Genomic DNA, 115498 nt, shown 5'->3' with positions numbered 1-115498 from the left:
AAGCTATGTACTTTAAGAGCACCCAGGAGTATGCTATTTTAATTCTGCAAGCTGCATTCTCTGAATCTGAAAATGTTTATTGCTTGTTACTTGGAATATAGCACAGTGTGTGTGTCCAAAAGTGTTAGCACGGTAAAAACAGAGTAAGAACAGCTAAATAAATAGAAAAAAAAAATTATGTCTCAACAGAAGTACTTAGGGATATGGTGTAGTTGAGAACAGTCAGGGTTAGGTTAATGGTTGGACTAGATGATCTTCAAGGTATTTTCCAACCTAGATGATTCTGTGATTCTATAAGACAAGGAACAATTTGGTGAAAAGTCAAATATAGTTATTTTTAAAAGCCTAAATCATTTACAGAACTGACTAAATATATCTCTAAAATGGGGAAATGCTGCCATGCATATTAAAGGAAGATTTTTTTTTTCATCTGGGAAGATACTTATATTGAAATATTGTGAAAACATAAAAGAAAGCTTTGAAAAGCAATGTGCATCTCTTTGAATTCAGATAGAATTCTATGTAATTACAGACTTATGTTCTTTTGTAGGGGTGAATGAGAGATATTAATACTGATTTATTAAGCAATAATTGTTGCATTATTTTTCCCTTATAAAGTTTGTATAAAATGCCCTGTGAAGGCAAGTGCTAAGGTCAATCTGTCGATTTAAGATGGGTTGACATATATCTCTTCTGATACAGTATTTTCTGGGAACATGAAGATCTGTTTCAAGGGAGACAACTGACTGCTTATCATAATTGTCTGAAGGGAAATCAGCAACACGAAGCCTCTCAATGCTGAGGACTGAATACGTACCCAAAAAGTCTGACTCCTAAAATCAAGAATTCAAGTAAAATCAGGAGATCTTTGCCTTGCTACAGCACCACCACCTGTGGAATGGCTGCAGCATTTAAACTCTCCTAAAGCCCAGGATAGGCAGCAGAGCACCCTTTCTGAGCTCTAGTCGGGGTAGCACTGTGAACATACTGTTGTGACTTTCCTGTTCTCTCCTACTTCCTTCCTTATCTCTATCAGGCTAAAAGTTAGCTGGAAAACTATGGGAAAATGATAATATCTTATCCATTTATCATACCTTACAGAAGCACATCTTCATGTGGTTTTTCAACATAAACTATATACTAGCATTAAATGCATACACATTCTTTTAAAACTGTAATCTCTGTGGGTTATCTTGTGGATTCTTCCCACAACAGATCAACAACTCTGAATACTTTTCCACAGAAACAAAAAGAATTTAAAAGCACTTTTTCCACAGTGAAAAATCATGAGAGACTCTTGTGAATCAATTAAACACTATGCTCGGGGGAATTGGGCTGCTACTGGTAGTTGGCATGCACAGTGTTTTAATATTTAAGCTGTGGATTATTTTTAAGGAGTTTGGGGAGTGGAACGCTGACAATAAGTAATTTACAATTATTCTTGCTGTTACCTGTTAATGTTAAAAATGCTTTTTAGTTAATGGTTTTTCCCTTTCGTGACTCCCTGCTGGAGTGCTGAAAATCACAGAATTAAATATAAAATCTGAATAACTTCTGATGCAGGTTTGACTGGGATCATGTCATGTATCAGCAGAACAGAAAATGCAGCTCTGACTTGCTGATGTCAGATGGCAGATCTCCAAATGCTCAATCCCTCCCATCTGGGGTTTCCTTCATCTTGTTCATTTTAGTTTATAGTGAGTCTAGCACTTGCTAGAAAAACAAAATAATGAATGCCAAATAGGGCTTCTGCTGCTTATTCGTACTGTGCAGACTACCCAATGCTAATGTTTTCAAATAATTTTTCATAGGAGATGCATGCCTAGTTATTAATGTTCCTGACCTTTATGGCATCTCTTGGTAACTGAAGCAGCTGGTAACTGCTGTAAAACTCTATAAAATGGTCTGCATAGCCATGATAGAGCCTATTGGAAAACCTTCCATGGCTTCTGAAAAATGCTAGCCTTGTCAGAAATCTCAGGGTGGTGCAGGTCTGGGAATAAAAAGATTAAGCAGGTTAATTATCAAAAATGTAGGAAAATGTTTGCACAGATGTGACTTACTGTAGTTCTGCCTCTCGTATCCTGACTCAAGTCTGCCCTTAAAAATAGCTCAGTTCGGGCTCACAACACCTATGTGTAGCACATGACGTTCTTATCTGTTTTCAGGAAGATTAGCTAGAATTAGTCTGGGCTCATGTTTCTTAAATCTGACAGTTGCACAGAAAAGGCCACACTTATATGTGAGCCAAGGCTGTCCTCATAATGGAACAAGAAGCTGTTAACACAGAACAGGCAGGACGAAGTGTAATTCTTGTGCATGTGAACTGTTACAGCTCATACATACAGTCTTCTACACCTACATAGGCAGGCTTGGAACAGGGCTCTGACTCTTGCTGTAGCTTGTCCCAGTTTTAATTTTGGATAGCTGCCACTACATTATAAATAGACCACACTGCTAGGTTCTATATTCTGCTAAACCACACAGATCTGGTGCTTTCAGATATAGCTGCTTTCTGAGTTCAAAGTACTGCTTGCTGCCAAACTCATTTTCTCTGCTTAGCAAAAGAATTTCTTAAGTGGTCTTTTACTGTGATAGGAGAGTTAAAGCAAGAGTCCTCAAATGCACCTTCACCCAGATTTAAACTAATTTTGCCTGGTTTCACATTTCCATCTGCAGACTGACTTCCATTAAACAGCCTCTCACAGTTTGTGTTGAGAACTAAGCTGATGTTCTCCCAGGCACGATTAAATGGCAGTATTCAGTCCTTATTCCAGGTCATTAGACCAGCAGGTAAGAGACCATCAAAGGAGCTGACTCTAGATTGTAGCATATTAGTTTAGGCACAGTCATTTGACAAGATGTGAAGAACCTTTCCTGGTACAGAGTTTGGAATATATCATCATAAAGTTGTGTCAGGCAAAGCTGCATGTGTGCTCAGCACATCCAACCCAAGGTTTCCCCTAATGCCAAATCAAACTGGCCTAGGCATGGCCTGTTTCACCATGCTGCTCATGGAAAGCTGATTCATTACCAGAAACGGTGTAGTCCTCCTGGTATTTCACACAGTAAATCTGAGGCAAATGTAATACCCAGCAGTCCTGTTTTTAAAAATTATCTACTTAATGTACAGGAGGAGTTTACCTGCAGTTTGCAGATATATTTAAAAGCCGTATTCTTCAAATTAAAATGACTGGTTCTAGGTCTTAGTATCCTAAGATATTTTATGGTTTTATTTCTAAATTTTCAATCTACCTCCTACCAAAAAAACCCAAAATTTGACTCTTTCTTCCCTTGTCTACAGCTGGAGAAAGATTCCTGTTTTGTTGGCCTGCGTAGTTCCCCTTAAACTCCAATCTGTTAAGTAAAGAGAAGACCAGAAGCTGTAAGTACATTTCTTAGGCCTCACTACAAAGACATATGTTTTAAATAAGTTTTAAATCTGGTGATCATGGAAAGACTCTATAACTTATGGTCACTCTTCTGGTATGTCCCAAAACAGAAGTCTGCATTAACCATTGCTCATGAGCTCAAAACTAGCAAAGCTGAAAATGCCATTCCCTGCAGTTTGCACTGCAAGAAGTAACACCAGTACTGTGGATGTGAAACTTGCCTGTTTGTATTCTCCCAGACCCTAAGGGTACACATGCATCAAAAACGATAATAGAGAGGGAAGGATCTAACCACGCCCACCATGCTTTCACTGACATTATCACTGTGAAAGTGTAAGATTTTTAAGACCGTTTCTACTTTTTCAAAGCAGTAGCAAAAAAATTTTTGCTTTCTGGAGCACTTAGCATGATCGTTTTCTTGGTTTTGCTTTGTGCTTTCTGAATAGTTCCATAATATATCATAAACTAAACATGACATAAAGGGATGTCATTTACAACCCAAATGCATGTGCATAACCATTTTCTTTTGAAAACAGTATGTAAACTGCAGAGCAGTGATAATTTTAGATATTCTACTGCTACCATTAAGTCATCCGTGAGCGACTCAGCTTTAGTAATATTTCAGTATATAATTAGTGTGTGTGTGTGTGTCATCCCACTTTGGCAGCTATGAAGTAAAGAGTTTGTTGTCTAGCAAGTTTCTCTCTGCTCCCTAATTTCAGATGTAGCAAACCCTGTAAGGCTGCAGTACTCCGGCACTGTACTTATCTGTGCTTTCCAACAGCTGAGCAAACCGGATGACTGAAGAAGGGTGGTTTTGCGTTTTTAGGATAGTTTTGAGCTTGAATATAGTTTTACTCATTTGGCAGATTAGCTTCTTTGGATGTTGTCGTAGTGTCAGTGGGCTCCTACTTTGAACTTCATTCCTACAAATCTGAGGCGCCTTGTCTATGCCGAAATGCAAGTTTCGTAAGCAGGGTAAGTTCTCTGGGAGCTTCTGTGGGTGTTTGCTGTGGATGTGATGCTTTTGGAGAGAGTGAAATCTTCAAGACAAAGACTAAACCTATCTTTTAACTGGAGAATCCTTTTCCGTTGTGCTTGTTTCTGTTTTTCTAATTTATATATCTTTCTCCTGAGCCATGCCACGCAGACTCCTTGGGCATTCAGAAGTGAAGACAGACATAGTTTAATTTCTATTTGTCAGCCTGATGCACTGTTACACTTCCTAATTTCTGTGCCAAGGGGATCCAAAATATACTGTCATACAAGCTAAGTTTAAATAATACATGAATCTTCCACTGAAAGTTTCAGTTACTGTAGTGACTGTTGAAAGTAAAATAACTAGCCTAGTAGAATAGTTTTTATTTCAACTCAGTAAAATTTCTTCTTTTTATTTGAGATATGCATGTAAATAATCTTAAAGTATTTTCCTCAGAGAAAAAACATTGCTTTTCACATAGTTTTTTAAAATTTCTGTTAGGAAAAACCTTGATAGTAAAGAACAGATTTCTCACTGAGAAGAAAATGACTTTTTAACAGCACCTGATGTCTACTAACACCCCTCAAAAGTTTAAAAATCTTACAGAAAGATAAAACTCTTTCTATCAAGTGTAACTTTCTGCTGATAGGATTCATATACCATAAATAATGCACAAAAGTCAAAGTGAAATTTTATCATCTTTCCCCTCAGGGAGGGGATTTTTTTTTTTATGAGCTAGTAAGAATTAGGTCGTAGGTGCTGGGAAGTATCATGGTCTGTGCTGTGGATGTTTGAAGGATCCTGTGAATGAAAGAGCTGTTGGTAGTCACTTCAACTCCTCTGCCCCTAAGGAGGAAGATAAGACTTTTGACCCGTGATATCACAGCTAAGTGTTTCTTTTGATTTGTAGGATTCTTTTTAGCCACTTTGTTTATTGTGTTATTGAGCTCTAGAGATACGTATGATTTTTCCTGTTCTCAGTTAAGCATGAGTTGAGTCTGTGATAGTGTGTAAAGTACTTACTTTAGGAGTAAAGTGTAAAGCACTTACTGTAGGAGTGGTGGAGTCCCATTGCAGATAAACACCCTTTTCTTATCCCCAGCACACTGGAGGTGAGATACAATGTCCTCAGAATCCCCTTCAGAGTAATTCTTAATATATAAATCAATGCAGTGTTTTTGTCTCACTGCCCACTTCAAATAAGCCACTTCTCTGGTGGCCTGTAAGTAACAATTAAGTAGATAATGGGAGTAGAAAATAGTTACAACAAAAGACAACACTCTATATCAGGTTATGTAAGCTACACTACTTATGATTTGACATTTTTTTAGACTGTTGCACTATTTTTCTCTATATGTCATAGATTACAGAAAATGATAGTGCGCTGCACGGTGATGATGAAAGCCCTAGCTTAGCTTTCATCTAAGCACGCAATTAATCGTGATTAAAAATGAGAAACAGACGCTACCTCAGCACTGTAGAAAGGTACTTCTACTGTTGTGCCTGAAGTTATTTACTTGTGCAGACTCTGAGATCTCATTTAAAATAGTTTTTGTAGTTGAGACTATACAGTCAAATCTCCTATATGTACTTTTGAAAGCTGTAGTCCATGTACACAAAAGTAAATCTTCTTTTTCATTCCCAAGTTTTTTCTGTAAATCACTGATGGTTCAGCAGCCCACCATCCAATACAACTTCAATGCTATCTTTGACTATTTCCCCCTCTCCTAAATGATATAGCCTGCTCTCAAGTCATTGCTAAAATCTTGCAGTGAAAACTGGCTGCAGATGGGGCTTTGACTTGCTCCCCCTGCAGATGGCCCATGCAGAAACGTGTTGCCATATCTGAGCAGCTCCAGCATTGCTCACAAATGAGAGGGTCTTCCCCGTGTCCTTTGTGTGCTATAGAGATTTTTAACCTTGGTCTTTATTTTGCCAGCTCTTCCTGCCACTGTCTCTGACCCCTCCAACTTCACACACCTACCAGTTGTGCCCCTCTCAACTTGGCAACTCCTTTTGCTGACACACTTTTTGATCTACTAGTCTGTTTCCAACTGTGCTCTTCCTTTGAAGTCACTTCTTTTGTGAAGCTATTTAATGCCCATCTCCATCTTATTGTAGTTCCTTTATATTTGATTTATGTCAAATATCACATTTGCCCCTTCATCAGGATGGGAAATGTCTTTATTCATACACTGCTGTGTACTCTTAAAAGTACTCGGTAAGAAGTAAATAGCAGAATTATTTATGAACTAAGCAAGACAACAGTCATTTGTTTTAGCTGTGTTAAGATTAAATGTTTATCAGTGTATTCACTCATACAAGATGTGTCTGAAGACTACCTGAATTACTTTTTCAAAGGCTTAAACAAAACCCTTTTTTCCTGCCATAAATATGTAATATTCAAGTTCAGTTATTTTATGCATTTACTGCAGTGAAAGCTACAGTGTATTTTGTATGCAGGTGTACTAAGTAAATTATATTTGCCCATTATAAATTATTTCTATGAAAGTTGTGATATGAATTCTTAGGACATGTATCCAAATGAGGCATATTTCTGAGTTGCACTAGTGTGAACCTGTCTACCAGTGGTAGAAAACACACACAAAAAATATTTTCATGACTGTTTTTTAAGCCAACGTTTTCAAGGCAAGGAGTACTTTCCGAGATTTCAGATTTCTATTCTATTTAGTGACAAGAAATTACAGCTGCACTTAAATGTGTTTGGGCCCTGTAAATTCTCAGTTCTCTGTATTTGGGATTAAAAATTTCCCATACTTAAACATTTGCTGTTTATGCATTAATAGATTTTTCATTCAAATATCAATGTATTTGATATGCTTCTCTCTCATACCAGTTACATGTCTTTTCAAACACACTTCACAATCTGCTTTCTGTGTCTTGATATTTCCATAATGAAGAAATTCTAGTGCTAAGGCACATTGACAACACTGTGACACGAGTAGAAAGTTTGTGTGTACATTTGTCACATTAAGAAAGTGGAAGTAGGAGAGGAAAAATGGGTAGTTTGTTTTGTTCAAACTTGCAGGCAAGGGATTTTTATCATTTGGCCTTGGGTATGGAGGGCACTCCCCTGATTTCCTTGGGAATGGGTCCATGACCTCATAAAACTTACTTTTAAATTCACTAAATGTAAAAATAGTATCCTCAATTGACCTTCTCGCTTTCAAATAATCCATGATGATTTTAAATTATGCCCTTGAGTATTATATTGAGAAATAGAAAGATAGTTATTCATTATTACTTACAGAATTCATGCTGTGGGTGCTCATAAGCAGATAACATGCATTAAGGGCCTTTTGTGTCATGTGGTGGTGATCGTTCCCATCCAGGAGAGTCATGATTTTTTTTTTTTTTTTTTCTCGGAAAAAATGTTAAGAAATGTCACCAGGACACAAAAGTCCTTGATGTTATCCATGTGACTGTTCAGCTGAGCTCAGCCTGGGCATTGCATTCCGAGTCTGTCTGTTGCTTCTGCTATTCTAAGGCAAATTTTCAGGGCTTTTTCTGAGTTCACTACCCTTCATGTTTGGAATTTTCCTCCACACGTATCTGTTGCACAGATCTTCCTGGAATTTACCACTTTTCCGAAGTTATCTTGGGTAAGAGCAGACCACTTAGATTAACTGTAAATATGCACAAACTTCAGGGCTCTTTATAAAAGTAATTGTGCTCGTTTTGTTTCTCTAAATAACATACACTGTCATTGTGGTTGACAGACTCCCTTCAGTTTAATGTAGGCACATGCTTGAATAGATGGTTCTCCTGGATTTATGGTATCACTTTCAATGGCTCTGTAATTTAATCAATCATGAATATACCCTCCAGCCTTGACACAGAAAATGGTGTGTATGTGCTTAATGACTGAAAAAATGAAAAACTTTGACAAAATATCAAGATTTGTGTGCTTACATATGAAGATGTAAATAGGCAATTTGGTCACTATTTTCTTCAAATGAACGAGAGTTAAGTACCTGTGAATCTATCTACTGCAGAAACATGATTAAAGATAACAACGAAATTATTCCACTAATGGGCAAGAAAACAAATCCGTCTGGTATTCCCCCTTCAAACCAGCAAGAGAAAAAGCCATCTGAAAGCACTCCCACAAAGAAAAGGTAGGACCCCAGCTCAGTCTAAATCACTAATCCTCCCTGTGTTATCTTCTTTAGTAGATATTTGCACTGAAATATCACTAACATCTTTATTCATGCTGCATATATGAATGAGACCTGATGAACGCAAGGTGCCTTCAAAAAAATGTGCACTGTTTAGAAGTGGAAGAGTATCCTGGTTAGGTAGATGTGTTTATCCTCATGGGACAAACATTTAACCCCTATCCTAGAGACATCAGACTCACACACCAGTCTTTTAAGTTTGTGTCTCCTATCAGCTGTGCTTTCTGCATTCACTCTATATACCTGTATAAGCTTACAAGAATGTGGTCTAATGATGGTCAGTGTTTCAACAGGAGAAGCTGGAGTGATCATTTTTAAAGAGATCATGTGGCAGGGTACAACAGGTTATATGTAAGAGATGCTGGCCTGAAAAAAAGGGAGCATTTCAAACTTAGCCTCACATGGGAATGGGAACAGCTATAGAGAGGCAGAGGTGAATTTAAAAATGAGGGCTAGGAGAGCAGGAGGTTTGAAATATCCTATCACAAACAGAAACTTGATTTCACTATATTTTTTCATTATTCTGATTAACAAGACTTCTTCATTATTTTATTTTATAAAATATTCACTTTCAGAATTTATGCTAGAGAATTAATAAAAGGATTAAGGGTTTGTATTTAATATGAATGGGGAAATATAAGCAGTAATTAATTCCCAATACTATTCTACTGAAGTCAGCTAAGTTACTGTAGAGTGAGAATGAATTTTCATTCATAAACTTTTCACTCTGTGGCTAATTGCTAGCTATTATGGCAATTTTTGAAACTCTGAAGGCCTAGGCAATTGTGGCTGTTCTGACATTTATAATTCCTAATAATCAGAGGAATCACTTTCCGCAGGAATGGTGTCATTAGTTATTTGAGACCCACTGCCTGGGTGGCCCAATTTGTCTTTCTGTTATTAAATTAAAAAAGAGAAGTTTTTTAGTTGCATAAGGAGGAGGCGAGGTGCCCGATCAGCTCACAATACACCCAGTACTTCAAAAAAGGGGCAATTCCATGGAAGATTGTGTAGTTGTAACAAATACTGGCAAACACTACCCCTCAATTACTTAAGCTCATATCTCGCAATCAGTTTTGTGGCATCAGTAACAGTAACCTTGGGGTTTTTCCCACCTCTCAACCAACAGCTCAGGGTGTGGCTGACAACATTCCTGTAATATAAGGAACATAGATCACGTGAATTTTAATGCAGAAGTTTAACGTGTTCTATTAATTACATGTTTCTATGCTGCTGTACTTCTGCTGCTTCAAAATGCTTCCTTCTACTGGGCCACTAAGCAGCTAATGCACTTCCATGGGTGGCACTTCCCACTTGACAACATGTATGGGCAATATGAACTTTCTCAGAAGACAATGACTTCCCCTTCTTGAAGGTCCTGGTATTTGGGTGGACTAACAGTATATAATTAAGTACAGGAAAACCAACAGGCAGGCTGGGGTGAGTGCTGCCAACGTTGTCAGAGCCTGATTATGTTTGTGGGCAGTGTTCCTGAGAGTCTGCACCACGGCCACGCAAGCACTTGGGTATTTGTTGGCGACTGTCCACCTGCTTTGCACAGTGGCTTTTGGGGTTTTTTTTTTGTCCCCTGGTATCCCCAGATAACCCACATGCCAGGATAGGTTAGGTATGCCAGCCTCCAAAACAGGGTCTACTTCATAGCTGCTCTGCATCTATTGGATGCCAAAATCTTCAGCACGAACACACTTGGGAGAGCAGGAGCTGCTCTCTGAGACACACACACACCGCCTCCTGGTGCTGAGCCAAGAAGGGCAGGTGTGACAGTCCAGCAAAACCTAGAGCTTGGCACTTCTGGCTTTATGGAGGTTCACTGCAGTCTCCAACAGATGTTTGCCTGTTGGGACAGCTCCTGCACTTCATGGTCAGGGAATGCAAAAAAGCAGGATGAAATTATGTTTTTTTCCACTTCTCCTTAGTTTCTCTGCCAAGTCCAGACCCCAGGGAGACAGTGATTTCCCACAGCTGGCAGAAGTGATGGCAGTGGTCCTCCTTCTCTCTAGGTTTTCTCTGTGCTCTGAAGAACACCCCCTGCCTAGGTAATTTCAGGGACACGGTCCTGCTAACCAGAAGTGGGATTTTACTTGCTGCCTGCTTAGAATACATTCACAGTCACAACTCAAATGTTAAAAGGTCTTAGAAGTTTAAACAACCACACACAGTGAATTAACACTTGGATCCCCAAGCCATTGGAAAATCAGATGAACTAAGGCCATCAGATCACGCTATTTTTAGCAGATATCTACAGGTTGTTCAGTAGTGTCCTAATAATATACTGCATTTTAGCACCAGTATGTGTACTTTAATTAAACAGGATTCTTTTGGGAAGATGCAGTTAGAAAAAGGAATTAATACCCTATGGACTAAATGATAAATATTAGGTGAATTGGAAATATTTTCCAGGTAACTACTGGAACATTTTAGAAATGTAAGACAGTTTCTGAACAACAGGCCATGTGGGACTTGCTACATCCGTCACTGAAACTCCTCTGTCTTTGGTGAAATGTAGCAATGTTTTAATGCCATCTAGTAATACCAAGCCATTGATTCCGCCTCTCAACTCTGCAAGCTTTTAAAGGATGAAATGTTCCTGTTCTTCTCATGTTCCCTTTTCTGTGTTGTTTCAAATTTCAGTTCTTTTCCCTACAAATAAATATTTAATATTGAAGAATTATTTATAGGGAAAAGAAATAGTTAAATGTCATGCACTGACTGGCAAGATTAGACATTCAGTCCTGGTTGTTGGAAATGCCTGATGTCATTTAACATGTGACCTTTCAAACTTTCTGACAATGATTAACCACTGCTGATGAGTTTGAAATGATCCATCCTGGTATCTCCTGGCTGGAGAAATAGGGACTAGAATGCAGTAGATTAAAAAGCATATGTGGGGGTGTGTGTGCATACATGTGTGGCTGTTCAATAAATGTCTGGTGTTCCATTTAGCTATTTGTACAGCATTTGGATGTTTTTAGGCTGCTGGTGTAGCTGCTTAGACATGTCAGGATCTGATACCGTGTGTACTAAAAGTATCTTGGGATCTTTTGCCCATCTGCTAGCATGAGAGTGCTAGGCAGAGTGTGGGAGGTTGGGATCTGCCCAGGGGAAAGTAGATAAACCTCAGTTCCAGCACCCTATTAGGTATAATGCCAGAAAATATAAATTGCCAACCTTATCCTTCATATGTACGTGTAATCCTTTGCTTATTTTATAGTTTAGCTTGCTTTTTTTACTAATATTTTTTAAATGCACTGTGTTCAACAGTTCACACTTTTTTCTGGAGATTGATGGTTTTGAAAGCAATGCAACTCCAAATAATACATCTCCCCCTGTGTTTTCAAAACCAATGGATTCAAATATTCGTCCATGGTAAGTTATAGATGCATACGCAATAGTCATACTGCAAATATATCTGTTTTCTTTTCAGCAGCTACTTCTTATTTCTCCCTAGACTTCAGAGCTAAAGTTTTCACATGGCATTTCTTAGCTTTTGGTCACTTCAAAGACACAACTCCACTGGAGGTCAGTTATTGCTAAGATGACTTATCTTTGAATTTATCTACTGCTGTCATTTACACTGAATAAATCAGGCCTCAGATTTGAATAAATTCAAAATCAGTACAGCCTTTTTATTTTTTAATCTTAGCCTCTTATTCATGATATGTTAGGACAAACTCCATGCACTGCATGAAGACCACAGCTTAATTTTGCAAACCCTATTCCCAGCTGTGTGCTGACATCATCCCTCTATTGCTCATTAACAATCAAACAACATGAAGATGCTGAGTCTGAAATATTTAAAGGCAGCCATTTATGCTGAATGAATAGAGAAAAAATATGACTGGGAAGAATGGACTTAATTTTTAAAAATGTATGGGGTACTAACAGCCAGTAATTATGAATAAGGGAAATATGTATCAAATCTAGCATAAGTCCAAATGTTTTTGTGTCTGATGGATGTCTGGTCAGCTTTTTGGAATTAGTTGACATTTTCATTTTGGTTTCAGAGGAGAAGTATCCAAATTTCTCCCTCACATTCAGGGACTGACCTGCACAAGACACACATACACTTTGTCACCAGATTCCTCACGGTTTTCCGCAGGGAAGTGATAGACTGAATAAGAATGGACTCTGAGCTACCAGCTTTATTGCAAAGGGAAGGGTGTTTCTGCAGAGCAATGCTGAATCCTTGTATTACTGAATCCTTGCTTTACTGTCCATACATCTGTTTTGTCAATAACTAGTAGTTCAGGCTCCCTAAGTTACTAACCTGAGGTAGTTCATCAAATCTGAACCTTACAGAAAACAAAAATACTAGTCAGAAAAATAATAAAAAATTAATTTTGGTCAGATCTGCTTTTAGCAATGTCTGGCAATGCTGTATAGTAATTACAAAATACCAATGCCATTGAAATCCTTTATTACCTAAATATGTATTTAGGGCCCAGTCCTCAACTTCTTTTAGCTGAAGCTTCCATTCAAGTCAGCTGCAAAATGCTCTTGAGTTTCCTGCAGCATACTGTGTAGTAAATCTTTAGGTAAATCACTTCCATCATGTGCTTGCAACCCATGCACTGTTACTGATTTAGCACTTGTTTTATGGCTGATGACAAATTAAGCATGTGGAAATTCAAGTATTCAGGAGGAAGTATAAAAAAGCAGTGATCATTAAAAAAATGTAAAAACTTTCCACAGTTTCAAGATCTGTAATGAAATAACATAGTAAAATACAAACCAGGTTGCTTTCCTAATGATTTTTTAAACATAATAAAATCTGGTGGGTCTTTTCATTTTTACTACTCACTTTAAAATTCACAGGGGAGATAAAATGGTAGAATTAAAAAGCACAATGTCAAATTAGACTAATTTCAGCTCTGCTGTAGATACGGCTTCCTAGTATTGACTGATTCTTCATGCAATTTGTCAAAATGGCTTCCAGTATCTTCCTAGCTTAGCACTTACGCTTTTCTGTTTTCTATAGTGCATCTGGAAATGGTGAAGATATGGATTCCCCACAGTCTCTTCAGGATGATGCAACTGAATATAGCCCTAATGTAGACAGTTGTTGGTGAGTGGAGACGTGAAATATTAATTCATTTTCAATGGATTAAGTCTATGATAGGGTAGATACTAACTATTTTGCCTGCCATGTTTTAGAAATAAGGTCATATGTATGCATGTATTTCTGATTTTTCAATAATTTAATTATTTTCAATAATTATTGAAATAAACAAGTCTAACCTCAGCTTTTCTCAGATCTCATATCTAGTGTATATATTCTTCATATATAATGTTTGTTTCCTAGATGAAAACACAGGACCTAAACACCATGTACAACTAGGCATAAGCTAGGTAGTATTTCTGATTGAGGGGAAAATATTAAATTATTCTTATTCCAGAATAATGTATGATGAGGCAAGTTGTGTATATCTTCTGCTGTGAGTGGGATGGATGCAGCTGGAGTGAAGCACTGGGTAACTTCAGGCACTGAAGTCAGCAAGTTGTGGAAGTATCAGAGAAGCAGAGAAGTATTTGTGAGCCTTTGTTTTAGAAGAATGGATAAACTGGAAAAAATGCAAAACAAGTTACTAGAGAAATGTACATTTTTGTAATAAAAACCCTCTCCATAACCACTTATCTGCAAATAAGCAATCTGCAGAAACATTCTGAGATCCGTGCCAAGGTATATATGGAAGCAGTGCAAGTATATGTAGTCTGGGGCAAGTAATTGTATTTTTTTTTTCCTTTTATGTATAAAGTAAAATAAAATACAGTAAACTGAATCAGCAATTTCATTATTATTTCTTATAATTCAGTGCTAACATATCGCAAGGACCTGAGCAGACTAGTGCCCGGAAGAAGTTGAAAAGATACATATTTCGGGCAGTATCTGAGGGGAACATAGAAGAACTGCAATGTCTGCTCGCAGAGCTGAAGGAACGATCAAATGTGTGTACAAACATGACTGTGCCAGGTAAGCTGTGGAGTTACCTGAAGGAAGATTGTTAGGTCTTCTGGCAGTATATGTGTAGTCTAAAACTGGGAAATATCTCTGTGCAGCAGATACTTGTCTGTGCATTTGCAGTCGCTTGTTTGCAATGTAGTGTATGTCACATTTCCTATTTCTAAATGAAAGCTTAAGGTATTCAAGCTGCCACCTCCTTGCTCCCTCCGAGGCAACACTGGGGAGTACTTGCTTCCTACTTAGGATACACGGAGAGTCTATCTGCACTGTATTCCCACAGCCATACCTAAACTAGCCTCCTGCAGCCCCAGATCAGAGCTGATGTCTCCATCCAAACTGCAGTCAAATTGCACAACAGACAGGGCTTGTGATGTGTGCCGCATGGTTAGAACAGGCAGGGAAGTTAGGAAAGAGTTCTGGGTCTGTCTGGAGTTACCTTGGAAATGGGATGTAGGAAAGAAAAAACAAGTGCATTGTCTACTTTATTAATTCACATGTCTGAATGTATCGTCTCACCAAATATACAAAGTGAATAGGATGGAGTAACTGTTTGGCAAGTAATTTCTGTTCATATATATCCCCCAGGTTCCACCCCTAATAAATAAAATATTAGAATTATTTTCCAACCACTTTAATAAATGATAATGAATTAATCTCAAAATTCACTCTTGTAGATTATCTGATGAAAAAATTCACAGCTTCAGATACTGGCAAAACTTGTCTGATGAAAGCTCTGCTGAACATCAACCAAAACACAAATGAAATAGTGAATACACTGCTATCCTTTGCAGAAGAAAATGGTATTTTGGAGAGATTTATCAATGCAGCATATACAGAAAATGCGTATAAAGGTATTGCCAAATGATACCAATTTCAGGTATATGGTCAAATATACCATCCATAAAAGCAATGTTTTCTTCAAACATTCTAACGATGGTTTAAATTCCTAAAACAACTTTTATTCAGTATCACTGGTGTTATCCATTGTGAAACATCATTAATATTTCCTAACGTGCTTAAGAGATTCAGTGCTAAATACCTGTATCTGTTGTTTCAGGCCAGACAGCTCTAAATATTGCTATTGAAAGAAGACAATATGAAATAACTCAGAGCCTCATAGAAAAAGGAGCTGATGTCAATGCTCATGCCCAGGGTATTTTCTTTAATCCCAAACATAAGCATGAAGGCTTTTATTTTGGTAAGTGGAAATGTGATCTGTCTAGAAAAATTAGGTAGGAATACCCAAACAATCAAGACGGTATGGAAGACAGGCAAGCGTGAATCATTACTGTAGCTAAACCTAGATTAGGAAATGGGCATCACAAGATATAAAAATGGCATAGTACCTTTTGTAAAAGTAAGTTGCCAGAGTGCAATGTATTATAAACACTGAGATATAATTGTAAAACATTTACAAAAAAGCCTGTAAATGCTGAAGGGCAAATAAATTGTAACAAATATGGTTTTGAAAATTTTCTTCAAATAATTTTTAATGCAAATTAAGCTTTTATAAATCAAGAGCTAAATTCAGTACAATCAATATGTAAATATGCTTTCATATGTTAAGATGCATAACACAGCCACTCTTTTGTAATATGATTTGAATGCTTGTAATAAAACATGAACACATTGCATTTTATAATTTTGTAGGTGAAACTGCACTAGCATTAGCTGCATGTACGAATCAACCAGACATAATTCAACTGTTAATGGACAATACCAGGACTAACATTACTTCTCAGGATTCCAGAGGAAACAATATCCTCCACGCATTAGTTACTGTGGCAGAGGACTTTAAAACCCAGAACGACTTTGTAATCAGAATGTATGATATGATTTTGTTGAAAAGTAAAGACAGAAATTTGGAAACGACAAAGAATAAGGAGGGTTTGACACCACTGCAATTAGCTGCAAAAACTGGGAAATTAGAGGTGGGTATTATTTCAGTAGCATCTAAGAGAAATAAAGTATGGAGAAAGACTCAAGACCAACTATGTACTCAGACATTAGCACTCTGAAATGTAGTTTTCCATGCTGGTTATGCTGTACTATGTATCAGTAGTATTTTGTGAGCTAATTTTGTTCAAAATATAAGCAAATATTTCTATTGCAACTTTGCTTCTACCCTTCAAGGTTTTCCTCTAACAAACCCTCTCTGTACAAAACACACCTGCTGTTTAAGAACAGCTTTGCAAACCCTTCTGTTGTACAGAAACTTAGAAATTCTGCATTTATTACATACTGCATTTATACAATATACAGTCTTTGAGTAATTTCAGAAAACTCACTAGAACTGCTCTGTTACGCTGCTGTAGAATTTGGCTCTCATAAGTCAACTGTATTGCAGTAAAGAGTTGACAATGGGATAATTTATCAAGTAATTAAGTTAAAGGAAGATATGAATGTGAACTCATGGAAAATTGTGCTTTCATCCTTTAGAAAAATGTCTATGACAGAAAATCGGGAGGCATTAAAATACTGTATTTATTTCCCAGAGGTCTGTCATCTCTAACACTGCTTACTCAATAACAGAATTACAAATACAATGAATTGCACTATGTAGAAAATGTGATAGTTAAAAGGTAGGGGTTTTGGCAAGTATATATGTGTGATTTCTTCTTTCCTATGAAGAACACATCTGCTTACAAATTATTCTCTTAATGTTTTAGATTCTGAAATACATCCTGAGCAGAGAGATAAGGGATAAGCCTAACAGGAGCCTGTCAAGAAAATTCACAGACTGGGCTTATGGTCCTGTTCAATCTTCTCTTTATGATCTGACAGAACTAGATACCACTGCAGACAATTCAGTATTGGAAATCATTGTCTATAATACAAATATTGGTGTAAGTTACCCATTTCTAAAATATATATATTTTTTTGAGCAGTACACTCATTTCAGATGTATTAGCCTATACATTTGACTGAATTACTTGTAAAAGAGTAAACAGTAATTTTTGGTTCTGTTTTGTATCAGGAGCAAGATGAATTTTATACCTCTTTAGATTGTCAACAGTAAGTGAATATGGATTCAGCTCCTGAAACATGGGCTAGGCGTGTTGGGAGTGGCTTTATCTACATTTGAAGCATTAATTTGCCTTATTGAAACATAAGTATGGCCCAGCTGGTCAGACCAAAGCTAGGGTCTTGTCTCCATGGAGCAGCCACTAGCAGCTGTCTAAGTGCATGAGAACAGGGCGAGCAAACAGAAATAATTCACGAGAGTACTCTGCCTAAAGTTATAAACTTTACTTAACAGGTATGTATTTTAGGCATTTAGGAATGTTAGCTTTTCAAAGCCAGAATTTTCCATTTGCTAAATTCAAAGTGTGTAATAAAACTTCTGTAAGGAAGTAAGTCCAGAAGTTCACACTACAGTTTTAGCTCAATCATAATTCACCAGAGTATGGCCGGTGATCCCAGCACGACTCAGAGTTGTCCCATTCTATCTTGTCAGGTTAGGGTCTGAGATATCTTTGAGCATAGGTGTGTGTCTAGATCAGCAAGGACAGATATTGAATGAAATACGCAAAATACATGCCTGAAATTATCTCGGTTTCCTTACAGGTGGCAAATTCAAATCTTAATTGTTTGTTTTGGTTTTTTTTTTCTACAGAATCGTCATGAAATGCTGACTTTGGAGCCTCTGAATTCACTCCTGCGAATGAAATGGAAGAAGTTTGCACGACACATGTTTTTTATGTCATGTTGGTTTTATTTCCTATACAATGTAACATTAACGTTAGTTTCCTACCACAGGCCTAATGAAAATGAGGTGAGTACAGAAATTAATGTCACCAAATTTTATTGATTTAGAATGCAGCAGTATTTAAAATGATAAACCAAAACCAAATATGGGAATATCTGGTTGTAGTGAGACCAGGTTCTCCCCATCAGGGCTTTGTATCTGGAAGGAGGAGCAGCAGTAATAGAGGAGATTTGCATTTTGTGAAAGTGACCCAAAATACAAATACATAATACAAAGACAGGTAGTTAAATGAAAGAAAGTGAGGGGAGGGGTTTTTTGGTTTTCTTTTAAGAAACTTCTGGCAAATATACATGTTAGGGGGGGTGATTCTGTAAATCCACCATGAAGAAAACTCTCAGTGAAATGGAAGAAATTGTGTACCCAGCGAGCTACATGCATGAGGCTTCATGTGACTTTACCTTTTACCCCTGAGGTATGGAACTCAATCTTTCATTCTGGCCATCTCTTGCAGGCTCCACCTTATCCACTAGCTCTTACACGTGGTGTGGGATGGCTGCAGTTATCGGGACAGGTGATGGTTATGTTAGGAGCAGTATTTTTAGCCATAAAAGAGGTAAGACTTTTTGATAACAAATACATACCGAAATAGGTAAAGAACTTCTCTAGATTGATGAATACACTGATGGTGATTTTGGAAATAGGTTTGGAATATCTTTATATGTGTATGTCTAAAAGTCTTTGACACAATACATCACTTACTCAGAATGACTGGGAATATATATTTGAATATAACTGTATTTCCTACAAGGGTTTTTTCCTTTCAAATTCTCAAGACAGAGGTTTTAAATTTGTATAATAATGATGTTGTCAAATTACTGGCTTTAAGGACACTGTTGAATTAGAACTTGTTATAAAAAAAAAAACCAAACGGGGTATAATTTCGACCATATACTATAAGTAATTAAAACCATGAACTAACTGTTATGCCAGAGATTACAGAAATTTTAACTTTGAAGTTACAGTCCTGTAAGATTTCTAATTCTAGCAGTCACATCAGTAGACTGATTTTTTTTTTTTAGAAGACCAACTTCAATTAAATTATTCTGAAAAACTGATTGAGGCCTGCTTTCTCTTACTGCCATTTCTGTATTTTATATATCTGTCTACACAGAGTGTAGCCATCTTTCTGCTTAGGCCCTCAGACCTGCAGTCAATTCTCTCTGATGCGTGGTTCCACTTTGCATTGTAAGTTTGTTGTGCATCTATTTTATACTATATATAAAATGCATATCTAGCTCATGGTCACAGAGATGTACTCCTGTAGCAGACGCTCACTTTTTCTCTAGATTATTAGTTTTTATAGGGATGGATGTAATCTTATATGCAGTCCTTCTATAACACACTCTAATGACTGCATGGGTCGGTAACAGTACTGGGGGTTGATGTGAATGGTCTGGATTTTCTTCCAAAGTACAGTACTGCCTTTAGCTTCTCCTGATGCCATACCTCTTTACAGCTGTATGTAGAGGAATGTGTTTAAGAAGCCTGGTTAATAAACCAGATATAGTTTCACACTTCTTTTAGCTCCTTCAGGAAGGAAAAATACCACAAAGCTGATTCAGCTGGCTGATGGGAGTATCCCACTAGCTGGCCTAGATAAAGTCCAGATGATTCCCTAATTTCTAGGATATGATTGTTGGATCAATAAAAAGAGAGGTGGCTTAACTCTACCTTTCTTCCTCCTCCTCCAGTCCCACTGATATCAATCTTGGGCTGCAGAGGTCTACATCCTACCACACCACCTCCTAGTGTCTTCCCTGTTCATGGAAAATCTGTAATGATTCTAACAACTCATTAAACTAAGGCTCAAATTAAATGGCTTCAAGGATACTATTAAGAATTCTTAATATCTTTGTCAGCAAAAATCTGCATTGATCAGCTATTTTGGGGAGAATAGTTCACTTAAAGTAATCTTTAATAAATATAATCTTAATATGTTAATATACTACCTGTATTCATCTATTTTATCATTAACCTATAATGCTAATGTTCATAGGGGAGAACAGAATGCAGTATGAAATTAGAATTGAATCATAAGAAGCAAAGAAGTCTTTTTTTTTTTTTTTTGTATTTTTCCATTATGCTGTTGGTTTTGTGCTAGTAATTCCCCTTTTACATACATGTGTTTGTTTTTTAACAGTTTTATACAAGCTTTGCTTGTGATCTTCTCTGTCTTTTTGTACTTGTTTTCCTACAAAGAACACCTTGTGTGTCTTGTTTTGGCAATGGCCCTAGGATGGGCTAATATGCTCTATTTCACCAGAGGTTTCCAGTCCATGGGCATTTACAGTGTTATGATTCAAAAGGCAAGTTTCTTTTCTTTTGTTTTACCTGCCCTGTTATGATGCTTACTTGTTATGATACAATCCCAATCAAGCATATTCAGCAATCTAGATGTATGTTACGTATTGAAATTTCTTATTTTCACTTTATATGTATTATTTCAGCAGAATATAGTATATAACTCAAATGGCAGAAAACAGTTTATATCTTAAAATTAACATTTTATTAAATATGAAAATAACTTGTGGTTTTTCACCTACTGTAGTTCTGCTGTTTAATTGCATCATATGCTGTAATGCCTGTATTGTACAGTTAGTCACCTTTGGACAAGATACCAGGCGCTCTGTCATGAAATAAAAAATCAGAGACTACAACCAGTTTGCTAAATGAAAGCAATCTGATACTTTAGTGTGTACCACACCTGTATCCCTGTGGAATTCATAAGCATAGAACTTGTTCATAATTTTCATTTCTGATAAATATTTAATTTAATTTTTAGGTCATCCTGCAAGATGTGATAAAATTTTTAGTTGTCTATATCGTGTTTTTGCTGGGATTTGGCGTAGGTAAATATTACTGGAGAAAAGCACTGATGCTCTGTGTGAGTAAAAATTTTAGCATTATTGTGAATAAGAACCCTATTGTCATGATGAGAGCACGTGTTGGGGTTTCTTCGGGATATTAAAAAGCCAAGTATAGAGATTTAAACTGTCTAGAGACTATCTGAACAGAGAAGTAATTTGGCTCTTGCTCAATTGCCTGCAGTTTCATTTGGACGTGGGCTCTTTCATCTTCCCGGTAATCTGTCATCTAGCTGCTGCTGTGTATGTTGCTGCACAGCTCTAACTCTTTATTATGCAGTGCATTTTGAATTCTTTAGGATAAAATGCCATGTATACATGAAGCATCATTGTGATTTAAAATTGTCTCATGCTTTCTTCTTTAGCTCTTGCTGCACTGATTGAAACTTGCCAAGATGGCAGTGAATGCCATTCCAACAGCAGTCTGGGACCTGTTCTCATGGATCTTTTTAAGCTCACCCTAGGACTGGGTGATCTGGAGATCCAGCAAAATTCAAAGTATCCTGTACTATTTCTTCTGCTCCTCATAACTTATGTTGTGTTGACTTTTGTTCTTCTCTTGAACATGCTGATTGCATTAATGGGAGAAACAGTGGAAGATATTTCTAAGGAGAGTGAACACATCTGGAAACTCCAGGTTTGTTTGTGAGTTAGTTTGCTTAGTGAAGTATAGAAGCATCAGCTAAAATCTTTTGAGCTGTACCTACAGTAACTTATGCTGACAGAATGGGTTGGGTATTAACAATGATAATCTCCATTTGTATAAGTGTATAAATCATGAAATAAGTAATTTCAGTATTAGGGTATCATGATAACTTCAGAATTAACAACTATCCTAAAGGTAATCTTATGGCTCAGATTTCCAACCTCATGCAGGTTTCCAACCTTTATGACTTTCATTCCCCTTGGTATGTCAGGAGGAAGGAGTGTTTCACCATCTGCCTGGAAATGTGTAACGCAGCACGCTCTGCTCTTCCATCCCTTGAGTCTGAGCAATGCATGAGTTCATTCCAATTTCTCATACCTTATCCGAGCCTTGTCTTTTAGCAAGGCTAGATAGCTCAGAGTCCCAGGCTGTCATCAAGAACAGTCGTAATTAGAACTGGAGTTGCTTTCTGTGGTGGGCAGCATCCCACTACAGGTTATATATAACCCCATGGCAGGGTGTTGTGTGAAGGTGTTGGCGGTACACCCTGAACACTGAGACTAGCATGAGATTTCTTGATTCTTCTCTGCATGTGCCTGTGGTGGGGCTAGCTGGAGAAAGCTGTGGACTCCCTATTTGTGCAGGTCAAATATGTGGCACACCATGTTATTTGTTGGAATTGGAGTTGGTTATTGGATGGTGGATGGAGACATGACGAGTCATAATGAAACATGGAGCCTGCAAACTGTATATGCTATGAACCCATACCGTTCTGAATATGGTTAACCATACTCGTGTTACTATCTATTGTTAATAGAGAGCCAGAACTATTTTGGAATTTGAGAAATTCTTACCAAAATGTTTGAGGAAAAAATTCCAACTGGGAGAACGGTGTAAAGTGGCTGAAAATGACACCAGGGTGTGTTTAAGGTAAAGCAAAGCTAGAATACTGTGCTATCAATGCTGCTCTGTATGTTTCTTCAAGGTTATTTATCCTCAAAGCCTCTTTTTAAAATATTTGTACACCTCTACAAATTATATTAGGTGTACAAAAATCCAATTTGTTCTTTTCAGTCGTGACAAATTGTTTAAAAAAACAGGGAAGATGTATACTATTTTTAGTGTAGATTTTTTTGTAGGAAAACAGGTTTTCAACTTCATATGTTTTTAATGTACAAGTATCAAAGTCTGCTTGCAGTTAATGTAGCTTTGTCATAATCTCTGAATGTTAGCTTAAAAGTAATTATTTTTAAAATGTTGCTAATCGATGATTACCATATTAAAGAATACATTTCTATGCTGTTTTATGAAAAATACTTAAATATTTAAGGTGAATTTCAAGACTGTACTCATAATGTATGAAATTATAAAGTAATCTTAGTATTACTCCCATCTTCATATAGTACATAACACTGCAAAAGACATTCAGCCTTTTAGTAGTAGCAAAGCAGGTGTTGATGGTAAAGTATCACAATGCCAAGAACAAATAAAGATATAAAAGAGGAAGTGCAGCTATGTAGCTGGGAGATAATGCATGCTAATAACACAACTTATATACAATATAAACAGGATTAATGAAGTGAAATGGACCGAATGGAAAACACATGTTTCATTTATTAATGAAGATCCAGGGCCAACAGGTACTGCAGAATTTTACAACACCATTGTTTGTGAAATAGGTTTTTTTCTTCATAATGTTTTGATATATTTTTATACATTTAAAAATATAAGCTCTCATAATCTAGATATTCAACCACACTTTACTGCCAGGCAAACCCATGGTTAATATGGCAGAGGTGTTAAATTATGTTTAAAGATTGGGAGAGAGGGTTACAAACTTTCATTATTTACACCCTGATGCCAAAACATGGTGGTTTTACCTTTTCTTTATTTTTCTCTAAGCACTTATGTTTGATCTAAGTTCTACATTCTCTTATGGCATTTGAATGGTATAAGGCTGGCAAATTTTTTAATAGACAAAATATTCTTTTGAAGAAGTTGTCAGAAAGGACATTTAGTCCTTAAAACAGTTACATATAGGACTGCAAAATTTGGCAAGAAATCGGACTGATTCTACTAGACAATACCATAGTCTGCTGTTTTTAACCCTAGAACATTCATGTTTATGTTTTGCAATATATATCAGATGACAAATTGCCTCTCGTGAATGTTGACCAGGAAATTCAAGATACACATCTGCTGACGGTGTTGGAAGTGTGATAGAGAAATGACCTAACTCTGAGGTGTCAGATGTCCTTCTGGCAGCAGGCATCCAAGTTTACTATAGGGGCATATGAGGATCTGGGAGACATGTCCTGAAGTCTGTTCTTGAGTCAATTAGCATTTATATTGCTTAGTAGAATGAGCTCGGTAATAATGAAAAGGGGCAGACAGAAAAATTTCTGTATAAGATATGGTAGTAAACTGACAACTTGCTGTGTAAATGAATGCATGTTTTTTAACAACAAAAAAAAATAGATGTGCAAAGCTTTGATCTTGCATATACAGTTTCTACCATATCCTGTTTTGTTTATAATGCATTTTTTTGCAGATCCAAGCAAAGTTCAAGATAATTCAAGAACTAATAGCAAAAACACCCTGAATACATTTGAAGAAATGGATGATTTGCCTGAAACTTCTGTTTAGTTGTGCTCTATTTGATATGTGGACATTCTGAAGGTTAAAAGCATCAGCAGTGGATGCTGAAAGCTTTGCTGATATTTTGGACAGCTGCAACCAGCTGGAACACAAACTTTCAGTAACATGGTCTGATGACTTTAACCCATTTTATCGGGGCAGCTAAGCTAAAATAAAATGGACTATTTCCCTGGTTCAGTTTTGAGCCTCTTGAAAACTGTTGCTGTCCAAGTTTGTGTGATGCTACTCAAACTTGGCTCTCGACTCTTTACTAGATAAAAAAGGTCAGATGTGAGATATTTCTTCCTTTTGTGGAAAATTAAGATCATCGTGATCCCAATCTGCTGTCTTCTGGAATCTCTTAACTCATGAGAAACATTTTGTACACTGAAAAAAGTTAAGTTCTTGTCATGAGAAAAGAAAGGCATTTCAATTCTGAAGATTACTAAATGAAGTATGTTATTGTGAAATAACAATGTTCTGGATACATTTGAAACTTTTGTATTGACTGTCAGTGTTATTGGAGGCTTGATCCTGCAAGTTGAAAGCCTCTTCAGGTCTCAGTAGCTTTTCCTGTATGTAATCCCTAGGGTATAATGTGGTGTTTACTGCTTTTTATTTATTACTATGTATATATGCCCTCCCATAAAATAATAGGGCAGAAACAGAATTCATGGTGGAGAATATTTCCGAGTTTGTTCCAGTCACAAGGTCTTCACTTTTCCTACTCAGCTTTTCTATGCTGTTGCATCTTGCTGCATTAAAAAAAAGTTATCGCATCAGAAGTTCTTTGAGTTTAAAAGTAATTTCTATATTCAACCACTTCAGGAAAATAAGAAGTCAGTATTTCTTCCCAAAACTAACAACATAAATTAAATGCAATGCAATTTCAGACTCTCAACAAGCTTTTTTTTTTTTTTAATTCAGAGGACTACATAATGCATTTCTGTAGCACTTATTTCACTACCTGTGTTGACCTAGTACTATGAATTATATTTTTAGTTTATGTGTGTATGTATAAAAAGAAATATTTGTTCTATGTACTTTTAAATTTCAGTGAATACATTATATGTCTTCAGTGTCATGGGTCTTCATCATATATATTCATTTGGTGCCTGTTTTAAAGGTGCTGCTTAGGAAAGACTGGTGAATTCTGTTCTGCATCTGAATGATAATATGAATTGCATTGGATTCTTACAGCTAAGCCTGCTGTGGGCAAAATGATCCAAAAGACTTTCTTAACACAGAAGAGAGCATGAGGGAACTCTCCAGCAGAAAGGATAGTGCAAAGCTTTGTGCAGGGATGGTGAACACGGTTCTCGCTACCCAACCGGTCGTCTGTAGATGCTGTATCCTGGGTTTCTTACCATGTATGGACTGGATGGATGGGATCAAAATGAAATCTTCAGTTACGTTTTTACAGGGCATAGGAATTTGAGGAGAAGGACACTTACGTGTATCATTAGACCAATGTAATATCTGAGCATTGTCTGGCCTTCTTAGTGTAGGGTATGTGAGTATGAGAAGAAAAATTCCTGTGGTCTTGGAATCTTTCAACTTTGATGGTTAACTTTGCATTGAAACTGCCAACAAAGAATATTGCCTTAGGACTATGTCGTTCCATTTGTATTCTTTTGAGTGCCAGTTTTTGTAAAAAAAAAAAATAATAAAAATACCTCTTCATGTATACTCAGGAACCAGACTAATGTAGCCTGTGCTGTACTCAGTGTTGCTACACGTAGACTTGTCACTGAAAACAAGTTCATATATCTCTGCACTGTACTGAGGTCACTCTGTAGGTGTAGCCATAAAACAGGGAAGGCACAAAAAAAAAGTAAAGAATGTGCTGTGCCAATGTCCAGGTACAAAACTGAGGAGGAACCTGGGGGGTTGTTTCTAAAAGTTCTTCACTGAAAAAATACCCTCCTTTTGTGGCCACAGAGCCCTGCCGGATCACACGTGCCGTTTCCTATCTCAAGGCTCTTATCAAGAACACTATGAATAATGACTAGAGCAGATAATTCTGTACTTTTTATACAATGTTTATTTAAATTAAAGAAATAAAACTTGTAATTCAATAAACATTCTGTCCTTTGTTTTCATTTTATTGCTGTAGGAGATACACAAAGCAAGGAAAAAATGATTTTGGCTTAGTAGTAAATAAGGAAGACATCATTTTTCAAAAGATATAGTTTGGGGACTATCTAGACAATAAATCTTTCGGTAAATAGTTAATTATTGTAACCTTATGGAAAGTTTTTAATGTTTTCTTTATCCCCACTTATTGTCAAATATGTTAAAAACAACTTTAAAAAATTAATTAAATCCCCATTTTCTTCTCTTTTTCAGCTACTGTGACAGGCTTTCTCTATACAAATACAGAACAAGTCACTCTCAAAATTCTGAGAAGTCTCCCCATATGGAATTCTTTTTAATTTCCATTCTGGAAACACTTACTCAGGTATGGTTCGTGCATTGCTCTTCATCAAAACCTGAGTTTGCTGCCTTCACTGAAAACTTTTGGGGTACAACTTCATTAAAATTTTATTTGGAAAATCTTATATGCAGTAGGTGGATACACCTAGAAAATTATAAAGCTGTAAACTTCTCTTGTCCCCATTGGAATAGAATCTTCCTTCAGAAGTTTTGCAGGATAAACACATCTTTTTCCTGAATTTGAATATTGCTCCAGTATGCTTCCAACTACTAGATACTTTCTCAATTCCAACATTTTTGTCTTTAAATTAATGTTACATCAGAAACAGCTTGAGTTAATCTTGCAATGCTTTAAAAAAAGCTTTAAAAAGTGTATTTTTCTTAGAAATAGTATATTTTTAGCTTATTTTTATCTTTGTAAGTATAAAAAGAAAATCAAAACAAACCGTAAGGCTTCCACTTCGCATAGGGGTTAGTCACAAATGCAGATAATATAAAAGAATTGTAATATACATACCCTCACTGTGTTTCTCCCTCCCTAGCTTTTCCTTTGTCTCATATTTTGTACATTTTTGTAAGGAATTATTTTAAAGGATCACCCCATTTTAAAAAGAGTTGGTTATTGGAGGTTTGGGGTTATAAAGTAGAAATGTTGTAATTTTTTAATATACTGTAGTTTTGCATATGAGCATCTTTCTATATGATGCTGGATATAAGTTTGATAGCCACTAACCCATATGTGGTTCATTTTATATAGTGTGAAATAACAATCTTCATAAAAATAAGATTTATTATTTGCATCTATAGTAACCTATTAAAACAAGTAAACAGTAGTCATAATTAGCATTATGACAGTATGTTTCATCTTAAAAGTGCTCTGCAATGTTAATTAAATTACAGTTTAAAATTAAATTCTGCATTTATTTATTCCATTAATTACTACCGAATGAAACTGGATTTCCCAAGAGACGAAATCTACTTTTTGCATTGAAAATCTGTAATAAGCTTTTAAGAAGTGTTCTGGTCTAAGACTGAGGATCTGATGTGTTTTGCAGTGAGTTTCATTTTCACTGTTTTTACAAAAGCTTGCTTCTTTTCATAATATGCAGCTTCGTTAATAAATGTTGGGTAGACTGTACAGTCCCCTTTATATGCAATTACTTCTCCATCAAGAGTCAAAAATAGAGGATCACCATTGTTCAGTGGCTGCCAGTCTTGGTCCTTAGAGAAAGAAAATAAACAGATATATTTACTTTCAAGTTTTTGTATATTTCATGTGATTTCTGAGTTTATGCTCCAGAATTATATTCTCTCCAGTTTATGGCAAAAGCTTTTAAAAGGATTCCTTTTAATCTTCAGTATGTAACTTCAGGTTTCTGGCCTTGTTTTCAGAATTCACTGATAATGGTGAACTAAAAGGAAACTGCATATGCTCACAACTGATTAAAAAAAGAACCTCCTTTTAGAATTCAAAATTAGATGTATGTTTTAGAATATAAGCTATCCTTATATAAGAATATAAGATAGCCTTTTTCTTTTCAGTTTTAGGTTCAAAAGTGATGTTAGATTCAGTGAATCCCAAGTCAGTTACTGAAATACTGTATGACCTCAGTGACAGAACTTACTATAGGGAAGGTTTAAAGTATTCAATATTGTAATTTTAAATATTTGCTAATAAAATATACTGTAATGTAGCAAAAGCAACAAAGGAATACTTATAAAATATCACAAATTGAAACAATTTTAGAATTTACCTGCAGTTTAGGGTGAATAATAGCAATAACTTCATCATTCTTATTCCTGGGATAATCTACTTTCTCCATTATTTTAAAAACCTCAATTGTACATGGTGGAAACTCCTTTCCTAGAAGAAATAAATGTAATTTAATGTCAAAATGAACACCTGCCTGTTAAAAAGAACAATGCATTATTTATTCTCTTGAGAATGGCTTAAATCAGGTTATACCTTGCCAAAGTTTACATGCTAGTGATTAGCTCATATATCATAAAAATGTCTAGCTCCAGACTTTTTGCCCCCTCAAACCCATATTGCAGAAAGATGGTGCAGTCATGTATTGTAGTACATGAAGCCCAGATCTAAATTAGCTGCTGAAATGTGACTTTTCACTCTATACTTAAAAAGATGTATTTTATAGATGAAGAAATGACTGAAAGGCCTGTGTTTGACAGTGCTGCACAACACAGAATTATATCAGTGTTATTTAATCTTTACATTCCAGCACAATGGAGATGCTGACATGCACAGCTATATTCTTTTCCTTCTACTTCCAAAAAAAGCCCACTGACAAAATGTACTCTAACAGAATTTTAAACACCTATTTTTGTCAGTATGTATTTTAGGTAATACACAGGTATAGCAAAATCTTACAAATTTTTTGGACTTTACTTTTAGATAACAATGCACAGAATAAAAATATTGTTAGCTAGTATTTCAGATTCTAAAAGCAACTGTAAGATTAAGATCACATATAGTTATTGCATCTTCAGAAAGAGGAAATATGCTTAAAGCTACCCAAAGGAGCTATACAGAAATTCTAATTTTCTGATGCCACACTTAGGTGGTCTAGAGAACAATCTCCTCTGCCCCCTTTTACCTGTTCAACTGTAAAATGTTGTAGCCCAACCTATTTTTAAAAAAAATATTCTCCTGAAATAGTCCACTGATATGACACAGGAGGCTATATTCTCTCATTACTTACTCTACCTTCGTTAAAAAGTTGCACAAAATCAAGGCCATGTTTGACAATCTTCCTCATTTTGTCCAAAATATCAGCTCTAACAACACCCTGTGGCTGGGGACCCACCTCCACACCTGTTTGCAGATGAAGGAGATTATTAATTATTAGCCATAATTAGCCATAATATATCACATGCTTAGATTACACAGCAAAAACAGATACCTGACTGGGTCTGTGTTTTATGTTTAAGAGGAATTGTAAAGCACAGCATTATGCAATTTTTAAGGCAAGCAGAAAATTTATCTCACCGGTCAGGATCAGTTTAAATAACTGTATGTACATTTTTGAGTGTTTTACCAGGGTAAGGAAAGGGTCACTACAGATACTAGTTTCTCTCATTCTTTTCCTCATCCTATATTTCCCTGTTGCATTTTAGAAAACTCATTGTTTAATATGAAAAGCAAACAAATTATTTTTTTCCTATGGTTAGGCTTCCATAAATGAAAAAATTAACCACTTCTGTACAGAACATCATTTCCCCCTTCCTTTACTGTATCTTCTCTTTTCCTCTTCTTGTCTAACAACCAGTGTTTCAGCCAAGGCTTATTTAGAGGATACAAACATTTCCTTCCTGAAGCTGTTACTTCTTTGTTATCCTCATACATTTTAAATATTTTCTGCAAATAGTGGGTTAACTGAGTTTAACAATTTCCATCTGGTTTCTGTATTTTGTAAGCCAAGTATAAATCAGAACTCTTCACCAGAAGAGATAATCATATACATTTGATTTGGTAAATATATTGTCAAATAGCTGCTGGTGATCAGAGCACTCTATAACAGAACAAAATGAACAGATCTGGAAACAGGCATATTTTAAAATAATTTATCATGGGTTAGAATAGTCTTTATTTTTCATATTTACCAACAGGATGCTTTGCTACAGATCGAGTTGTTGCGTATTTCAAGCTAGGATGTTCAATCAGCAAAACAGGACAGCGTTCTGGAGCCAAAGCGTTCTGTGGAGATTGTTTAAAAATTTCTTTGTTATGCAAATATTTTTAAAATGTTGTGCCACAAAAGATTACTGATGCAGAAGTGATTTACACAATGTCTTCAATATGTTGCCTTTATTTCATGGCCCTCAAAGAAGTAGGACATCTTTAGAAAAGAGACAAAGCTGTATTTGTTGGTCTCCTTTCTATTAACTCATGCCAGGCATGCTCCACTGAACTTTGCTGTCTCCTAATATAACTGAACACAGTTCAAGTCCTAAACTGCTAAGAAAAATCTACTTATTGGTGTTCCAAAACTTAGAATGAAAATACTGTAAAGCAGATTTCAAGTATTTTTTTGTGTTAGACTTACAATTCTCTTATGGGGATGTAGACTGTGAATTAAGCCTTAATTTAACCATTTTTTCACATAGGAACATATTTCAGGCCTCTTTCCTGATGACTGCCTACGATTGGCTCTTCATATCATTTTAATCATAAGCTTTCTGTATCTTCAAATATTTTATAAACATTTAAATGGGATGCAGGTAATAAAAAAAAAAATCAAATGTTAAATTATACCTTGTTTCTAAGGAAAAAAAATTAAAATTCCACACCGCTGGCCTAACCTTGATTTCATCAGTCATTGTCTAGGTCACTAGTACTTCAACCAGATTACACTCAAGCCAGCTGTTGTGCAAACCTCACTCTACCAATACTTATCAGCTTCAGGAACAGCAGAATTAAACACCTTCTAAAGACATATCACTCTTCCTATAAATACTGATCAAGGGCACATTTGTCATTACCTAGTTCCATAATTTTGTACGTATCTGTATTTCATAAAATTAGCATGTGTGACCCAAATTTATCTAAGTTCCTGACAGATCGGTGTGAAAGCAGATTAAATTGCATTCATTTTCATAGCTGTTATTCTGAGCACTCCTCTTTGCCCATCAGTCTTACTAACACTCAGTTTAATACATGAAGATTATGATGAGTTCAAATCGGAATTACCTGATATTACAATCAAATTATTAATTATCTCTGATTAAAAAAAAAGTCCTATGAGTGATTAAATATTTTAAACAGTTTTGCAGAATAAAAATTAGTATATTTAAAGAAACTACAAAATAATATATAGTAATACAACATTACAACTAAAATCTATTTTAATAGTTCATTTAAATTAGTTTTACCTTGATATAATGAAACATTTGAATTGTAAAGTCATCCCTGGAGTTTTCAAGAATAATGGTACCACCCATGTTAGAAGTGGTGTTGTGAAGGTCAAAAATAAGGTCATACGCATCATCACTACCTTTTGGACCAAATATATGATTGATTTCCTGAGCCCTTCTCACTTCATATGGAATATCTTCCACCACTGTCCTGCTGTTAATATCAGTACAAAGAAATTAGTAAACTCATTCCATGGCTTTACAGTCAACAAAATATGTATCCCCTTTTCTTTTTACTTTAATTCCATAACTGACTGGAGTTGAAATCAGCTATTTAATTACCAGACTGTTAAAACTTGATGAATTTGTGCTCAAAAAAAGCAAGCATGATTGTTAAACAGGTCTTACTATTATATATCTTGTGCAGGTGGGTAGTAAGAATTTTTCAATCTGATTTTAGCGGGAGACTATTGACTTCTCTCCTATTTCTTTACATCCAAAATATTCCCCTGTGCAGAAAACTAACTCAAAATTTTTCAACAATTTAAACCGCTTCCAAGGCCGGATCCACCTCCTACTGAAGACAGTATTCAGATACCGGTCCATGCCCTTTTACTGTGGACATCACTCCCAAGGTCTTTTGTAACTTGCTTTATTTCTTGCCTTCTCGTCAGCCTTTTATAGTCTATTGTTTTGAGCTATGCTGACCTTCAAAACTCAGAGAAGATTTTGCTACTTCAAACGTATTCCTCTGAAGCTTCAATACTTGTAATCTCAGGTGACTGTGTCTGTACTACGCTTTAAAAAAAACAGTCTCAGCCTAAGGAAAGGTCTGAGATCTGCTTCCTGTCTGTGTAAGGGCACATAAATGTGCACATAAAGACATCTATCTTACATCTTAAACAGTGTACAAAGCTGCTGTAGGTTCAGACTTGTTCTGCAAAAATGGCAAATCTAGTTTTGATTACAAGCTTGGGATACTACCCAAGTACAATATAGACACACCTAATATCTTTGGCACTAAATTCAGTTTTCTTTCTCAATATATCTCAAGCTTTGTAATATCTTAATTCTGAAAGAAGTACTGGTGTTAAGAAAATTTTCTTGAATACTAAACACCTTACTAACTGCATAGATATTTAAGCATTAAAAGAGGTTGCTGAGGAAAATTATGGGATCACCACTGCTGGAGTATTAGAAATGAGAAGACACAATCTATTAGGAATGCCGTTGATCTACTGGTGGGATGTGAGGTGGATTGCAATTTTTATGTGAGCCCCTTAAGCTCCTTTTTCTATTTTTATGATTTTGTGTATCACATAATCTACCTTTGTATTCTTTAGTTCTGTCTTTGAAATTCAAGGTTTCCTCACGTAAGACTCTTAAATTAATACTTCTTATTGAAGCCAATTACTTTCAGTAGTTATCAGGATTTCACTCCCCTTTCTATTATTTTGTAAAATCATTTGTAATCCTGAAGGGTCCACACTTAAAAGTGACCAGGTGAAGGTATTCCAGTCAGTAGTGTTGTGACAGGACTGGGCAGCTTTACTGAGGCATATTAGTTTAAAAATGAAGACAACCAGCAGGTGTCTGCTATTTTTTTCAAATGTTCTGTGTTATGTTCTATGAAACATAAATTGTTCTCTTAGTTAAAAAATGAAGACAACCAGCAGGTGTCTTAATCTGCTGTTTTTTCAAGTGTTCTATGTTCAAAGCAGCTGAAAACAAAACCAGGGTTTTTTCCATACGTTTGTCCTAAGCAAGCAATTAAAACAATGGCCTCAATACTTATGTGTTTAAAAGTCTGTTTATCTTATATATAATAATTAACAACAAAATTCTAAAATTAAAAGCCAAATTAAAAGATATGCAGGGTAAGAATAACTGTGTTTACCATATACATGTGATACATCTTTCAGTGATATTCACCTTTACCATTAAAACCTTTCTGAAACATAATTACCTGTTTAGCATGCAACTATACCAGGCATAAGAATGTTTATATGGCAAAGTACACCTCTGGAATAGATGTCTCAAAAGCAGAAAAACATAAAATCCCATAAAAAATGTAAAATCAATTACTATTTTACAGTAATTATAGATTGTATTTCTTCTAGTAGAAGTCAGTTAAATTTTTGAGACTTTATGGCTATCATTTTGCCATAGAATACATTATTTTTAACTTAGCTAATTTCAAGTTTTCATCTTTTACTCCATATAACTGAAATGAAATACACTTCCCTGATTTGTATGCCATTCTTTCAGATGCTCAGAAGTCTACCCTTAATTTGCTTTTATCTGCTATCTTCTTGCAAGTATAATTGTATTCAGAAGAGCTCCAAAGCTGAATTGCACAAGTGAGAAGTAATGACTTTGCAAATCAGAACAACACTACCTAAGTTTACACAAATACAGCTATCTAATTTAAAATTCTGTGTTTGAGATTATGTGTTGGTTTGAGACTCTACTAGCAACAGTTTTAGAATTAATTTGTTTACACTCATGCAATTTGTTCTTTTGGGTTAAAGGTCAGTAATTTCAGTTATGTGACTGCACAGTTAAAATAGTAGTGGAACTTGTGTTAACATTTTAATCTGGAAAGGAATCTCCTTACAATTTTGAAAAACAGAAAAGTAAAACAACAGAAAGTACAACTGTTCTTACCCAAGATTATCAGGGTCAAAAACACGGTTCAGATCACAGTCAATGTATCTAGTACACTTCTTCACAGCTCTTGGGTTGGTAAGAAATGGTTTCACTTCCATTCCTGTTCTTTGAATCTCAGCTCCATTCTCTTGCCAGTGCTTGACCAAAAATACCCCTGATAACTCATTGCCATGAGTTCCCCCGAAGATAGCAACCCGTCTTACCGGAGGTTTATCAACAACGGAAGAGGAAGTCATGCTTTTCAGCAGCTCTAAGAATTGCTGAGAGCAAAACAGAAAATAATGATAAAGTAAAACTTTTGTCTCAAAAAAAAAAAAAAATTCTCTTTTAATAGGAAATTCTTTAAGCCTGTTCAGGTCAGACGTGAATGAGAGTGAATTAATATTTCTCTAACAGTTTTCAACTCCCCTTGCGAGGCAGGGAGTTGCTAACCTGACACTCCTCCCTCTCTAGGAGCCCTCCCCTTCATTTACCATATTTAGGAGTATCTCCAAGTCTGTTAATGGTACTGTTACACAGTTCAAAAGTTAACTTCTCCAGGCAGTCTCTATTAATATATGATATATAAGTAAATCTTGTACTACTGACAGTATGAAAAGGCTTTTTTAATGTAAACTTTAATAATGCACTTAAATATCTCTCACATTTTTGCATTGCAAACTAGGTGTAACAAGTATACTCATGTATGTTTGAAGTTATGTAAACGTTATTGTATACAAGGGCAGAATTATTTGAAGTGAGCAAACCCAGTAAAATATGAATCATATCTTGGCTTTAGATCAACACATAATGCCGAAACATCAAGCACTTTCATCTAGAAAAAAACAAGAACAGCTGAATTTCTCAAAGCATGTTGTTGCTTGTAGGACCTTTTTTTGTTTCATAGTATCTGAAGAACAGTGATTAGAAAGAACACTAGCTGAAATTAAAGTGTAATTTATCCATGACTGACTTACCTAGTGTTCCTGGCTCTAGTTCTATCTTGGGATCTGCCAACACAGACCTCTAACACATCGAAACAACTTTGCCAGTGACAGCCCTTTTAATTTCTGCAACCTCTTATTAAAAAGGAAATAGATATAGACCACAATGGGACAATAGTTGTGTCCTCCCCCCAAAAATACCCCTTAGTCGACAACTGGACTTCTTCCATTTCCAAAAGCATTCAGATAGGCTTCTGAAACTTAAACCAAAGAGCCGTAAAAACTTCCATCATGAGGATCAAAACATTTTGAATAAAAGGTCTTAAAAACAGAAAGTAAGTTTTACTGCTGTAAATGACAGAAATATTTGCAATCAGTATCCCACACGTGATATAAATGTAAAAAATGTTACAGTCCAAGAGAGTAAATATTTATTCCACAGTTCCTTTTTATTAAGATTATACTCAAGTGACTGAGACAGTATTTGGCTAGTGCCTGGAAGAGGCTTTATAACACAGGCTGTAGGTTCAAGAAAAGAAAGCTAAACATAGGACTTATCTAGACAAGTTTTGCCAGTAATATATTTCCTACAAAAGTTACTCTTTATGTTTCAGCTTATGCACACAGATTTGCTGAACCTCACAGAGAGTTAATACAGAGCAACTGTTTATTTAAACACTCAACTGTATTACTGCTGTACTTAGAAGCTGTCAGATATTTAATCATAGTAAGTAACTTACTAAACAAAGCAGTATAGTTGTATTTTACAGCACTGGACAGTCTGTACTGTCCTTTGACCTCAGTCACTTTAGCAGTGGTGCCAAAACAGCTATTTACACGCTGCCTGAAAAAAATGACTCATGCTCTGAATCTTGGTTTGCTGAATTTAAACACCCCAGCAGTTTGAAGAGTAAACAGCAAAACGCAAACATGCAGTGCTAATACATATCGTTTATCTTTTATTGCTGGTGGTACTGTAATGGTTATAATTCCTTGCAAAACGCTGAATGAAATAGAGAGATCATTTGTGTACTTACCTCATTTAACATGCAAGAAGTTTGTCTCCTAAGAAGAGCTTTCTTAGGACAGATACAGCGCATTTCCAAACATAGTTTAGGAACTAAAGCCACGGAGGCTTCTTTTATACTCTTAGAGCAAATTAACTTCCAAATAGCTTTTAACTCCTGGTCTCCCAGGATATCACAAGCACCCACGAGTTTGTGGCATAAATGCAGACACTTGAAAAGTTTTCAGTCTTCTGAATTAAACACCGGGACCAATCCCTTATTCCTGTCCTTTGCCAATACTTACACTTTGAAAAATTATGGAGGATATTTAGTTTATTAAGAAATCAGATTGCTTTTATGTACTACATACAATGATCTGGTAGTGCACCTGGAAGCTTAGGATGCATGCCATGAGGTGAAAATATATGCAGTAATAAAACATAAATGAAGTCTAGCTGTCAAAGTCTCAAAAAAAAAAAATAAATATATATATATATAAAAGAAGTGTAACACGGCTTGCCAAAGCCTTACAAGAATGAAGAAAAAGGATTACACAACAAGGACAGGCTCCAATCCTGCTGGCTGCCAGGATTTTGCAGAGGAACCAGACTTAAGGTACATGGTTGAGAACAGCCATGTGTAAAATCCCAGAATAGTGGTTTAAGAGGAGAAGGGTAAAGAATGCTGATAGTTTTATTAATATACATGTTTGTGTTCACACGTTTGCGGGTATTCAGCTCCTGCTCCAGGTTCTCGACGTGCTGAACATGGCACCACGTGGGACAGGTCGACGGGTACGGAGAAAATTAATGAAACCCCACAGAGGACCGGTTTAATCGTTCCTGCCAGCTGCTCACCTCGCCGCCCTCTCCCCGGCGCGGGGCTGGGACCGGTGCCGGTGCCCGCCGCCTCTCCCGCCTCCAACTGCGCCTGCGCCAGCGCCGCGGGGCTGCGCCGCCGCCTTGGCGGGGGGCGTGGCCCGCCCTTCCCGCCCTTTTCTCCCTCAGGCGGGAGCGCGCGGCCGGGGTCCGTCGGTTGTGGAGGGATTCGCCTCCGCCGGAGCCGGGAGGGCGTCAGGCTCGGGCAGCGCTGCCGGAGGCTTATCCTGGTATCCCCCCCTATCCTTAAGACTACTTTTTTTTTTTTTTTTTTTTTCTTACAGCTTTGTTATTTGTTTACCTTCGAGAGAGGGCAGAAGGCAAAACAGCAGCCTAAAATCACCCTCAAAACTGCCCTCATAAGCTGAAATATAGAATTTATGGTGGTTTGTTTTAGAAGCATATCACTTACTGGTGGCCCTTAGTTTTCACAGTGTTAGCAACGCAGTTGAAGTTGTGTAACAGCACTGAACTAGAAGCTGCCCTAATGTCACATAGGCCATTGGTGTGTATCACAGAAACTAAATAACTAGATGCACCAGCAGCTAACTTGGGTAGAAGAGCAACTAAAGCTACACATCAATCTGTAACATCCCTGATGTGTACAGTAATACAGAGACACTTACTACAGAAGTAGATTATTCAGAAAACAAATACAGCAAACAACCTGTACCTAACGTGCTAATATAGACATTTTTCCTCATAACATGTGGCTGATAATGGATTTTTTGACTTGTGAAGTGTTTTATATATTAGGAGATGGGCTAAAGGTTTTAGGTCTGTACTGTAAAGTACAGAAAATAAGTTTATTTTTTGAAGCGTGACACTTCTCACAGCATAGTTCAATCGGGTTTTATTCGAAGCCGTGTATGTTGCCATCACACTTTGCAGCAATGTATAATAAGTATGTATTTTCTATCAGTATTCTATTTTCAGGAATTAAAAAAATATCCCTTGTATTTGAAAATATATATATATACACTTCTAAATTCAGAAGTGAATTCTGTATTTTTGCAGCACTTAAAAGTGGAGAATCCAACTCCTACATCAAAAATTTAATCATTTGGGCCATCAGTCTGCAAAGAGCAATTGTGCGTTACTCGGGTACTCATGGATCTTCTAAATTCAGTACAACTGCTTGCATGTTTTAGGCTTGTGTCTGAAGTGTGATGTGTGTCACGTGTACAGAGTTAAGAGAAACTGCCAGAAAAACACATAAAATTTGGATGTCTTTACAATATGAATTAGTTTACTTTGCTTCTCTAACTTCCATACAGCAAATGTGGAGTAATCAATACATTGTTGCCTATTAAGTTACTGCGAAGAAATGAAAAGGAGTCTAGCTGACACTTCAACTCGCAGCACAGCAGGTACCATCCATCCTTTTGTGCTTTACCATTCGTACTTCACTGTGCTTTTATATATATATATATATATATATACACACACACACACGCAGCATTCATACAGGATATACAGTGTTCAGTCATAAACCCCCATTTCCTGAGTGGATTCAGATGGGTTATCTGTTTTATTGCAGCACAGGGCAAGATTTTGAATGGCGCCAGGGGACTGGTCACTAAGGGAAATGTTTCATTTGTGGAATTATGTGCAGGACAGAGGGCTGGGAATATAAATTCTGTGAGGCAGTGGCTAGTCTGTTACACGTTTATGAAATGTAACTCTTGTGGGTGATGTAAAAACAATTGTTAAATTATATACATATTTTAAGTGTAGATTGTGTATCCTTTTGCTGTTGGTATAGTATTATTTAAATTTTAGGTTGTCTTCCTGTACCTCTGTTCAATCAGAAAAAAAGAAATAGACAGCCCTTCACTTCAAACCCACTTCAAAATGAGCCAGGTACTAGTTCTGGGACTTGGACTTACAACTTCTCTGCCACATCACTAGGTAAATAAGATGTATTTTATTTTTTTAATGGCTCTAAATCCAAGTCTTAACTTTATGGTTGTCTTTTATTAAATTAGACATTGTCTTTATCAAGAACTGTATGCATCCTTTATGTTTATTTCTGAAAAGTTAATTATGTAAAAAATGTCCTCCAGGAAATTTCTTTCTCCTCAATACAATTGAGCTTTTTATACTTTGTGCCTAGAGGGAGTTTGACTCTTTGTGTGTTAGAGGATGAAGTAGCACTGGCATTTAAATAGAGTCTCTTGAAACTCTGACCTTTTGTTTTCAGTTGATTTCAATCAACATTCAAGTCCTGTGTTACAAGAAGAAACATTTATGTCTTTCTTGTAATTCAGAAGAGAACTTCTGTTCTTCAAATTGTGCTTGGAAAGAATGATGCAGAATTCTGCCTTTAGTACTTTCATTATGTTTTACTTATAATAAAGTTTAAAAGTTTACTTATAATAAAGTCTCTGTGCTAATAAGTCTAATGTCTGTAACTTAACCAACTTGTTATAAGTTGCCTTATAATTACAGATATCAAAGCATCACTTTTCCTTTCTTTCCTCCCTTCTCCTTCCTGTGTGAGACTATTTGTGGAACATTAAGCAGATAAAGTAGTTGGAGCCCTAAGCAGACCTATTGCCTTTCAGTCTTTTCAGTCTGTATCCATATTAAATCCTTTGTCTTTTGAGAATTAGGCTGGGCAACTGCAAACCCAGAAGTGGCTGAACTACAGAAAGCAGCAAACAGTGGGTATGTAAAAGCAGTTTATTTGTTGCTTATTGATTTTTTTATTATTATTATTATTATTCGGGTACTAATTGTTTCACAAACTATGATCCCTGTGTCTGACAATAAAGCTGCTACTATGTCACTGATAATTCAAATTTATCTTTGAAAGCCCAACAGAACATCAGGTGGCTCCTTCCTGTATGAAACCACCAAATGCATCAAAGTCTGATTTAGCAAATGCTGGAAAAAACTTGTATGCGTGCAGGTTGGTGGAGTCTTTGATTTTTATTATCCTTCCTAAACCAAAATTACCCTCATGTGAAAATGTATCTTACATTTTTCTATATTCTTATAGCATTCAGAGAGACCCCTTTAATTTTCAGATTGCTGTAGTCCTAAACGATTACTTTGTGCTTATGAGCCAAAACCCACTGAAATTAAGTATCTTTCCAGTGTACCTAATGAGGCCTATTAATTAGACCTAATACCTAGCCTGATTATCAGGTCTAAAATTCAGTCTTACCATAAAAGTCGATTGAATTTTTCTGGTCTTAGATGTAAATTTTTGAGATTCTCCTTTACTTGAAGTTTTGCCCACTTTCAAACCAAATTTATTAGTAGAATCAAATAGATTTCTATCAGTGTAAAGTAGGACAATTTTATATCAAAACATTCAATCAAAACTGAATATAATTGTGAACTCTGTGCTTTTATAAACCAAGGAAAAGCTTACAGATTCAGATGCATAGAACTGGCAGGAAAACTTCAGCAATGTTATAATTGTCCTTTTTCTCTCTTCCCATCCTCCTGTTCCTTTTCAATGGCAAAAAGAGGGTGAGTGTTTCAAACAAAGGCCTTCAAAGGCATAATGGAATGGAGGTGGAAGGAATTTGAGACGCCTTTGTAAAATGAAGGGTGTTAGAAATAATGTCAGCACTAGAGTTTGTTGTGAAATGACTTCTTTGGTGATGGTGGTAGAAGAATTCAGAAATATCACTGTCAGAAGAAACTTTGTTTATTTTAGAGTTATGGAAAAGATGTGAATCTTGGCTCTGGAAGGATCCCTTATACTGGGCAGGACAATAATTAAGCAAGCTCTTAAGGCCTAATGAGTTCAGCTGGGTTTAAGCACAGGTGTGATCACTGCGTTGTATATGGAGAAATTTAAGTGCACGCTCAGGTGCTTTGAATATTTAACAGATGTTTTAAAAACTACAACAACAATGCATAGATTGCTTTTACATACTTTAATTACATATCTGAGTATTCAGAGTAGATATTGTGATACTGAACTATGTCTAACGTTGTACTGCAGGGCAGAAGAGAAGGCTCCCAGTACTAAAGTCTGGAACAGAAATGAGTATACTCCTTTAACTAACACAATAGATTCAAGATCTGATAGTGGAATTATTCGAAAGTTTGAGAGCCTGTCAAACAGTCTGAAAACTGTTCAGCAGCAAAAAGCCCCTGATAACTGTAATTCATCTCAGTTTATCAAAACAACTGAAACCAGCCAAAAATATACATCTAAAGGACAATGGCCACTGAAAACTAACACTGTTTCAAGAAGTCTGCAGGATCATAGTCTGGCATATAAGTTTAACCACAACATTCAGCAAAATAAAATGAATGAAAAGCAATTTGATCGTGTTCCAGAAAACAAAACACAGGTAAACTTACAGAAAGAGTTATTAGGAAGATACCCTGAAGAAAAAAAAAAAGAAAATTAAGGAAAGATGAGGTTTTCATCAGTCCTAGCTGCCTTAGTAAACCCTTAAGTTTCTGAAAATTTAGAATTGAAATTTTCATACTATAATAACCTACAATCCTCAGCATGATCCTGTAAATTGGCAGGGAGTTGTTTCTACAACAAATACTCTAATTTTAATGTAAATATTGGATATTTAACATAATACATAAATGCCTGTGTGCCTTTTAAAGTTGCCTGAGTGTGTATCTCTTAACTTGAGTTTTCATCTTCCTCTGAAAGGTAGTTTCATCATCCCAATTAAAAATGAAAGAAAAAACAAATTTGCGAATCATATCTGCAGTCATTGAAAGCATGAGGCACTGGACTCAATATGCTCATAAAACTGCACTATTATTTGAAGTTTTAGGTAAGCATAGTAGATTGTGCTATAACTGATAATAATAGTAAGGCAACAACCAAGAGAAAATGTCATTAACTGTACGAACAATCGCTGAAATACTTAAAACCACAAAATACTGACATGACCACCATGTAATTTTCCTGCTGGGAGATCCATTCAGCTATCAAAGGTGACTAAAATAGGAACAAAATTAATAATACAATTATCCTCCAACATTTAAGCTCTTTCTATCCTCTTTCTTTTCTTTCCTTGTTTTTAGAATGTATTAGAATTCATTTCTAATAGGAAAATTTACCTTCTGTAGCGAGGTACAGTTTTACAGTCATTTTTAATACAATTAATCTGGGAATAAATTCAAGTCTGGAGTACTTCTAAACATAGCTGACTTTTAGTGTGTTTCACTTCGCTTTTTAACTGATGTTATCTGAGAACTGAACATGCAAAAGACTGAAATGTCTAAACTTTAAATCAAGGTGAATAAGAACATACAATGTAATGGCACCTCAGAAAGCTATTTTTGACAAGGTTGCAAATATTTAAAGTTATTTGCGTATGAAGATCAATAAACCTGAAGGAGAATTGTGTTGAGCTCTGCTTAACAAGGGAATGACCTGTTTACAGTGATGGTTATAAAAACCACATTTGGTCACTCAGTTTAGAGAGACATCACACACAATTTCATGATTGAAAGACTACATAAAGCCCATAATTTGTATTGGAGCTTCCTGCGCTGTCAGCACAAGATCTCACAGAAGGCTGATGCTGACTTGATATATCTTAGTGCTTTTGTGTAGTAAACGTTGTCATGGTATCTTTGTATATCATACTTAGTACTGCTTTGATGTTTACAGCATGATTTATTTTTGCTAAATGGTATAGGCACACTTGATTCTGCAGTCGCACCTGGAGCATACGGGGCAAAGTATTTTCTTTTGAGAGATGGAAAGGAGATTCTGCCTTGTGTATTTTATGAAATTGTAAGTATTTGTTGTACATAACACAGACATCACTAGCTATAATCCCTTTTATGAAGCCAACAATATGTTGCTCTGATAAAACAGAAAATTACTGTGTAGTGAAATGGAAAGCTGGATGCTTAATCCTTATTGTTCCCAAACTGGTCTAGAGCCAGTCATTATTTCGGTATCCTGAGACTTATGTTTCAGCAAAAATGGTGGGACTTTTAGTTCAGCTTCTAAGTAGGTAATAGCAGAAAAGCTGATGTAAATTCCTTCTACTTTTGATGTAGCCTTCAGAAATCCACTAATATCTAACAGCCAGACATTTTGGAAGCTTTTATGGTAGAAAGGTGATACAATTTTTTAATTTGTTTACTATGCTTTTGATGAAGGACCGGGACCTTCCAAGACTAATTAGAGGTCGAGTGCACAGGTGCATGGGAACCTATGACACAAAATGGAACATTTTCAAGTGTGTCTCTGTAAGACCAGCAACTACTCAAGAACAAAACACTTTCCAAGATTTTGTTAAAATTGCAGATGTTGCAATGACAGCATATGTAAAAAACAATGAATGAAATTTAGAAGTAGAAATGGTTGTCCAAAACCAATTTTCATTAATCGTTGCCCATAAAGGCTGGACATCCTAAAGCATCTACCAAAGCTAGTTCTGAAAATCTGATTAAATAATTGAAAATATTATTATGCTGTGTTATTCAACAAATGTTATTAACAGTGTTTTGATGCCACTCTAACTTTTCATAGCTTATCTTGCCCAGTTAAATACGCAATGACAGGGTTTTGTTACATAGTAGATTAGAGTTTACTGGAGAAATTCTGAATTAAAGTGTTTAAGTTTTGCAGTAGTCCAAGTATCTTAGAGAAAGATCATCAGTACTAATTCAGGTTGCCATTGCTTTTCATTATCTTCAATTTCTAGAAAGTCCTTCAAAATGTTGACTATAAACGTCTTTTGAGGAGTATTTGGTTAGAGTTTAATAGCTAACAAACACCAACAGAGATCTCTTTGGCTCTGCATATTGCCTTAAAACTGCTCTTTGGTAGAAAGTAAGGAGGTGGTCTGTATTCCACTTCAATTCCAACTAATAGCTTCCCTTTCCTTTGCTGGATTATAAGAACACGTGTAGAAGCTTTTCTAGAAATGGACATAATAAATACTACAGAAGGATTTCGCAGGATGCAGCTGTATTCATATTGTCCCCCTTGATATGTTATCTGATTCATGTTTTTTAAAAAAAAAAATAATCAGTATAGCACCTGTATAAAATAGCAACAGCCCCCAAAGCTGTAGGAAAATTGCTCAAGGACACAGAGGAAATCAGAGAAAATTATTTGAACACAGAACTTCCTTGCCTTTGCCATAGAAACATCTTTCATGAGGGATGGACCATGTACCTGTTTATGTGTCTTTGCCTTCAAACGTTAACTTTCATAGATTATTCCTGCTGTTTCTATTTCCTTTTCCCCTTAGCTAGTTCCCTTACTTCAAAAGCTTTGTAACAGATCTGTTGGGAGTTGCAAAATAAAAGTGTTATCAAGAAAATGGTGAACACTGTGATTTTTTTTTTTTTTAATTTTATTATACAGTGTTGGCAATTGGAAATTTCACATTTAAAATAATTGAAATATTGTATCCAACAAGTCAAATACAGAAAACAGTTAATATTCTAAAAAGGAGCCAGCTAGTCAACGCAGAAACACATTAATGGAAAATACAGCTTTTAGTTACACTTAAAAAATTATATATTTAGAATAAAATTGAACCTGGTCCAGTAAATCGTTTGACTTATAACAGGAAAACGCTTTTACACATTTTAACGCGCAGACAGTCTTTATATTTAAAAAGTGATCTGTCAGTGTTAGCACATGTATTGTGAGCAACACCCCCCCTTAATGTTCCAGTTCAGGATCTTAAGTACAGGATTCATTAACTTTGTAAGAATCACTTGCCTTATCATCTCTACCTTCTGTGCTAAGCTGGTTCTAAGAGGGGATGTTTCATGGAAAGTTTTGTCTATCCAGTTGTTGAGGTCATATACATCTATTTGATTTCCTTTATATATTGTAAAATATTAAAGGAAGCTCCAAATGGAAGCATTAGCTTAACTCATAAAAGGTGCAGAATATTACAGAGCCTGACGATGTTCACAACAGAAGTTGAGTTTTAAGAAGTAGAGGATTTGGTACAGCAGTGTTGTAAATTGTAAGACTATTGTAATAGTAAGTTAAAACATGAAGAAAGCTTCAGCTGTGGGACCAGACCTGCCAGCAGCATGCAAATGTCGTAGTGCTGCTGCCTGCAGGTGGATGATTGAGGGGTCCAGTTCTGCTCATGGAAACGTTACATTAAAAAGGAATGACAGGAATAGGTCAGTTGTGTCTGCTAGGTATGTTATGGCTGTTAATAAAAATCTAAAATAATTTTACTTTCAGTAAGTGTTCAGATCTTTGCAAAAAGAAGTTTTCTACTTTACACTAACAAATCACTTTTTCTAGTGAAACATTAAGTGAACAGTCGTAAACATTACACAAAACAGAAAAACCCCTACATAATACAGTTTATACACATCACTCAACATTTTTCAGTTGTTGCTTGTTTTTTTTTTTAACCGTATTGATCCTGTCTTGTATAATGGTTCTAGTGTAAAGGCACAGGTTGGTTAGGAAAGAAAAGCCTGCATCTCTGTCTTTCTACTTTGCGATGATGATTTTACATGTTGTTTGTTATTCCTCGTTTCTCTGACTCTTACATGAAAATTACCAATTTCAGCCATTCATTAAAAAAAGTGTAAAACTTTACTGAAAAGTACATTACAGAAGTGACTGAAATTTATTCTTCTTACTTTAGAGGCATTCCTTCAACCCATTTTGTTAAATATTTGGAAGATTTAATTCCTTAGTGACTGTGAGCAAAAACCCATAGCATGTGCACGCTCTCTCTCTGTACTTAATTCCACATTGAAATCTGTATTTTCAAGGAATAGCGGTGGAACTTGCTAAATTTATGTGCAGAATTTGCTTTTAGAATGCATGAAAATGTAACAACAGACAATTATTCTGGAAACAATGCAATGTTCCATTGAATTTAGAAGGGTGAGGAATGTAAACAAGGCTGCAGAAGTCTTTGACATTTACTAAAATAACACAGTGATTGTTCTATCTGTTTGCATTTTCTTATACATCCTCAACATGTCTCTGTCCCTTCATGTACGTTTTCCATTAAAAAAAAATAATTGAGGAATCAGTTGGACTCAGCTAAGTGAAGAATAATAAATTTGATCACTTGGTTTGTGCCAAAATACAAAACTAAGAAGTACAGCTCTGAATTAAATATAATCTATGTGATTATTTCTTTTTTAATAAATAATAGAAAATAAAAGATGAGAATAGAATTAGAATTCATTTTTATTTTAAATGAAAAACCTAGTGGTGGGGTGAGATTAGAACCCAATGTTTCTTTTGCTTAAGGCAATCAAGTGCACTTATTTCAATGCTTGATAGTAATGAATTGAGTGCTATTGTGGAAATCAGTCTTCACAAATTTCACATGCAAACCCATGAAATCTGGCCATTTGCTAGTTCTGACACAGCATTATCACTTATTAATTGTGTTCAGTAGCACTTCACTTTTTTTTTTTTTAACAATAATGGGCTCTTGGTAGTAATGGAAGTACTAGAATCTAGTTTGTTCTGGTTTGTGTTATCACTACTTCCAAGGGCCATCGGGCACATACATTTTTGTAAACAGATTTTTCTTTTACGCCTTGAAAAACAAACAACAAAACCCAAAATCTACAGTTGTAATAATTCAAGTAATTTTGTAAAAGTCCACCTAAAATTATCATTTAAGAAATACCAAAAGAAAATTCTTAGCTTTTTTTTATCCTGTTAAACTATTAAACCATCATGAAGCCTTTGGAAGTAGTTAGATATCTCTCTCTGGAAAAAAGGAATTAAATTTTATGCAAGTCTTCATGAAGATGACTCTAAATCTTGAAGATTAGATCAGTATTAAAAAGTGTGCCGAGAACTTACAATATGCAGGTGCTATGAATACATATAGATTAAAAAGAAACTTTTCTCTCGTATACAATTCCTTTTAGATATCAAGCTTAATTTTAGGCCGTGGCTACTAGTAGGCGCTTTTTCACTAATCAAAATAATTGTAACAAAATATCATTATCGATTTTTAAATTATTGGGTTCATAAAAGTTTTGACATCTAATAATATATAAAAAGTGAATTGAAGCTTTTAAAAGACTTAGGATTTTGAGACACAAAAGAAACTGGGAGGTAGACAGATGTTTTGAGGATAAACAGATATTTTTTTTTTTTGTCTAAGGCATTATGCCACTATATGTTTAGAGCAGTATAAAGGCTGCTGACTAGTCTTATTTCAATTCCAGAGTGTTCGCTGCTCATACTTACGGAAGACTATCAATGCACTTTTGGTCTTTGTGAATCTGACCTTCTCTTCCCCATCTCCTTTTTTCTCTTTAGCAATACAGCTAAATGGAAGTGCTATAATAATTTCTGCCCATTGCCTGTAGACAGGAATGTTCTGTTCTTAAACAGTAATAAAATACTATAAAATAGTAGGTATTGGAGTTGGAGATATGTGCTCTTTTGGTGCATATTTTGCAAAGAATGGTAAAAAGACAGACAACATGACCCCAACAATTGCCAGCATATACCCCCAGCCAATCTGGCAGTCTCCTGCATAGTAGATGTCTGAGTTCTCACAGAATCTCTTCACAGTAGCAGAGTTGAAACCAAAAGGGTAAACCAAAAGCCCAGAAGCCATTATGAACACTAGAGAGGAGAAAAAAAACACAACAGTTATTATTGAACGCTTAATTCCTTTGAAAAAATTTTCCTTTTAGAAAGGCAAATAGATTTATATTAAAATCAATGGAAAAAATCATAGCTTAAAACTTATGATTGTCAGATTATCTTCCTTTTCATAATTACCTCTTCTGGACTGCAGTGTCATAACCTGGTAGCAAGTTGGCATTGGGATTTTTTCATGAGAACTCTTGCCCATTATATCACTTCAGAAACGTTGTAATCCAAATTATGTAGTCATTTAAAAAGTAAGATGATTCAGATACAGTGGAATCCAGAGGAGAAGAATTTCTAAGTCTGCAGATTCCAAACCAGCTTGATTTTCTTCTCAATAACATTTTTGTACTTGAGACAAACAATTACTGTGTTCTGCCAAATAAAAACTTCCAATGAAAGAGTTTAAATGTAGCTTTTCAGTTTCTGCTGATTAGGTTCTGATAATGTTAAGCACTTTCTCATTATTCTCATTATTACAAACCCAAATAGTTTAAAAAATCCTTCATTTGACCCAAAGATGATGAGACAAAACCCAATAGAATCTGTCTTCTTATTATTTAGCTTTTAGCATTGGAGTATTTCAGTATATTTTTTTGAATTCTCTCTCTAACTTTAAGGATTAGAAAAATTTTTGACTTAAGGTTGAGACCTAAAATATTAAGACCTAAAGTTCCTATACTACCTAATTTTGACAGCTTGGGCTCCAAAAACACAGAATAAGTGTAACAGGACATGTTGCAGAAATCTAAAGGTTCAGTATGTAAAGGCGTAGAGTTAAAGTAGCAGAAAATCTCTCCCAGCGAGACTTTTACTCCTTCCAGCCAAATAGACCAGCAGATTAATCCAGTGCATAATGAAGAAATAGGTCTAAAATACAAGCAAAGCTTAAGCCATGTCTTGATGTTGGAAAGCCAGACTTGCCTCCTGCAATTACACTGTCTGTATTATCTGTTAGCTTTTAATAGATTTTACTGTCTTTAATGAATACATGTTATATTTAAATATCATGGCTTATGCAACTAATTTAATGAACAGCAGAACCACTTTTCCAGCTTTGAATATTAGACTTCTCGGGGTATAAATCATGCCTATGATAAAGATGCATTAAAATACTCCAGGTACAGTTCTCAGAGCCTGTTTCTGCTCATTTTGGAAGTTGAAAGGGGCTGAGCTAGGCTGATGAGAAGAGTTGTGCTATCCCAGCTGTTGTGTGTAGGACAGAACACCAAGAAACCATTTTTCCTTTTCTAGCCTTTCTGCTAATGACAAACCACAGTATTTAAAATCTATCGTGTCTTTTTAAAGACTTTATTCTACGTACCAAAAAGATACCACGAAACAGTCCCTTTTCCTACCTTCCCATTCTTCCAGTATAGTGTTTTGTTCAAATTCAGGGTAGATTGTTAGTGATTCAAGACTAGTGGTAATCAGAATTAACTGTTATGTTTGAGCTGATAGATAACCAGCAAACATTAGGATTACAAAATAAACACTACATGCTATTCTCTGTATTTGTAATTGCCTTTCAGGTAGGGCATATGCATATTACTCCAATTATAATATTGGAGAGGCATAATCTTAAAAGTATCCACTAAAAAAGGGCAACCACTCATTAATCTTTTTTAATTAAAAAAAAATCTTTAATAAGCTTGAGGGCTAGATGAAGTCAAAAAGTTTAACACACTCAGCTTCTGAAGTCCCCAAATAATTTGAATAAAACTTTTCCTTCTAGTCTAAATGGAACCACTGAGTTAATCCCTTATAAAAAAACAGTGAGACCAAGAAAATGGAAATTAAAAGGAGAGAAACTGGAGCAGAAGCAAACTTGCAAATCCGTTTCCCTCTAGGGTGACTCATGTATGGGTACAAAGAGAAGCTGCCTGCCAGCAAGTGGAGCGCTCTGAGAGCCAGGGACTTCGCCAACCCTTGCTGCCACCACCGCTGTCCTTTCCTTTAAGGCTTTATGTCTGAGGTGGTTTAGGGGGGTCCCCTCTTCCCAGGCTCCCCGTGTGTGCAAGTGGTGCTGCAGGAGCCAGCCAGGGGGAAGGACCGCCCCAGCGCAGGGGGGACGTCCCCAGCGATGTCCTGAGCATGGCTCACACTCCCTGATGCTCCACCAGCTGTGCCCGCTGTGGGTGCCCAGGGTGGGAGGGAGCTCACAACGCTCAGCACTCGGTTCCTAGCAGCTGTGCTTGTGCATTTAGGCTCTGACATCACACAAACATACAGAAGCTGAAGCTAAATACAAAGAAGTAAGTTGTGTTATGCAGATGTCCCTTAACTACACACATATGACACCACTAAAAACAACAGAAAAGGAAAATACAATAAAAATGAAGCTAAACTAGACACACACCCCACCATCTTGTCTAGCAAAGGTCACTGAGCCTTCCCAGAAGAAGAAAAAGAGCTGAGGACCAGCGTGCTTCCTTTGTTCAGTAGCACAGCCTGAAGGTTGTGTCACACTCTTGCACACCCCGAGCACCACGTCTGTAGGCAGAAATGTAGGAAGTAACCTTGGAGAACAACCAGAAAAGAAGGAGACCTTTCCTACTGCTGTTACAAACTTTGAGAGTGTTAAAACGCTAAGCTGAGCAACGAACTGAACTGTGTTAATTCATAGACCTGTGTAGGTTGTAGCATTCACTCGTGGGCTAATACAGCTAGGAAGTGGAACAACGTGCTCCCTAAGAGACTGTGGTGTAAAATGGACCCACCGCAGAACCCAGGCTGCTCGACTGCACGGAGAATCTTGGAATAGAGCCGTGGTGCAGAACCTCCTGTAAAATGTTGGACCCGTTTGCAAGGGAAAGCGAGCCAGTTCTAAGAAAAACAGGCACTGCTTTAAGCAAGAAGCAGGTCTAAAATTAAAATTTCAGTTTGTTCATCTTTTCAAAGCCAAAATAGTCCATGCACCTCGTTCGGCAAAAGAAAACATTATGCAAAATTGGAAGCATATCTTTTTATCACAAAATCCTTTTCAACTTTGCTAACTGTTAAAATGTGCTGGTTTTCTGACACTGTATCAACCCCTTGCTCTACTTCATGTATCTGCCCATACACATGTCTTCTTTTTGATTGGGTCACACAGAATTATTTTGAAGGCTGTGCTTTACAGTGACACCAGTGTTTTGATTACCACTTGGTGCTGATGTTGTCTGGTGTGATTTAATGGAAGAAGCTTGGTTTTTTGAGGGCTACAAATAATCTGTCACAGTCGAATGTAATGTGTTCACATATCAAACGGGCTAAAAAGTTACCCATGGTTTCATATCCTCAGGCATGTCATAGAATGACCTCATTATTCTCATTTAGGTGCCCTCTTTCTTACAAAGGCTCAAAATATTGAATAGCCTGTTATTATCAGCAGAAGCCAAGCTTCCAGACATGGTGCTAATGACTGCTTAATAGCGCTGTCTGTCAGCAGTGCCGTTAGCTGGGAGAGCACACAAAGAAACAGCCAGGCTCCATTTAGGCTCCTCATATAACACTTAGGCCTCTGCACGGTTTTCCAGCAACAAACATCACTTTAAAAGGTGTCAAAATACAGTAGTGAGTGCATTTTACCATTATGTGTCGTGTAATCCTGCTGTCATGCAAGATGATGAGAAGGCTCCACAGCATACTGGGGTCTGTTCTATAGCATGAAGCATATGGAGCGTAGAGAGGACTTGCTGGTTCAATGGGTAGTTGAAGTTCGTTTTTTTTTTTAACATGGCTTGACATCGTTTGATTCATCTCCCATTAGCTATTGGGTCTCAGTAAAAACATGCATTTTTTTTGTTTTATTATCTGACACCTAGTGTTTGTTATTGCTTGGGCCTCATCACCTGAGTTCTCACCAGTCTCACAGCTGCTGCTGACTGCAAGGCAGGTTAAAGTCAAGTCCATGCACACTGGTTCAACTGTAAGTCACTTCTTTTTATTTCTGCTTCCTAATCTGCCCTCCCCAGCAGTTACAGTCTCACCCTCATCCTCTATCATCTTCTTTACTTCCCTGGTGTCCTACAGCCACACAGTAAATGGCAGTTTCTCCTCTGAAGGAGTTTGTAGCCAAGGCAGAACCTCTGCACTGTGCTCCTGCTCCCTGTGCAGGCCCAAGTCTTAAAAAAATATAGTTTATTATTTTTTTAAAAAAGTAGGTTCCTGAATTTGCGAATTTCTAAATAAAATAATTAACAGGAATAAGATTATTAGAAAGGAGGACACTTCGTTTTTAGGGAAAACAGGCCATTTTGTAGAAAACTTCATAAATTATTGGTGATGATACTGAATCAACGACACTTCTACTCAAGCAAAATAGCCTTTTCCGCAATTTTAAAATGTAATAAACTATAACTTTGTCACTGCAATGGTTCATTCATTTCATTAAGCTTCTGAAATACCATTTAATGATTTAAATCTATCACATACCATTTTGAGTTTATTTTAAACCAGACAAACCAAAGGAATGCAGTTCTCTAGAGTGTGTGTAGAGGGCACCAATGTCCAAGTCTCTCAAATACCATGCACAAAAAATGGCTATTTCCATTTCCACATCTTTTGGTAAGACTGATGGGAGTTTTCAGTGTATGAAACACAATAATTGAATACCTTTCTGTATTGTGAAGCAGGAATTTGAAAACTTGGCTAAGTTTATGTGTATCCTTCCATACTAATGTTGAAATGGATGGAAATCCAGAGGTGGACCACAAATATTATAGAGATCAGAAAAAGCTATTTTATTTCATTGTATTTGTTAGTATGTTTAGATGATGTTTAGTAGTAATACTGATCGTCAGTAGTAAAATAGGCTGTGTGCATGAATTATCTTCCTAAAATTACCTGCTGTAAGAAAATTAATTTGGTTTAGAAGTTTAATTTTCTTATTTTAGGAGTATATTATATTCCTGATACTTGTGACAATGATGGACTAATTGCAAGACAATCATTAGAATTAGGGGCTGAATCGTGGGCAATCAAGAATATTATTCCAGCCCTATTACAGATTATCACAGTCTTATCCCTCTTGGAACATTTTTATTGACAGAGCTTAATCTACCAAAGCAGTTTTCACTCATCGCATCAAGAAGTTTCCTCTCACATATAATCCATTACCTCCCTTCTAAAAGCTGGCAGTTCTTATGCGCTATCAGTTGACTTTGAATAATGCATTTCCTCTCAGGTTTATACATTTTATTAATCTAATAATTTTATTAGCGCCTCTTAGTCTTTTCTTTATGTTTATTTGATTTTACTTACGTCATTTTAAATAAGAAAGCAGATGCCGATCCAAAGCCACAGACACGCTAACACAAAGCCAGGAATACAGCTAACATCTGAGCAGCAATGAGAAAACCTTTCAACCAATAGTGGAGCCAGATCGTCAAAAATATCAACTCTTGTCCTTCTGCACTGGCTAGCCTACACCCAATACTTTCCAGCACTCTTCCCAGGCAAATATTTTTGTAGCATGCCTGAAGGGTCACTGCAGTTAGGATACTTCGACACAGATGGTGCAAGTTCCTTTGTGCGAAAATGAGATGCCTATATGTCTCTTCTTCCAACAACTGGAAACCTAAAGACAATGCTAAATAAGATCCAAGGTCACGGTTAACTGTTGGTGATAGCTGTGCGTGGGCATACAAACAGAAACAAGATGGAATTTTGGACTATACACAAATAAGTGATTTCCTTTTGGCTACTTCAGAAAAGGAAGAATTACTGAGAGTAATTTTGGTGAGAGCGGAAATATATCTAAAATCAAACGGCATCATTTTAAATGTCAGTTAAGTGTAAATAAAATAAACAGGAAAGTGACATGTCAAAGATAAAGCAAACCAGACAAAATCCTACTGTTACAGAAGCAAAACTTCTGCGGGGCAGGGCAAACAGGGACCACGGTTAAATGCCATTCTACTCTGCTGAACTCCTGGCAGGTGCATGTCAGGTACCTATAGTTCAAACTCCTGAAAGCAGCCCTAGCAATTACTCCCTTCAAGAAAAGCAAAATAGAGAGCAGAGCAAAGGGGTAGTAACGCCCATATACTTGGTATCAAAATGTACCTGTTGTAAGTGGACAAAGAGCTGGAACTCTTAATAAACGATACAGCCACTTCTAACATACTACAGTTTAGCTCTTCTCCTTTGTAAAGAGTTATTCCATTGGCTTCATTTTAGTCAAACGTGTTGTGATTTAAAGAGCATGTATCAGTGCTTGACTGTTGCCAAATAAGTATATTATACCAGTTCCTTTACGGTGCAACTCACAAGTTAGCACTTAGCAGCTATAATATAAATGTGGCTGTAACAAAAGCTATGTAGCTTGTCAGACCCCTTTGTTAGCTAACAAAGGAAATGTATGAGTTTGTACAATGTCTCCAAACTCTGTGTTTAAATAAATGCTGACTGTGTGACTAGAGCTCACAAGCTAAGGAACTGCATCAGATATAGTAACTTGTATTTTTATATATGTATATATATGCAAAACTACTGGGAAATATATGTATGTAAAAAGCTGCACAGTGTTTTCCATTTCAGTTTATTTGGATTTAGCTGAGGTGGAATAGGAACACGTTATTTTAAATAAAATTAGCACTGAAATAAAAGTGCCCATGCACCTTTTTTTTTTTTTTTTTGCACACATCTTTTTAGCACCACTTAAATACCCCATTCAAGTTCTGTTGACACAACTTCCTCATTCAGACTGGCCCTTATTCCACAAATAGCTTGTTTCAGAAATATCTAACAATTGTACCAACAGCTGAATCCACCTCACCTATTAACTGATGGGAGTGGAATCTAACTATCCAGACTTTGGAAAAGAAATTCTCTGAAGTCAACAAAGAGGTAATTGGGCTTGGTAATTGCTGCATTAGCTGCAAGTTTATGAAGGGCCACAAAAGGAAATGCCATCCCAGTGACCTTTGAGGTTGCATTTCACAGCATGTTTTCTACATGAGAACAAATGATGAAACTTCACGATTTCTGCCAAGTGAGTGGTAGCTATGGTGAAGATTTATAGGCGTGATCTGGTAATCTATGGGCCTAATCATGCAGTTATAGAGTTGCGTGTCATTGACTCAAAAAGGCTGAAATGATCTAGCACTGTGTGGACTATGGTGAAGGAGTGCATTTTGTCATCTGCAAGGTTAGAAGATATACAGCCTATTTAGCAGACTGTAAAAGGGAGAGACAAGAGCTAATGTTTCTCAAAATAGCAGACTGTTACACAAAATTTTACAAGACTCAGAGAATGAAGAAATGGGGACTGTCAGATGCACTCTAAATTGGAAGCCATTATGGTTTTCCTTTTCTGTGTTGCTTTAATAATTATATAGATTTTCTATTTAATTTTTTTGAAATTATTTAAGTCATGCTCACTTCATCTCTTTCAGAACAGCAAACATGGAAGCAGACTAATAATATAATATTGACATATTTTAAGTGTTGAGTTCTTTAGATGAAAGCAGCATGTTCAGAATGTGTTGTGCCTGTAATGTGCCCATGTTCCCTTATCTCTTGTGTTACATTTTATTTAACAGTTAAGAAGGGTAAAAAGTGCGTATTTCAGTTGTTCTATTTTAGGTAAACATAATACGGTACACCTTTTCTAAGCACTGATTAACTGCTCAACTCCATTTCTACAAATAGAACTAAAGGTGGCAAACACTTTGCTTCTCTTCGTACTTAACCTATCCATGCCAAAACCAGTATGTTCTTCGGCACAAGCAGGGAATTAAATTGATGACTGAAAATTTAAATTAATACTTGTGATCTTCTGGCTAAGAACAAGTGCGGCTTCAATTCATCATCTGATGCATTCCCTAGCAAGGAACAGTATCAGCCTGGGTCCGTATGCAGCTGGAAGTGGTGAGGGAGCAGACACGTTTCCTTGCAGCATATTGTCTCTCCTTCGGAGCCAGCTCGCCTGGGAAGGGGAGATGCTGCCCAGCCTGCAGCAGGTCTTGGCTCCTGCTCTGGCTGTCAATTCCAAGTTCTTAAATAGCTATTTAGAGCAGGGGCTGAGGTCCAAAAGACAGGCAGTGATGTGTAGATCACCTGAAATGTCATGATTCGACATGACACATTTGCTCCCTTCTCTTCCCCACCCGCTCACCTCACAGGTCTGATTTAAATCAATCTTTTCACCTCTCCCAAGACTCACAATTTAAGCAGAGCAGACACTCATGAAAACAGATTTATAATGAAGCTGGTGGCCATTAAATACTAGCCTTACATCAGAGGTGACCTTATTGTAAAGCGTTGTACAGTGAATTTATTTTGACTTTGCACATTCTATACCTTGTCTCCCACATCACAGAGACGCACGATGAGGCAGCCGAGTCAGCGGTGACGGGAGGCCTGATGTGTGAGAATAATGCCCACATCTCACTTGGTTACAGCTGCGCTTCACATCCCAGCAGTCTTCAAGCCTCAGGTATATTGCATTCATTACCTCTTTCAGAGACGTGCATTTTACATACATGGCTGAAAGGTGATTAGAATCCCTGACAGAACAGCATTTTATCTGGAATGCAACCATGAAAATACGTGCCTAAAACAAAAAAAAGGCATCCTACATCCTTTTCCTAATTGATTTAAGCTACAAAGACAGCTTCAGTTTTCCCAGGGTGCAGGAACTACCAGGAAGACACAAATTGCATGTTTTCACATCTCCTAATAAAAACTCCTTGACAGGGAGTTGAAACCAGAGTTTTCTCTTTCTCAGATGTCCTACTCCTGTGAATGTCATCACTCAGCAGAAGCACACATCCTGCCACCTGATCATAAAAAACAGTTCTGTAACAACCCTCATTTCACGCTGCTGATTCCAGCCCACCATAAATCAGCAACACCACAAGTAATGTTGGAAATAATTGTCTGTTCCCGAGCTCCCCTCTTTTTATGGCCCAGGTGCCACACTGCTGTAGCCATATGGTAGACTACGTCCTACCGCAGTGGGTTATAGCAGAACCCCCGACAGTAACACTACCTGAGTACTTGGAAGCTTTTTAACGCTGCAAACTGGACAAGTGCAGCTTGTAGACATGCAGTGGTTTTCCTAACCTTTAAAAATGTTATAAAAGGAATCAGGTCTGGCTTAAACCAGATCAACTGCTGATTCACTGAAAGCTGCCTGGAAGTGCAGGAGGCGATCCCAGAGCTGATCCTTGGACAAGTCTGCTGGCGTGCTGTGCTCTGACCTGTCCTCCCTCGGTCAGTGCACCCTCTTTCTACCATCCAGCTTTTTTTTTTTTCTTTCCTGAGCAGAGGTTGGTCGTACTGATTGCTGTCTGTGAAAATGAATTAGTGCAGCACAGCTGACATTTTGACTTCAGCTGCGATTGACCTCTGTGTTCCTTAGCCAGGTCTTACACAGCAGCTTTCAGGAATGTGTCCTGTTAAAGCACACAGGGATGGGTCGTGCTGGCCCAGCACCACACTCCATTAGCAGCAGACAGCTCTACTTTCAAGAACCACCAGGCACATCTCACACAAGAGGTTTAGTCTGAGGCTGCCGGAAGAGCCAAAACTCACCTGGCATCTTACTGCTGAGCACAGCATCAGCCTGCCAGCGGGAAGGACCAGGTGTGCTCCTCACCTCCCACCGTGGACACAGTTTATAGGTACCTGAGCAAGTCATGGCTCGCAACGGTCCCTGTCAACTGCAACAGCTGGCCATGCTAGTGCACTTCAAAAGGCAGGGTTTGGCTCATGTCCCTTCTCGGCTGCATGGGCCAAGAAACTCATCATCAACTGATGTGTGCTTCAGCTCCCAACTTGTAAACATAGAACTGTAACTTCAGGTCACAGGAAAACAAAAGAAGTAATTGAGTTCTGAGGCAGATCTACTTAGGTTGGAAAATAACGTAGAAATCCAGAGCAGAAATGTAGAAATGCCCAAAATTACTAGCTAAATAAAAGTGATTTGGGATATCTGATCATTTTTATCAGGTTGGCCCAGACGCACAATTTCCTATCTCCAATTATACCAAAAGGCCCACACTTCCTCCTTCATTAATGCACTTGAAGGATTTAATGAGTTACTTCATCAGGTTAATAAATCCCTTCAATAACTTTATTACACTTTGATGCAATTATTCAAGTGGTGCTGCTAACAAATGATCATCATTTATATTTCTTGACAGAATAACTTAGTTAATATATTTGGACCGTGAAATACAAAATCCATAAATAAACTGTGGGGACGACTGAATGTCTTTGCAGGAGTGGGGTTTTTTCTGTCTCCAGTTAAGGTAGCATTGGAAATCCTCAGTCTCTTGTGCAAGTAACTTCAGACAAGTGCTAAGGAGAACTGCTGGAGGTTGGTGCCTCCTAGCAATGTTCTGCTTCCCACCGAGTACTTAGGAAGGAGGCGAGCTGCTGCAGGACATGTACCACAGTCTATAGGGAGGTGTCTTAAAATGTATCAGAAGGGACATAACCCATATTTATTTGTTCCAGCACTTTATCAGGTTTAAAATCCAGCTTCATAAAGGCTGTTCCATTTCTTGAGGTTAAGATCTTTAGCTAGTTTTGACAAGGTGCAGTGACACCACCAGAAAATAACATTATATTCTGGCAATTATTTTAAAACTAAATTGAATTGGTTGCCATGCCATTTGTTTTTCTTGTGGCATCACGGTAAATGACATCATCAACAGAATAACCTTAGGGGCAAGGGTGTTTTCAGAATCTTAACCTTCGAATGGCCATCAGTATTACAGCTTCCTATTACCAGAGTAATAATATTTATGGTAGGTAGACTGCAAGAATGGAACCATACCATTTATTTACTTATACTTGATAGCCACCTCTGGCAAGAACAAATTTCCCATTAATCACCATCTTATCTCTGTAAGAAACAGTTACTCTCAAGGACATCTGTATTATTCCCTTTGTTTTATTAATACACAGAATAGCGCTGCTATGGATCATTTGACACTGAACTTATTTTCTAGATGTTCTTTTTTAAGGGGAGCTGAAATGCTTAAATAAAATAAACACTGATCTTTATTAATAAACAAACTACTTGGTTAAAACCCCAACCATAGCGAGGGACATGTGCATTGGAAATCTCTCTGAATATATTTTTAGGTAAAGAAACTGCAAATCTATCTTTCTTTCTTCTGTTTTTTATCTGCTGAAACTCCTGTTATGAATTCTGAGTTTCTCCTGGGAGTGCAGATGACCTTGTTAACATATGAGTGCCAGAGAAGCAGTGCCCTCCAGTCCAGGGAGCCAGGGAAGTGAAGCCAGTTTCTAAGCTCACATCTTTTATTACAAGATGCATATTTCTCTTCCCTTCCGCATAGTCTTTAGCTAGCATTTTAAAAATTAAATATTATATTGAGCTCCAGGCTGATTTGTTTTTCTAATTTTTCAAGAGCACTGCATCATGTATTTTCATCTTTAAAAAAGAAATCAATATAGGCCCAGCAGGGGACAATATCAGACAGCCAAGTTCTCTTTCATGTGAGAAAAACATTAGTGGAAAGACTTTCACAAGCTGAAATTTGTGGAAGTTTCTCCCAGTCAGTTCTGTTCAGTTTCCTAAACCAAAAGAGGGTCACAGATAAGCACCAGTCTCAGGGCAGCTCGGAATGACCAGGGCTCTTCCTGCTAGCAGCGGACTAACTTCTGTGCAATCTGCTTTGAAATAATGGAGCCACAGTTTCTCATTTCCTTTCATTTTGTCTCCAAGCGCCCCGCAGAGCTCTGGGCAGCAGGGCCCTGTGATTGTGGAGGAGACACAAGCAGCATTTAATGGCTCCTTTCCCGTGCAGCCGCCTCTCAGCTCTGTCTCGGTGAGCGGTAACTGTTGGCAGCGGGACCTGGTGATGCTCGTGTGGTTTAGATAGAGCAAAGCAAAGGGCTCTGCCACCTGCCAACCCTGTGCCCCCATCTCTCTCCATCTGTCTCAGCCCAGGACACAGAAGACAGCCTCCACATGGGCTGTCCTAATCCACGCCGCAGGCCTGAGTGTCCTTTCCATGGAAACCAGAGACTGAAGACAGAGGAAAGGAAAGAAAGAAGAGACCAGGTCCGTGCCCTCTATGGCACAATCACCACTCTTTGGAAGTGACCAAGTGCTTGGCAGGAAGGAGACAGACCCTGTTGTCCAAAAGCAAATGATTTATCTTGCAATAGTGCAAGCCTTATGCCAGAATTAGGTGGTTATACTAGTGGAAGGGGGACCCATTCATTTTAATTTGCTGTTTAATTAGATGTCCAATACCATACAATGGTGAGACACTTGCTTGGATGGGATGAGCCACCTAATTGTCAGGTAAACACGCAGTCACGCCTGCCTCCTAAACTCAAAGGCTGCTCACACAGCAATTACTCTGGAGTCTGTCAAATGTGATTTAACGAGTAATTTTCTTGCAAAGTGAAAGCTGCTCTTTCAAATAAAGTAAAGGACTCTATGCTCCGTCCTGCCCCTCTGCCACTGCTGGGTCCAAGCTATGCTGCTCCGGCCAAGGCTGCTGCCCAGCACAGCTATCCCCTGTGAGATGTCAGGTGTGGGTAGGGTTGGCTGAGCCCCAAGAGCAGGGGGAGCCCCGCAAACCCTCCAGTGACTCTGTGCTGGTTTGGCAGGTTACAGTGACCCTGTGGATCCATGTGTGGCAGCGGAGGTGTAAGGATGCTCTCGGGAGGAGCGCCAGCCATGCAGCTGGGTTTCTCTGACTCCAGCGAGTGAGCAGAACCCAGCCTCAGGCACCTGTGCTCAGCTGTGCCTGCCCAGCTCCCCACCACCCTGCTGAGAGCTGGGACCCCCCATCTGCCGTAGGCACGGGCACCCTGACGGCCAGCCCCACAACACTGCAGCGAGAAACGCCCCAGGCAGGTGCTGCATTAGGGCTGGTTCATCCCTGACAAGGGCTTCCTTCAGGGATGACAAAAATAGCCCCACAGCATCTCCATCTTCCTGCATTTAAATGTTTGAGTTAATAGCATTTATGGGGCAGCACAGAAAAATGAACTTAAATACATCATTTGTCATCTCAGGATACTGAATTACACCATTACTGAAAGAGATACAGAGAAATGTGTCTAATAATCAGAGTATATTTTGCACAATTTACTTTGCATTTTCCATATCTTGCAACAAGCACAGGATAGCGAGGCTTCTTAATGATCATAATATATGTGCAGAAGAGCAGTTCCCTTAGGGCTACTGATTAATCAGGGAAATACTCATTTGTTCTGGCAGAAGTGATGTGCATCTAGGCAGGGCAAATGATGAGCCCTAAGTGCATACAGCAGCCATCAGGGGCCAAAAGTTTCCATTCATTTAACTAATTTTCCCTCTAAGAAAAGAACACATTTTAGAACAGCACCAGGACTTAACAGCACTTGCTCTCCGTCCTAATTCCTTCAGGGTTTTGTTTGATAAAGGCATAAAGAGGCCCCACATTCATTTTAAAGACTATAAATGTATAAGAGTCAGCCTCCAAACTAAGACATCCCTGCTGCTTGCTTACAGCATTCAGGGGAGGACATAAGGTCTCAGCTGCAGTATCTGATTACTGTGTGAGGGACTTGGGAACAAGTTAGAAGATTTAAAGGGTTTTTCATCAGCTGATCTAAATTCCTGCCTGTTTTTTTAGTACCCGAGAAGCACTGCATGCCCACTGATTGCAGTCCTTCCTACACTCCATCACAGTCATATTCATTTTGTGGTTTGGCACAGCTGTTGCCACCTAGAAGTTTGCAACCCGGTGTTTGCTAGTAACCTCTGTGCTGTACACATATTTCTCTAGTGTTCATTTTCAAATTAGCCACAGAAAGGACAAACTAAAAGCAGATGTGTCATACTTTTCTCTGTGCGTTTGGAAGCTCAGTCATGGAAATATCTTTGTCAGATAAATGAATTCCAGGTCACTGGGATAAATAGATGCAATAAAATACTTGTATGTAGAAGAAACCTATACAAAAATGTGACCCAACAAACTCTTCAAGGAAATTGCCATGTAAGAGATCCAACTTTGAGGCTTACCTCAGGCTTTTGCATAACATGATAGTTAGTACTTTAAATTGAAGAAAATGTGATGGGATCTTTTGATTTTTTTCCACTTACTTTCTCAATTTCATGGGATCAGCAAAAAGTGAAGGGAAACAAATCTGAACTAATGCTGCGCTTTTGATTCCACCACTGCCTGCACACACGACAGGGATCGTTTGCTGGAGAAAGGAGTACATGTCACCCTTCTTATGGGCACCCCAAAATTGCCAGAAAATGTGGATTTTTGTCTTGTTTTCAACATAACACGAGAAGGAGGAAAACCAGAAATCAATGGGAAGGCTGAAACATAATTGGAAAACACTAGTTATTTTGTTTGGCTACTGATTTATTAATGCATTATAGTTATGCACTCAGGAATAAACCCTCACTTAAAAATGTTCTTCAGCTCTAGCTGGGATTATTTACAGGAAATAAAAACAGTTAAAGAATTAAAATGAAATCCTGCCTGTACTGAGTCAACAGAAATGTTGCCACTGACCTCATTAGGCCAGGTTTTACCCCCAGATATCTACAAAGAACCACAATGCTCTTGCAGTATGACTAGCAGATTAATATTCAACAACACCAGTTTATCTTTCCCTACAGAATCTTTCATTTTTATTCAGCTGGCCTAAAAGCTTTGCTCCACAAGTTTGTGTTTCGGTGCAAGACAGACGATGATCCGTGCTCCTTTTCAGGCTGTTTGCCCAACACTGCCATTCCCATTTGGCTTAAGCACCTTCTGAAATTATTATTTTGCCTTCATATCCCTTATAACAATTTTTTTTCCTCTGAGGTATCTGCTTTCTCAGCAGCAAGTTTAAGGCATTTCAGGCTACAGAAGAACTATAAAATTAACGCTGTGCTCATATATATCATAAAGAACAAACTCCTTTAACCCTGTCCTTCAAAAACCCGTAAGCTTTTGCTATACTTCAGCAACTCACCATATGCTTTTGCAAGGAACATTTTGCACCTGCGACCACAATACAGGAAAAATGCCAGCTTTGCAGGAGAAAACATTAACTAATTTACACAAAGCCTTAGGTGGTCTATTAGCCCTGCATAAAAACAAGAACATGTAATTACTGGATCCACAGACAGAATTAAATTTGATTGACTACAAGAAGCAATGAGTGAAGCAATTAACGACAAAGACGAAGTAAACTCGTCTGATGGGGACCCCGTGGCCTGGCTGAATGAGGCTGACAGCACAGGATCTACCTCTGCTGTCCGGAGAGACCTGTCCACACCAAATCTTCAGCTCACTGCAAACAGTTAAGCTCCTGTCAACAACGCTCTTCAGCTGTCTACTGAAAGGTACAACCTGATAACCATAAAAACAACTCAGCACAGTAATAGTCTTCCAGCACTGTTAATTTTGTCAAATCATTCTTTCTCCTGTATTTCTGGACAGGGATAGCAGCTACCCAAGGTGGATGCTCCTCCGCTGGGGGAGGATACGGCGTCGCTCACTGGAGCACCACGTGCCCAACTGGGCAGCACAGCAGATGCTGTCCTGTGAGCGAGATGGAATAGTTGCCCTGGTAGGCTTAAATTCATTAAGATAATTGCGACTGGTCGGAGTCACAGGTGCGCAGTTAAATTTAGGATGGCAAAACCCATCCAAAAGAAAAGCATCTCCACTTTCCATCTCCCCAACCACGCAGGTTAATTGCAAGTATTTTGCCAGCGCCTGCGGTAAGGCAAGAACCTGGGGTGTTTCTGTCGCAGCTTCCGTCCACAATTTGATTTAATGCCCTCTATGAGCAATTGCATCTCAGTGCCTGTAATAAGAAAATGTCATAAAAGTACCTGCTGCCTGGTCCAACATCTTTTGGCTTTGACAGTTCAAATTTACAGCTTTAATTCAGGAGTCTGGAAGCCTGGTATTTTGTACACACGGTGAGTGAAGGGCTGGAGGAACAATATTTTATAAAATGTTCACCTGTGTTCAGTGACCCATGGAGGATATAACCCCTCAGACCTTGTGAAATGACTTGCAGACAAATTCATAGTCCAGACTGTCCAGTTGCAAATGACAAAGTCCTAGTTAAACCCCTGTGTGCCTGGATGTACTGACTTCAGTGTTTTGCCTCTGTATAATAGAGCTGAACTTTCAGCAGCTTAATTGAACATGTGCTCAGCTGGGTTCTCCCAGCCTTTTATAAGATCCTCTCAAGCTTGATTTCTTGATCATGTATACAGCAAGCTGCATTTCAAAATTGTTTAGCGTTCTGACATAACTTCTTTCCTAACAGAATTACTTTGCTGAGGGATGGAGTAGCTGAAATACACAAACAATTATCAGTGAATTCACCATCAGCACCTGAATTGCTCTTGCTGCTTTTTGGGCAACTTCAGAGGAGCATGAAGCTCTCCCATGGCTGCGAGATATGGGTGGTGCAGAGGGCGGCTGCACCTATGCCACGTGCTTGTGTGTCGTGGGCTGAGGGTCTGCCACGGCTCCAGGTGTATTTGGCACCCTCATTAAAGCCTCAGCCTGACACTGAGTCAGAAAAATAAGCTTCCTCTCTCTGGACTAAAATCAGCAGGATTTAGGGGTTTAAGTTCTGACCTCTGTTGCCTGCCCCTTGCAACATTTCCCTTATCAGCATTGGCACAACCCCTTTTTCGAGGGGTTTCTGCCTACTTCAGTGACCCAGAAAATGGGCAGCTCCAGGGCCAGGCCTGGGATAGTTTGAATGCTGAGGGTGGGTTACATTTGGTGTGCAAGAAAGACAGCTTTCTGTAGCAATGGTGATTGGACTTCCCAGGTATTTGTTTGCGTTCACTGAACTGGTTTATCAAATACTGTGGAGGGTTACTGTGCTGAGCGCTATCATAGATGTAGAAGGCTGACACGGTAAGTCTAGCACAGCCCTGGGTTGCTAAAGACTGAAAGAGGCTGTCAAGGAGAAATGTATAGATAATTTCACCAGTTTCAGGAAAGATCAGACCCTTTCTCTCAGTTCTGTATCTATATCTACGAAGTCTCAGGACATAACATCTAGAGAGTAGCATCGATCAAGACACGATATCCCCTGAGTTTATCGGCACAAGATTGGCTGGGACACACTGGTGAGAGTGGGACAAGTCAGAGGGGTCACAGCTCAGCCCGCACACCTGGACCAGCGAGGAAGGAGCCGGGAAGGAGGTGGGACATGCCCTGAGCATCCACAGCAGGAGGAGGAAGGTGTCCTTCAGAGAGAGTGTGATCTTCCTCGTCCTCACAGGCAGGTGAACCAGGCAGCTCACTACACGGGCGCAGTGAAGGCAGGCACGAGTGTGTCTTTGCAGGCAGAGACTGTGGCTTGCTTTCTGCAGGACTCAAGATATATTTCACACTAACGGCACAGCTGAAACACAGAGCTAAGTGCGCCCGTATGAAAGGCACTGACACACAACCACTGCTCAGGAGACACTAGACAAAACAGCTACAGGATTTCCTTTAGGAAAAGACAAGCTATGCATGTGGCTGTCGTGCACAGGACAATGTCATCCTGCTGAGCACAGCGGGTTGGCAGGAACTGAGTAACGAAGCGTTAAGCAGAGGTGAAGGGAGGCAGCACCCCAGCCGTGGCCCAGGCTGATCCCCCATCACGGGGGGGCAGGCCAACTTTGACACTCCTGCTCCTTTTGGCATCCAATTTAAGTCCCAGGTCTCTGTCACCACTGTGTTCCCAGGGGTCATGTTTGGGGCTTTATAAAGTGCAGGCACGCCAGCATTGCAAACGTCCCCGATCCGTGCTGTACATGCAGCTGTTTAATGAGGCCTGCTGTCATTACAGCAAAACGACTCAAGGACTTGCCTTAAAAAGCCTCTTATTTATAGTATCATAGATTACCTTAATGTCTTTTTACTGGGAGGTGCTTTGAAATACTGTGCAAATAGTACAAAATGGTCCTGACATAATGGGAATATAAACAGAATCTGACAAGGAAAACGTAAATATTGGATGGAAGAGAAAGCGTTTGTTGAAATTTGCTGAAATCTTCAGCAAAAGAGTATTTTTATGAAAAGTATGGAGTTCTGAGCCGAAGTTTTACAGTGTATCTTGCACGTGGGACTCAGTGCAAGTGTGTGGCACAAATTCCTGATGGAGAGATCTATGTGTGAAGTGTAAAATTTAGGAAGAATTTTCTCCCACCAGCAAAACTACCTCACAACCAACACTACAAAGCAATGCTATTATTCACCCATAACATTCAGGAAGCAAGAATTACTTTTTCAGGCAGTGTCTCAGTTTTCAAAGAGAATGTCAAAAACCTGTATTGATGTCCAGTCCTCTTTAAAGCTTTACATAACCCTGACTATAATTTAATCTCTCACCTATGCCACCTCACTCTGAAGTTTTCCTTCTTACTGTGTTTCATGTGTTTTCTCTCCACTCTGTTTTATACGTGCTGCTATCCCATGATTTACCCAGAATTATCTGACTTCTACTGACACATCAAACTCCTTTCATCCTTTCCATCGAATTTCAATGCCATCCTCCTTTTTTTTTTTGTCAAATATAAACTAAACTTTTGTACTGTGTCCATTTTTTTGTTTGTTTGTTTTATGGCATTAGTTTTAGCTTGTGCTTTAATCTGTGATGAAGAGATGGAAAATTTGATTTGCACCAACCTCTGTGTGTGTTAGTGCAGGCTTTCTCTTGCCAGATAAACATAGCCTAGATGAGCCCTCCATGAACTACAGCTATGCTTTCCCTCTTTCCCTGTTTGAACAAGAAAAATATTTGAAGTACCTATCTGGTGAATAAAGGAGATATCCGGGGCATGATGATTTAAACCTGGCCAGGTCCTCATGTTTCTACAGTGGATAATTACAGGTGGAATCTTAAATGGAAATGTATTAATCAGAGTAGGATCTGCTGCCAGTGCTCTTCCCATCAAAACTCAAAAAGCAGCAAGGAAATGAAGCAGTAATGACAGGGCTTGCATTTGGCCTCTAAATCTTTTTTTCTTAGGTATCCATATTTTAATGAAATTTATATGCTTTTTAGTGTAGGAGACATTTTGATCATCTTAAATACAGTCTCTGACTAAACATTCTGTAATTAAACTTCTTGGTTTATCTATGCAAAGTTCCAAGGAATTAGAGCAAGCCTTATTCCTCCAGGTTAAGCCCTACTTTTTAACTTAAAGACATGCAGAGGACACAATATCTAAGCCCAGGTTTTACGGGGGAGTCGTGGGAGCAGAAGGATGTCCCTACACCAGAGAGCCCCCGTGGAGCAGAGCAAAGCAGAGCCTAAGCCATGTGTGCCATGACAAGGCCGACGGGCTGGACGTGCTCAGCAGCCCACATGCCTCTTGGCCTGGCTCGGTTCGAAGCTCTTGCCCCTCTTAACTATTTAACTCATTTACTTTTTCCCCAACTTTTGATGACATTCCCATATGGGATGTGACATTTGTGAGCCACAGATTACTTTAATCCAAAAAGAACATTCTGGAAAACATGCAGAAGACACAAGTATATTTGAATGCCTTCATTCTCACATGCCAACGTATAACATTGCCTTCCAGAAAAATACCTTTTAAATAATAATTTTAATTAATTTGTGGAGGGTCTGGCTCATGTTTTACAGGCAGATGTATGCCATGCTTCCTTTTGTTTGCTACGTGTGTGAAACATCCATTATTTTTCCATGACGTAAATGATCTAATTTCTGTTGCTTTCCCTGCAACACAGTGCCATGTTCATTCCTCCTTCAAAAATTTCAGAAAGAGAAGCAATTTGTAAGAATGACAAGAAAATGGCTTCTCATCTGTGTACACCACAGCAATCTGACACACAGAAAGAGGCTCTGGTGGGATTCACAGATCCTAACTCCCACTGAGTTTCAAGCAGTCCAGATTATAAAAAAAAAAAAACCCTACCCACACCACACATTGACCAATTTGATCATAAAGATTCTAATTCAGCACAGGTTAATTGAGAAGTCAGATTTCCTGCTATCACTTCTGGAGAGGAGGGAGATAAGCGAACACAATGACTCTTTATCAACAATATGGGGACTTCATTTAAAGAGAGAGCATTAGGTTACAGGCTAGAAGATTAGTAGCAATCAGACTGCTCTCAGAAAAGAAAATGCACTGGGTAATAAAGATAGAAGGCATGAAGCTGGATGCATAGAAATGAGGTTTGATGCCAAATATTACGGGTCAGATCTGAGCTATCTGTCAAGTTGGCACTGATCATTGCGGATGCACAATTATTATTATTCACCTGTGATCAGGTCATTTACCACTATCAAGTCAATGGCTCCTCCCACCCATTCCATTTGTTAATGGCATTTTAATGAAAAAAACCTCCATCTATTATCTCTTTGCCATCACTAACCATTATATAATAGTACATAATAGTATATGAAATACATTTACTTTTTCCCAATCACCCATAAAAAGATATCAGCTGTTATTCTGTTCTTTAGCCACAACCCCATAAATCTGAGTGCAGTTCTGCATTTAAAAGTGGCAGGCTTATTTTTCCTTTTTCTTTGTGTGCCATGTGTTTTCCATACCAAAAAGTGCCTGTTTTGTTGCAAGTGACAGAAGGAGAATTTAAAGGGATGCTAAAGGATCATAAAGACTCCCCTCTATCCAATCCCAGGCATGCATTCGCCTTATTGTTCTGCTGACTAAAGAATTAGAAACTATTAATATTGTCTCTGCTGGCAGGTCAGAAAAATACTTATTCTGTAGACGAGTAGATTAATCCAAAGGGGAAAATAACCCTGCACAGCCCTGCAAAAGCTGGCTGTCTAACCAATCCATTCTCTAAACCCAGATGTTTTCAATCTGTTTAAGTGTTAATCTCACGATACTTCTTTTTATGCCTAGTGAAATGATTTCAACATGTATTAAACCATTGAAGAATTCATATAATTAGCGCAGTTACTATTCTTTATGAAGGAGCCTTTCGAATGAAACCCTGTCTGTGAGTTTGTCAGTCATATGCTCACATTAATTATCCAAGGCACGTTAGGACCTCTTGCCATTAGCTTTTTTGATGGGCTCTGGATACTGCCCAACTTTGGCTACTCTTTTCAAAGAAACTTATAGTGAAATCAGAGGCAGTATAATACTAGTTAAGTCATAACTTAAATGCTGGCATTCTTCTCTAATGAGAACCTGAATAAAGTGAGATTTAGGCTTCAAAGAAAATGATTGAAGGGTTTGGTCTAGGGAAGACACAGAGCACTTGTCCCCTCTGCATAAGGGCAGGGAATTTCTGATGCTCGGTGCCCTCCCTCGAGAGACGATCTGAGCAAAAGAGTTACACTACAAAGCAGTTAATACAACATTACATCCAGTGACTAACTGAGGTTCCTGGACAGACCAGGAGTGGGCAAAGCCCGTGATGGGTATGGAGAACAGGTTTGCAAATGAAGGCACTGGAATCCAGTCTCTGGGATTTACTCCAGCAAAAACTGGGTAACTATGAAATGTAGTTATATTTAGCCATTTTTTTCCTGAAAACTGAAGAGATTTTTTTTCCTTCTTACACACACCCCTCTTAGTCTTTTCTTGGCATGACTTTGGTCTCCTCTGATAAAGAGCCGGTTTGAAATATGACAGCTAGACTGTGAGTTTTAAGCCACGACAGGTGCTGATGGGCTCTGCTATCTGGGCTCACTGTGTGAAGAATAATAGCTTGTGAAAGGAAGGTTACAAATAAGGTCATGAAGCAGCTCGGAAAGCCTTGCATTTCATGTCAAGGATCTTAAAGGTTATTGGAGGGCTGCAAAAACTTTCCTCTGGGGCTGCTGACTGACAGATCAGTGTCATGATTATAACCTGATTTTGATAAATCATGTTGATCTACCATTTGCAAAAGGCTTTAAGAGCCCTGTTGGCAAGTCATGAGTTCCTGTGAAATACTAGATCAAATCCACAGGAAAAAAAAAAAACAAACAAAACAAACAGCTTATGCCTTCCTCTACGTCCTGCTGGCATACATAGTGCACAGCAGCTGGCCCGTGCCCTCCGAGAGCAGGACCTTCACTCCGAGGAGCTTGAAGTGCTGCACTCAGGGGAGCCTCTTCCAGGTTTGTGAATCTCCACAGACATTCCAGTTCCCTAAGGGCCATTTAGCCCCTGAATCTTTAAGCAAAGTCCCTTTGCCTAACAAGCAGGCAGTAGGTTTTGTCCGTGGGAACTGCCTGGCAGAGAATACTTGCAGTTGCAGGCGTCTGTGCTTACCCACACAGGGTGAGGGGTTTATCTTGGGGCTTAAGGATGCTTCTTTTATAAGTTTGGTATGAAACAAGGGAGAGGAATCAGTTTAAAATTAAAATGAGGATTTTTCAACTTGTCCTTAATATTTATAAGGCTCTTTTTGCCTTACAGTCAAATCCTCAAAGAGAAGATGCTCATCCTTATTTCTTGTGCCTTTAGTTCAGCTTCTCATTGTTTATACTACTCTAAGGAAAATAACTGTTCTGGAAATGCAGTCATTTATAAAATCCAGCCTACTAAGCCTTAAACAGCAGAGACATGCCCTGCTATGTTTGTTCCTTTGTTGTTGCTATGGCATTACCACACATTTTTCCATGTAGGAAAGGAAATCCCATGGAGACCAGATAATAAAGGCTTGAATTTCCAGGGCATAGTGTCCGTCTCGCCTCTTGACCTGTTTGACACCCTCTTTCACCAGACCTGCCTTCACTGAATCCAAATAAACAGCCAGCCATCAAAGGAAATATTTTAAAAGGATTGCTCATGGTTAGCCTTGATGAAATATACATCGGGAAACCTGCATTTTAATCACGTTTGAGTTCTGCATTTCAAAAATGGTTTTGTTTAACTACATCAGACTTGTCATTCAGGGAAGTTTCCTTCCGTAGGATGCCTGCATTTAGAAGTCAAGTTAACCAAACCCAAACAAATTTCCCAGGAGGCTGTAAGAAGCCAGACAAAGCATCTCACACACTCAGCGTCTGACCTCCGCGTTCTACCAGGTGTAACTGCCTGCTATCTGCAAGAGTCCGAGGTGCTGCATGTCTGTACAACATCACCAATTCCCAACAGGGTGTCATGAGGTTTCATCAAAGTATCATCACTGCGTGTTGCCTGTTGGGACAACCTTGGCTTAGACTCTCCACTTGACTTGACACTAATTTACAAAGATTAATCCTGTGTCCTAGCCAGTCTGCTCTGCCTAAAGCCCCTGATCATTTTGGGTTGCACAGGATTGTTGTGCCTTGTTTTATCTTAGAAACAGCTATTTCATGGTGTTACCTGAAATTACATTTTGCATATGTGTTAAAATTGATGTGTTGATGATACAAGTTTGTAAAACACTCTGGGGCATTAATCTTACGTGATATTTCATTCAGCCCAATATACAAGGTAGTTGTCATACTCAGTACTATCAATCTTGAACTCAAATTACAACTAGATATACATTAAAATAAGTGTCACCTGTTGTAGTTATTAGGGAAGAATGTACAGTTCACAACTGACTAAAGAGCAGTTTTCTCAGACTCAGAATTGTTCTGGTACAAATTGGCATGGTGGATTTTGGGCCAAACTTATTTGGCTTCATTTGTTGTCTGTCTTCCACTGCTGTAATTTTTGTGTGACATAATTGAAAGGCACTGGCCTAGCCATCCAGGCATATTAAAAGTGCCTTGATTCCTCTCATCTTTCAAAACCACATATCCATGTTGCATGTAGGATATTGCAGCCGGAAGACAGAGCCAGGCAGCACCCGATCATCTGCCACAGGCAACGTACAGCTTGTGGCCTTCCAAATTCTTCAGACAACACAGAAAAATAAACAACAGCCTTACAGTCTTAATGGACTTTTAATGGATTTGATGGATTCTGCATCAGCAGTTTCTAATGGAACATCTAAAGAGGAAACTTTTCCTTCCCATAGAGATTCCTAGGAGAATGTGAACGGGCAGTGCAAAGGCTTCTATTTGCAATGCTTTGATGCTGTGCAACAGAACTCAATGGCAAGACTCAAAAGTTTCCTCTGAAAAGTCATTGAGTTTTCTGGGGATAGTAACTGAGCTGTGTTGGTGCCACAGGCTTGTCATGTACCGCAGCAGTCAATAGTGGCAAAAAGCACCAGTAAACCCCATGAAGTCTGTAACGTCCTTGATCGAGGCCATTTAACTCAACTCCCCGGAGCTGATGAGGAGAAGGTGCAGAAACTGGGGCTCGAAGTCTGCTCCCATGCCCAGAGGGAGGCTGAGGTTTTAGATGGGGAGTTGTTCTGCAGTTATCAAAAACAGGACAAAGCCTAAAATACCTCTGTTGAATCCAGATAGGCAGAAGTGGTAATAATACATTCCTTCTAGTCACATATCCTTGACTTTGTTAGTTTTGCATAATCTTTCAACATCCAACTATGGATAAATAAATTGGTTTACAAACCAGAGAGTAAATCACCATTCACTGCTGAGCTACTATTGTGCCTCTTATTTGTAAGGCAGCTTTCAAGCTTGTTTTTTAATCAGTTTGGCTTGACATTTTGTTTTCCTACTATTATTTATGAGCTGTATCTTGTGAATGGATTATGTAAAATAGTTTAATTCCAGTTGTTGCAATTTCTCAGATGCCATCACACAAAAGCTTGCTTCGAGTAGAACACTCAGGTCCAGATTTTCTTCCCAGTTGTGCTGATAGACCATCATCCACTGAGATCAAAAGGGCTTTCCTCAGATTTAAAACCATTATAAGCATTTAAGAAAAAAATCTGAGCAATGCTCGTCTCAGAGTGAGCAAAGGCACATCACTGCCTCTCAGCTGCACATTTCACAGATGGGGTTAACCCACTTATCCAATGTCCTCAGCTCAGTAACTGAACCTGGTGATTTTTGTTGCAAGGAATTAACTGCATTCAGCTGTGACTTGACTGCTTTTGTTAGAATATGGCAGAAACATGGATGGGTGGATTTTATAACATTTGCTTTCTAAGATTTTGGATGCATCAGTCACTTTCAAGCAACTAAAACCTCAGTGGTTAATTAAAGTGAGCACGTTAGTCCTCTTCTGATGGCAGGTGTTGGCTCTTTTCTGTGAAAGAGCAGGCTACCACTGTAGCAAACCAGCAGCTCTTAAGCCTTCGCATGTAAAAACTATCTCCAGATGCCAAAAATTGTGCCAATTATTACTCTCCGTTTCACAGATCTCTGATCTCTCAGCATCTGACTTCACACCTGAGCGTGGTACAGAGAACGTGTGAAAACAAAGAGTTCTGTTGCTAAGGAGCATTTGGTATGTATTTTTGCTATTTATTTCGCCATCCTAAATGATAGTTCATTTCTTAGGATGGAGTATGCGACGTGGCCTGCAGCAGTTGTCACGCAAAGGAGAGAGAAAGAACAGTAACTACAAGTTTCTGCTGCGCATCGGCTTGCTCGGGTTACTGCTCTGGGGTTGCCTGGGCTCAGGGCACTTGGTGAGGTGCCCAGTGCCTGCCCTCACCCGGGGTGCTGTCAGAGCCCAGCCTGGTGCCTGTGGGAAGGGCAGCCTCTGCTCTGCCACTCACAAGCCAAACTGGTTACCGGTTTCATCTCAGCACACAGAAAGAGGTATGGTTAATTTGTATGACATCGGTGTGACACCAGAGAGCTGTGAAGATGATGGATGTTACCAAACCACCACAGGGCAGTTTTTTCCACAGATGACTGCAAAGGCAGTGCCAGGCAAAAGGCACACACAGCTCTGTGCCTGTCAGTGACTCAGTTACAACCAGAGTCATGCAGACTGCATGTTTGCAAAACTCCAGCTCCCTCCTTTGAAGAAGTGCCTCTCAGCTGCGTCATGCAGGGCTTTCCAGGCTTGCCTGGGGTTGCGTTCAGGCGAGGAGAGCAGGCAGGACCTGCATGGCCCAAACTGACGCCCGAGGCCTCATAGCACATGGCCAACGAGTTTTGCTGGTGCTCTGCTGGACCCAGCACAACCCCTCCCTGCTTGAACAGGTCCCAAAGACCAGCCTTTTCTGGGAGCAGGGAGTAATCCTGCACAAGGTTTCAAGGGTAATTTATCCTTATTTAGAAAGACATGTTATTCTACTAGCATAGCATGCTAGGCATGATACAGTTTAAATGTTCTTCACTGGTTACAAATGTGACCTTCATTAACTCATCTTTGTGTGCCTAGATCTACAGGAACAGCTCATTGCATTTTCAATTTAATTTAATTTGAATGATAATTTAAAAGTTGTTTGATGCAAATGTGACCATCTGCATCCTCACAGCTGACAACAGTTTTTAAAGATGAGTTTGCTGGCAGGGGTGGGGGAGAGCTTGATGGAGAATAACAGCCAGGGGCTTTGCAAGGTGGTTTTCTGTGGGGTGTGGAACACCCCAGGAGCAAGCTGTGAGTACCTGCGGGCTGAGCAGGGAAGAGGAGAGAAGCTGAGCCAAGCAATTAGTTGTTACCTAAGTTGTATGTGACTATTTAAGTATGAAGCAGTGATCACAAGTCATCAGACCATCGCAGCTGGTGGTACTACTTGTTGTCTGAGCCACGGCAACTGTCCCAACAGACCTGCTGCAACACAAAACAGGTGGGAGCTTAAACTGCTGGGAAAGGCTGAGCCAGGTTCTCTGCTGCCTTGTGCCTGGCTCTCCAGTGCCTAGCAAAGACACCGCCTGTGGCTCTTGATACAGCTTTTATTTCTGTCAGCAGCAACACTGTCCTCAGACTAAGAGCTCATGGTGACTTTGATGGGGTGGGCAGATGGAAAAAAACTTCTCTTGCTTTGCTATGACTACATCTAAGCTGTAGGTTTCTGGGAGCAAGTACCTGCCTATTATTTCCCCCTGCTGTGCAACACAGTCCTGGATGCTTGCGGACAGTAAATAATAGTAATGGTAACAGTGCTGATGGCTGTTTGTTCGCTGTTACTACTTGGATGCCAAACTTCGAATAACTTGATGAAACTGAGATCCTGAAATGTTACACAGACTTTTCTAGAACTTGGTCGGGGTTGACTACTGACATTCTCCTGAAGTAATTCTGTGTCCAAACCAAGCTCTTGAAAAGGAGCCAGAGGAATCATTCTGCCCCTAATGCTTCTCTGCTGGCAGCTTTGGTCAGGTAGGATGGAAGTGGAGCTCCTTGCCGAGCCCTCACTCTGCTGTTCAGTGCTCCTACCTGCACCCCAGGGAGTGATGCTTGGAGACTCGTGTCCCATGTGGCTCCAACAAAACCTTTGTGAACTCCACTGGAAGAGCTAGCAAAGGGAAGGAAGCTGGGGAAGAAATTAAATCACTTTATCCTGTACCCTGGAAGATTTCTGTATTTCAAATAATGCTTTTGTTGGCACCTGTGTGCAACTGCCATTGTGCTGGCGCTCATGGGAATGCGGTTGAAAGCTTTTAGCTAAATTTGCAAGCATCATCTCCCCTGCCACTGCAAATCTGGATGAGGGAAATGAGAAAAATGACCCTGTCTAATAAGGAGTGGTTGGGTTAGCATTGCCTGTGGCTCAGGAGACCTGGTTTTAATTCCTAGTGCAGCTAGTACCTGAGAGGCTGAATTCTCTCTTCCGTTTTCTAGTGAAACTCGAGCATTACAACTCCTGCAAGATCCGACCATACCCATCTTTGCTCTATTTTGGGGGTAGTACTGTGTGCTGCTGTCATCTCAAAAGCAAAAAATAAGTGTGTCCTACTTCAGCACAGTGGAGCTGTAAGTGTAGTCTATGTCAAAGCACTGCTGAGGAAGACGGATCTCTTAATATAATGAGCATGAATGTTATAAACTGTAGAGTTTATTGTCTTAAACCTAGGAACTGGATGAAATATTGTTGGAAAACCATCACAGCAGCTTTCTGTTGCAGAGGCTTAACTACCGATACATTTATCTAACTTCCCACACACCCCCCCTTCATTTAAAACCATGTTTCCTGCTATTTCTCTTGTGCTTCCTAAACTGGGACATGAGAGATCACAGCTCTGACAGCAAGAGCAATTGCCCAGAACTCCCCATACAGCTCCGTTGTCTTATTGCCTCATGTTTCAGGTGCCTCTGAGATCTGTGTTAGTGGTCACTCGGGAATACCAAAGCTTGGAGTTACTTGTGTGGCTGCGTCTTAGGTAGCAAGATACACAAATGACTCTTAAAACTTGGTCCTATTTGAAGTTCACCTTACGAGCAGTCTGTCAGCATCCCTGGCTCTCTGTCTGACAGTAGAAAACTACATGTAGCAACCTGATTTCTGATGGGTATCTCTTACTCTACAAATTATATTTTAACTGTATTCATGGGCATTAAAAAAATGTTATTTAAGTCAGCTTTTGGAAACACAAAAGAGAGGTCCCTGGTTTTCTTAAGAGAGATCAGACTGAGTAAATAAGGTGAATTGAGAAGCTGAGATGGTGGTTGGGAACAGAAGCTTTAAATTGCAACTGTAAGGCTGATTTCTGATCCTTCTGCTTTGTGTCAGTATTGCTTCTCACCAAACCCATTAGAGAAACACTTAACAGAAAAAGGCAACCCCCCCTGGGAGAGCCTTCCACCTCCTGTAGAGATTTGGAAGAAAGCTCACATCTACCCATTAGAAAAAACTACTTTTGGCTTTTTAAGTTCAAATTATGTATCCAAACAACATATGCTGGAGCTGAACACAGTCTTGCTGGGAGGGGATTTGCCAAATCTAAGGCTGCTCTAGCAATAAATAATAAACCTAATTAGGCTCCTTCCCTCTGGAGCACCCAATTTTGTGATAGTGATACAACAGGGCATCAGAGCCTCTCTTAACAGATACTCAGAGCAGCGTTGAAGTGTTTAAAAAAACAAAAACACTTCTCTTGAGAACAGCCAGTTATAGACAGTCACATTATTTGTGGTTGTATTTTCCTACCACTGTGCATCAGCCACTTCTGAAAAAAATTTTTAAAAAAATTAAACAGCGGCTGGTCTGACTACAGTGCATTGCTATGCAAGACAGAGAAAGCAGCTATTTTGTACAAATACTGATTGCAGTGTGAGAAAACGATGGACACTCTTTATTTTTCTCACAATACTTAGTTTTCTGGTATCAAACATCTCTTTGATAGCAACCTTATAGTTTGGCTTTCAAGAGGCAAAACCACTTTAACTGGTGTGTTAGAAGGACTGCAGATTTCATCTGTCACTGAAAATCCTTCTGTGCTTCCTCTACAAACACACAAACATCAAATGGTGGAACTTTTCCAAGGCTGTCAGCTTAAATATCCTTTTCTGGCTTGGAAGATGCTTAAAATGGGAAGTTTCAGAAACAGAGATGAGAGGACTCATGTTTCACCTTCTTCACAACTCCCACTACGTGCATTGCCCCTTGCTGGTAGTTCAAACGCAAGGCTGGGAATTCATCTATTTTTTCCCTCTGGATCTCTAAGCCTTGGCTCTTCCCTCTGCATAAACCTTGAAACCAGTCAGAGGAAACGAAGGGTGCTTTTCCACCGGCAGTTCTGCCAAGCCCAGTTGGCAAGCTGTGGCTGATGTGCCATTTAGTCCCATCAACCGCAATACTGGTGCAAGGGGGGCTGTTAGTGCCTTTGTTGTAGGAGCATTTTTGCACCGCTGGGGTAGGAACCCCCCAACAGCTTGGTAGCTGAGCCCTTTCCCTCTTGTGTCCTCATAAATTAAACATAACGGCTGCCTCCCGCTCCTGCAGACAGCCGAATTCTAATAAATCATGTAAATAGAGTCTCGGAGATTCACTGCCCTTTATTTCACTTGAGTCCCGTAACTCAGCTGTTAATTGGATCTGAGATAAAATCTATTTTACCGCATGTTCCCTAAGCAGGACTCTGTAAAGTCCTCTTCAGAATAATAACCTATAGCATTGCCTTCTTTGTTTTGCTCCTCTCCGGCACCGAGGAGGAGAGCAGAAAGGCAGCGTGGCCAAGCTCAAGAGAAATTTCCTTCCTCGTGGCTCTGTCAGGCTGCTCCTGTGTGGCCATCAGCTCCCAGCCACCGGTGTCCTAGTGAGGATTCACACTGGTTTTTGCAATGCCAACACCAGGCTGCTTCTGCTTTCAGTCCCAAAGCAGCGGCTTCCAACGGGCCTGGCAAAGCCTAACCCCTTCGGAGCAATTATACGTGGCTGTTCTAACTAGGAAATACTTTATCCTTACAGTAAGCTTGTTTTTCAGAAAGATCTTAGAAAGTTCTGGTTTAATTGCTGTAAAGCACCTTTTCAGCTGGGAGTTTCATCGATGAAACAGATGTGGGATGTACAACCAAAAGGCATTTTGAGTTGTTTTTTTTTTTTTTCTTGGGGAAGGGGAACCCCAAATCTTCTGTTTGCTTCTTGCTTTCCACTAATTCCAACGCTGAAGAAATTTCAGGTCTTTTTAGGATAGCTGTTTAAAGTAATTAATAAAACCCACACCTATGGAACTGAGGCGAGCTTTTGTTTTAAGTATTTTTCACTCCAAATTGAAATCCTAAATATTTTAGCGAGAAGATTTGCTGCAAGGTCTCTTGTCTGGAAATTGCCACTCCCCTGGTCCTGTCCTGTCCAGAGCGGGTGGCATCTGCTCAGGATGGAGCACCCATTCCCTGCAAAGCACCTGGCCTGCGCCTTGCTGCGCCCAGCAAGGATCGAGCGCAGAGAGACGCCCTTCGGCCAGCACCACACAAAGCCACAGGCTTGCATGGGTCACATCAGCTGAGCTACAGTGCTTTGGCTACTGATTTTATTGTTTATAGACCCAACCTGAACCAGTATCTAGGAGCAACAGCAACATAATTAGCTTTGGCAATTAACACTGCTTAACTGAAGCTGCTGCAGGACCAAAGGTGCTTTTTTAGACTGCAGCAGCAGCAATTAGTGTCTCATTAAAGTAACAAGCCTAGCTTGACTGCTGAGCCTGCCAGAGTCTGTTGATCTGATTTTGGGATCCATCAATAAACCCTAGGGGCATTAAGGTGAGATGCATCGAGACTTTGACCACCACGTTTGAAAAGCCTGACTGGAAAGGGGCAGGAAGATTTTGTCTTTTCTTGGTTAGTTAATGGTCATCTCAGAGTAAGTGTGAGGTATCACTGGGCAGCACCAACTGCAAACAAGGCAGGTGGGTGCAGTTGCCTTTGTACATCCCAGAGATTGAAACTGGGGCCTCACGGGACCCTGGGAGGCAGAGATGGTTCAGAGAGGCTTCTCCACTTCCAGCTTTCAGGTTCTACCTTCAATTTATTAGCAAAGAAAGTAGAAATACTGTTCTCTGTACCCCCAAGCAAACATCCTTTTTGTTAGTTTTCTGAAGAATATACTTCTGCGCCAACTTCACATTCAGTTCTTTGGCTGGTTTCTGTTTGAAAAATAATACATGTGTTGGGAAACATACTTTTGGGTTGTTTTGTTTTGTTTTTTTTTTTTGAAGTGTTGCCCGCAGATGTGGCTTGGTGATTTGTTCACCTTAAATCTGAGGTCAGTTCTGCCTCGAGAGGGGAAGGAGCTGCCACACACAGCCAAGTGTCAGTGCTCAGGGTCAGAGTGACCAGGTTAGTCACTGCTGGGCGTCAGGGAGTTCGGATGGGAGAGGTGCGTTACATGCACATACAGCTTTCTGGTGCCAACTTTAATAACCCATTAGCTGTGATATTCACATCTCGTGAAACCATTTTTTGGATGCTTTCATTATTTTGCATCCATGAGATGAATTAGTGACCTTCAACAGTTTGTTAAAATCGCTCCAGATCCTACAGAGAAGGTAGAATAATTGAAATACCCAAACCATAAGAAATACTACATGACTATATGATATGATTCTCATGATGAAAATCACAATACAGCTGTTTATTAGGATAAACAGACTGAGAGAGTCTTTAGGGCCCCACATTTTATATGGTGTTCAGGGTGGTGTTCATGCCATGTTAGCCTCAGTTTGTGAAAAACACTTTGTCCTTTGGTATAATGATATATTTAAAACTGCACAGTTTTGGCAGACAAATGAGATATATCTTTATAGGTATTCCTGGTTTTGAAGGTCCAGGATAAAAATTTGCAGTGCACATCCCTTCCTACCATCATTCGTGCGTATTCAACTCCAGCCAACATACCAAACAGTATTTAGTGGTTTTGCTAGGAAATGCCACTATAGAATCAGCAGAACATACCTTTTTTTGACTGTTCTTTGGCATAACACAGGGGGAAAAATATCCTGCTATGGCAGTTTCTGATACCCTAAGGGTTATTACCCGACACAGCTGTTAATATATTGCCTCTTTTCCTTGCAACATGCTTTGCTGTTTTCTGTGTTTAACTATAACCAGAAATTTCCAGTAACCTGGAAGCTTGCTAAAAAAATAGGAACAGAGCCGTACTTCTGCGATGAGACTGATCTGATAAAGTCAAGAACTTTCCAAATAGCAGTTTTATTGGAAAGTGTTTCTGTTGCAGACAGCAAGGAGGGCTTGGGTATCTCTCTTTTGAATCAATGCTGTATCCATTCCTCTGGGATATGCACTTTGCATTTCCATACGGGCTTTCTCAATGTTTCTGGATATGTCAGAAAAATAGGAATGCTTTCCTGTTTCCTGAAGATGAAAACTTAACTTAGGAGGAGAAAGTGTGTTCCCCCATTCACTGTTTACTTCGATTACCTGAGAAGTTTTTACTTACGGCTGTTTATCAGGCTTGGGATTTCTGAGAGGGAAAAAGATGACAAAAGTCTCTAATCTGGCTTCCATGAAGTTAATGCCACTGAGCTGCAGGAAGGGGAAGGAGCTGGCAGCGGGACACCCATTCACAAGCTGGGGACAGGCTCCCTCCCCATGATGTTGGTGTTCAACGCCCACTAAAACTCTTTGACCCCAGCGCTGGTCACCATCAGCAGCGTTTGTCACAGCTCATTACACAGCAGGAATGTGGAAGCCCAGTGACCTTTCCCAGAGGGACAGACAGAAAAGCAACGGCACAAAAGAGGGGAGAAAATGTTGTACACTTTAGAAGAGAAATAACTGAATGTTATTATGATGGAAAACACTGGGCTGACAACAGGCAGGAACAAAGATTTTCCTTTTAGGGTGTTTGTGGGACATGGGGGATTTGGGCATCTAATCATTCAGCTGAGTTCAGCTTCCCTTCGTGCCCCCTCCCACCCCGCCTTGGCTACCAGGGAATTTTGGCAGGCTGGGGAACAGCTCTTGGGTCCCAGTGACACTGGGGCAGGGGGGACCTGGGCACTTTTATGATGCACTGGAGCAAGGATCAGAAGTGGGAGAACTGGGGGCACCTTGCGTGGCCTCCTCCTGCCAGGCAAAGGAAGCAAGAGGCCTAAACAGGACATTTCTAAGCCTATTAAAGAAGTCAAGGCAAACTTTCAGCCTTTCTCCCCAAAGCTCCCCAGCTTCTGTAGAGGGAGACTACTGCCCCTGCGACTGTTCCCAGCTGTGACTCTAGCCTCTCTCCTTCAAACAGTTCCAGGTTTCCAACCATCTTGTTCTTCCCTTCATTTCACTTCCAGTTTTTATTTAATCTGACTTCTCCAGTCTCCTGAGACAAACTGATTAATTCTTTTCCCCTTTGTAGTCCCCCGAGTCCCTTGTTCAATCTTTCCCGCCTCAGTGAGATCTTAATAAATGCTGCCTGTGGCTGGAAGTGGGATTGGGTCTCAGAACTGTAATTAATTCTTTACTTCCTCCATTGCTCCAATATGCTATTTACAGCCATCAGCCCGTGCAAAAGCAGAGGTTTGCAGACTGCCTCCAACTTTTGCTTCTGATTAATGTGTTGTAGCCACCTTGCTTTCTTGCATTTCTTGGTTTGCCTTGTACCCAGTTTACTGTCAACATAGGAAAACACTGATGGACTCTTGCAGTTAAAATGTAATCTCAGAGAAAACAGTTGTCAGGCTTTTCTCTTTACTCGTGCTTGAAAGCCTCTTGGTCCAGGCTGGCTGCTCGTGACAGGACATCCAGACCCACTGCAACAGCATGACCGTGGTCTGACTATTATCTCCCTAATTCCCTTCTGTAGTCTCCTTTCCAGTAGCAGTCTGCAGGATTTTAACTCCAGCACACTGACCGTCAGCCCAGGGAGTGCTTTGGAGGCATTGCACAGGAGGAGAGGGGTGTAAGCTTGGAGGGAGCTGGGTGAGACACAGCAGCAATGACTAGGAGCATCGGAAGGTCTGAATGAGAAGAAGCTATTAAAAGGGTTTGTGGTTGTTGGCAGAGCAGTAGAGGGGAGAACAGCGAATGCTTGAAGCCTGCAAACAGTACAGAATTACGTAGGCTGATACTGTGGAATATAAATGGGAGTGGATTTAAATTAATCTAGAGATAATTGGGCTGAGTGGGGGAGCTGCTCCTTGCTGGCTGTGGGAGCCTCCTCTGGCAGGGATGGAAGCCCCGGTGCTGGCCCTGTTTTATACCGATGGAAGTGCCTCAGCCTACTGCCAGGGACCTGCTCTGGGTTTCAGCAGTGAACTGGAAAGCTGCATTCAATATGCCAGTGAGGGAGTGAATGCAAATTTCCTCCTTCTCTCTCTTTTGGGTGAGATTTATGCCACCTCCACATGCACAGCCTCCTGGCAGCAATAAATCACAGAGGGGGAGGGAATGCTGCAAGGGAACGGTTTACCCTGCAGTTTCGGCACGAGGGGCAGGGGAGAGGTGTGGGGATCAGCCAGCCTCTCCCAGGCACGTAGCCCCAGCACCACACACCTTCCCACCACTACACCAGAGACCACCCCCCAGAGCCTGGGGAAATAGAGTTGGGATTTGCTTTTCAGCCATCCGCCTTCCCTCCTGTTGCCAGCGTTGTGTGTGTGACCAGGCGCCGGAGGCTGGGATGGAGCTGTCAACCTCATCTTGGCAGACAGGTTTATTACAGAGATGAGCTCTTTGCCTGCTCTGTGCCAAAGTCCTCCCCAGCGCGTGATGAGCTGGGCACCCCCCAGGTGTGGGCAGCACCACAGACCTACAGCGAGTGCATCAGCAGTCACCTCACCCATTGGGACCCATCGAAAATACACGTGGGATGGAGAGCCTGGTTTGGCCTGAAACGTGGCAGGGCACAGCTCTGCCAGTAACTGGTACAGGTGGGAAGCACTCTGCTTTGCCCCAGTGGGCAGGAACTCTACTCACCCCACGGGTCTGGCACAGCCTCCTTGACCTCTCCGTCATCTGGCAGAGGTGTCTGGGTTCAGCCCGGGGAAAGCAGCAGTGCCACAGGGAGCAGCAGGGACATGACACAAAATAAGAAATGTGCCCTAAGATTCTCTCTCATCTGGGGACTAGAAAAGCTCCAGCAGACCCCCTCTCTGCGGGCACTGTTGCTGTCAGGTGTCTTCACCTCTGCACTGCAAAGCAGAAATGGAGCAGGGCAAGGCCATGGATGGGCGTTGCAGGAGAGTTCTCAGTACTCGTACCAGCCCTGCGAGGCACCAGCTCAGCATTCTGCTCCATTTTGCAACTCCCTGGCAAAAATGCCCAGCTGATCTGATAAAACCTTCCTGCCTTTCCTCGGTAGCCTCAGCCACCTCCTGGCCTTACCTTGCAGCCCCCCTGCTCCTGGGACTCTGGCCGGGCAGCTCAGGATTGGAGACACGGGAGGTGCCGAGTCCCCTTCACGCTGGCCACAGGCAGCAAGCACAGGGAGACACAACAGGGACAAAGTTCTCTCCAGTGCATCACCCTGAGCCCGACACTCTCTGCTCCCCACTGCCCCTGCAGCTTGGCAGGCCTCGGCCAGGGGAACAAACCCTGATCCAGAGGATCTGGGTCCAACCTCTGGGAAAGGCATTGAGCTGCTGCCTGTAAGCACCTGACTGCGGTTTAATCCACTCTCAGTGCAGAGCTCTGACAAAACCCCCAGCAGAACTAGGGCAGCTAAAAATACTCAGTGCCCAAAGAAATTAGTAATTTGGGTAGGACTGAACCAAAGTGATTGATCTCAAATCAAAAAGTGCAAAAGGTGCAAAACGTGGTCCCATCAGGCCAAGCATCAGAAAAGGTGTAAAGATGTGAACCAGCCACAGGGCTTAAGAAAAGCAGCAAAATCTAAAGATTTTGCCAAACTTCACAGCAAGAGCAGCAGAGCCTGTAGCAGCAACACAGGGAGGTGCCTGCCCATTTCCCCACCATATGCTGACTTTACCTTTACTGTCAGTCTAAATTCTGCCAATTATTAAATTATCCAACTTGCAGCAGGAACGCAGTTAGATGTGATCCAAATGGTGTCACTACAATTATGGTAATTATCTGAAAACAAGCCAATTACTTCCCTCCTCTCTGTGCCAGTTGGTACCGAGATAGCAGCTGTTCAAGGCAAATTTGTTATCGCGTTACTGTACATTTGTTAAAGGTTGAGGTTATAGATTCTAGCCTTCTTTTAAATATTAAAAATGCTATAAAGTCATGGAGTGTATAACTTATTAGGATTTTTTTTAAATGTCAGGAAGAGAGAAATTTCTTTTATATGCCAAGAGAACCGATGGGAAAGTGATTTACTAATGATTGCTGGCTGGAAATGTGTACTTTGCAATCAGCATACAACCGAGCTATAAATTAACCTGTGTCAGCTTGTTACCTCTACCCATGTAAAATGAACTAAATGCAGAAGTTTTCTGAGGATATTTTACATTTCTCTTTCTTCAGTTTTGGCATTTGGGATGCTCAGCACATCCAGAGGCATCTTGCAGGATTGGCCGCTCCACTAGATTCCCTTTCAGCAGCTTGTTCAGTTTGTCAAGTGTTTGGCTCATTTAACCATGTGGGAAGCAGCAACACTCGCTCATGGAGAGGGAATGCAAAGGATGGTTCAGCTCTGCCTGAGCCCTCTGCGTGTGGCCCTGGGCAAAGCACACTGGGCCAACATTGGGCAGAGCCATAGGAAGCTCTTTGCTCACATGAAGAGGCTCCTGAAAAGTCATGTTATCAAAGCATCTTTTCCTTTTAAACCTGTTCATATTAAGGACAGCCTTGCTTAAATTGCTGAAGGTGTCACAACATACAAAGCCCACCGCTTGCAGCTACCATCAGAGGTGCAAACGAAGTGCCCTCGGACCACAGATCAGCGTGACCTCTCATTTTGCTCAGACCTTCCTTGTGGAAACTAGAGTCTTTCATCTCATGTTTCCTATCATACCCTCCCTTGGACTGACCTTAAATTTTTTTTCATGTGATGTTTTGAAATCTTTGGCTTTGATGTGCGTAAAACGCTTCTTTCAATAAATGTCAAGAGCAGATTAAAGAAAATTAAATGGCGGAAAAAAAGAGACACTACCTTTTGGCTTGAACAGCATTTTCATGACAGCTGAATGAATCAGCTATGAAAAATGTGTGTTTCCCTCTCCGTGCTCAAGGTACATGCCACTGGGATCTGTTTATATCTGTGGGCTTAACAAACACCCCCATGCATCCGTAATTCCCTGCAGCTTGTGTGCAGCTACACAGCCAAGGCACAGGGCAGGGCTCAGTTCCCGGGAGCAGGTTAGTGGCATTACCCTGCTGCTTTGCTTGAAATAATTAGCCTTGCTCACAGATGACCTTCACAGCAAGCCCTAAAGGCTGACAGATTTGGGTTATATTGGAGCCACAGAGAGAAGCACGTTTCAGAGGGCTCCTCCTGGAGAAATCCCTGCTGCTCGCTCCCCCATCAGCCCCCAGAACTGGAGCGGGGCATCGCGGTGCCCCCGCACCCCAGACCGCAGGGGATGGAGGCAGCCACTGCGCTCCACCACCCTCCTGGACATCCCTGGTACCTTCCTGCTATTCTTAACTGATACCATCTGCTTTCCATTTTCCTTTCCCAGAAAGTCCCTGCTGCTGTCCGAGCGACATGCCAGGACTCTCTCCCTCCTGCATTTGGGGTTGTGTCTAGTGCCTACTAACACAGCAATATCTGAAATACCACCTCACGCAGGAGAGTGTAAGTACACTATTCCCTACTGATCGCCACTCAATTCTTCCTTATTATCATTTAATATTTACTTATTACCTTTATCCTTTTGCTTCACATGTAGTTACTTTCACATTTGTTACCCACTAAAATTGCCCAGTTCAGATTTCTCCCAGTTAAGCAGCAAGACGTTCAGCCACAAGGATTATGTTTGATAGTGTTAAAAAAAAAATAATTAGAAAAAAAATAATCCAGGCAGTCGTCTGCCCAATTGTAGCATTAGATATGAGCGAGTGTGTAAACAGGTTTCTGCTTATCAGTCGCGCTGCTATCTGCTGCACACAAACTGCTCAGCCCCTCAAAATCCAATTTCCAGGAGGTTAGAGGAGGGAACTGTTTGCAGAAACACAGCAGTACAAATCTCTAAAGCCACAGCCCTCATTACGCGGATGTTGAAGAGAGAAAGGTTGCTTGACTCCTCCTGGCACCCAAAGGTGACATTTACTTTTGTGACTTTGATTAGAATCAGCCCAGCTTTGCCATGGGATCGTTTCCTCCTATTTTCCCCTGTTTGTGTGGTGGGTCGGTGACAGCAGCTGAGCCCCTGCTGTGGCCATTGGACCCACATGGGTGCTGGGCATGGCGGGTCTGCAGTGTACCCTGGCCCCGTGGCACAACCATCACCTTCTGTTTCCCCCAAAATAGCTTGGAAATGGACTTGGAAACACCGGTCATGCCCTAGTGGGAAAGACAGGAACACAGCTTGCTGCCTCCATGGGCAGGGAGCGAGAGGGCAAGGTCCTGCGCTCAAGGCTGTGCTGTTCTGAGCTTTTGCCCAAGGCCTGGATGTGGACAGATGCTGCAGCTCAGCCCAGGAGGAGCTGAGCCCGCCAAGTGCCCTCTAGCACTGAGGAGGAAGGACGACAGCACCGGGGACGCCGTGGGCTGGACCCTCTCACCCGGCGGCCGGAGGTGACAGCGGGCAGGACACAACAGCAGCCAGTGTCAGCAGGGCTGCCAGGTGCAAAAGGCAAACGAGCCTCAGCCCCTGACACAGGCACAAGCTCTTTGTTTATTCCCAGATAGAGCGATCAGGCAGCAGGCAGCCCACCGCCGCTCCCCACACCTCCTCTAAAGGGCTGTTGCCCAGAAGTTCACCACATCAGTAAAAAATGCAAACTGTAAGCTGATTAGATATTCATAGATACTCTTTCTTGATTAGCTCACCATTAATATTTCAATGTCAGAACTGGATGCATACTGTCTCCCTGCTCTCTTCCTTCCTGCTTAATTAATTTTGACCATCACCAACAACAGTCTCCGACAGATAGCAGAAATTAAAGCGGGCTGTTCCATGACTTTCCCTGCTAGTAAACAGCTATTTGCAATTCCTTTTCATACATCACCCACCCGCGACAAAGAGATCACGGTACCAGAAAATGAGTCTCCCTCCTAAGGACTTCAGAGCTCCAAAAGAACATTTGCTTATTCGATAAAAATAATCAAAAAGACAATGCAGTAGGCACAACTCAGCAACAAGATTTGTGTCTCACCTAGTAATCAGCTAGCTGTTAAGCCATTAAAAAAAAAAAAAAAAAAAAAAAAAAGACAGGGAGAGAATTGTTAATTTATCTTTAAAAAGAAAGGGCCTTTGATTTAGAGCAGCTCATAAAAGCTGTAGTATGGCCCAGCTGTGAGGGGATGTGATAATTGTTGCAACCCCAGCAGTAGCCTGAGCAGCTAACTTCATAAAATGCAGGCTGCATGGCTGCCTAACGCACAGCACACACATCCACGGCTGAGAACACAACATGCTGCTAATAGTCTGTTTGATTTTATTGACGTGCTCAAGATATATGGGGGCAGGAGGAGCAGCAAGGCAGAAATTATACAGCGCCGTCCGTTCCAGCCCAGGGGACCATCTGCCTTCATCCATCCTCCTCCTGGGCCCAGAGGGACGGGGAGCTCGCCTGCATGACAAGGAGGGCAGTTGCCACCTCCCAGGTCCACAGTGTCCTGACACAACACACACTGGGATTGCTACCACAGTGTCTGTACCTGGGACCAAAGCAGCACTGGATTTGCAGAAATGAAATTTTTGCCTTTCTTTGTGGCTGCCTGAGCTGCGTGCTGCTGCTGCAAAACAGCCCTCTGCTACTGGACACGCTCCACATCTCCATCCATTGCTGCAAAACATCCTGCCCCATCCTCCAGCCTGTCCTTTCCCAGGGAAGACACCGTGATGGTGACCCAAGACAAGCAGAAAGGCAGGAGCAGCATGTTGCATTCTTGCTTGGCTCCAAACCCTCCACGCAGTAACCGAGGCTGTTAAACGCCTGGCCAGAGCTCGCCATCTGCTTCCAGTCTTCTAGGAATACCGCTGAGTAATTCAATCAAAAAGGAGAAGATCCTTATTTCACTGAATCGTAAGTCACTCTTCAAGTAATTATATTTTTATACCCCTATGAGGAGCAACAGGGGCTGTTCGTTTTATGGGTTTTAGCAGCCAAAGCCATGCTTCTGCCAAGGTTACGGCTGGGAGGGGAACATGATTTAACATTTCCTCAGCCATCCAAGGTTTATCCACGCTTTTAGCTTTTTGGTTAGGCAAGTGAATAAAGCCCTGCAGGGCCAAGGCCTTTGTCCAGGAGTGCTCTTATTGTGGAGCACAGAAAATGCGTGTGGGCTTGGACCAGAAGAGCTGACCAAACCGTCAGTGTGAAGCTGATTCCCAGTGGTGTGAACACGCCAGGTCTGCCCTTCCAGGGCAGTGAATGAACAGAGCAGCTTCTGCAGCACAATTGCTGCCCAACCAGGGAGCAAAATCCTGCTCATCCCAGCAGCTGGAGGAGACATGGGGCTACATCCCTTGCGTGCTGCCTTAGAAAGGTCAGGTGAGGGTAGCTCAGGGGAAAAGCCTACCAATTTGCTCCATCTAAAGTGCCTGGGACACAACTCACTGGACTCAAAAAACATAAAGAAGTCTTTAGAAAATATCCAAGAATATAACCTTTCTGGAGCCTTCTGTTGCTCTTTGGGGTAATTTCCCCACTTTAGATACTTCCACTATCCTCCAGTTTGTGCCCTCTCCCCAGCCAGCCACCCCTTAGCACCGCTGGGTTAGTTCTCCACCTGCTCTTTCACTGCCCCAGATGTTCAGTCTTTTAAACAGATTTATTCCCTTGACTTTGAAAAGGGCTTCACCATGTTTCCATCTGTGTTTACATTCAGTGCGGGGTAAATTTCTCCTCCTAACAGATCTGTTTCTTACCAGCAAAGAAATACGACTCAGTATAGCTTCAGACGGGAAGGCAGAGCAAAACATTTCCGACCCAGCGCTCACTTGGGAGCTGTGCTACGTGCCCACACAAGGACGGAGACCTCCGCCAGACTACCTGCATTATCAGACTATCAAAAAGGAAGTGGGATCTGGCCCAGAGCCACCGCTCACACGTCCGCTCTCAGGGCTGCCTCCCGAGCTCACCCAGCACCGCCTGCCAGTTTTTGAGGAGACTGAAGCCAAATTCTCCTCTAGAGCAAAGCGGGACTGAAACACCCCACATCCCACTGAAGGGTCTGACCCAGGCAGCCAGCAACCTGCCAGTCAGCCAGGGCGGTAGGTGTTGGAAAGACCCATTTTGCCACACCTTCATAGCTCCTTTCTCAGGGAAATCCTATCTCTGTGTGTGCCTTCTCTTAAAGCAGGACTGGCTGGACACAGATGTTTTTAACTGCCTGGGCAATCTGCGACACAAAGGACAGCCAGCAGCTGCAGCCCAGATTTATTTCCTTGCTCGTCAAGGCTAGGCCATCACATCTCTGCTGTACAGCAACAGCAAGGCCCTGCAATGACTTCCCAGGTGGATCTACAGATAGCATGAACTTCATCTAATCTCAGGAAAACACATTTTGAGGTATCTGGGGGCTCACTGTTTCACCCTAAACTAATACCAGCTTTCAGGTTTCGGGGCAGCCTGTTGCTGCTGGCAGACAGGTGTATGTGCTGCTCTCATCGCTATATACTGCCCTACTCTGTGTCCTCACAGGTCCTTGTCCCCAAGTTAGATGCCATTTGAATTACAGCCAGGATCCAATCAGCCCAACAAACATTTAAGCCTGACACCAAAGCCAGAGACTGTCTTCCATGCAGCTAATATTGGTTTAGCACACCATAACAGGCCAGAAACTTCCAACACTGACAGACAGAGAGGGCTGGACACTGCGGTTTAACAAAGCTCCCTGAAATGCATCCATCCTTCTCTTAAGCAAACCTCTTGAGCAAACCACCCATGACAGTGCCAAGCTCCCTGTTAGCATCAGAAAGGATGAGGAGGGTTTTTTTAAATCTTCATTACATTACACACTCAGTCCAGATGGACGAGTCAATAAAGATGATGCGACCTCTACACAATTGCTTCAGAATGCATGAAATTCAGCTAGGAGCTCCATTCCCCACAGCAAGGGAGGATATTCAGGTGGCCTTGGAAGGGGTTTGCAAGGGTCTGTCTCCATCTTCCCAGCAACAGCAGATACAAACATGGAAAAAGGGGAAAGTCAAACTGTTTATGAAGAGAAACAGCTGAAGCACACAATCGCCTAGCAAGGAGATAAAGAGACATGCTTCTTCCCAGCACTGTGGGCATGCAAAAAGCAGGCCGGGCAGCCACTAATGATAAGTATTAAACGACAGATGCTCTGAAGCTTTGCAGGATCTGGTTTATGATGTCCTGGCTGTGCTACCAGCAACCAGAGCTTGTAAGGGAAGAAGGACCCTCTCACACAGTGGTTTTCTCCTGCAACAACCAACAAGCACAATTAAGCTCCACAAAAGGTGAACTGTAATCAAAGCCATCCCTCCCCAAAAACTCATGTGAAGGAGGTATGGCTTGAAGAGCCCTCTGATAACACCCCTGAGCTGCACAACGGTACCTTGAAAATGTTAGAATGAGAGTAAATGTCCTGCGTTGTAGAAGAAGGAGCTGCCTGCAAACCAAATGGAGAAGGCAAAGGGAAGCAAATTCCCTCTAAAACTGGAGCATAGATTTTCCCATTCGAAACACATAGCTCTGGCACAGTGCTGTGGTCCTTGGGATTGGCTTGTATTTCCTCAGCGACAGCAGCTTTGGAGCCCCAGTGGCACTTGGTATTTGTTTTTCCCATTTATTACAAAGCACTGTTATTATTTACAAAATATATTTCTCATGGACTGTTACTGCATCCAAGTGCTATAAATGGTCTAAACGCAAATCCCTAGGAGAAGCAGTTCAGCCATATATTAATATGACAAGGATTTCCCCAGGTTTAAGGAAGTAGAAAATATGTTTTGTACAAGTGGACTAGTTCTTCCTTGCAGTATAAAACTGCTCTTTTCCAATGATAGTGATGAAAGGATATTGCTTCTGTCACTGATGCCACTGGAAATGTATTGCCCTTCTCCAAGAAACCAGTGAAATAACATGGCTGGTTTATTCTCTAAATAAGGTGACTGAGAAACACACTGCTCCCAGCATTAGTCCAGGCACGCTGCTACTGCTCTGTCCCCAGCCTGAGGGAGGGCAAAGGCACCAAGGCTTGTGCCAAATAGCAAAACTCTACCTGGAGAAAATCAAAGCATAGTTTGAGAACTAAGCAGAAGAAAGAAAACTGTCCAAATGTCAGATAGAAATGAATCCCTAGCTTCTCTCACCTAGGGTGAAGTGGAGCTCAGCTGCTGTACATTGCAGCCAGGATCTGGCCCCTTCTCCTTCATCAGCTCTACACCTTGTATGAAGTGAGCTTAAACCCCAGGGAAGGCTAATCTACACTTAACCTGTGGCAGAGAGCCTGGCCATTAGGAAAGCTGCCAGCCCCTCTCCCTTTTACTGCTAAGTTTAATGGTCTGGCTCTCTGCTGAAGATTTTAGGTTTTGAAAGTAAAATCACAAAATGGCTCTTGAACCAAGATAATCTGTCACTCAGATGTATGCACCCAAGTGAGGATGGAGAAATTACTGTTTCAGCAGACGTAAAAATTTCCCCCAGTGAAAGGCTGAAGTTGAGTCAGGGTTTATGGTTCCATTTTCATGCCTGTCAATCTGCAGATCTGGCAAGTTCATTTTGCTCCCCTGCAACATCCTCCCAGGTGACACCTTCCAGTTGGAAGGTAGATGGAAAAAAAAGTCAACTGTTGGTTTTAACATGGGAGTTCATCAAACTCTTAATCATGCAGAGACTGGTGAAATAACATCATCTGGGCTTTGGCGCTGGTGCCCAGCATCTCCACAGTCCCTACTCCAGGACACACTGGCCCAAGGCCCAGGATAGTGACAGCTTTTACTAAGCTGAATTCTGGAGCAAATCGGCAAAAAAATTCAGCAGAAGAGGATTTGCATCTCTGTGAGTGAAAAAAAAATGAGAGCATGCCTAAGTCAGGCGTGAGCAATACTGGTGCTGGAGCGAAGCCCCCTCTCCAGCACCCTGGCAGCAGGCTCCTACTGTCAGATATTTATTAGTTGTGTCAGGAATTAGTGAGAGTTCACTGACTGAATAATAATGTGCCAAAGGCAGTTTTTCAACTTTGCTGATGTAATTAAAGAAAGCAGGGGGGGAAAGCCTTGCTCTGGGGAAGGAACCAGAGCTTCCCATGTTGTTGGTCGCTGTCTCTATTGCAAGGACGAGATGTGAAGTGTGGAGGGGAGAGGGTGAGGATGGCAGTGAGGACCTGAGCAGTGATGAGGAGCATGCAATTACTCCCAGCTGTGGTGGGAGCATTGCTCTTCCCAGAGAAAGATGATGGGAAAGAAGAGCTGCTGCCCTTGTGACTCACGAGCTGGACACATCTCCGAGTTCAGGGTTTATGCTGCTGTTTTTTTACTATTGTGCCCAAGCACCTTGCATCAAGGCTGCCTTTTCGTTTACTTTTGGCACTTTTTCTCTTTCTTAGACAAATCTTGCAGCTTTAGGGGACCATTTGTGAGTGGCTGGAAACAGCTTTATGGCAACATTTTTTTAATGCTGCTCTGGTGACACAGCCAGCAATGTCACTGCATCCAGCCTGAGCACATTTTTCAAGCCCCACAAGAAAAGGGACCACGTGGGCTCTGCGATAAAAGCCAAGATGCTATTTTTAAAACAGGGATAGGAGAAGCTTTGGGTGATTTTAAATCAAATCAATGCCTAGACAACAGGGCACTGCTCCCCGCCATGCCCCCACTGCCAAGTTCCTCCTCCAAATCCCAGGGCTGTCTTCTGACAAACAACCCTCAGCGTCAACAGGATGGGGCTCCCGGGTGCTGCGGCCACAAAAACACCCATCAGGAAACTGGCTGCGGGTCAGCCCCTGGCCCAGGCTGTGTGGGAGCGGGTGGGAAAGGCTGCACGGCCTGGGACTGGCCCAGACCCTCATCTCCTTGGCCATTCCTGAACATTTTTAGTGTCCGTCACAGCGTTGGCCACCCAACCCCAAACTGTCCCCTGCCTTGGGCGGGTGTCTGCTCCGTTTATGTCTCCTCAGAAAAGTGCTGCAGGGGCTGTGCTGTGACACTGCCTGCACCCGGCAGCACTGGGCATGTCCCCACTGTCCAGTGGCCCCTACAACATCCTTGGACATTGCGCTCCAGCATCCCCACGAGCTGCTGGTGCCCCAAGTTCTGTTCTTCGGTGCACTGGAAGGTGATATTTGGCAGAGTTCCTTCCCCAGGCCAGTATTTCCGTCGTGACTTCTTAGCGAGGGGCAGGACAGGAGGGATCTAAGACCTCACAGGCCAGTGCTTGTGGGTGCAGACTGGCCACGTGCACTGACGTGTGCGAAGCTCTGTCAGCTCACAGCATCTTTTGGCCCTAAAAATGCAGCACTCAAACTACAGAGCAAAACGCAGGGAGGCAAGAGGAGCGGCTCTTTCCTCAGGGATAGCAACAGCTCCACTGGTGCCTGGTCATCAGAAACCCTGTCAGGCAGCACCCCAAAACCACCTCACATAGTAGTGATGGCAGCAGAGGAGACTTTCACAGCGTTTTAATAGCAGGTAGCTATGACCCCTCGATTTGCTGCCATCATGGAGATGCAAGGAAAGGTCGGAGTACCCAGGCAGCTTGGTTGTACACCCTCTTGGTGCTATTTTCATCTAAGTTACTAATTACACATTACCTGGATGTCACCAGGCTGATCGATATTAGTCTGAGGAATCAATACAGACGTGGATGACGGTGCTGTTTGCCATTCAGAGCCTGCACAAGCTGGGAAAAACAGGGCACCATCGATCCCAAAGGTGGGCTGAGATGCAGGGCGGGACAGGAGGCACAATGGGGGCAGTGACCACAGGCTGCCTTTCTAAATAACACAGGCACTGTGACAGCCTCCTGCACTGAGACCTGCCCTGTCCGTGCTGCCCCCAGGCACAGGGCACACCTCCCACAGCACTCCCTTGGGAACAGCACAGCCCATTTTAATCTGGGTTGCTTTTCAGTCCTTGGGACGCAATGCATTTGAAAGATTTGCACTGATCTGAAAATTAACAGTTCTCCCTCTTTATGTGTCCTTACCTGATGATCAGTGTCTTAACTAATCACTTCAAAAAGCACGCGGTCTCCTGCGTTTTTGCTTTGCTGCTTAATTAACCAAAAGCTGAGGCCATCTCTGTGATGCCACCATGCTTCTGCCAGCAAGAGGAATCTTGGCTGCAGAATACGATCAAATTTTGCAGTAAGAAGCTCTTGGGACTACCATGAAATCTGGGATTAAAGCACAGCTAAATCAGGGAATTGCATAACTGGGGGTTTCAGCCTGTCTTGCTGGAGTCTTATGACTGTTCTGATTCTGTCATAGCAATGCTGGGAAATTGCCTTTTGAAACCAAAAGAGCATAGAAAGGCACAGGCAGGTCAGGATCATTTGCCCTGAGCACTGGGTTTGTCTTGAGCAGTGAGTTGATGGTGGTAGGATTAGACAGAGAGCGGCATGGGGTGAAAGCAAAACTCCCCCAAAGGCTTCCCTTATGCTCGACTGTGCCTGTGCCCTCGCCGAGGTGCAAAGCCCTGCAGCCTCCTCCCGTCAGGCCGCCTCACAGGCCCATCTCAGAGACCAGGGCAAGGATCACAGAATCATCTCGATTGGAAAAGACCTTGAAGATCACCTATTCCAGCCATTAACCTCACACTGACAGTTCTCAAGGATCAGCAGCCACGGGGAGGCTGCAGGTGCATCTGGTTACTCGCCAGCAAAGCAAGAGCCCTTTGCCTGAAAAATACATGGTGAAAAGCTTCCAAAGAGCAACATAATCCTGGGTTTTATTGAAGCTTTTAAGGTACAAAAGGAGCTGTGGAGGGAGGCTGCTAGTCCCTGCTGCCTGCCTGCAAAGGCGTGTTGCCTTTCCTAAGCAGCACGTGCGGTCTGCTCTGGTGCCAGCACGCGGTCGCCAGCAGCTTAATCCAACAGAAGACCCATACTCCTTCCCTTAGTCACACCAGCCCCAAAAGCAGAAACCTGCCCGGATTTGCTGTTTGATGAGGTTCACTCAGCCTTGGTGGCAATCTCAGTCCCCACCGGTAGCGACCTCGCTCCCCTGGAAAGGCCATTCCCATGGGAATGCAGATGCTCCTGTGCCGGGGAGCAGACACGGTCCGTGCTGGAAACCTGGCGGAGGCTGCTTTGGCTCTCGGCACTCCCGGACTTTGGGACACTCCTCTAGTGCCTTGATGCTGCTGGGGACTGTGTGGGCTGTGAGAGCTCGGAGTGAGGCCTCGGGGCTCCCCAGGGCATCACTGACAGGTGCCTGTGAGGGAAGCTGGTGGTGAGACACTGCGATGGCCCCGTGCTCCTTCCAGCAGCTTCGCCGCTGGCAGTCCCTCAGAAACGGGCCTGAGAGCTTTGCAGAGAGAAACTGTCGTGTCCAGCTATAAACCACAAACCCCAGGCGCAGCACCTGGAAACCACCGGAGAGGTTGTACAGGCACAGACAGCCCTGGAGAACATCCCCTACCCCTTACAGCCCCATAAGGCAAGAAACATTTCTCCCTCGAATGATCTCCTATTTTTAAAATGCCAGCAAAATAAGTTTTTGCTGAAAAATGACGGTGGCAGGACTTCAGCTGTGCACCCATTTGCACTCCCTGTCCCCGGGATTAACCCCAGGGCCCCTCTCCATCAGCATCGAGGGGCTGCAGCTGGGTATTAGGGTGCCGCCCCCCCATAAATGGGGCCAGATTGGCTACCCCAGCTTCTCTAGTGGTGCTGCTATGCAGGTTTGGGAGGAGGCTTCACAGCAGAAATTTAATTACCACCAAAAAAATTTAATTTTAGTACCATTCTTAGGGAGTAAGCCTCACCTCTAATCCTTCAGGGAGAGCTTTGACTTTGCTTGTAGGATGTCAGAGCTGAGGAAATGTTCTGTCTTTTATCCTTCTCCCTCTTCCTGTTGCTCTGCTGCTCATTTACTCTCTTGTCATTTGTGTGGATATGTCGGGTTTTGGTTTTTTTTCTAAGGGGTGGATGCCAGGCATCAGGAATCATGTGTTCAATGTATGGTGGCAATTAGCCCAGCTCTGAACCCTGATGGCATGTCTGCATCTGCAATTAATGCTCTGCTCTATCTGCATGAGGTTTTTATCTGCCTTCCTTCTGGGGCTGGGAAAGGCCCAACTTGGATCTCTAAAAAAATAGTAGTAAAGTGTTAAAGATGTAAGTGGAGCCTGACTGCCTCTTGTGGGTCTGCTCTCAGAACTGGGTCTTGTTTGGCTCAGCTTGGCCTCTGCACCTGGATTTACATGAGTGTGGCTGGGGACATCTGTCGGATACAGAGCAGAGCCTGTGGGGACTGATTGTGGCTCTGCCAGTACCTCTGCTCGTGCACTTTATGGCATGTTTCATGCACCTGGCTCTTTATTAGGAAATTAGATTGCCTGATTCAATGTTTTATAGTATTAAGCTTATTTCCTCGTGCCTTTGGTCTCTGCAAAATACCTTGAGTTGTTTTTGTGGGATGGGAAAACGGGAACAACATTTGAATTTCAGGGGGAAAACATCAGGGCAGGCAGAGGGGAAGGTGCCTGTGGGACCTGCTGTGCTTTAGGGAAATCTGGGGTTTGGGAGAAATGGGGCCGTGTCCTCCATCCCACTGCTCCAGCAGCATCTCATGGTGGGTTTATAGGGCAGAGCTGCCACCCTCCCCCATCAGCAAGCTGCTCTACCAAACCTCATGGCCTTGCTCTGTTTTCCTTCTCTCCCATATAAACTCATCTACCCTAAAATCCCTGCTTTTTTTTTCTATGAGATAATGTGATTTTGGGGGAGGAGTTTCTCTCACTGCCACCTGCCTGCAGCTGATTTCTAATGAAGAGTTTCCTGGGGAGTGGGGGGAACAGGGAGAGAAACTGGGGAGGGCGGGGGGCAGCATTTCTGAATCCAAATACATTAAACCATTTAATTCTGTTGACTCAGGGCTGCCTGGCTCTGAATAGGAATTAATCCACAATGAACCAAAATTAAAAAGCCCAATACAAAATGCTTAGCAATGCACTGCCAGGGTTTAAAGCAACCCATTAGCTTGCTCAAACGTACCCAGTAAATTTTCATTTGTCAATAACGCTTAGAGCTTACAGTTTATTTACAGCCTGTTCAATATTACCGAAACCCCTCAGAGCGCCTCATTTGTATTTATCTGCCACAGTCTGTTTCCTTTCCAGGGACTCTTCCTAATCCCTTGCTTTGTACCTGCTTGTCTCCTCGAAGAGCCAGAGGCAGGAGGGATGTGCCGTCACTTGGGCCAAGGTAACACAGGGTTAACCCTTTCCATCCCACTCATCCCCTGCATGGCAGACCACCCGCAAGGCCACCCCGAGCCACCTCCCCGTGTCCCACGTCATCCTCGTGCTGGGGCTGAGACCTGCTGGCATGGGGCTCCTCCAGCCTCTGTCCTGCACCCAGGGGACCCGTTGGCCTCAGCCACCAGCCAGCAGAGAGGGGTGATGGGAATTCCCAAATTGTGGCCTCCAAGGGATGCATCAGGCACGAGCACTGGGGCACAGGCAGGACCAGCTGCCTCTATGGACCCACAGCCCAGCTGAGCAGCAGCGGCCACGGCTAACAGGCCAGGCCCCTCCATCTGTTCCCAAACTGGCCCTCGCGGGATGAGCCCTGCTGAGGAAAGCATGTAACAGGATTTCCCCCCAAAGCTGCTTGAATGCTGCCAGGCAGATAACGATGCCTGGCTGGCCCTGAGGATTTCTCCAAGGAAAGGAGTTTATTCTCAGGCACGGACACGAATGGGCAGTTTAATCTCCTGTTGTGGCTCGTGTCCAGTTGGGGTTGTTTAGTCCAACACTTCAGCTCCTGGAGACTTGGCTCCCCACAGTGGAAACCAGTCGTGGGTGGGGTTTGTCCCTGCACAGGGAGCACAGGACGGGGACAGACCTTCCTCCCCACTGCCTGCCTGCTCCCCTCTGCATTAGCGCTTCTCGAAGGCAGAAGTATAAGCAATTGCAGTGGAAATATAAATGAACGCAGCATCATGCAGGCTGCCCGGGGAAGGCAGGGGGAGATGTGGGACAGGGTGGACAACCACCTGTCTCAGGTGTAAAGGTCAGAGAGGGAAATCTCTCCAGAGGTTTAACTGCAGAGATTGCTCAAATGGGACTACAGACTTCACAGAAAGCATCTACCAGACCCCAGGAGGTGCAGCAGCACCCTGACAGCATGGCTCACTGCAGTCCCCTGCCCGACACAGGAGTCTGAGCAGGGGGCAGTGAGCGGGACCTGCAGCCCAAGCTCTCTGCCACAGACCTGCCTATTTGGGTGGAGATGATTTTCGATAGAATTTATAGGCGTGGATGCAGGAGGCAATTGCTAAAGCAAAGAGCCGCTCTTTTCTCCCAGCATTCATTAGGGTTTGCAAGCCCCTCTTGCTGCTGAGATCCAGGACGCTGTGAACGGCTGCGCAGAACCCTGGGGAAAGCCCATCTTACCGCCCCAAAGAGCAAAGTCCCCGGCACTTGCCTGCCGCTGTCTGCATGTAGCCAGCCAGGGTGCAGACTCGCCTCTCGCAGGCTCCGCCGGGCAGCAGGACGGCGACGATGGCCAGCAGCGAGCTGAGGGCCAGCAGGACACAGCCGCCCGCACACAGCACGGCGCTCGTCTGAAAGGACACGCAGGGCTGTCAGCGAGGTCACCCCCCGCCACCGTCCCCGCGACACCTCCCCACGGATTCCCCCTCTGGAAGTGAGAAGCCCGTTGTGGGTGGTTTCTCCCACCTTTTCCCTTCCACCATCTGTTGCTTAAATTCCCTGTTAAGTCTTGAGCCCACGGTTCACCCATCACCTGGTCCCAGGGGTTATTAGTATTCGGGCTACGGTGATAATAGCAAATGTACTACATGCATGAAGGGCTACGTCACTAATACAAGTGCCATTAGATGCCTACATGTGGCAGTGCCTCCACTGAGAGCTGAAACGTCTCTCTTGATACAAGAAAGCCTGGCAGTTAGAAAGTATTTTGCCAATGATGCTCTGAGGCGGGGAACCCGCTGCTGTGGAGGTTTCACTGCAGCCAGCCTCTGCCGACACGCAGGCTGCTCCCAACCCCTACCCCTGCTCACCTCCAGCAGCCCTGCTGGCCTTGCCCTGCAGTGGCCACGGCTTTGATTTAACCTCTTTTGCAACAAAATTGGCTGGGGTGGAAGCAGTTTTCCTATTCAATATTCTGGCAGTAAAATGCAGACTGCATCAGTATCTAAAACTGGGGGAATTTATGGCAAAACCAGCTTGCCCTTGGGTATGGGCACCTGATTGCTGCACTGTTGTTGTTTCTGTCCCCGTTGCAGGTGACATTTCCACGTCTGCCAACGGGATGGCATGGGCAGCAAGGTGGTCCCTGTACCGGTGGGGACAGGTGCCAGCCCAGCCAGGGGACGGTGTGGACGGGTGCCTCCTCCTCCAGCACCCAGCTCATGGCAGCGTTCCAACAGCGTGAGGGCACCTCAGTCCCCGCACTGTGGCAGCCACCTCAAAGCCCTGTCATTTCTCAGCATTTCATGGTGAATTCCACGAAATGCTTCTGGCTTTGGTGAGTCACCCTGCAGTAATGTCGCCTCTTGGCTCCCTAAAGCAGCACAGCTGTAAGACAGGTCTTGTCCCCATCTTCCTAATGAGCCTCATTTTCATAACCTGTGCAGGAACTGCTCTAAGGAGCTCAGGTCCCACCTCTACCTGCTCTTGTCCAGCCTTCTCGTTCTGCTGAGCTGCTCTGGTTAGAAATACACAATTTTCCTTTTTCACTTTTCCCCCTAGATTTGGGCTTTTGGGCAACCATGGTTACTACAGGAACAAATCCAATACAACTTTTCATTTGCCCCCCCCCCCCAAGAGATTACAAATCAGGAGTAAATAATCTGCTAAATGCAAGTTATGCCGGAGAAACCACAGGCAGGCTGGAGGGGAGGAAGAGGAATTGGGTTTACCCTGCGATGGCTATGGGGGGGGTCCAAGAGCTAAAAAAACCCTCCAACACTAGTGGTGCTGCTCCCCGGGCACTGCCCTATTTCTACCTGTATTATTTACTGCTGAGCTGTTTTTTTAACAGCTGGACTGGCTGGTGCCATGGTGGCAGAGCTGCTGCCTGCAGGGTCCTGCCCGGGAGCTGCTGCTGCACCAAGAAGGGACACATGGGTGCTGGCGGGGGACAGGCCAGGGGAGCAGGGACACTGCCCCAACACCCTGGTGCGAGCGCTTCTCCCGGTGCTGTGCAGTGGTTAGAAACCAGCATCTTATTTATAGCCCATTTATACACTGCACAAGAAATGCAGACACTATCCTGGAAATAAATTAATTCCTGATGTGCAATGTAAAAGGCACGGCAGAGCAAACAGCTACCGAAAGAAACAGAAAAGCTGTTTCAGCAGGGACTGTGGCACCAGGGGTACTCTCTGCTGCCTTCCAACCCACCAAGACCCAAAGAGACACGTGCTGCTTCGGGACAAAAGAGACGAGATTGGGACACCCCCAGCAGGGACCAGCCCCTTGTCCCATCTGTACACTGGGAGGGACCCACAGGGTTTGGGGTGGGATGGGTGACCCCATCACGCAGACACCCTCCCAGCGTGGGACCCCACGGGGAGAGCAGCCTCAGGCCTTGCTCCCCATCACTCCCAGGGCAGCAGCATGGTGAGGAAATACGGATTTATTTAAAAAAAAAAAAAAAAAAAGGATTACTCCACCCAGCATCTGAATTTCACCTTCCACCCGGCAACATGCAAAACCATCTTCCTTTGTGAGGACCATTAATTATTTAGAGCGATGAATTTTTCAGCAGAAAGGGGTCTTGTGAAGCAGACTTGTTCTTCTCTCATGTGAAGCAGATTATTTTTAATGATCTAGGTGGTTCTTAATTATGGTAGCACAAATCCCCTAAAAACTCCTAGCTCCTTCTGGAAACAACCTTTGCACCCACAGAAAGGTGCAAAGATATTTTTCAGGGCATAGCACCAAGAAAAAAGGTGAGCGTTACACTGAAAGAAGAGCTGGGTCTGGTTTGGGTCCTGCCATCAGGGTTCACATGGGCGGCAGCAAGACTGTGGGGTCCCAGGGCTTGCAGCACCCTGATGTGCATGGTGGTGGCCAAAACCCAACCAAGTATCAACCAGGCCTTGGCAAAGGTAACTAAGGTCTCATTATGAATATGTTAAAAATCCTGTGGGCAGGAGGCGTAGGTAAATGGTGGTTTGCTTTCTGCCATGTGGGCTGGGGATGCTGAGTCACCAAATGGCCTCAGGGCAGCTCTGGGGGCAGGAGGGGAGATGCAGCTGAGCAGTTTTGCTGCAGGGCTCAAGGGACTGCGGTGATGCAGCTTCTCCAGAATAGGTGGCAATAGAAAAAGGCACAGGGTGCTTCAGGGCAGGTTGCAAGAGACCCTGCTGCAAGCTGGCGGTCCTAGTCTGGCTCGCACACGATGCTGATGCACTCCAGAGCTGCTTGAACACAAGGTGTGAACTTCTTTCCCTAACGTGTTGGCAGTACCTGCCAAAACACTGGATATGCTCTCATAAACCAGAAATTTTGCTTGTGTTGTAATCTTTCCAGGGCCTTGGCTGGGAAATTATCCCAAGTGCTCCTGCCCTGTACTTGAGTTGCACCTGCAGGTCAAACAGCTGCTTCTGAAGGAAAATAATAAGGTTTAAGTTTGAAGAAGTCCATGGAGCAAAGGTAGTTTGGTACCAAACAGTAGCAGCTAAAACCCCTCTCCTTCCAACTGCCCAGCACCTCCCTCTCTCCTCCCTGTTTGTGCCTGTTGCATCTTGAGCGGAAGGAAAGGAGAGGATGCAGGAAACAGGATGCAAAGGCTGAAACCCAAAAATAGATGGCGGGGGAGGAAACAAACAGGATGGATCGAGGCCGTCTGGAAGAGCCCAGCTCAGGCCGGGGCAGGAAAAAGGCCCATTGATCACAGCAGAGACCACAGCTCCCAGTGCAAAACCGGCCAGGGAGAAGCAGAACCTTGCTGCCCGGGGGGTGCCTGTCCCCAGGCACTGCAGACCCACGTCTGGGCCAGGGGAGACCCCCCCGGGGGGCCCAGCAGACCAGGGCTGTGAGCTACCCTGCCTCTGCTGCCATGGGAAAAGACATAAAACCGTGTCAGATTTTCTGCTCCCACTCCCAGGGAGATTAATTGTTTATCCCCAAACAAATTAATAGTCCCCTGGTGGGACTGTAAATATGCCTTTATGTAGCGTAATAAATTCCGATTAACAACAATCCCCTACCCATTATTTTACTATTTTACAGGTCTGACACGCACCATGGCTATGCCATTCACCAAGCAATAAATCTTCTGAAGGTGCTGTTTGATTCCCCCAAAAAAATCAAAATTAAAATGTCACCCAATGACCATCCTGGGAAGAATCACTTAATATCCCTAATGAAAATTTTCTAAAAGTTAACCTGTCTTGAAGCCAGCATCCATGATCTTTACAGTTTAAAATGAAAAGGGCAAAGGGAGAAAAAACTGTCCAGTCCAATGAGTTAGTGCCGAGAAATGGTACCCAGTGTTTGGCTTGACAGAGATAAACCAAGTTGGCAAAACTGCCATTGCATCCTGAGCGCTGGGTCATGCCATGATGCAGATTAGTTTATTAATGCAATTTATTAATTGGAACTTGACCACCCCTGAGAGCTGCCATCCTGGATGGGTCCTGGGGTACCTGGTGCAGTAGGCTGAAAGCAAGGTTACAGACTGCTTGGGTATTTCAGCCCTGCTCAAATGCTTAAGCACCTTTGCAAATGGGGGCAGAAAATAAATACCCTAAACAATTAGGAAATAAAGCCGTGGGCTGAGAGAGAGGGAAGGTCACAGTGTGTCTGGCTTTCTGGTGGTGTCTGCTGAGGCAGCAAAGGTCTGAGAAACCCCAAATTTGCTGGGGGAAAACTGGCTGTAAGAGAAGAGGGGGCAAAATTAATCAAACCATTTTCTTTTTTTCATGCAGTCCCTTCCCATCAGAGCTCTGTGTGATTAAATATTCATTCAGAGAAGATGTTTTGGGGGTTAAACCAGATAGTGCTGTACCTGGAGAGGCAGAAACTGAATGGATACCAGGGGTTCTAACCTCGTTAAAAAACTAAATCAGCACTGGACGGAGGTGCTGAGTGGAGACCTGGGGTTTGGGATTTGCAGCAGTGCTGGCAAGGAGGCCACACCAGGAGTTAGTGCCAGGAAATAGATGCAGATGTTGGCAGCTGGGTCTGTCTCTGCTTCGTAGCTCAAAATGCCCCTGGCTAAGCTCCTGGTAGAAGAGGAACAGTCGCCACTGCCAGTTAGAGGGCAAATAAATAGGGCTGGAAAGGATCAGTGCAAATACTCAGACTGGTATCTATCTGCAGGGCAGCAGCGGTGCTGGAGCAGCAAAGCTGCCTCCTCTCCACCCCAGCGCCCAACGAGGTCCCGCTGCGCCCCTCCGCCCCCCCAAGCTGGTGGCACTGGCACCACATGGCCGTCAAGTCCTTCAACTCCTCCCAAACCTTCCCGAGAGTTTTGCACTGGACCCTAAACCCCCGCTTTCATCCACATCACGCTGGGCGAGGCTGCCCTACACCCAAACCAGCAGAGCCTTCTCCTGGGGCAAAGGCGTAAGAAATCTCAGTGAAAGCCGGGAATACCCACCTGGGCGCGAGAGCGGGGCGCCTGCCTCTGCAGGAGATGCTGCCTGCGCAGGGGTGGGTGGATCAAGACTCGCAGCTTGTTCATATTTCCCCCACACAAGTCACAGAAACAAACATCCGCCATCTGGTCGGCATTAAAGCGACGGCCAGGAAGAAGATCCCACACGTCCTCATCTTCTCCTCCCTGGCAATTACCTTCCTTTCGGTGCCATCTGAGAGTTTTCTCCTTCCTATTTGATATTCCCTCTCCATCCTGTTCCCATGCAGATCCTATCGCCTGCCCAGCAGGGCTGGGAAGTGCCTGGTGTCATCCCATGGGAAGGGCGGGAGCGGGTCCAAGCTCCCCAGACCAGCCCGGCAGAAACGCAAAGCTCCAGGCGTGATGCTGCCGGGGAGGAGGCTGGTGTATCAGGGTCCCCTGAGCCAGAGTGTTTTGGGGCACAGGGATGCAGAGGAGGCAATAAGGCTCCAGTCCTCATTTCTTCCCCTTCAAATGAAGGATTTGGTTGATGGGGACCTGCCCGCTCCGTGGCACACACAGGGGAGCACTTCTCCCCAGCTTGGATTCACCAGCTCACGCACAAAATTCAGCAAAAAATAAAACCATGAGATACAGATTGGCCAGTCCTGGCCTTCCAGGTAACTTTCCCACTTTCCAGCTAATTAGAGTATTCAGCACAAACACCAGAGGGGTTAATGTCCAAACCAGTTCAAGAAAAAAAAAAAAAGCGCATTTTTTTAATTAGGAAGAAAATAAGAGACAGATAATATGTCTGATGAATTACAGCTGTCTTTCTTCCAGTGCCATTGCATCTGGGGATGCTGGAAAGCAGTTCCTAATGGCACTGCTTTATCTAAGAGCATGATGGATAGTGGTGAAAGAGGAAAAAAAGGGAAAAATAAGACATTAGCACATCAATGGTGTGCCTGTGACCTCCATCAAGGGATGCGAACCAACTTAATGAAATTTTAATTAGGCAGCAAGCAGCGTGCTGTCGCTGGGTACCAGATCAGACCTTCTTACCCGCACTCTGCTATTATCCTTCCTTGGGATAAGCCCCTTCCTGGTGCTAGTGGCAAAGCTGGGCTCACGGTCCTGGTCTGGGGAATGCCCCACAGGTCACAAAGCTCTCCCAGCTGGCTTTTCCTTACAGAGCCAGTGGAGGGGACCCCGAAGGGAGACTCTGCTCTGGGCCCTACACAGGGGAAATGCAATGTTCAGCCCAGCATCTCTCCGATGCGCCCAGGCCGTACCCCTCCCAAGGGTTGAGGCCTCCCTGTTTGTTGAGCAGGTTTGTGGGCAGGCAACTGAGCGTGAACTGGCCATCACTGTCACGAGTGGCCACGTCTCAGCTAAGCCCTGGCTGCTGCCCAGCCCCTGGCCCCGCAGCCCAAGCAGTGACGCCACGGCTAATACCCACCTCTCCGAGCTTTTGTTTAAGCAAAGCAGCTTGTGTCTCCTGTTGAGAGCAGAGTTGATAGAATTAATCCTGAGAGCAGACTGTCTGTATTTTTCAATCAACTTGACCTTCCACAGCCCACCGATAAGCTGGCCCTGTCTCAGCACTAGTTTCAGCCCAGCTTAGTGGTGAGCGGTTCACTGGTCAGCAAGTCCTGGTTATGGTTTGCTACTCGGGCATTGAAGCATGGGGCCAGAGCCTAGGAATTACAGGTTTCCCCAACAGTGGGCCTTTTCTGTTCTGTTAATGTAGGTCAAAAACCTCTGGGTGGCTAATGAAAGGAGATAAAGTCTACTGCAAGGTACTATGCATAAAGGGGAAGATGGTGATTTCAAGAATTGCTGAGCACTTACACCTCTTGCCAAGGTTGTGTAAGTGCAATTAAAAATCAAACTGGTAGAGTAAACCAGGAAAGATCTGCTCCCTTGGGAAGTTCTTAGGATGAGGAGCTAAAAGCTGATTTCCTGATAATTCCAAATTAACACGCTGGTCTGATACACGGCCCCCTGAGGTAGAACAGATTCTGCTCGAGAGCCCATCTCGCACATGGCTCCCTGCATTGCAAGCCAGGGACCCCCAAAACGCTCAGCTCCCTCTGCCAGAGCCTGTGCTGGAAGAGAAGCGACAGATTTTCCAAATATCCTCCCATGCCCATGAGCACCCCACGTGCTTTTTCACTGGAACAGGGCTGCTGCATAGCTCCGCAAACCTGATCCCAACTGGCAAACCTCAGGTTACATCGGGAACCCAATGCTGAACTGACAGGGCGAGAAACCAGCCACAAAGGTTTATGAAACCTTTCATCATTTTCTAATAAAAGGGTAAGGAGGTTTACTGTGCATTTTCACTAGGGTTTGCTGAATCTTTTCAAGTCCTTCTATGGGCAAAAACCCAGGAAAGACCCACTCAGGGAACTCCTCATGCTATGCAAAACCTTCCCCCTGTGCTGAGTGGGTTATTTTGTGCTCTGCTCCAGCAGGGCATCCCTGGTTTCATAGGCAAGTGCTCCATGTAGTTTTAACCTGAATACCATGGGCTGATCAGCTTCTTTGTTATTTTAGATTACGTGCTTGGCAAAGCCTGAAAATAATTGGAGACTATCTGGAAAAATAAAAATAGAAATTTGAAATGAAGCAGCACTAGCTTCCAAAGTGCAGCACTGAGACAGGAACCCAGGAGCCAAATGCTCCCACTGAACGAGAAAGTAAATTAGCTCAGGATGAAGCACTATTTTGCACGCACGCATACGCACACAGCGATCTGGCACCAAAAAAAAAAAAAAAAGGCAAAGTAGTGAGATGTGATGAAGCAGCTCAGAGCTCATCTGTTTTTCCCAGCTCTATCAGTTGGCCTCCCAAGAGCAATCCCTTCTCCCCATGACACCCGCACCCCTCGGGATGCCCCTCTCCAGCCCTCACAGCTCCAGGTCCTCCCACAGCGGATCCTCCTTTCCATTAATTGTCCCTGTAAGGGCCCCACGCAAAAACTGTCTGTGGCCCGGGGGAATATCACCATCACCATCCTCCCTCCTCACCTGGCTCCAGCCAGACCCTCTCCAGTTTCCATCAGCTCCTGCAAGGTCTCAGCCTGCACAGGACAGCCTGGCCACAACATCTCCAGGCATCAGGGATATTTTACTGTATTCCACCCATCAAATCACCATCGTGATGCTGAGCACGATGCAACGCCCCAGCAGCCTCAGCACTGACAGGGTTAAATTAAAGGTACCCAAGATATTAGAGAGCTGCAAAGTAATTATGAAAGGAAGCAGAAAAAAAGCCAGCAACTCTAAGCAGACATGAAGGCCCTCTTAAGAGAAGAAAGGCATGTTAATTAACCTCTAGACTTGATTCAAAGCATCATTTGTAGCATGATTAACATAATCCCCCAAGTGCAAACACACAACTGGCATTAACGATCATTTGCCGGGCTGAACACTTCCCCACCCCTTCATCAAATCGGCACATTTGAACAGGGAAACATTTGAAACGCGGTAAACGTGCACGTTTCAAAACCAAAAAGAACAACGTTCCCTGGAGATGGACATCCCAGCTGCGGGCTGCTCCCACCCCCTGTGCGCTGCAGGTGGGCATCCTCCCCAGATGTGCTCTCAGCATCCTCCCCAGATGTGCTCTCAGCATCCTCCCCTGATGTGCCATCAGCTTCACCCTAGAAAAGCTCCTGATCCCCATGTCGGCTTTTGCTTCCTTTGCCCCCACAGCCACAGCTTCACACCCTTCTCACCAGCCTCGGCCACTTCAGCAGAAACCTGGTGGCTGTTTTCCAAAGCTCCTTAGACTCCTGGCCACGTTAGGCTTTCATTTAAAGAAGGAGCTGCCCACAAGATTGCTTGAAAAATTGGAAATGAACGTCAACAAGTTCTGTAAGCAAAGATAAAGGAGCCACAATTTCCCCATCTCTCCAAAACCAAGAACCTCCTGCTTGAACCTGCGGAGGGGGCTCCCGGCTCGCAGCTCCCCCCGTCCTGAGCACGGAGGCGTGCAGGTTCCCAGGGCTGCTCATGCACGAAAGCCAAAGCTGTTGCCTGCCTTAGCAAAGCTGTCAGGGACATTTTATTATATTCCACCTCATCAAATAACCATCACAACAGGTATTCGCATCCTCATCATGGCAGAAAGCTGGTAGGGGAGCACTTTCCCCTGACAGAGACTGCACTGTTTGTTGTTCATGAATTACCTGGGTGGTATTAATAAAGGTGACAAAGATGTGTCACCAAAATCCCCTGTAAACTTCACCTGGTGCCGTGTATTATTCATCCCTACCAGAGCCCAAGCTCAGGAGCTCAGAGGCTTTGCCTTATGTTATATTCTGGATCTAAAATGCTTTCAGAGGCTGAGGCTGCGTGTAGCTGAAGCTTGTTCAAATGAGTCACTGCTGAGCTTCATTCTTATCTTTAAAGTTTGTTATTCCTTCGAAGTGTTTATCTGAATTGCATTTGCAAAAACAGCTGAACAAAGGCCAACTTATGGAAACAAGAGCATTTTTGCATGTTTTTATATAAATAGGAAAGATTTTATGCAGCCGGTTCTTTTCTTTGCAATTCACAATATTTGTCTTTGATGACAATTTTAAGGACCATGATGGGATTTAAGCAATCACAGGCAGACCTGGCATCCTGGGAGAGGGAACAGCACAGCTTCACGGCAGGCTGAGAAATTCAACCACTGACACCCATCGTGTGGGGTGCAGCCACGACCTCCTGGCGACTTGGCCCTGATATCGGGGTTCCTGCAATGTAGCGACCCAGAGCGAGTCAAAGCTCACGTGCTTCGAGCCGCGGGAGTGAAATCACACTCACAACCTCAGGGTAAGACGCTAAGAATAAAATGAAAGGAAAGGAGGAAGAAAGGGCAGGGGCAGTCAGGTGGTGGATGCCGGGGCTGGGCTTTGTGTGGTCCCCACACACACCCAGCGGGGATGGGCGGCTCTTTGTCACCCCAGGACACCCCAGCAACACCAAACCCCACGGGGCAAGCCTTGGCCTTGGCCTCCTTCCTCCCAAAACCTGGCAAGGGCACCACCCCGGGCTGGCCGGGCAGGGGAACGGCCGCAGTCTCCCCCGTCCGGGCTCGATTTCTGGATCCGCGTGTCCCAGGGGCAGCAGTTTCAGCCCCCCCCCCGCTCCTCTCCCGCTCAGCGAACTCAGCCGGCAAGCGATGCGCAGTGCCCCGCCGGGGAGCCCAAACCTCTCCCCTTTCTCTCCCGACCTCCCCCGGCACACCCAGGGTGGAGGGGTGTGCGGCCCCGGCCGGGAGCCCCGGCCCGGCAGGGTGGCCAGGTCAGGCCGTGCTTTGTGGCCGCGCTCAGCCTGCGCTGACCACCACAAAGGCACCCGAGAGGTTTCCGTGCAGCACCCCAAGGGCGGCCAAGCACCCCAAAGAGGGGTGTGACCCCACGGGAGACCCAGGGGGTGCTGAAGGGATGCTCTGGGGCAGGACACGGCGGGGATGCAGGAGATGAAAGGGATGCTCGAGAGCAGCGCGGGGGGATGCAGAGGATGCCCGGGATGCTCAGGGCAAGACCGGGATGCGGGGGGAGGCTGGGGGGCTGCTGGGGGGCCTGGCTCAGAACGGGGGGACGCTGGGGTGATGACAGGGACCTTAGGGAGGTGAGGAGGACAGGGGGATGCTGGAGAGCCTGGGGCAGGTTTGGGGGGTTACGAGAGGGATGATGGGGGGTGGGGGGGAGGGTGCCGGAGAACCCGGGGCACGTCGGGGCGATGCAGGGAGGTGATGGGGAAATGCCGGGGAGCCCGGGGAAGGGCAGGGGGGATGGCGGGGAGGTGATGGGGGAGCTTGGGGGAGGCGGGGGGGGGGGGGGGGTTGGGGGGCCGTCGCGGTGGGGGAGGCGCTCACCTGCCAGGAACCGGAGGGGATGTCTCCGAAGCTGCCGGGGCCGGCGGAGCCGTGGCAGCCGCGGGGCGGCCCGGCGCAGCGCCAGAGCAAACCGAAGCCGGCGGCGGCGCGGCCGGGCGGCAGGAGCCAGGCCGGGGAGAGGAAGGCGGCGGCGCAGGCGGCCAGGAGGCCGGCGGAGAGCAGCGCCCAGAAGCAACCGACGCCGCTGCACATGGCGCGCCGGCGGGGCAGGGAGCCCGCGCCCCGCGCCGCCCCCGCGCCCGCCACCGGCACCGGCACCGACAGCATCGGCGGCGCCGCAGCGCGGCCGCGCAACCGCCGCGGCGCGGGGCGGCCGGCGGGGCCGGCAGCGCTGCCCGCGCCCCCTGCGCGCTGCCTGCGCGCTGCCTGCGCGCCGCCCCCCCCCCCCCCCCCCTCCTTCCCCGGCGGGGCGCGGCTGAGGCCGGGCGCGGTTGCGACACCCGCGGCGGGCGGAGGAGGAGGGGGGGGGGGGGGAGAGAAGTCCCAGGGGGGCGGAGCGGGGCCCCCCTCACCTGCGCCTACGGTTTGGGGTCTTTTAGGCCGTTTTCTCAAGCCGGCTTTTTATTCTTGCCGTTATCTTTAATATTTTTCAATCCCCCTCCACCCCCTCCAGGTGCCCGCAGACGGCGATGCTGCGGCTCCGCGGCTGCGGCTTTGGCGGACACGGACACGCGTGGGGGCTGCGGCCCGGCGGGTTTGCGGGGAATTTCTCGCAGCCCGGGTGTCACCGAGCGGGGAGGGGGGCGAATTTTAAAACTCACGCACAGCCCAGGGAGGCGCGCAGGGGTCCGCGGCCCCTTCTCTGGGAAATTTCTTACTCGGGGTCTGCTTTTTTTTTTTTTTTTTTTTCCCCCCTTAATTTTATCCCTTAATCCTGTGGGTTTCTCCAAAGTGTTAAAGGCAGAGCGGAGAGCGAGGGACAACGGCTCGGGAATTCGGGTTTTACTTTAAGCATAAAAGCTGCGCCTCCCAGTGCAAGATGAATTTTTATAACAGTCATTCTGAAACTTCATGCATCAGCCGCGTTTTATTCCTGCTCAAGCTCCCGGCCGCTTTGCAGCATAAATTGATAGTTTATGCTTCTGCCTCGCAGATCTGACGGGGTTTTCTGGATCTCCAACAGCTCAGCTCTCCCCCGAGCGGTGCCCATGTCCCCCAGCCGCCAGCCCGAAGAGCCAGATCCTTTTTTTAAGTATAGAAAAAAAAAAATCTGTTTATCCTGCCTATCCTCAGGCGAGTTTCAGGCACTTATTGCCGATTCCGCTGAAACAGAGTTAAAGGTATTGGGGCACCTTTTGGTCAAAAAAAAAAAAAAAAAAAAAAAAGAGCTTTCCCTTTAGATCCGAGGTGCGTTGGTTGGCGGTTTAATCGCAGCCCTTGCAGCCGGGTGGCTCAGAGACAGCCCAGAGCGGGACTTTTCCTGGTGAAAATCGTTCAGAGTCTGGTAGCGCAGGAGCCGGGGGCTTGGCACCCTCTCCTGGTGTGCGCCCAGATTGCTGGCGAGCAGGAGTTGGGGTGCTGAGCTCCCCGAGGCTGCCCGAAGAGGAAAGGGATGGGTAAATAATTTGCACTTTATAGATGAATTCACGGACAGAAAGTCTGGGATAAAATGTTGCGGTTATGTCTGGGGCCAGCGTTTGTGCTTCGTGGGGGTGTGTCTTCTTGCATTTAAAAATGGTGTGTATGTTCTCTGTCCTGTAACTCGCAGGAAAGTTTTGAAGGGACAAAAATCACACTCAGCCTTGTCTTTTCCCAGTATCCCTGGTTTGTAGAAATGCCCGACTGCTGGTCATTGCTGCATCACTTAGACTCTTCGAGGCATTTAGGAAAACAAAATGGAAAAAATGCATAAATGGAGAAACATAGAAAATGTTTTTTAACTAGATTTAAAAAAAAAAAACAAACCAAACCTTAGGTTTATTCAAGTATTTATGACACCATAAATGGCCAAGAATTTGGGAAAAACACTGTGAACTGGAGAAAGGTCATCCGAGGTGAGGCCCACACAACACTGGCAATACCACCTGGACATACTGGAGGAAGGAACAACTGGTTTGTTTTCAGTAAATCAGGATAACTCCAGAGAGGCACAGAAGCAGAAAGGGCTCTGGGGAGCAGCCTGCAGCAGGGTCAAGGCTGGGAAAAGCTGCAGAAGCTACAGTGAGGGCTTTTCTTTTTCCCATGTCTATGCACCTACTCAGTGCCCCTTCCCCAGAGCTCGGATGTCCAGAGACTGTCAGCAGCAGGTCACTGACACAGCCCTTTCTGCTGGGAGTGAGGCTTTTTACTTTTTTTTTTTTTTTACCCCCGTTTTTTTCTGTATTACACTTCAAGGTTCAGGTTATAACCCACCCATGAGAGTCGGACAGAAAACCCTTGCCCCTTGTGCCCAACTGCCAGGCACAGAGGAACAAACCTCTCCTCCCAGAGAAAGGAGACAAGAAGGGATTGTAATATTTTAATAAAATCGGTTAATTTTTGCCAGGCTGGGACATGGGGTAACTCCCTTCTTTGAAATCCTCTGCACAATTGAAAAGCCAGTATCAACCCTCCCGTTCCCACTAAGGCTAATGGACTGAGGTCAGCCACATCCAAATTTGCCGTGAATTTTATGTGTGCATGCAGCCACTTGTCTTCCCATTAAAAGAAAAAAAAAAAAAAAAGTCTGTAATTGAAGCTGCTATGACTGCAGTTTTGGAGTGCCCCTTCTGTAATGGTATCAGTTGTGTCTTCCTAATTTTACAGCTTCCCCACCATCCTGCTGTGCACCATTATATGTAAGTGCTGCATCTTTCCCATTCTCCCCAAACATTAGTTATTGGATTATAAGTGATTAGTATTTATACTGGCTATTTTGCAAGTTTGTCTAAGATGTCTAATTATTTGTTTGAAATAATATTCTATAATTTTTTAACAATACTAATGGCAATGTTTAGAATACAAGATTTTTAAGCTTGTAGTGTGTTTCTGTACAAAGGCATCTTTGACTTCTTAGATATTTTGGACATTATTACTGATTCCAGAGTAAGATCTAGGCTGTTAAAGCCCATAGTCGTATATTATTTATGATTTGTAGTCCCAAAGTAGTGAGAAGTCTCTATATGAGATAGAATCCCAACATCATGTAAATACATGTAAATAAATAAACTGGCCCTAAGATGTGAGAGATGGCAATGACTTGTAACATGATTTGTTGCATTTGTGTTCTTCTGAATGCTGTAACTGAACAGAGCAGTTCCCTGTGATTAATTATCTGAGTCAAAGACACCAAGCTATCAATAAAGTCTTGTTCTGCTTTATTAATTCTGTCCAGACAAGAGCATCCCATTTAGATCTTTTCAAATCTTAAAGTTTGTTTATTTTTCTAGCTATGGGAAGGGAAAAATCACCAGGCAGTGAGGCTTTTTTTTTTTTCTTTGACTATTTTAATTTAGGGAGTTGTCCCCCAGCTTCTCTGATGTTGGCCAACCTATGTCCTCAAGTCGTATTACAACTGATTGCTCAGTTAATTAAACTGTCATGCTCTTTTAAAAACTCCAGAACCTGATGTTATTCGTGCTCCCAGTTCAGATCTCCAGGGTCCAAGGCTGAGTGACTAACGGTGGATTGGAGCTTCAGACCTTCTGCATATTCCCCAAAAGGGGAGAAAATTGCAGTCCAGGAAATGTAATTCATGCCAAATATACTTGTAGTTTGAGGTTTCATCAATTATCTAGAATCTGATGCAAAGATAATTGAATTATCACGAAGACTGTGACAGGTTGGATGAGGTTTTTGAAAAAGGGGCTGCTGTTTGAAAATTAATTGCAACATAGACGGTCTTCCTCATCGAGTGTGGTGGGGGATCTACCCACCCCAAACTCACGTTGCCAGCTGGCCAGGTTTCTGACAGCTTTGCCTTACTGATGGCAGCAACTGTCACTTTGCAGCTGGTAGTGTGGTCTCAGGAGACTGCGTGTCCCAGCATGGAAGGGTCCACTCTGCTTGAAGCAGATATGCGTAGCTAAATAAACCAGTTTTCTAACATGCCTGCTCCTACCAGCCAGAGGAGCAATAGCAGTTGGGATCTATGGGTTCGGCAGTAGAAAAAAGATCAGTGTGTAAGGTTGGAAAGTGGGTCCAGAATACAGACTTTCAGGGGAATTTTATCACCAACTGCAACTTCGGCAGCCTGGCAGACCAGGACTCTGTAATATATTGCACCCTGCTTCAACCCCAACATGTAAATTGAAACCTACAGCTTGACTGGCAAAACCAGGCCCTTTAACCACACACAGTTACATGGAAATAAAGAGAAATCTGTGTGAGGATCAGACGGGTCATATTTGGGCTCTCTTTATACTGTCAGTTATTGTGCATGTTTTTAAAGGACTGGGTGCGAAATTTTTTGACCAAAGACGTTAGTTTAGTGTTCCCTAAATGATTCATCCCATTCTTTCACATTTTCTCACCTTTTGAATATTTTTGTCTATTTGCAGCCTCTTAGGTAATGTGCCACTTAAAATAATTCAGTTCATTATGCAAAAAAACCATATATAATAATTCAGTTCATTATCACCAAACCAGCCTCTGGGCACGAGTGCAAATATGTACCAAAGAGCATCAGTTAACTAAAATAACATCAAAAGAGAAAATGCAGTTGCTATAGGGTGTCAATCAGCTGCAACATCCTGCCCAAGAGATGCCTTCATCTCAGCCCTAAGGAGATCCCCATACACCTTTTATGCCATTTATGAGTCTTACGAGTCTTAATTAATGAGTTTTTGCAAGGAGCTTTGAAACACTTAGATGAAAGATGCTTCAGAAATCTATGTAATGATTATTAATTACATCATTTTCTCATGGCTCAAGCACCAACGGCGGGACAGTTATGTCGCAGAGGGATGACGCTGCATCAATCCATCATGACACAGGGATGTAAGAGGGGGAACTGCAGCTGACTCCCACCGTCCCTGTACCACCTGCAGGGTTTGTTTCGGGACCCTCATGGTGTTTCAATATCTGGGCCCTACGGGACAAGGTCCTGGGGATCAAGCCCAGAAATGTCACGATATAAAAGAGTTTGAAAAGGAACTGGGCTGAGAGTTACGTGTTTGGAAAGCTAATTCCTGTCCGGTATGGAGTGCCAAAGCCCACAGGAAAGTGGACATGGTTTATTTTTCTTCCACGCTCACCGTTACTGGAGTTCAGTCGCAGCTGGCTCTCCAGCATCCAAGGCAATTTCAAAGGGGTAAGGGTGGATGGTTTGATGCAGGGATTTTGGGTGATTTTGGGAGACCTGCTCTCTGGCCCCATGCCTCAGTTTCCTCATACATAAACCGGTCTTTTTATAAAGCATTTGTACCATATTATATTGCTCTTGAGATCAACATAAGCAACGAGCACAAACGTCCTTTGTGGCTGAGAAAAGAGATTTGCCTCATGAGGATAATTAAGAGGATTTTTGTGGCAGGACTGGGGACGCAGACGGAACTGACTTATCAGACACTGCTTTCTGTGTACCCACCCGTGCGTTGTCCCCACATCCTGACCTGTGCTATGCCACCTGGCAGGGTTTTCTGGTTACGCTGCAGCAATAACCGGGTAGTTTGTGATGGAATGATGACAGAGCTGCGGGAAGCACTGCTACTTTTCTGGCACCACATGAATGCACCGACCAGTGCCGCCATGGACCCCGTGCACGGGGGTGTGGCTGTTGCATGCAGGGACCAGGGCCTTGCTCACACGGGGACCCACAGCTTGTGGCTACCTCCACGGGGACTGCAAAGGCCACTCAGCCCACAGCGGTGCTCAGACAGAGGTGAGGTGTGTTGGGCGGTCAGTCTCCTCTGCTGCAGCCCCTGTGGCCGAAGAGGACATATTGGGCCTACATCTCAGAGCTCTCCAGGGC

The 115498-nt window shown here is 42.2% G+C and overlaps 3 protein-coding genes across 4 annotated transcripts; 2 read left to right on the top strand and 1 right to left on the bottom strand.

Annotated features, from left to right (window-relative positions):
- Nucleotides 1-3327: 3327 nt before the first annotated feature.
- On the top strand, nt 3328-24478 carry TRPV3 (transient receptor potential cation channel subfamily V member 3). Its single transcript, XM_074922716.1, has 18 exons — nt 3328-3385; nt 8388-8510; nt 11853-11957; nt 13570-13656; nt 14405-14562; nt 15228-15404; nt 15611-15751; nt 16204-16484; nt 17223-17399; nt 18170-18328; nt 18774-18875; nt 19434-19507; nt 20463-20628; nt 21105-21171; nt 21552-21823; nt 22650-22762; nt 23402-23472; nt 24384-24478. The coding sequence occupies exons 2-18, from the start codon at nt 8392-8394 to the stop codon at nt 24476-24478; spliced, it is 2364 nt and encodes a 787-aa protein (XP_074778817.1). The 5' UTR covers nt 3328-3385; nt 8388-8391.
- A 2030-nt stretch (nt 24479-26508) lies between these two features.
- Nucleotides 26509-109882, bottom strand: ASPA (aspartoacylase). 2 transcript variants are annotated; one of them, XM_074922614.1, is made up of 8 exons: nt 109588-109882; nt 98602-98740; nt 34445-34697; nt 31796-31991; nt 30527-30620; nt 29631-29738; nt 28660-28769; nt 26509-28126 (listed from the first exon to the last, which is right to left on the bottom strand). In XM_074922614.1, the coding sequence occupies exons 1-8, from the start codon at nt 109873-109875 to the stop codon at nt 27914-27916; spliced, it is 1401 nt and encodes a 466-aa protein (XP_074778715.1). In that variant the 5' UTR covers nt 109876-109882; the 3' UTR covers nt 26509-27913. The 2 variants fall into 2 exon arrangements, with proteins under 2 accessions (XP_074778715.1, XP_074778716.1); XM_074922615.1 differs by lacking the exons at nt 98602-98740; nt 109588-109882 and adding an exon at nt 37235-37527 and having other exon boundaries at nt 34445-34707.
- Nucleotides 38583-43552, top strand: SPATA22 (spermatogenesis associated 22). Its single transcript, XM_074923232.1, has 8 exons — nt 38583-38625; nt 39038-39166; nt 39871-39925; nt 40074-40169; nt 41220-41574; nt 41895-42021; nt 42895-42992; nt 43367-43552. Exons 1-8 carry the CDS (start codon nt 38583-38585, stop codon nt 43550-43552), a joined length of 1089 nt encoding a protein of 362 aa, XP_074779333.1.
- Nucleotides 109883-115498: the final 5616 nt, after the last annotated feature.

Source organism: Athene noctua, chromosome 19 (assembly GCF_965140245.1).
Source record: "Athene noctua chromosome 19, bAthNoc1.hap1.1, whole genome shotgun sequence".
NCBI classification, from domain to species: Eukaryota; Metazoa; Chordata; class Aves; order Strigiformes; family Strigidae; genus Athene; species Athene noctua.
This window is presented reverse-complemented; position numbering and strand designations above follow the sequence as displayed.

What these genes read in the sequence shown, in the direction of transcription:
- SPATA22 (XM_074923232.1), top strand. Translation starts at nt 38,583, where the DNA reads ATGAAAAGGAGTCTAGCTGACACTTCAACTCGCAGCACAGCAG. An exon ending in TTCAACTCGCAGCACAGCAG is followed by an intron (nt 38,626 to 39,037) that starts GTACCATCCATC and finishes TTTAAATTTTAG; the next exon opens with GTTGTCTTCCTGTACCTCTG. An exon ending in CAGAAAGCAGCAAACAGTGG is followed by an intron (nt 39,926 to 40,073) that starts GTATGTAAAAGC and finishes TATCTTTGAAAG; the next exon opens with CCCAACAGAACATCAGGTGG.
- ASPA (XM_074922614.1), bottom strand. Translation starts at nt 109,875, where the DNA reads ATGCTGTCGGTGCCGGTGCCGGTGGCGGGCGCGGGGGCGGCGCGGGGC. An exon ending in CTACATGCAGACAGCGGCAG is followed by an intron (nt 34,698 to 98,601) that starts GCAAGTGCCGGG and finishes AGCAATTCTTAG; the next exon opens with AGCTGCTGAAAAGCATGACT. An exon ending in TGTAGCAAAGCATCCTGTTG is followed by an intron (nt 29,739 to 30,526) that starts GTAAATATGAAA and finishes ATCTGCAAACAG; the next exon opens with GTGTGGAGGTGGGTCCCCAG.
- TRPV3 (XM_074922716.1), top strand. Translation starts at nt 8,392, where the DNA reads ATGATTAAAGATAACAACGAAATTATTCCACTAATGGGCAAGAAAACA. An exon ending in AGCACTCCCACAAAGAAAAG is followed by an intron (nt 8,511 to 11,852) that starts GTAGGACCCCAG and finishes TGTGTTCAACAG; the next exon opens with TTCACACTTTTTTCTGGAGA. An exon ending in TCTATAATACAAATATTGGT is followed by an intron (nt 17,400 to 18,169) that starts GTAAGTTACCCA and finishes TTTTTTCTACAG; the next exon opens with AATCGTCATGAAATGCTGAC.